Source organism: Magnolia sinica, chromosome 4 (genome assembly GCF_029962835.1).
Source record: "Magnolia sinica isolate HGM2019 chromosome 4, MsV1, whole genome shotgun sequence".
NCBI classification, from domain to species: Eukaryota; Viridiplantae; Streptophyta; class Magnoliopsida; order Magnoliales; family Magnoliaceae; genus Magnolia; species Magnolia sinica.
In genome coordinates, this window is record NC_080576.1 from 5603911 (window position 1) to 5748089 (window position 144179).

General features: G+C 41.8%; 4 protein-coding genes and 1 long non-coding RNA gene across 9 annotated transcripts in view; 4 read left to right on the forward strand and 1 right to left on the reverse strand.

Moving 5' to 3' along the window:
• Positions 1 to 9890: 9890 nt before the first annotated feature.
• On the forward strand, positions 9891 to 94095 carry LOC131242246 ((S)-scoulerine 9-O-methyltransferase-like). Of its 2 annotated transcripts, none has more exons than XM_058240768.1 (4): positions 9891 to 10680; positions 78206 to 78270; positions 79301 to 79943; positions 93997 to 94095. In XM_058240768.1, exons 1-3 carry the CDS (start codon positions 9978 to 9980, stop codon positions 79613 to 79615), a joined length of 1083 nt encoding a protein of 360 aa, XP_058096751.1. In that variant the 5' UTR covers positions 9891 to 9977; the 3' UTR covers positions 79616 to 79943; positions 93997 to 94095. The 2 variants fall into 2 exon arrangements, with proteins under 2 accessions (XP_058096751.1, XP_058096750.1); XM_058240767.1 differs by lacking the exon at positions 9891 to 10680 and adding an exon at positions 76996 to 77753.
• Positions 63763 to 65225, forward strand: LOC131242249 (uncharacterized). The gene is made up of 3 exons (XR_009169556.1): positions 63763 to 63822; positions 64637 to 64700; positions 64987 to 65225. It is a non-coding gene; the product is annotated as an uncharacterized LOC131242249 (long non-coding RNA).
• Positions 90799 to 94095, forward strand: LOC131242245 ((S)-scoulerine 9-O-methyltransferase-like). Its single transcript, XM_058240766.1, has 3 exons — positions 90799 to 91577; positions 92144 to 92208; positions 93362 to 94095. The coding sequence occupies exons 1-3, from the start codon at positions 90875 to 90877 to the stop codon at positions 93674 to 93676; spliced, it is 1083 nt and encodes a 360-aa protein (XP_058096749.1). The 5' UTR covers positions 90799 to 90874; the 3' UTR covers positions 93677 to 94095.
• A 37288-nt stretch (positions 94096 to 131383) lies between these two features.
• On the forward strand, positions 131384 to 138700 carry LOC131242250 (uncharacterized). The gene is made up of 5 exons (XM_058240771.1): positions 131384 to 131894; positions 136370 to 136494; positions 136722 to 137036; positions 137159 to 137328; positions 137991 to 138700. The coding sequence occupies exons 1-5, from the start codon at positions 131478 to 131480 to the stop codon at positions 138407 to 138409; spliced, it is 1446 nt and encodes a 481-aa protein (XP_058096754.1). The 5' UTR covers positions 131384 to 131477; the 3' UTR covers positions 138410 to 138700.
• A 4914-nt stretch (positions 138701 to 143614) lies between these two features.
• Positions 143615 to 144179, reverse strand: part of LOC131242251 (transcription initiation factor TFIID subunit 7) — a 6729-nt gene continuing 6164 nt past the window's right edge. For all 4 annotated transcript variants that reach the window (XM_058240775.1, XM_058240773.1, XM_058240774.1 and 1 more), the window contains exon 6: positions 143615 to 144058. In XM_058240775.1, coding sequence (XP_058096758.1) covers positions 143894 to 144058 — 165 coding nt within the window. In that variant the 3' untranslated portion in view covers positions 143615 to 143893. The remainder of the gene's footprint in view (positions 144059 to 144179) is intronic.

A 144179-nucleotide genomic window follows, 5' to 3' on the forward strand; every position in this document is an offset into this window, starting at 1 on the left:
CTATATGCAACTAACTTGGATACAGTGGTTGTGATCTCATCTCTTGGGCTGGGTCCGTAGATATAAAATGGCATCCCAATTAAACTACAGTTGAATTACTCAGGCTCGCCAATGATCTAATTTGAATGTTTTGCTGCACTGCAACTAATTATATACTGCATTTTTGAAGTATTCATGTTCAGTGGCCAATCTGAGTAATGAGAGATGTCTACTAGGGCTAGCATTGGGCCATTCTAACGTGTCAAGGCCTAACCCATCTGAGTTGGGATCTTAGCAGCCGAGGCCCAGGCATCCCATTTATGCTTGTCACAGGCAAGGCCTGGGCATGAATTGCAGGCCGATTTAGTCATTTCATTTGGTTAAACTTAATGATTGCAATTAAATTCATTTGTGCATCTAAAAGTGTGCCAATAGAGCCACGCTTGGGTAACTTGCGCTAGGTACCTGCTGAGGTTACTTCTACAAACCAAGAGCCACGTGTGTGAAACTTTCATGAGATACAACTCTGTTCATCGGGTACATTGCATCATGTTAACCATTGAAGACAACGATGATCATCCAAACTTAAAATAGGTCATGCCACAGGAAATAGTTTGGGATGGAACACCCACCATTAGTTTTCTGTAGGACTCACTGTGGTGTTTTTATACCATCCTATGCATTCATATGATATGCCTCATCATAGTGAAAGAATTACCCAACAATTACACTATTGTAAAACCTAGATGGGCCATGCCACATAATTTAGTGGTTTTAGGTAGAACATTTTTGGGATCGCATGAACACACATGAAAATTACGTGTACGCATGAACATGCATGAACAATAAGTCGCTGTGCCTTAGTGAGGTTCAGCTTGCCTGATAGCACCTGGAAACCTGCATTTATCTCCACCTCAATGCTCCCAAGTTCATAATGTAGTTTGTTGAAATCTTGACCTCAATGTGCAAGATGTTCCTTATTTAGTCAGGATTTTTTGCAGGTTGAATCGAAATCCGACCCTCAGCGAGACAATAGTTTTCAATACAAAGCATTCCTTCATTTACCTGGACATTCTGTAAATATCTTTTCCCTTCACAATCAACCATATGTTTTTGATATATCCAAAATCCTAACAGTAATGTTTGGTTGCTTCTCTTGGCTGTACATGATCTGATTTATCTTAGATATGCTTCCTTTCTCCTCAAGCCCATCTCATAACAGAGGGGCAGGACTCAAAACCTATAATTCCAACTGCGGCTGTCTCAGATCCCATGAAATGCAAATCGTAATGCTTGATAAGTTATCTAAGATGTCATCTACCTGAACATGCTATAGGTTAGCCTCTCAATCTGTCAATTAAGTCCTACTAATTTGATAATGTGTACTGATTTTATACTATATCAATTTAAATGAGGACATGCTTCTACAGTTTACATTACATTAAGAACAGCATTCATAACAATGCATTTTCAATTTATTCCAAAATACCAAACCCAATCTGATCGGGTCTCACACGTACAACAGTACGGTGCTATTGCTATGCACCGTTCGTGATCATCCAGACCATTCATCTATAAGCCTTTTACAGGTTGAACATGCATTACACAGGTTTTGAACTCTATATTATATGTAAGCATATTAGAGCTTGATTGGGACAGCTAGTTTGGATATTCACGTTATTTCTAGTCTGAAATGGTTCATCATCCCAACCATAGATGTCTATTCTGAAATGGAAAACATATTCATTGATCAGAGGTCGCCTATCCATTGTTGTTGGGACGTGGCCTATTTATAAGGTCTCATATCAATGTGTATGGTCCATGCCTCCAAAATCTCCATGTTTAGACAATCCCATCTGTTTGACCATTGTCCTTCTTTTTTTTTGAAGACTTTTGAAGTGAAACTAATCCCTGCGGATACACGCAATCACCCACAACCACGTGTATCAGGTAAAGCCAAGGAGGGGAATCGAACCCTCACCTATAGGGAGCAAACCTACGGTGAAGACCATTCGCCCAAACCTTGTCAAGTGTTTGACCATTGTCCTATAAATAGATTGTTAAGAAAAATGCAATCACAGTCAATGTTAGGGTATCCCAAATCGGTTACGTATCGGCTGTAACGGCCGATACATAATGGTAACGGTGGGGCCCGTTACGCGATACGGGGGCGTAACGGGCGATGGGCCGATATTGTAACCGTAATGGCCGTTACGGGCCTTGAAAAAAAAAAAAACCTTAAACCTTTTTCTTTTCTTTTCTTCTTCTTCTTCTTCCTCTTCCTCTTCTTGGACAGCTGCGGCTGCAACCTTCGTTTTTTTTTTTTTCTTCTTCTCTCTCTCTCTCTATTCTTTCCATCTTTCCCTCTTTTTTCTTCTCTCCTTTCCCTCTTTTTTCCTTTTGGTTTCCCTTTCCTTTTTTTTTTTTTTTTGCAGGTGTACCACACACCAGCTTAGCTGCTGTAGGTACGTGTCACGCTAAGACGAGCACTGACACTCCTCGAGCTCTGAGTTGTACGAACGGTTCAAAGGAGCTCAAAGTTATATGGGCTCCACAGTGATGTATTTATTATATCTACACCGTTCATCTATTTTTAAATATCATTTTAGATCCTTACCCAAAAAATGAATCATATCCAAAGATCGTCTGGACCACACCAAAAATAGCAGCGGAGATGATGATTTTCACCGTTAAACAATTCCTAGGCCCACCATAACATCTATTTTCCATCCAATCTGTTCATAAGGTCAAAAAGACCTAAATGAAGAGGAAAAACAAATTTCATATTGATCTAAAAGTTCTGTGATCCCAAAAAAGGTTTCAATGGTAGACGTTCAATCCCCTACTGCTTTTTGCAGTGTGGTCCACTTGATAATTAGATCTGTATTATTTTTCGTGTCAAGCCTTAAGAAGATCTCGTCAAATGAATGGATGGTTTAGATATAACGCATTCATCACGGTGGGGCCCAAAAAACTTTGACACGTGTGCTACACTTCACAATTCGAGTCCCGCCTAATTTGAGCCCTTAAAAAATTGTACACGAGACATATATTAACTTAAAATTTACCAATTAAATTATGAACTGCAATTGCTAACTCATAATGCCAAAATCAAATTATTTGAATAGTTTTAATTGTTATTTTGTGGACTTTTATTTTTTAAAATAGGGCCTTTTGATTTTTTCATGATTCACTATCCAATAAATGTCCACTAATACGTAAGTGGGATAATAGCAATAAATTGCATGAATTTGAGGCTAATTTGGGGCATTGATTGGTCCTCCAAGTCAGCCCGAAATTGGCAACACCATATACTTGAATTTAATTTCATTTTTTTAAAGAACTATTGGGAGAAAGATATTAAATTGTTAAGCATATAAATTAAATATTTAGAAAATTAAATATATGAATTTTGTAGTCAAATTCAGGTTACCTGGTTCAAAAATTAATCAGACAATCCGATACAACTTCTCACCAAAGAGTGGACCGTTACACCATCATAAACATGTTCCAATTTATAAATGAATGCATATTTGGAATACTTAGAATATTCCGTATTTAATCTATATTTTTTCATATTTTTTTGGCAAAAAAAAAATAATTTGCACCATTACTCTCCGTTATACCCCTGTATCCGTATCGGTTTTGGAGGGCACCATTACGCCAACCGATACCGATACGGGATACCTTGGTCAATGTTAACAAGTAAAATGTCAAAGATCGGATTACTGGGCTATTCAGGTGGCGGTCCATCGACAGCAATGATTATCAAATCAATAGTCTAGATCACCGAATCATGGAGCCTGCTTGTACAAAACTGAAGAACTGATCCAATATTCATGTAAGTATCTTATAATTGATAATACTTGGGAAGAATTATTTACATGAGAAGTACTAGGATTAGTAGAATATGTTGCTGTCATGTATTTTGGTATACATATTTGAAGTTTGGGATGACTCGAGGAAAAAAAAAAAAAAAAAACTCGGACAATATAATATAAAAAATTCTTCATTGTTAACTCAGCAATGATCTCATTATTTTTGTTAGATTCCATCAATTATTATTTTGAAAATGCATTGCTCAAAGCATGTATTAGACAGTTTGGCAGAGCATTGCTCTCATAAACATGATCTGAATGTTGATTAGATTTGTCTGTTTTGAGCGAATGCACATACAATATTGCCCAATATATGAATAGATAGGTGATGTCTGTAAAATGGAGAGAGCCTTTGGTATTCTCGTGCAATAATGTGTCGTGTTTTTCTTGCAACGCCTTCATCTTTACTTTGAAACTAATGTTTTATGGAAATACAAATTTTATGTTTGAAATTTGGATGATATATTTGATTTTGATTTCCTTTTCTTGTTTAGACATATCTTCTCAAATGGGTTGGTTGGTTTAGGGCTTTGGAGAAATGGGTATTTCGGACGTGTCCATTGATTAGGCAATTAATTTTCATTATATATATATTTCATTATATATATATATATACATGTTTTATTAAACCATCAAAAACGCCGACGGCTAAAACCGTCGCCCTCAGCCGTCGGTAACGCTGACGGTTCAAATCCTTCGGTGAGCAACGCCAATGTCCCCTTTCCCGACGGAGTATCCGACAGCTTTTACCCGTTGGGGAAGGTAATTGCCGACGTTTTCTAGCCGTCGGAGTTGCCCTGTTTTTTGGTAGTGATTCCAACCTCTTTCCAAAATTTAACCATGCAACGATGACACGGTCAAAATCCCAACTATATACATTGATTTAGTCTCGAAAACTGTGCGTGCTAGCAAAATGGTGGACGGCTTGGGTGTGCTCACCGTGATGCCTGTGAAATCCATCCTTAACTGTCCATTTTCATGCTATTGATGGGGAAGCGCATTGTTTTGGCACATATTGCTCCTGGTTGTGATGGATGATTCAACGGCTCAGATAGACAATGGGAAGCTTAGACCACCTAATTGGCATGGTTTTTGCACGGCTTGCTCCTAGTAATTGTATGAATGACTAAACGGTTCAGATAGATAATGGGTCCTCTTGTATGCCATTTAAAAGATTTTTGATATTTCTGACGTCCCCATGAACTCGGGCATTGTGACCCACCCCATGATAACGATCAGAAGGATAAAAATCAGGCTGATTCAATCACTATGTAGGCTTAGTATTCTTTGTATGTGGGACCCTTGGTTAGATGTAGAGCTGGGCATCGGTCTGGGTCGGACCAGATTGGGCCTAACCTGGTCAGATCCGAAATTCTAATGAGTTGACCCGAAATTGATCTGATCTGAGACCGAGTCCAGGTCACCTAACTCGGACAGATCCGATGCTTGATTTATTTGACCTGATCCGAGTCTGACTCAATCAGAGAAACCGAGTCGGATCGGGTTGGGCATTATTCGGATCATTTGATATGGTGTGGTCCACTTCAGTCTTCAATGTATCATAATTTTTTGTTCAACACCTAAATTGATATGTCAAAATGAATGAACGACTTAGATAACATATATACATTAAGGTGGGCCCCACATGACTATAAAAAATTTGTATCAACGCCTGCTGCCTGTGTTGTCCCATCCGGCAGGCTACTGAAGTAACGTCACCAAGTTCTGTGGGCCCCACTATGCTGTATGTGTTATATCCACACCGTCCATCAATTTTGAGATATCATTTTAGGGCATGAGCCAAATAATGATGTAGATAAAAATCTGTAGTGGACCACATCACATAAAAAAGTGGGGAGAATGATTCCCACCGTTGAAACTATTCTAAGGCCCACCGTAATGTTTATTTGAAATCCTAACCTGTTCAAAAGTTGAAAAATAAAGAAATAAGAGAAAACACAAATACCAGGTTAATCTAAAACTTTTGTAGCCTTTAAAAGTTTTTAATGGTGGGCATCACTGTCCATAGAACTTTTTATGTTGGGGTCCACTGGAGCTTTGGATTTCATTCATTCTTTGGATATTGCCCTGAAATGATCTCTTCAAATGGATGGAAGGTTGGATACAAAACATACATCATGGTGGGGCCCAAGGAACTTGGTTAAGTCACTTTAATACATACTCTCACAGCCTACTGTGTTGACATGCAAAACAAGTAATACAGAATACAGCTGTTGCCCGCCTATTGACGTGTCGTGCAAGTAACTCATACTCACAGGCAAGTGAACTCTGTTGAGGCCACCGTGAATGCATGTGGTGTATCCGCGTCGTCCATTCGTTTTTTTAGATTATTCTAGCTGTTGAACCCAAAAATGATGAATATCCAAAGCTCAAGTGGACCACACCATAGGAAAAAGTAAAAATATTGATTTTCACTCCGGATCTGGCCGGATCGAAACGGTCCGAATTAATCACTACCCGATCTCGATCCAAAAACTAGTCGGATCTAAATGATCTTACCTGATCCTACCCGATTCAGGCCATCGGTTCGGTTTGGAATGGGTCGGATCGGGTCTGATCGGGTTAGATCCACCAGATCGGGTCAAAAATGCCCACCTCTAGTTAGATGGCCGAAACTATCAATCCTTTGAGCAACACTGCAAACTCCCATATTGAAAGATTTTGGCCTTTGATATTTGGTCTCGTTTACTCGATTGAATATGAATCTTTGTTCAACCTTTTATCGTCACCATATGTTTGTTAGCCACAAACGGTTGGGTTAGGACCGTCAATCTAGGAAAATTTTAAGGCATTTTTAATCCACAAGTCAATCTTTTCCCAATGGTCCTATCTGGTCGGCGTTAGCATAGCAGTGCGAGAGCTGATCAGCTACATGCGAGGGTTCCACAACTCGTGGTGCCGTACAATATTTTCCCACCAACATGCCATTCATGTAAGGCATCTGTACCATGAATCCGGTAGGCTCCACAATGTAGATCACCTAGCAAAAAAACTTCAGGCTGTTCGGCTCATTAGATGAGTTGCACCATTGCAACTAATGGACAACCGTTGATTGACTCAACGTACAGGAATGGCTTATTATTATTTGGGTCAGCCTTATTTTCAAAAAGGGTGATCTGGGTATTGATGTCCTACACAAGTGGCACGATGGCTAGGGAAAATGGTACGGCACCACTAGTTGTGGTGCCGTTGCCCCTCCTGTCAGATCGTCTTACCCATTTTCATCCATACACTGCGGTCAAGGTCGGATGCTTCCCCGGGTGGTCAAGCTTTTCCTGACTGTCTGTGTCACGTGTACGGTAAAGATGATAGGATAGAGAGTCATGGTTTGGCGTATGCGTGACTTTATGGGTGGTCACCATTTCCATCGTGTGTGCTAAATGCAACGTTTTGACCGTTCGTCACAGTGGACCGTCACAATTTCGGTTTTAGGCCCCACTGTAACCTGAAGTCTATACAACAAGGCCATCTTAATCTTTCATTGATTGCTGGCAGATAGAAGGTTTTTATACACACACTAATCCTAAATCGATAGAAACAAAAAAAGAGGAGAAGAACAGACGGCTGGATTTTCCCAATATTTAGAGATTCTTGGGGGCGTAGTCTATCCCTGGGACCATCAGATCAACCATCAGGATCACTGACCTCCATTGGCTCCGGTGATAAGAACTCATGTGTAACACCCCGTATTTTTAATCATATGGTGTTACTATCTGTTGATGGTTGGATTGGGATCAATCTAACCGTTGGATTAATCTAAATCCGCAATCGTGGCCCTAGAAAACCATGCTAAGGATCATGTTAGTCTTCCTCCAAACAACTACTAAAAAATTTATCACGAATTACTGCACACCCAAAAAATTGCTACTAAGACCTCAAACTTCAACTGGCATGGCCCACCCGAGTTTTAGAATACTTTGATATTTGGAAAATTCTCTCATCCTGAGCCGGCATATCATATGAATGGATTTGGATGGGATATAACACCAAAGTGGGTTGTAGACAAAACTAATGGTGAGTGCTGCATCCTGACTATTTCCTGTGGCGAGGCCTGTCTTATTTTTGGACGGTCCTAATTTGTGGGTTAAATGGTTACTACGAGGAACTCTAACTGATGGACAAAGTGGATCTAATGAATGTTACCCATGCGCGTTTCTCTCTATTATTTTGGGCATGTTTGATTTTTAAGAGCCCGTGTAAATACACTCACCATTTCACCCGTTTGAAAATCCATGAAAATTTCTACACTGGAGCCGGTCTAAAAGAGCTGGTTTAGATTTGTGGAACCCAAGGTAATGTAAATGATATATCCATTCTGTCTGTCCGTTTTACACAATAGTTTGAGGCATTAGCCAAAAAATGAGGATGATCCAACACTCAAATGGCCCAAACCAAAAGAAATAGTGGCCCTAAGATGTTTTGAATGGTAAGTGTTGGATTCCATTTTTCCTATGGCGTGGTCCACTTAAGCTTTGGATAAACCTCATTTTATGGCTCAACTCATGAATTCATTAGGCATAATAGATGAACAGTGTGAATAAGCAACATGACATGCATCAGGTGGGACCCACAAATATGCTATGGCCTTCTTGGTTTTTGCATAAAAAAAGGAGTGGAGAGGAAATAATCATTGTCTATTTACATGGCATTTACTGTTGACTTAGCGTGTTTGATTTTTGTGTATCAGGAAAATACCCTTGAAAAAGGTTATTATTACCTTTTCCCTAGTATGAAATTTCAAATGCATTTTTGTGTTGAAAATTGGTTTGAAAAAGCTGACTAACATTTGTAGATCCTATTATGATGTGCATGACATATCCCCACTTTCCATCTATTTTATTAAAAGATTTTAGGGCCTAAGTTCAAAATTAAGACAAATGTAATGCTCAAGTGGCGCATACCATGGGAAATAATGGCCTTAAACGTCTACCATTGAAAGTTATTTTATTTATTGAGCCCACGTTAATATTTATTTGTCATCTAACTTGTTCACGAAGTCATAAAAATATTGACAATGTATAAACACAAATATCAACTTCATCCAAAACTTCTTAAGGCAGCATAAATTTTTATACAGCATGTATTCCATTTCCACTGTTTTCTGTGATGTGGATGTGCCTCATTTCTTAGGTTCATGGCCTGAATGATGCTGACATATAGGATGAACGGTGTTTATGTTCATACACCACGTATATTACAGTGGGCCTCATATTCATTTGCAGTCATCCTCGATTTTAATGCCAAAAAGTTAAGCCGTATGCGTAAGAGACGGGTAATTACCTGGTAAGTAATTATTACTCATTTACCAGGGGCCCGAAATATCAAATAGTTGAAGTTTCGCTGCTGCTTCTCATCTTTTCTTTTCTTCCGGTCCTCTCCCGAACGGGCATGGATTAGGTACGACAGGGGTAACATCTCAGGGAGCGAGGCCCACCTGGGTTTATTTTTGTATATCCACGCCGTCCATCCGTATTTAAAGCTCATTACATACGAAAAAACGAAAAACAAGTCAGATAAAAATCTCAATTGGACCACACCGCAGGAAAACATCAGCGACTGAACACCCACCAGTAAAAACTTACTAGGGCCCACTTTAATGTTTATTTGCCATCCAACCTGTTGATAAGGTCCCAAAAACATGTATAGAGGGAAAACATACATAGAAGCTTGATCCAAAACTTTTGTGAGCCCCAATAAGTTTTAATGTTGGTAATTCAATCCCGACCGTGTATTCCACCCGAGATTTTTACCTGTCTTATTTTTAGGACCATGCCCTAAAATGAGCTGAAAAAACGAATGGACAGCGTGGATATAAAAAGAAAAATCATTAAGTGGGCCCCACGGTCAGGACCTCACCTGCTAGGCTATTACAGCTACCTCACCAAATCCACACCCCTCCCGAACGCCGTGAAGTTTTGAAAAACTTTCCAGTCGTCCACGTGCAATGCAATTACCAATTTTATTTATTAATCTTTTACAAAATTCTAAATTTTACTAGTACAAATAGGCATGCAATCTCATCTTAGAATCCTCACAATACAACTCCACATAGTGGTATAAGCGTCTGGTGTGCTAAGGCCACAAAAGCACAAAGATAAGATGGGTGTCCACGATCATGCAAACCGTTTAGCAGCCATGCGCCTTGGAGACGTCATGTGCGTCCCCATGGCCCTGCGGGCCGCGATCGATCTAAACGTGTTCGAGATCATAGCTGATGCTGGGCCCGAAGCTCAGCTCTCCACATCAGAGATGATCGCCAAGTTGCACACATCGAATCCGCATGCTGCAGCTGCCTTGGAGCGTATACTCCGAGTCCTTGTAACGGATTCGATCCTCACCATGTCGGTAAGATCAGACGGTAAGGGTGGGAGGACTGAAGCTGTGTACGGCCTAACAGACGAGTCTCGTTTCCTTGTGGCGGACGAGGATGGCACGTCGGTGGCCCCACTGGTGCAACTGTGCCTGGACAGGGCGTCAGTGGAGGCGATGTATTATCTTAAGGAGTTCGTGATGGAAGGGGGGCGGCCACCGTTTGAAATGGCCCATGATGTTGATCTGTTTGAGTTTGGTTCTAAGGAGCCTAGGTACAACAAGGTGTTCCATGAGGCCATGAGCAATGGCTCGGCCATTGTTTTGAAAGAGATCTTTGAGGTGTATGAAGGTTTCAATGAAGTGAAACAAGTAATGGACGTGGGTGGGGGCATGGGTACCTGTATTTCTTCCATAGTCTCCCATTTCCCTCACATACATGGTGTTAATTTCGATTTGCCTCACGTAATTTCAAGTGCACCTCATTACTCAGGTAGCTCTCTCTCTCTCTCTCTCTCTCTCTCTCTCTCTCTCTCAACATACATTCGTACGTACGTACATACGTATCGTCCAAAACTGGTAGATATCGCCTGATAGGGTAACGGATTGGCTACTCACCCTGCAAGTGGCAAATGGCTGGTGGTCGGTGCTATGTGTGCCCCAACATGATGTGTGTGTTTCATCGTTAATGCCATCCATCCATTTTTTTATAGATAATTTTATGGTATGAACCCAGATCTGAGGTAGTTCAAAATTTCAAGTGGGCCACACCTTATTGATTGAACTCTCACCATTAAAAACTTTTTGAGGCTATGAAAGTTTTGAATCAAGCTTATATTTGTTTTTTTGCCTTCATCCAGGTCTGCAGGACCTAATCTACAGGCTGGATGTCAAATAAACATTATATGGTCCCTAGGAGGTTTTTAATGGTAGACATTCAGTCACTACTGCTTTCCCGTGGTGTGGTCTGCTTCGGATTTTGATCTGCCTCATTTATAAGATAAAGTATTAAAAAGATTCGTAAAAATGGATGGACGGTGTGGATAAAACGCATAGATCATGGTGGGGCCCACAGAGCACCGACCCCTAGCCACCTGACTAGTGGCAGCGGCACTAGCCAAACCGCGTCCGCCTGATAGGTGCTTGTATCACCCATGGATGTATTGGCCCCATATCGGCCTGAAACAAGACGATACACAGCAATACGTAATGGTATCTGTGGTGAACAGTACCTTATACATAACACAGCCATTTCAAAAGTGCATGCATAAGTAAATATTTTTATTGGTGAATGCATGCGTAGATACATGTTTACATTGGAATATGTACATACGTCTGCCTAAGTACTTTGAACTTGTTCTGAAGGTGTGGACCATGTCGAAGGAAATATGTTTTAAGGTGTACCAAGTGTGGAAAACATTTTTATGAAGGTTAGTTTGATGGGTACCTTTTGTTAGAAAAATGATGGATCTTGAACACAGCGGAAGATAGAGGGAAGAGATAATTAGATAATCAAATTTATTAAGTTCAAGGCTCGACTTAAATAGTCAATTTCTCAAGACATATTTATTACTTTTTTTCTACTAGTGATATCATGAACTTTGAATCCGAATTTCAACATAAAAATTTATACATTTAAGTGTTAGACAGATATCTATTTATGAAAAGTTTTAATAATCAATATATTTATTTACTTACTAAAAATAAACTTTTATTTTTGAATTTTTTTTAAAAATAAAAACACAATACCGCTCTCTTTTTTGTCCTCGAGCGAATTATTTGATTTTGATGGAGTGAATGTTGGACCGGTGGAACGGACAAGGCCCATCCTAAGCCCGATTTCTTGGATTCGGGTGTTGGGTTGGGCCTTGGCTCTTGGCTCCAAAATAAACATTTTGGAGCCGAAACCAGAATTAGGCTAGTTGAAACCCTAATATTAATCATACATACTTGGTTTTGCATGTTTAAGCTATTCAGTATATTGAAACTACTAACACTAACTTATTAAAACATGGCTGTAGTGCGTGCTTCACGACTGGAACGATGATCTGTGCATCCAGCTACTAAAGAACTGCTGGAATGCTTTGCCCGACGGTGGGAAGGTGATCAACGTCGACCTCGTGGTCCCTTCGGTATTGGGCACGGATGCAATTTCACGCCGTACGGCTAGTGAAGATCTATGCATGATAGCTTACACTCCCAGCGGCAAGGAACGGACATTGGCGGAGTTTGATAAAATAGCAAAAGCAGCCGGATTTGCAGAAACGAAAGACTTTCCAATCTCGTTTGGCCTCCACGTCATTGAATTCCACAAAAGAAATTCATCCAGGAACTAGCATGCTAGCGGAAGTGAGCAAATGACAAGGCTATATTGATATGGGGGAGGTAAAAGAGGTTACACGTGTGCCAATGTGGCACGTGTGTGTGAGATCGGAGCCAATCATCAGCTAGGTCCCAGTTGAATATACCAACTGGTCCAAACGTAATTAAGGCCAATGCACTCATCAAGTGGGCCACATTTTTACTGAAGAATTAATGGAAGTTTAGAAGAAAACAACCAATGTTCTAATTTCAGCAAACATGTGGTCCCAACTGAGACTGGTTGCATTGTTGGGTCAAGGTACATTTATGATGGACCCCACCTAATGAATGGCTCAAGATGGAACACCTCTTCGTCCCTCCTGGTGCCACGTGCCTTTGCATTTCTCACTAAAAGACATCTCTAATAATGTATGGGGAAAGAAAGTCTGAGGCCTTTCTTTTTTTTCTTTTTTCTTTTTTTTCCATGTATTTATATTGTTACAAATAATATTTTGTACCTGAAGTCCTTGTTATTACTCCCCGTTGCATCAAGTGGTTGGAGAATCCGAACCGTGCATCTGGTGGGCCTTGCCGCGCCCATGCTCCGATGGCTAGCATATCGTGGATGGTCCATGCTTCAAAAGCTAGCATTACCACGTGGATTGGGACACCAGACAGAGGGTTTGGATACATCTACGTGTGAGTTCATTACCACGTAGCAAATTAAAGCGACTGTTCTGCTTGCACAGGCGGCATACATGAACTCAACCCAGACAATCCAAACCATTGGCTCTGTTCTGATGGTGCGTAGCTTGAGAACAATGAGTGGCCTGGATGTTGCGTTAGTGTCTCCTTGGTTCGTGCGATCAATGAGTCTCATGTCCTCAATAATAACTAATGTCAAGTGCTCCATCTCCATCTCCATCTCTATGATTATAATTGAGTAGTTTTTTTTTTTTTTTCTTCCCATTTTATCTTTCTAAAACTTTCATATCCCTTGGAGAAAATTTCAAATTCTATAAAATAGAAACCATATTTCATGCCCTTCGTGTGTGTGTATAAAACTGAGGCCTTTACTCTGAAATCTTTGGTCACAAACAAACCGTAGGAGTTTCTAGTTAGAAAGTATTTGATTCCCTAATTCGTAATGATTTTATGGTGTCATGTTGACGTAGATTTTAAGCTATTATTGGCCAGTGGTGACTCTAAAACTAATCATACCATTTCTTAAGTCAACATTATGCCATATCCCACCAACAAGTGGAAATGAGCTTTTAACAGTGTACACAGATGTAATGAGTCAGGTCATCATTTAGGGTCATTAGCTCGTTTCTTTAAAAAAAACATGGGATTGTTGCTCAATACATGATACTTGAAGCATCTCAATAAAATAAGGGGGTAGGAAGGTGTACACATAATGAATTTACTCCGGTGTCATGGTCCACGTTTTTGAATTCATGCAGTCATTTTGTTCAAATCAAAAGCAGGCAAAGCTGAGCAAACTATCCTAATAGAAAATCAAAATAAAGTTAAAATGGAAGTGGTAATAAAGGACTTACCAATGAATTTTAAGTACGGGACATCATTTGAATTTAGTTAATATATTTTATTTTTTGACTATATTATGCAATTTAATTTCTATTCTTAAGCTCGGTGTATAAACTTATATGATTGGATTTGATAATGGTAGATTTTTAATCTATTTAAATATGGCGAGTGTGTTAGTTTAGGTGATTCTTATGAAGGTTTGTATTAACTAAATTTGGATGTCCAATTTGCTTTAACCTTACTGCCTTTGCATGTCAATTATGGAGTAAAATGTGCAATGTCAAAAGAAAACTATTCTGTATTGTGGCATTATTATCTGGTATACATTTTAAAGAAATGGTGGAGATATTAGTGAAGGATAAAATCCTTAAATATCTGAATCTGCACCATAAAAATCAATTGACAACAAATCATTTGACTTAATTTGTATCCGCGGCCCATCCAATGAGTGGATTATTCTAAATTTGGCTCCAAGTAATATTCATGGTAGAAATTCCACCAAGGTGACACATTAACAAAGAATAAGAACATTGTATGTCAACATTTCTCCAAAATTCTCCCCATCTATTTTGGAGACCTTTTCAGATTAATTCCATATCAACAATGGGACCCACCTGATCAATGACTTGGATCACTAGTCTTCCCATAGGATTTTTTTTTTTGGTTTCTTCATTAGCTGCTGTTTATGATCATATATGATCAATTTAATGAAAGAAAAGTAGTGTATTTTAGTTTTTATTCGGGGATTTGCCAAATCATCCAAAGGATGAGAGAGTTTCTTTGTTGCATTGCAATAAATGCAATCTTCTAGAATTTATATCTAATGCAAACCCATAAATATAATAAGTTCATGAATTTACTCAATTCATATCCTTGTTGTTGTTGTTGTTATTATTATTATTATTATTATAATTTATGGCACTTGAACCCAGAACTTCAAGGTTGCTATGCCCTGAGATCCCACAGAGTCATTCCCTTGACATGTACTCATAGGGCTGGAAGGCTAGGCACTACTCTCAGGCTGGCAAGAGTACTCTTCTAAATCATATGCTTTGTGACATCCCAGTCACGCAATGGCAACGGCCATTATTCTGGCGCAGGTTTTGGCAAAAATGGAATAAAAATTCGCCAATTTCTTTTGCGGTTGGCATGAAGGTAAGATGAAACTCCATTGGCTGAAATGGAGCAACATCGCTTTGCCTAAAGAGGAAGGTGGCCTCAACATTAGAAGATTGAAGGACGTAATGAAAGCACTCAGGCTGAAGATGATATGGACTATGATGTTCGGGATCGATAGTACCATTTGGGCATATTTTGTTTCTTCCAAGTATGGGTCCTCTTGGTCAGCTTCGAATGGAAACGTCCTTCCAGCTAATGCGTCGCCCCTATGGAGATGCCTATCCAAGTTATCCCCTTTCCTAGACGGTAACCTGCAATGGCAAGTGGGTCAATGTTTGCTAAACTTCGGGAGCTGTAACTGGATAGGATTAGGTCTGCTGGTTGCATTAGCTACTCAACCGATCTCTGTTAATCTCCTTTAGTTGAGCGTCCAAGAAGTGATTGGCCCAGATGGTATCATAATGCAATCTCCTACGGTACCCATGTTACCTGGCGAGGTGGTAGATCTCATCAGCAAGGGGGGTTTCTGCACCTCTACAGAACTGGATCAGCGTTTCTGGCCCCATGATTGCTCAGGCAGCTTCACAGTCAAATTTGGATGGGAAATCTGTAGAGTGGAAGGGTTGAAAAAGCCGTGGGCCAATGGATTTGGGATGCAGAACTCCCTCTCAAGATTTCATTTTTCCTCCTGGAGGCTAATTTCGGGGGCGATCCCCATTGAAGACAGAATCAAGAAGAAAGGGATATGCCTTACTTCTAAGTGTGTTTGCTGTGATAGCAAGTAGGATTTTGCCCCTAGTTTGAATCTCTTAGCTATCTCTTCATTTGTGGGGCGCTGGCAGATAAGGTTTGGAAGGTTTTTAGTGATCTCTCCAACCTTTAAATCTACTCCCGCATCTTAGTCAGCGGTAGGCTTTCGTCGTGGTGGCAAGCTTATCTACCAAGTGGTAGTTCGTCCCACCTTCGTCGCATTACCCCGTGCTTGATTTTATGGGCGATTGACAGAGCCAGAAAAGCAACAAAGTTTGATGGTATTAGGCCGAATGTTGGTGTAGTTGTTGGCCGTATCAAGTGATTGCTGGCAAAGGTTAGTAGGGATCTCCTCGGCCCCAACCTAAACAAATTTCTACAGTGCATGTTATATCGAAATATGGGGATGCCAACCTGGTCTCCTCCAACTAAAGCATTCCAGATTGTTAAGTGGGCCAGGCCAAGTAAGGGGTGGGTAAAAGTAAATGTGGATGGCTTGGATACTGGTAATCCAGGTCCATCAGGGGGAGGTGGTTGATCAGGGTTGAATATTGCATATTAGACCCTAATCATTACCAGATTTTACGTATATGATAATGCTTAATGGAGTATTTTAATTGTATTTTTGTTACAGGATGAAGTTAGGAGCGTTAATTGAAAATTGGTGTTAAAGGCATGGATTTCATGATCCAAAGTCTCCAGAGCACGGGATGGACTCCAGAGAACCAATAATGAAGATTTTACACGCCTGGGATCTGAGAAAAGCAAGCCAAAGGGGCCCGAAAAGGGTCCAGAATGCAAGATCACATGGTTCCCGCTATCCGATCAGTTCGAAACTTCATACATGAGATGAGGGCTGTAAATTAACCGTACATATTAAATTTCAGCCATTGAAGATCTCGGAAAGTGGTCCAACGGACAGATCAGCCTATTAATCTTCAATTTGGGGCACACCTGATATTTAGAACTGCCTCAACCTTGGTATTGACGGCTAAATTACCATGATAAAGAGGATGGATGGTGTAGATTTCTCGAAATCATCACAGTGGACCCATATCTATAGCATGTGTACACAGTGCACATGTGCACTGCCTGAGCACCGAACGGACTTAAGTCGGTCAGCAGCGCTGGCCCGACTTTCTTTTTTAAATACGGCAGTTGCCGTTTCCAGCGTCTCCGCAAGCCGACCGCGGTCGTCGGTTCTGGGGCCCACCTAGTGTCCAAATGGACAATCCAAACCGTCCATCCGCTTCCTGGGGCAGTTATAACCATCGCCTAGATGTCCGTTTGGTTCCATGCATGTGTACGGACGTTGACCGCTGAAAAACGCAAAACGGACGGTGAGTTCAAAACTCCGTGGGCCACAGCAACTCTAACTCGAAATTGGGCATTCCTAGCTGTTTTTTCATCCTCCATGCAATGGACGGAGTGGATTATTGAAATAATTATCAAAATGGGTCCCACCATTGCCACGAAAGTTGGTTTCGCGTCCGCATAACGGACGACCGCTGGCCGTTTTTGCGAAGGATTGTGGGCCCCGTACGTCACCCGTATGGCCGATCCGAGCCGTCCATCTTGTAGAGTGGTTCGAGAGCTTCAAAACCATGCTGATATTCTTCTCTCATGCGTGCACACGTGCGTGATACAGAGGCCACAAAAGGGCTACCCGGCGACGTTCAAAACTGATCTTTTTGTATTTTCTTCTCTGGGCCGTGTCAATAGACATTCAAAACCACCCATTCTTGACTGAAATTTCGTCTTGAATCCAATGGACGGGGTGGATTTTCCAGAAAATACCTCAGTGGGGCCCACCGATCACGGCTGCGAAAAATTGTACTTCGAGTCCTTCTACGACTCTGCCACCGACCCCAGCCATCCAGCAGCTATAAAAGGGGAGTTTTGGACGTGGGAAAGTCATTAAGAACCAGGGGATTCCAGATCTGGAGCAAGGGAGAGAAGAAAGAGAAGAAAGAGAAGAAAGAAGAGAGAGAGAGATTGTTTGGTTTGACGTTTCTTTTATGAATTTTATTTAATATTTTTTTATGCATTTTATGGGTCACTAATTTCTCAGCTAGGGCTGAGATGAAGCCCCTAATTTGATTAGCTCTTGTATTGGTTGATTTACTTTGAATTTCAATTAATTTGTTTCTTTCTTTAAGTGGGCTTTATGGGTTTAAATTCTATACTTCTCCATCTATGAACTTGATTAAAGTATATATATGGATGTTGTTTGGATGCTTATTATAGGTACTTGTGTCTGATCAAGAACAAGTTTCCTATAGAGGAAGAAACAGGGTGCTTTAATGAATGTACATTCCATGTACCCGACCAAGGACATGGGATATGTCATTCATGGCATTGCTTAAAGGAATTAGACAGTTTGTATGCCCGATTAAGGACACAGATTGTGCTTTCTCTATACAAGTGGTATCAATCTAGATCAAGGTGAATCAACAGACAAAATAAGGGTTAGGATAATTAGGGGTGGATTCGAAAGTCCTAGTGCTCTCTCTCTGATTGAATTTTCTTCCCTGTTCTTAATTACTTGTTTTTTCATAAAATTGTGCTTAGTAATTCATTCCATTATTTGTTGGATTAGTTAAGGAGAATCATATATTTGAATTGTGACGACCAGTCCTCGTGGGAACGATCTCGTAATACGTACCGTATCTACATCTGATTCGTATACTTGCGAGTTTAAAAATCATTTAAATCATGTTGGTTTAAATAAAACATCAGTAGTATCTGTAGACATTCCCCCGGTAACTTTCTTTTTTGCTTTCTATTCAGGCTATGGAGAAGGAACCAACAATAAGGCTGAATTTTGAGTGCTGCATGATGCTATGGTTCTTGGATTTCAGGTATATTCAAGTGGAATTAGAATCGGACTCTCAATTTGTGGTGGATGTTTTTAGGGGCAAGTCCAATCCTACGTGGAATTAGAGCTATTGGTTGAGAAGGAACGAGGGCCTTAAGAGGAGGGGAGTTTTTTTTTTTTTTGCTATATCCCTTATTCCTAAAGAAGGGAACAGGCTGGCCGAAGGTCTGGCAAAAGTTGGTGCGACTAGTCAAGGCAATACTCTTTTCAGACACACAAACGAATTACTTATCCGCATTAGGGGTTTGTTCATGTTAGATAAGGTAGGTTTGGGTACACTGAGAGAGTCGTGAGTGGACCTCTTGTAGCTAGTCAGGGGCCGGCCTATACATGGATATGATAGGCGGTCTAGGTGATTTTTTACATGCTCTGGGGCCACCTGAATTTTGTTATGTTATCTTCTGGATATATATATTTGTTGGTGCAAAAATCTGGTCCACCCTTTTTTGACATTTGAGTACTTGCACGAGAAAAAGACAAAGGAGACCCTGCCTAGAGTAGGGGACCCTCCGATGTCAAAGTTAGGCTAGGAATCTAGGTCTTGTATTATTGAGGGGTTTTGGATGAGAGATTTTGTGTACCTTTCACCATTAGAGATGCTCATATTTATACAAGAGTGAAGACACACCCTAAGGAGTCTTTCTGTAACGCCCTGATCTTCAAAACCAGAGCATATGACCCAGATTCCAAAAACCCATGAGTTAGCTAATGATAATGGTAATTAATGAGTGAATCAAAGTGCAGATAACAGGAAAAGAAACGTAATATATATCTGAACTAATATACGAACAATATTCTGGCCCACTCAGCTAGGGGCCAATTACATAACTTCAAGTTTCTCAAGTTCTAAATATACTGGAAAAACAAAGGGCTACTCTATTGGTTCAGCCCAAAATAGGCGGCCGCCCCCTGCTGTGGCTCCTTGTCGTAGGGCTCCTCCTTGACCACCACCGCCTCTAAGTTTGCCGCGTACTCATCGGCTCTTATACTTGCATCCTCTGTACGGTTGAACATTGATGAATGAGTGGCCAACTCAGTGTGATCTCCCCTCAAGATTTCACACAGCTGCTCTAAACAAGGAATAACGTAAAAACATACAGACAATCTAAAACGCAATAGATGTAGTCTTGTTAAGTGCATGAATGTAATTATCAACCTGGGTAAAACATCTAGACGGTTTGTACCTCGGGTAAAACATCCAGATAGGCAAGTACGTACGATGACAATAGATGCTGGTAAGCCCCGGGTAAAATATATAGACAGGCAATTACGTATGTCACGTATAATAACAATAGATGCTGGTCATACTATGCATGCACGATTAGCCAACTGGTTATTAGTCCAATTGCAACCAGCCAATTTAACTAAACTCACGGTCACTACGGGGAGCACATAGCCTAACGTAGGCCGACGGCTCAGGCATAGTGTCCCATGACCACCATCTCCAGCCCATGAGGCTACCGCCTTAGGGTGTGTGTAGTACCCACTAACATATGGTCAATCAATTCAATGTAATAGGGCCACCACTAATGCCGACTGGGAATGAAATATTGAAATTACTAAATATGAGGATTTAAAATATGATGGCATAAATGGTTCAAAGACAAGTAAACAGTGACGTTAGAAAAGTTGTGAAGTTCATCCCAAGTCAGTTAAGTGAAACCACACATGGATGGTAAACCCCATGATCAAATACTAACAACAAAAACCTCCATGCCAGGGGCTCACTCACCTCATAGTTAGTTCAATTACACCCTACGTACGGACTCTTCTTTGCTAGAACTTCCATGGAGAGGTTTCATCATTTGTGTGTGTCATAACAGTATAACAATAACATGGGTCTTGTCATGAATAAGGAAAAAAACACATGTACTTCTACCAATTACATACTAACTGAGCTAATATAAGGTACATGAAATGAATAGTAAGTTTAAGTACCTAGGCAGTTTAAGATGCATACTTAAGGGTCTAAACAACAATAAGCACGATAGTCATTATGCTAAATAGATATGTCAAGATAATGCAGTCTATTTCCACACACGTTTTATATTTGGCTAACAAACTATTAAATCGCTAAATCAACTATTTCTAGTCTAGTTTGGGATGGAAAGCTTAAGGGGAAGAAAATCATCACCAGAGAGGTCGTAGAGCGCTTTTAGATGCAAATTTCCTCGAGAAGATAGTGACTCCCCACCACTTGAATAGTCCCCTATATAAATTTATTTGTATTACGCAATAAGTTCCAAGGTTTAAAATATAAGGGTTGGTGGAGGGTTGGAAGGCCCTAATTCAAGGTTGTTTGGGCTGCTACCAATGGCGATTAAGCCCACCAAACACGTGTCCTTATTTCAGCATAAACTGGGCCATGGTGGGCCCTGTTTATCCTGAGCACGATAGCCTATGTGCTGCATATACAGCCCATAGGGGCTAGTGTGGGGCCTGCCGTGCTGCAGCCCACCTGATCTCAAATGGGGTGCGGCCCACCCATTTCAATCATGGTGCATCCCACGGTGATGCAAACATAGGTGCGGTCCACCAGTTTTACAGACTAGATATCACAGCTGGAAATGTTGGGTTCTAGCCCATACTTCTGGGCCGATTCCCAGACCACATGGGGGCTGGTTTCAGCCCATTGTTTGAGGTCGGTACCCAGCAACAGACGGCTAGGAACCGTGCAACCTTTAGGTGGTTAGCCACGTGACTTGCGACGGCCCCTTTAAGACAGTCTTAGGTGTAGCCCGCTGCTTGTGCGGCATGACCCCCTGTTTTTTGCGGTGTGGCTCGCTTGCCTGCATGCAGTCCACAACAATGAGGCCAACCGTCGTTAGTGGGATAGCCCACCCACATCCTGCTGTAATCGGCCCAGTTCTTGTCACGCTCCAAATCTGGAAATCGGATTCACAGGAAATCCCAATCGCTAAATCCGGTGCTGACAGCCTTCGTAGTACCCCATTCTCAGCTCCTAGTGTCCATACTCCAGATTCCGATCCTGGGATCCTACAAGGAGGATTCTTCAATGTACATTTAACTCGTAATAAGTATAACCACAAGTATACCCAAATCACAAAGGCAACATCATCATCATATATCCACTAATATAAACATTTGAATACAATGCTGAAAGGGAAATACATATGTCAAAAAAATCAAAGCTCCAAAAGTCCACTACATGCTCCAAGCTTCAACTCTACTGTGACCTAACGCCACCTGCACGTAGCTATCGTGCATAAGCTCATAGAAGCTTAGAGGGTGGTGAAAATATGTGCACAAGGTAAGTACCAACTATGCATTACAATGCCATAAACCAAACAATATCGGAATAAGCGAAAATACCGACAAGATCATGAATCATATGATATCATAGTAAGCGGAAATACTGATAAGTTCATTAGTCATACAATATCAGAGTACGCAATTACAGATCAACTATGTAAATGAGGAGTTCAAGAGAGCCAAATATCAGATGTCGAGGGTACAATGCAATATGTAAATCCTGCTGAGTCTGTCTAGACCATATAAGTGCAGAAACATAACAACCCAAAATGTCATATGTCTGCGGATGTAATGCAATATATGATGCGAATGAAATGACCAAGCTGGAGTGTGAAGTCGGGATGATAGTACGTAGTATCGCAGGCTACGGGGTCCACCACAAGGGACTTCTATCTAAACCAGTCCCATACCAAAATTTGGATAGTCAGACTCAATGTGGTAAACTCCTGATCTCAGCTTAGTCGTGTGCCCCAACCGAAATCCTGACAATTGCGAAGGTACATGTAGCAATTAGTTGCGCACCACCAACCCGAGTGTATAGTGAATGAATGAATGAATGAGCATGCAACTTCTACTCAATAAGTCCACATATCAGTAAGATTCCTCTCTAGGATCATCATCGGGGTCTATTACACTCTACGCTAGCTTGCCGCACTTATCCGAGTACACAACTGAGTAAGTGGAAGAGACCTCACTATCCACCTACCAATATCGTGCCTGGCTCGTCGATAGCGGACCCATTCCTCAAGCTAGTCAAACTCAACCTAGATATTGCCCCCTCACTCAAGTGGGTAAGTTCACACCCCCTCCCAACCGACCACGACATAGTGAGAGACGCGACCTACTGATATACGACCCTCATGCGCTTATATATATCCACTCAGTCTTGATGTTGGGGCGTCTCCTGGCCACGGAGGTTTAGGAATTTTCACTCAGGGACATTTATGACGCCCATATGCTAGAACCAAACATTTTCTGTGTCCCATCTGGCCATCCACGATATGCCTGTGGAGGCTATGACCCTGATATCGCTAGGGCGTACAGTAGTCACAACACACAATGCAAGATGCGTAAGTCATACAACCTGTCATGCATCAATCCTTCGCATACCGTGCACTCATGTGAGATAACTTCTGCTTATCAGGGAGTCTCATAACAACCTGTCCAATGACATATGTAATAGTTAACCACATCAGCATGCAGATGATGCGTATGGGCATGTATCATGATGTTATACTGTCACATACTCATAATCGGTATTAATAATCGACATCAACAATCGGCCTCAACAATGTGGACATTTAACCAATATTGTCCCAAGAAATGACCCACATAGAGCCTAACATATAGTGGACCCATGGCTTCGCACAAGGGCCTAATATATAACACCATAGGCCTTACTCAAGAACTCAATATACATCACAATGGGCCTCTCACGTGGGCTTAAGATATATCACAATGGACTCCATCGCCTGGCCCTCAAATACACCACAATGGGCCTCATCACATAGGCCCAATATACATTACATTGGGCCTCAAACACGGGCTGAATACACATCACAATGGGCCTTAAATACGGGTCGCATATACATCACATTAGGCCTCAACAATCGGCCTCAATATTCGCCCTCAAAAATAGGCTTCGATAATCGAAATTGGCCTCGACAATCGGCCTTGACAATAGGCCTCGACAATCGGAATCGGCCTCGATAATCGGAATCGGCCTTGACAATCGGAATCGACCTCGGCAATCAGAATCAGCCTAGACAATCGGAATTGACCTCGGCAAATCAAAATCTGACTCAGCCTCAACAATCTGACTCAGCCTCGATAATTAGAATTAGAATTGGCCTCGACAATCTGACTCGGCCTCGACAATTGGAATCGAAATCGGCCTCGACAATCTGAATTGGCATCGACAATCTGACTCGGCCTCGACAATCAGAATCGGCCTTGATAATCGGAATTGGCCTCGACAATCAGCATCGGCCTCTGCAAATCGAAATCGGCCTTGACATACAGAATCATCCATGTCAATCGGACTCAGCTTCGACAATCGGAATCGACGATCGGCCTCGACAAACAGAATCAGCCTCGTCAATCGGACTTGACGATCGATGAGAATAGGCCTAACAAGGCCTAAGGGAAGGTCACAATGTGGACATCCAACCATCATTGCCCATCAATGTGGACATTTAACCAACATTGCTCCCAAGGAGTGGCCTACATAGGGTTAAACATATAGTGGGCCCATGGCCTTACATAAAGACCTAGTATACATCGCAATGGACCTCATACAAGGGCTACATACACATCACTATGGGCTGCATCACATGGACCTTGAATATATCACAATGGGCCTCACTCATAGGCCTCGAATACATCGCATTGGGCTTCGCCCATAGGCTTCGAATACATCATAATGGGCCTCACTCATGGGCCTCGAATACATCACATGGGGCCTTGCCCACGAGCCTCGAATACATCACAATGGGCCACAACCCATGGGCTTCAAACATATAATAGGTGGGCCCTACACATGAGCCTAATACAATCAAGCGGGCCTCATAATTGGGCCTCAAATATATCTCAATGGGTCTCAACCCATGGGCCCCAAATATATCACAATGGGCCTCGACCCATGGGCCCCGAATACATCATATTGGACCCCAAATGGGTCCCAAATACATTCAACGGGCCGTATTAAATGGGCCACAACAACTACACCATTCATCCATCTATGGAGATCATTTTAAAGTAGTATCCAAACAATGAATCATATCAAAAGATCATCTGGACCATACCACAAATAACGATGGAGATAATGATTTTCCACTGTTCAAACCGTAATGGGCCCACCATAGCGTTTATTTTCCATCTAGCCTGTTCATACGGTCACAAAGACCTGATCTATAAAAAATAAATTTCATATTGGTCCAAAACTGCTGTAACCCAAATGGGTTTCAATGGTAGACATTCAATCCCATTGTTTCTACAATTTGGTCCACTTGATAACTAGATCTGTCTGATTTTTTTTGTCTCAAGCCTTGAGACGAGCTCCCAATTGGATGGATGGTTTAGATGTAACATGTACATCAGAGGGACTCACAGAACTTGCTTATGTCAGTAACAATGGGACCCCCATCCCCACAGAAATAGATGGATGGCAGGGTGTAAAAATACATACACTAAGGTGTGCCCCACACCACCCATATATCATGGACGGCGTGGATAAAAACATATATCATGGACGGCGTGGATATCAGTCCCAAAGGACTGCTGATGTCAATACACAGCTTATATAGCTAGTGAGGTGGCCCACGTCCAGAGGGAGATGGACGGTTGGGATGTAACACATACATCACGTGGGCCCCCATAGAGATGGACATCATGGATGAAACATATATATCACGGTGGTCCACCCATCACAAACACCCCATCATCTAGATGGACGGTGGGATGAAACACATACAACAGTGGGACCTCATAACTTAGTGATGTCACCAGCTACATAGCTGGTGCACGGTACCTCTGCCAATCCGTCTAGCAAGTGGGTCTCACATGGGGCCCACCATGTATATAAAATAATATATATTATATATAAAGAAGAGGGAGAGGGGCTCCAATGTCCAATCTGGATGGATGGTGTGGAGGATAGAATGCATACATCTGTGTGGGCCATCTCCACACATGCAGCAGGTGTGGAGTGGGTTCCACTTCTTGCCAGAAAAAAATGGGTGGACGATGAGGATGAAGTACATGGGGTGGCTTCCACGTGATGGGCCACCCTCCCCAATAACATATTAATATTATATTACATATTATAATAATATTATAAATTTTATTTTATTATTTTATCTTGTTGCAGCTGCTAGTACACCCCACTTTCAGTTCACACTTCACTTTGTGGCCACGTCCAGCGTCCCTGGACGCTGGACGGTCTGGATATACGACGTATTTGAGGTGGGCCCCACCGTTTGGATGGCCACCCATGTGGCCCACCAGATATATATATATATATATATATATATATATATATATATATATATATATATAAAATAAAAAGAAACCAACGTCCAGAACTATGGCCCTTTCCAATCTGGACTAACAGTGAGGATTCAACACATCCATCTTGTGAGACCATGATTTGGATGGTCCGGATGACCCATGCACGTCATGGTGTGGGTTTACGGACGTCATGGATCTAGAATACACACTATCATGGTGGGATTTCCAACAGGAGAGAGAGAGAGAGAGTCGGTTGGTGGAGGGACCCCGCCACTATAGGTCCCTCTATGATACAACACATACATCAAGATGGGTCCCACATGTGTGGACCCTCAAATCACAAATCAAATAAATAAAATCACCCACCTATGATCTTCTCCTCCTCCTTCCGCCAAAGCATCCTAGTGCTCCAATGGACAAACTTCAATGGTTGAGATGGACTTTGGATGGTGGGATTAGGTGGTAGGAAGGTGGGTCACACTAACTTCTCTCCCATGGAAGCTATGGACATTGGACACTCATGGGTGTTATTTGAAAAATGGAGAGAGAGAATGAGAGAGGGGTGATGGGAGAGGAGTGATGGGAGAGAAGGATGGATGGGTGTACTTGTGTAAGGGAGAGAGTTGACTTTTAAGAATTACTTTTATACTTGGGGATGGGATAGAGTAATGGGTGTACTTTGACAAGTGAAGTGATTGATGTGATAGATTCTTTAGGGATTGCAACACGCGGTATTTTTCCTCGAACTGAACGCGGGCCCACATCTCCAGGCCCTGGTATTGACTCGGCGCGTAATACACGGAGTCAGAACCGCGGCGACGGTGCGGTTGCAATGCTACAAGTTTCGAGTCGAGCCGACTCTGATATATGGGACACGACTCAAGATCACGCGCAAACACCGATAACAGATCGTAGGTCGCCGAAATTCGACTGAGAGGACCGCGGAGGCATACGGAACGGTACAGGATAGGATACGGGTCTCACAGTTCTGGGCTGATTTTCAAATTGGTCCAGGCCCACTGTTTCCTCCCTACACTTGCTCTTCTTGCGGCCGACTAATGGGTGCGTTCAGCACTCATTCAGCTCTCATCAGAGGCCTGCTCGAAGCCTGGTTGAAGGTTGGTTCTCACGGCTAGATGGGGCCCTTTTCTACTTCAAACAGAGCTTCCACACGGGTTGCAACTGATGCAAATCATAGTTTGTTAATGGTCCCGACATTACTCAGTCTGTGGTCAGCTGCAAGGCTAGTGCATGGGCTCGAACCAGGGCCTACTTAAGACCTGATTTTAGTCCAGTTCATAGCCCACTTGCTGGCCACTTTTAGCTTAACGTAAAGCTTGCACGGGAGCCTTCTTCCTGCCACAGCTTCGGCCCGGAACTCGGCCATTGGTTGGCATGGTTTTGGCTTGAGATATGACAGCATCTCGGCCTCTTTTTCAACTTGCAACACAGTCATTGGTTGACCCCGTTCTAACCCGACATGCCTCTACTGTCTTGGCCTGATTTTGATTTGAAATAGAGCCGCGCTTTTAGTCTTGTTTCAGCTCAAAACAGAGCCTGACGAAGACTTGTTTCCCAGCCCAAATCACCACTGTTTATAAGGCCGGTTCCGGGGCCGAAATACAGGCGTTGTTAGGCCTGGAATCAGCCCGAATTAGAGCCATTATTTAGCCTGTCCTTAGCTTGGAGTGCAGCCATTTGTTGGCTTGCCTTCATCTTTGACTCGGCCCTTGTTTCGGTCCCAAAATGAATTCCTATCTAGGCTAGTTTCCAACATGATACAGCCATTGTTTTGGCTTGTTTCCCTGAGTCTACTTCAAAGCTCTATCGAGAGCTCAAAACAAGGCTCAATTGATGCTTCAATCCTGCCCGTTTTCAGCCTGAGTTGCTTTAACAGTTTAGCTGACTCGCGACCTGAAATGGAACCATTGTTTGGCTTAACTCCAGCACCCAAACACCACTGTTGCTTCATCCTAGCTAAACTACAAGGAGACTGAAAAAAAGAAAATGCTCACCTGAGCTTCTGCTATGGAAGAAGGCACGACCCCTCCAGCTCTCACTCTCTTTCCACTCCCTTGCTGGTCCGAATCTCGAGAGCTACAGTGCTCTTTATAACAGTGGGAGAGAAAACACCCAACGGTTGGATTTTCATGCGGACAAGGGGCGGCTACGATTGTTTCAACCCCTGCTTTCCCAAAGAGGACGGTCTCCTCTCTCACTTTCTCTATTCCATACTTTGCCTGGCTATTCTTGGCAAAGGGAGAGCACGCCTGTAACTGGAAGATGGATGGATGGGATTGCACGATCGGACCGATCGTGAGCCGTACGATCTGATCTCTGCTAGGCCCCATCTCGCGGATGTCTCCCACCCGTATAGCGTCGGACAATGGTAACCCATCTCCTTCGTTTGTTTACAAGGGATCGAAAGGCTATACGGTTTCGTTAAGTTGGGCCCCATGGAGAAGGTGAACGGCTCAGATGACTCGAAAAGTGGCCATGGTGGGCCACCTAGGAGCTTAAAGATCAGGAGTTTTTGAACTCTGTTTTGGGTGGGAGAATTTGCATTTTCCTCTTATTTGCAAAGAGCTCGGTCAAAGCTTGTTTGACCGGCCAAGCAGTTCTAGCGCACTTCGTGCACAAGTGCATGGGATGCACATGCACACTATATGAGTTCCACTGGGATAGTCACGATAAATTTGATCCGTTCAAACAACTTGTAAGTACTTATGGGGGTATTGGCCCATTTTAAGGGTAGACCCGAGGCCCAGGTAGGTTGTACCACACGTCCCGAGCTCCATTTAGCCCCATGATAGCTGATCCGATGGTTGGATCGGTTCGGTATTAAATTTCAACGGTTTATTGTGGTCTTAGAGTGAAATGGCCCTCGGTTGGCTATTTACTAGCCCTCGAAGATTGAGTCACCGTCTATTGTTATAGTTAGTTGGGTTGGAACTATTCTGATTTGAGGTGTCTTAGGTAAGGTTACCTTCTAGACTGTTATGAGGTGCGTTCCACCTTCTGGGGCCTCTGATGGGTGGCCCTTAGTGGTGCTGGGAAGGCCCATCCTGCATAAGTTGTGTTCAAGTCAATTGATTAATCTAATCTGATTTAGGTTGGTGTGGGTTTAAAAAGGTAACACCCGTGTACCAAAGGTACGGGGTGTTACAGTCTACCCCCCTAAAAAGAAATTTCATCCTCGAAATTACATGCGGTGTGCCACTGAACAGGTAAGGGTATTTTTTCCTAACTTCTGCTTTTCGCTCCCACGTCTCTTCTTCTACCCCGTGGTGTGACTAAAGAACCTTGACTAGGGGTATAGTCTTTGTCCGCAAGACCTGATCCTTGTAGTCTAAGATACAGATAGGTTCCTCGGTGTAAGAGGCGTTATTTGTCAGCTCGTTCTGTTCCCAGCTAACGATGTGTGACTCGTCTGGTGTATACTTCTTTAGCATGGATACGTGACAGACATTGTGAATACCGGCCATTGCAATAGGTAGTGCATGGCGGTATGCTACGACTCCCACATGATCCAAAATCTCGAAAGGCCCGACGAAATGCGGTACTAGCTTCCCTTTCTGTCTGAACCTCATCAGACCTTTCGTAGGTGACACCTTCAGGAATACATGGTCGCCAGCTGCAAACTCCAGGTCACGACGTCGATTATCTGCATAGCTCTTCTGTCTGCTCTGGGCAGTACGCAGACGTTTTATGACCACATCAATGACCTGAGTAGTAGCTTGAATCAGCATGGGACCTAACAAGCTCCTTTCTCCAATTTCTGCCCAGCACTGAGGGGCTCGACAAAGGCGACCATAAAGAGCCTCATATGGTGTCATGCCTATATTGGACTGAAAATTGTTGTTGTACTCGAATTCTACCAGTGCGAGGTGATTGTCCCATTTGCCCTGAAAGTCTAGGACGCATGCTCTCAGCATATCCTCCAAGATTTGTTCACCCTCTCAATCCGCCCGTCTGTCTGAGGATGAAATGTTGTACTGAACTTGAGTTCCATACCCATCTCTTCTTGTAACCTCTTCCAAAAGGCAGAAGTAAACGTGGAGTCTCGATCCGATATAATTTCTTGCGGAACTCCGTAGGATCACACGACTTCCCGGATGTATAGCTTTGCCAAATTATCAGTGGAATCTGTCGTGCAGATCGGGAGGAATCTGGCGGCTTTTGTTAACCTATCGATAATGACCCAGATCGAGTCGTGTTTCCTTTGCATCTTAGGAAGACGGATATGAAGTTCATAGAAATGATGTCCCATTTCCATTCGGCTAGAGGTAGCGGCTGAAGGAGGCCAGCAGGCTTGCGATGTTCGGTCTTGACCTTCTGGCACATCATGTACTTCACCACAAAGTCGGTGATGTCCCTCTTCATATTACTCCACTAGTACTATCTTTTAACATCGTTGTACATCTTAGTGCTTCCTGGGTGGATAGCTAATTTGGAATGGTGGGCTTCTACCATTACTCCCCTCCTTAATTCAGCATCATTTGGAACGCACACTCGTCCCTGATACCGAAGACCGCCATCACTATCAACCCTCCAGTTAGGCATCTCTTCATTTTTACACCTTTCTTTCATCTTGATGAGCCATTCATCCTAGTCTTGTGCGGAGATCACGTGTCGGACTAGGGTTGGCTCTGCAGTCAACAGAGCCATGTAGGCATCAAGTTCGTCGAGGGTGAGTTGAATATTGAAGTCCTGTACGAATTTCATCATCTCCCACTCCTTGATCATCAGAGTGGCTACCAGCTCATGCTTCTTTTTTCGACTCAGAGCATCGGCCACAAAGTTTGCCTTGCCAGGGTGGTATGAGATATCAAAGTGGAAATCTTTAAGAATCTCTATCCACCGACACTGGCGCATGTTCAAGTCCTTCTGTATGAATATGTACTTCAGGCTCTTGTGATTGCAGAATAACTGAAAATCCTGTCTATAGAAGTAATGTCTCCATATCTTTAAGGCAAAAACCACAGCTGCCAATTCCAGGTTGTGAGTCGGGTAATTCTCCTTTTTTTTCTTTAATTGGCGAGAGGTGTAAGCGATCACTTCGTCGTTCTGCATCAGAACGCAATCGAAGCCCAACTTTGAGGCATCGCTATATACCACAAACTTCTTCCCTTCTTGTGAGAGAGTGAGCACCGGCGCAAAAGTTAGTCTTAACTTCAACTCCTGGAACACTACTTCTGCATTCTCGTCCCATGCGAATCGGGCGTTCTTCTTTGTCAGTTGAGTGAGCGGTCGCGCGATTATGGAGAATTTCTTAAAAAGCGTAGGTAGTACCCGGCCATGCCTAGGAAACTATGAACCTTGGTAACTGTAATAGGTTGCTCCCACTTAGACACTGCTTCTACTTTGGCCGGATCAACCGCTATCCCTTCTCCCTTCACTACATGTCCCAAGAATTTCACTTCTTCCTCCCAGAATTCACACTTGCTCAACTTGGCGTATAACTGATTCTCCTTAAGAGTGTTCAAGACCGTGCGCAAGTATTGCTCGTGTTCTTCCCGACTCTTTGAATAGACCAGGATATCGTCGATAAATACGATCAGGAACCGGTCCATGTATGGCATAAATACTCGATTCATTAGGTCTATGAAAACTGCCAGAGCATTCATAAGACCGAAGGACATTACCAGGAACTCGTAGTACCCATAAGGAGTCTTGAAGGCCATCTTTGGGATGTCCTCATCTTTAATCCTCAACTGGTGATATCCCGAGCGCAGGTCTATTTTGGAGAAATACTTGGCGTCCTTCAACTAATCAATTAGATCATTGACACGTGGTAAGGAATATCTATTCTTGATTGTCACCTCGTTCAGTCTCCTGTAGTCTATACAGAGACGCATCGACCCGTCCATCTTCTTAACAAAGAGGACCGACGCTCCCCAGGGAGAAATGCCGGGATGGATAAATCCTTAGGCCAGCAGTTCGTCAATTTGGCTCCTTAGATCCTCCATCTCGCAAGGAGAAATGCGAAATGGAGGGACTGATATAGGTGCAGTCCTTGGCTTGAGGTCAATGCAGAAGTCTATCGCCCTTCTAAGGGGTAGCCCTGATATTTCTTGAAATACTTTGGGGAAATCTCGAACTACCGATATCCGTCTAATGGTCACTTCCACTGACTCAGCTTCCTTTAGAGCCTGCAAGCTCTCAAACTCTCGGCATCTGCCCCTCCCCTTTCAAAGTGAAAGAAGCCTGCCCTGGGATGAATATAGTCATTGTTTTATTGCGACAATTCATGACCGCACGCACCAACGTGAGCCTGTCCATCCCGAGGATGACGTCAAACTACCTGACAGGCATGATAATTAGATCCATAGTAACCTCACGACTTGTTAGTGTAATGGGACATGCCCTGCATACCTTATCGGTTCCATAAACTTGCCCATAGGGGATGCTACAACTAAGGGAACATGCATCCTGGTGGTGTTCAACGTTAGTATAGATGCAATTGCAGAATCAATAAAGGATAGAGTTGCACCAGAATTGAATAGATTAAGTACAGGGGTACCGTTAATGTGGGCGGTACCATGGATGGTTTGCAAGGGGTCTTGTTCAGCTTTCATAGCGGTAACGGCATACACTCTGGCATGGGTAGCTCTCTGCTGAGCTGGGGGCCCCTATCTGGGTTGCTGAGGCCTGGGCATTACTCTCACTGCCGCCTAGTTCTGCTGGGGTCAGTTCACCCAGGGCGAAATACCCTGATCCCACATCTTCTGAAAGCAATTCTAGGTGTTGGGGTTTGCCTTTCCACAGTAACTGCAGCCCCCGCTAGCAGGCAAAGGTGGCGCTTGCACAAACAGCGGTCTGGATCTTCTTGCAGGTATGGGCAGAGCAGGAGGTGCCTGCCTTGGCCTGATCGAGGCGTCTCGTGCTGGAAGGTAGGAGCGAATGATGCGCTCGAAAGCTCTTTCTACCCACATCGCCTTGTCCACTAGTTTTGGAAAGTCCACGAAATCCCAAGTGCACAGCCGGGATTGTATCCCAGGCTTCAGCCCTTCCTTGAATTTCTTCAACTTGTACTCCTCGTCTTCGAGGGCCTTGGGTATGTACCGGGATAGTTCATCAAACTTCACCTCATACTGGACGACCGTGAGGTTTCCTTACCCCAGCTTTAGGAACTGCATGATCTTTTCACTTCGGTAGGACCGCAGAAAGTATTTCTCTAGGAATTTCTTCCTAAAGCCAGCCTAGGTCCAAACGTACCTAGTTGGCATGCTTCTCTGTATGCTACTCCACCAATTTTCTGCCTCTCTCTCGAGCAGATATACGGCTAAGGTGACCATCTAGGAGTCAGTGGACTTTAAGGGCTTCATCATCTTAGCGATTCTCGCCAGTCAGTGTTCATCCTGAACTGGGTCAGGCGCCCCTCCAAAAGTTAGCAGACGAAATCGCATAAATCGGTCGAACACGTCAGAACTCCTAGTATCTCTATCCCTGGATGCTGCCTTGCAATCCCGAAGAGCCTCAACTACTAATGTGTGTACATCCTGATGTTGCAGGGACGAACGTGTCCTGTTGTTGCTGCATAGTGGCAGCTATCTGCACAAATGCCGTAAATGCTGCTGCTTCCGTTAACGGATCTGCGTGTACGTCCTCTGAGGGCTCAGCCGAAGGGGTTCACCGCTCGAAGTTTTGCGAGGGCATCCCAAAAGTGACTATCCGAGGGGAGGGAGAGTCTCCTATAGCCTCAGACCTCGTGTCCCTTTTTGCTACTCCAGGTGAAAGGTCTGGCGTGTAGACAGGGCTGCACTCCCACTAGCACTTTGTCGACGAGATGGGGTGGATGTCGACTGTATTGGTCTGATGGGATCGCGTTACTGGTGGCATGGCCTCCTACAAGATTAGATTTTCATGGTTCAGGGATTAGAAACGAGAGGAATGGTTCTAGTCAATACAAAACATTACAAGGGTAAGAGATCTTGCCAATATCCTTCAATTAGCATCTTTGGGTTAAAATTTTCCAAGGGGCTAAGGATTTTTATTTTTGGTTTCTAAGTTCATGACCAACTTGCCATTTTCCAAAGGATTCTAGGTTCTTTCCTAAATGATTCATACTCTAAATTCTTCCTAGCTATTGGGGATCTGTTCACAAGCTCAAATGTTCATTTTTGCTAATACCTAAGAGGCCTAAGTGTTCTTGTTTTTATGTTCATTCATCATAGCTATTTTTTTAAAGAAAAGTTTCTAAGTTTTGCTTATGTTAATCTCTTAGGGTTCGTATGTTGGTCCCACAGCCAGGCTATCTCATACTCCGCTTTGATACCAACTTGTAACGCCCTGGTTTTCAAAACCAGAGTACATGACCCAGATTTCAAAAACTCAGGAGTTAGCTAATGATAATGGTAATCAATAAGTGAATCAAAGTGCAGATAGCAGGAAAAGAAACGTAATATATATCCGAGCCAACATAGGAACAATATTTTGGCCCACTCAGCTGGGGGCCAATTACATAACTTCAAGTTTCTCAAGTTCTAAATGTACTGGAAAAATAAAGGGCTACTTTACTAGTTCAGCCCAAAATAGGCGGCCGCACCCTGCTGCAGCTCCTCGTCATAAGGCTCCTCCTCGACCGCTACCTCCTTAAAGTCTGTCGCGTACTCATCGACTCTTATCTCGTCCTCTGTATGGTTGAACATTGATGAATGAGTGGCCAGCTCAGTGTGATCTCCCCTCAAGATTTCACACCGCCGCCCTAAATAAGGAATAACGTAAAAACATATAGACAATCCAAAACACAATAGATGCAGTCTTGTTAAGTGTATGAATGCATAAATGCAATCATCGACCCGAGTAAAACATGCAGACGGTCTGTACCTCAGGTAAAACATCCAGACAGGCAAGTATGTATGATGACAATAGATGCTGGTGAGCCCCGGGTAAAACATCTAGACAGGCAATTACATATGTCACGTGCAATAGCAATAGATGCTGGTCTTTGCTATGCATGCATGATTAGCCAACTCGTTATTATTCCAATTGCAACCAGCCAATTTAACTAAACTCACGGTCACTATGGGGAGCACATAGCCCAGCGTAGGCCGATAACTCGGGCATAGTTTTCTACGACCACCATCCCTGGCCCATGAGGCTACCGCCTTAAGGTGTGTATAGTACCCACTAACATGTGGTCAATCAATTCAATATAATGGGGCCACCACCAATGCTGACTGGGAATAAAATATTGAAATTACTAAATATGACGATTTAAAATATGTCGGCATGAATGGTTCAAAGATGAGCAAACAACGACGTTAGAAAAGTTGTGAAGTTCATCCCAAGTCAGTTAGGTGAAATCACACATGGATGGTAAATCCCATGATTAAATGGCAACAACAAAAACCTCCATGTTAGGGGCCTACTCACCTCATAGTTAGTTCAATTACAGCCTAAGTACGGACTCTCCTTTGATAGAACTTCTGTGGAGAGGTTTCATATTTGTGTGTGTCATAACAGTATAACAATAACATGGGTCTTGTCATGAATAAGGAAAAAACACACGTACTTCTACCAATTACAACTAACTGAGTTAATATAAGGTACATGAAATGAATAGTAAGTTTAATTACCTAGGCAGTTTAAGATGTATACTCAAGGGTCTAAACAACAATAAACACGGTAGTCATTATGCTAAATAGATATGTCAAGAAAATGCCGTCTATTTCCACACATGTTTTACCTTTGTCTAACAAACTATTAAATCGCTAAATCAACTATTTCTAGTCTAGTTTGGGATGAAAAGCTTTAGGAGAAGAAAATCATCACCAGAGAGGTCGTAGAACGCTTTTAGATGCAAATTTCCTCGAAAAGATAGTGACTCCTCACCACTTGAATAGTCCCCTATATGAATTTATTTGCATTAGGCAATGAGTTCCAAGGTTTAAAACATAAGGTTGGTGGAGGGTTGGTGTCACGCCCCAAACTCGAAAATCGGTCTCACAAAATTTTCAATCGCTGATTTCGGCACCGACAGCCTCTGTAGAATTCCATTCTCGGCTCCCAGCGCCCATTCACCAGGTTCCGATCCTGGGATGCTACGAGGAGGATTTTCAACACCAGTTTGATTCGTAATAAACATAACTAAAGGCATAACCCACAAACAACAACCAAAAACTCTATTACATTTCTACTATGATAAAAAACTTTAAAAGTATAATGAGCATAAAGGGAAATACAATGATAATAAACAAAAAGCTCCAAGATGATTTGCAAAGCGCTTCTACCTCAGCACTGCTGCGCTCCAACGTTACCTGCACGCAATGCTTGTGCATAAGCTTATGGAAAGCTTAGAGGGCGGTGAAAGTGTGTGCGCAAGGTAGCAGTTATGCAGTATCAGAGTAATGCGAAATATGCTGATGAATCCATGAATGCCATGAGCCATACCAAGGCTATGCGATGCGAGGCATAGATGATGTCGGCCATACCAAGGCCATGCGGTGCGAAATGCAACTCAAGCATTCGAATCCTCACCTAAGTCCACATATCAATACAGCTCAATTCTGGAATATCACCGGGGTCTAGTACACTCCAAGCTAGATTGTCGCCCCATTGAGCACAATAAGGTGAGTGGAAAAGACCTCACTATCCACTTGCCAATATCGAGCTCGGCTCGTCGATAGCGGACCCATTCTTCGAGCTGGTCAAACTCAGCCTAGTTTTGCTCCCTCCTCTCGGATGGGTAAGGCCACACCCTCTTCCAACCGACCATGACACAATGAAAAGCGCGACCGTCTGGTAATCGACACTCGTCGCTCATGCACCCACTCGGTTTAGACGTTGGAGCAACCTCCTGGTACCATAAGGGTTTAGGGACTTACACCCAGGGATATTTATAACACCCCATGTAGAATAAGATTTTCGGTATCCAATTCTACCAACCACGATATGCCTATGGAGGCTACGACCCTGATGTCCCTAGGGCATATAGTAACCATATCACCCAATGCAAAATGCATGAATCACGCTATCCAATCATGCGATAATCCTGCACGTATCGTGTGCTCAAGTAGGGTAGCACCGCCTATCCAGGAGCCCATAAACAATCTGCCCAAAGGCATATGCTATGATTAATCACTCCTCATGTCAAACATACATATGATGCGTATGAGCATGAATCATGGGACTATACTTAGCATGTTATATGGCGATGAATTCTGTTTGCAACAAAGATAGGCCTAGACGGCCTACACATTACATGTATGGGCCTATCAATGGGCCCTAGGGATAGTCATAATGCGGACATTCAACCAACACTATACTTGCAATGTGGACGTCAAACCACCATTGCTCCCAAGGCATAGCCCGTCGTAAACATCATTACATAAATCATGTTGGGATCACACATTGTAATGGACCTTAGGTATATCCCATTGGGCCTTCAATATATCAAATGGGCCGTATCACATGGGCCTTACATTCGTCAAATGGGCCGCATTAATGGGCCTCACCAATGGGCCTTATGTACATTACAATGGGCTACACCCAACAAAAGTTGTAGTGATGATTTCCACCATTAAAATTCCTAAGGCCCACCATGAAATATGTTTCCCATCAACCCCTTTCATAATTTACATAGTGATAGATGGAGTGGGGACAATATCAACTTGATGGGAAACTGCTATGGCCCCTTGAAAATTTTGAACGGTGGGTGTCATTGACCACTACTTTGAATGGTGGGGTCCACTTGAATTTTAGATCTGACCCATTCCTTAACTCCTGACATAAAATGAGCTTTTGAAATGGTTGGGTGGATGGGATGCAGCACATGCATCATGATGCGGGTCCCACCAAATAGGTGGATCAGACTCATTTTTAGCTCATGCATAAAATGAGCTCTCAAAATGGATGGACGGTTTTGGATGCAACACTTGCATCATAGTGGGGGGGTTCCACATGAAGGCCCACCACCTAGTATATTATATATAATATAATATATAATTTATATATAGTATATACAATATTATATATAATATAATTGTAATGACGCGGAAAATTTCGTGTCAAGGCCCAAGTACTATCTTAATTTTTCTTAGAGGTTATATGTGGGTTAATTAGCGTTAAACTCAATTGCTTGTGAAATTAGTATCAATCACTTTAAATTTGATCTGCAGGACCCAAAACCTGTAGAATCGTTAATGCTATATTGCCTTGAAATCTAGGATTCAACGCTAAATCCAGTTGCTCTCGGGAGTACTTGGAAACTTTGTATCAGACCTGGACCGCACGTCGAAAGTCCGATAGCGTCGATCTTAGACAATTTTGTTCATCTTGTTGGGCTTGACCATTACCTCAAAAATCAAAACTAGATGATGTCCTAGGTCGATTTGCTTGAGTCCAGAGTAAAGAGTGTGAGAAAGCTGAGAAATTAAATATAATTTATGAAATCTGAGTCGTGTCGCTTGCGCGCCGATTTTAAGCTTTCTGACCGTTGGATTCTGACCCAATTTCACCCTCGGATTAGGGAAGATGGCCCAAGTATGTTCTAGTGTCGGCGGACCTGATCGAGTTTCGATGACCGTTGAATTGAGAGTGGTCCGCCACGGCTGATCTGTAAATCCGATCGGTACGAAAACTCAACCTGACCTAGATACATGGTCAGTGAGCTTAAGTCCGACCGCACGTGGAGAAAGGACTACCAGAAGTGTTCCGTTGGACCAATATAGGCCTGATTTGGTTATAACCTAAGTATACCTTGGCCCTAGGGCTATTTTCATCTATTTTAGGCCTATATAAAGACCTTAAAACCCTCACTCTATTCCATACGAATTTTCTAACCCTAGCTAAAAGAGAGAGAAAGTGAGAGAGAAGTTGGTGAATCATCTTGAGATTCTTTCCTATTACTCTGTATCTCTAAACCATCACTTTTGAATCGTTATTCTAGCGATTTTAAGTTCCTTCTTGGGTAAGTTAATCAAACCCTAGCCTATTTTAAAGCTTAGACTTGTCTAAGTGTTGATGTAGCTTATTTCTATTCATGCCTTAGGTTATCTAGTCGCCGTTGACGAAGACTTATCGTCTGAATCAGATCTGTGCGCTTTTTCTGGTTTAAGGTGCGGACTATATTCGTATAGGTTATAGTTTTCAAGGCTTTCAATGTTGGGTAATGGTTTATTATTGTTGTGGATGCAATTTCACATGTCAACTGTGATGTTTATTTTGCGTTCCTGATATATAAGAGTTATATTGAGATTTGTGTATTCTATGTATATGTAGGAAGTATCGTATACGTATAAAATATGAACATGTGTTTGCCATGATTAATTATCGTGTACTTGTGCTAGGTGTATGTGCGTCAACTCCTTGGCGAAAGGAATTGTCCATATGTGTGTTATCACCAACATACGTCATGTATGTTGGACTATGTAGTCTAAGTGTTTGTAAAAATGTCTGAATGGTTAAGTGTGTAATATATCAACCTATTATGGGCATTGAGAAGAGATTCTCAACTATCCTATTGGTGTGTACGATTTTTTACATGCAATTTACATTCTTTGTTGTTTTACTTCAAGCACTACTTATGTGTAATTCATGTTAAGTTGATATTCTTCAAATGCTCACATACTGTAGGATTAGCATGGTTGTTTCCTTATTGTTATAAATTGTTAGTATGAATACCTGTTATAAATTGAAGATGTTTAGGACTATGGAATAGTCCAGGAAATCGGTAACGAGCTTGAATTTGTGGCTGAGGTTGTTTTCACCATGTAGGACGTGTTTGATTAACCCGAGTCGTATTAGGGTTGTCGGCAGTGGTTTGGCCACACGGGGTGTTTGCGCACTCTATGTCGTTCAACTTAACGTGCGCTCGTGCTAGTCGAGTTCGTCAAGTAACCCGATTGTCCCGGTGGATGTACACCATGTATAGACGCTATTGTTTGAATCTAGGGTACCAAACTTACCAATGCAATCCCGTTAACCATTGTACCTCGATCCGCTAAGACTCATGAGCCGGGCATGGTGGTATGGGACACCGTGGTCGAGCTGTTAGCCTACACTGGGGTGACGAGCCTCCCCGTAGTAACCAGTGAGCACACCAGATTCGTGAGCCGATTGTGGTGGTATGGGACACTGTATTCATGCTGTCGGCCTACATTGATTGGTGACGAGCCCTTTGTAGTGACCTCGAGCATACCTTGCTACTGCATTGAGGAGATGAGCCTTAGGGTAGTAACTAAGGTATGATAGGCATGCATTGATTGGTGACGAGCTCTTTGCAGCGACTTAAAACCATATGATCGTATGAGATTGTCTAGGACTGACGACCCTAGAATGGATCACTGTTTGGAAAGTGATATGAGGAAGGTACTTTAGCTTCTCAATCCTGCTGTATGAAAAGGACTAATAATAACTTGGTAATCATGTTCATACACCACATTACATGTGCGTTGGAGTTGTTGGCACTGCGGGAGGTTGTCATGCGTACCATAAGATGAAGATGCTGAGGGAGTGCAAGCAAGAGCATGCATCATTTCTATATACATCCTTGCATTAACAAGAGTAGTTAGGACGTGTTTGATTATATTGCCTTATCATTACTGCTTGATTGATTTGATAACATGTTAACTTTTACTGTATAGTTCCACTGAGTTGATCACTCACTCCCACATTCTGGGACAGTGTTTCAATACCAACCAGACTCTGTCTTACATGCAGATGATGACGCGACCTCTGAGGCAGAGCAGGAGTATGAGGATGATGAAGACGCATTTTCTGTTATGCAGTTCTTAGGCGGGTTCATGTGAGTCGTGTCCTGATCTACGGGGATTCTTGGTTTTTCTTGTATTTGTAAAAGATGATTTCATTTTGATACATATATTTTGAAACAACACTTGTAATTATGACCTGGCAGAGTATACGTATTTCAGGGACTTGCACATATACACATATGTTTCTTTAAGTCTTTCGCTTGCGTCTTTCACTTATTCCTGAATTATGTTTGCAGTTTGGCTTAATCTATTCCATATTTTATGCACTCATACAGACAACATACATCCATCATTAAATATGTTGCATAAGTGATGTTTTGAAACTCGGGAGCTGAGTTATGCTCGACCCCCGAATTTCAGGGCGTTACAATAATATTATATATACACACACACGCACATGCACACACGCCCACACACACGCGCACACGCACACACCCACCGTCCCCTGGATGGTGGGGATAGAACACATAAATCACTGTGGGCTCCACCGTTCGCCTGGATGGTGGGAATAAAACACATATATCACTGTGGGCTCCACGTGGGGCCCACCATAATGTTTATACGCCATCCAACCCGTTGATAAGGTCACGTAGACATAGATGAAGAGTAAAAACAAATTTCATCCTGATCCAAAACTTCTGTGGATCCAAAAAGGGTTTCAAAGGTCGCCGTTCAATCCCACTGTTTCCTATGATGTGGGCCACCTGAGCTTCATATATGGCTGATTTCTAGAGTGGGTCCACTTCAGGGAGTGGCCCACCCGATGAACGGTATGGATATCAAATATACAACATGGTGGGGCCCACAGTAAGGGCCGTGGGTCCCTGCCTTCTGTCCGCCCTCCCGCCTACAGCGCAGGCGTTGCCTGCGCCCTCTTAGCAGCAGCGGCGGCTGCTGCTTGTTATATATATATATATATATTTAAAGAAAACTAATTTTTGTGGTTTTTCATGTGTAGGGCCCGCATCGGATGAATCCAACCTCGCCATTGTTTTCCATATCTCAAGACAAGCCAAACAAGCCCAATATTCAATATATTTTGGGGTATAGAAACGACAAGGGATATTTCAACGGTAAACCTATTGTTTGCCATGCTATGGCCCGCTCGAAAGTTTGATTGGTCCCATCTTTCAGCTCAACACCTAAAATGAGCTTGGGAAAAGAATGGACGGCGTGGATTGAATACATACATCAAGATGGGGCCTATAAGAGTGGGCCACCCCATAAGCTTAGAAACAAGCTAATATTTGTGTTTTACCTTTTTGGACGCTGGACGATTTCGCATTGCACATGCATTGGGGTGGGCCCTGCTTAGGTGGGCCACCAAATGATGGATGGTGCAGGTACTACACATATAAGGTGGGCCTCCCTTCAAGATGTTTTAGATAAAATACATACCTCGTGGTGGGGTCCATCTAGGTGGGCCACACATGTAACGCCTCGACTTTTCAGGACCCGAGTACACGACCCGTTTCCCAAAAACCCGAGTGTTAACCTTAAAGGATGGTCAAATTCAAATATATATATTTTTTTTCTTTCATCAGAGTAAGCAAATGAGCGTAGTGTGGACAAATCGACATAAAGGAAAATTTCATTATCATTCAAATATGCCCATAATGACTTATACAAACCAATGTCTCCAAAATTTACAAATACAAGAATTACATGATCTAATACATGAAAAATAGAAAGCATATAAATATAAGCCGCAAGATCACATAACTCCTCCAAGCATACAGTCATGCATTCTTGGTGATCGTACCCTGCTCCTTATCAAGTCTGAACATGCAAATTCCTTAAGTCACCTGTACTACCTGTACGATTTTATATTTGATGGATGAGTGGCCAACTCAGTGTAAATTCCCCTCAAGATTACACACCACCGCATTAGGTAAGAAATAGTATAAAACATACAGACAATCAAAACAGAGTAAATGCAGTCTTGTTAGATGCATGGATGCATGAATGTAATGATTGACCCGGGTAAAACATCCAGACGGTCTGTGCCCCGAGTAAAACATCCAGACAGGCAATGTCCCGGGAAAAACATCCGGACGGACATTGGGGTCGTCACCCAGGGATAAGACTGGTCATAAGCGCAACATTCAGCGTAATCGCAGGGCAAAGTGATCCAAGTCAATATCGTCATCGAATGACTGGTCATAAGCGTAACATTCAGCGTAATCGCAGGGCAGAGTGATCCAAGTCATCGAAATGTGCCATGTATGCATGATTAGCCAAGTCATTATTAGTCCATTTACAACCAGCCAATTTAGGTAAGCTCAAAGGTCACTACGGGGAGCACATGACCGAGCGTAGGCCGACGGCTCGGGCATAGTATCCCATGACTACTATCTTCGGCCCATGAGACTACCACCTTAGGATGTTTAATGGTACCCCGTCGACTAGTGGCCAATCATATTCCAATATTTGGGGCTTACCATCGCATGGTTGGACAATATAAAACATCGAACCCATCTAGGGTAAATACCAAAACAAAACCACGTAGGGCGATATCAAAGTAGGCCACATAGGGCAAGTATCAAACTGTGCGATAAAAGACCATCCTTGAAAGCCATTGGACACAGCAACCCTTGATGGTAGGCCCACATCAATGGTCCATCTAGACCACCACTCAATAACCACCAAGTCGAAGGTCCATTACGATCACAACTTGTCAAGTTACATCCCAAGTATGGGTGTACATTCATATGTGGGAATTTCCCACTAATGTACCAGTTTAAGTTCCCTAAGCAATCCACAAGCATGAACAGTTATTCAAGATAATCATAAAGCATATAATACAATAATTCAATTTCCACTAGCTAACACATGTGATTATAAAGAGAGATATCAATTATGAATTTAAATAACAACTATAACTTAAGCTAATGAGAAGATGGAAAGCTCAAAGGGAAGAATCATCACCAGATACGTTGTAGGGTGTCCTTTGGTATGAGCCATCTCGAGAAGCTAGCGTCTCTACGTCACTTGAACAGATTCCTAGAGTAATCCCTTGCATTAGCTGATAAGTTTTAAGATTCCAGGACGCCATGGTTGGTCGAAAGGCCCAAATCGTGATGATTTGGTGATTATTGAGAGGAGTACAGGCCCGACAATACTTGTCCCAATAAGTGGGGACAATATACAGTTACTTAGTTGGTGGGGTCCATTTCAAGGCGGGCAGATAAGCATTTATATCATGGAGGGGCCCCCATATGTGGCCCACTGCCATATAGATGAGCTTGCCCACTATATACATCCCATAGTATATCTGTGTATACATTATGTACAATATATTTGCATCATACGGTATACATGTACACATTATGTACAATATGGGTGCGTCACACAATATATCTATGTACAAAGCATGCATATTATATTTGTACCATATGGTATGTATGTATATATTATATGCATTATAGATATATCATATAGTATATTTATGTTTACAGTATGTATATTATATGTTACGTATATGAATATCAAGCGTCCTGGTGCATCACGTCCAGCCCCTGGATAGTTTATGTCCAGAGCACAAAAGTGGGTTCCACACGTGTAGGACTCACCATGCAAGACATGAATACACGTGCGCTCCTTCACACTTGTGACATGGGTGTCAAATCTGAACGGTCCATAAGATGTGGAATCCCAAGAAACCCTAGGAAGTAAAATTTCATCCTGATCTAAGATTCTGGTGGGTCATAGCAAAGATAAATGCACTTTCAAAGGAAGAAACTGTTTGCATTAATCATGGCCCACCTAAGTTTTGGTTCAACCTAAAAATAGGAACCAGGGGGTTTTATGAGGTTCTGCTCCAAGTGGACCATTCAAATTTTTCAGATTCATCAACCATGGGGAGATTTCGAAATTTTGCAGTAGCTTACGTGAACTGAATATTATGTCTTCCTGGTGCATGCATGCACCGCCAATTTACTTCACGTGTGGTGTCACGCCCCAAACTCGGAAACCGGACTCACAAAATTCTCGATCGCCGAATCCGGCGCCGACAGCCTCCGTAGAACCCCATTCTCGGCTCCCAGCGCCCATTCGCCAGGTTCCGATCCTGGGATGCTACAAGGAGGATTTTCAACATCAGTTTGATTCGTAATAAGCATAACCAAAGGCATAACCCACAAACAACAACCAAAAACTCCATCACATTTCCACTATAATAAAAAAACTTTACAAGTACAATGAGCATAAGGAAAATACAATGATGATAGACCAAAAGCTCCAAAAAGATCAACTACGCGCCCAAGCCTCAGCGCTGCTGCGATCCTACGTCACCTGCACGTAACGGTCGTGCATAAGCTTATGGAAAGCTTAGAGGGTGGTGAAAGTGTATGCTCAAGGTGGTAATGCAGCTATACAGTATCAGAATAATGCGGAACATGCTGATGAATGCCAAAAATACCATAGCCGTACCAAGGCCATGCGGTGCAAAGAATGATGTCGGCCATACCAGGGCCATGCAATGCGAAATGCAACTCAAGCATACAAATCCTCATCTAAGTCCACATATCGATATAACTCAAAATCTGGAATATCACCGGGGTCTAGTACAATCCAAGCCAGATTGCCGCCCCATCACACGCAATAAGGTGAGTGGAAAAGACCTCACTATCCGCCTGCCAAAATCGAGCTCGGCTCGTCAATAGCGGACCCATTCCTCGAGCTGGTCAGACTCAGCCTAGCATTGCCCCCTACTCTCGGGCGGGTAAGGCCGCACCCCCTTCCAACCGACCACGACACAGTGGAAAGCGCAACCGTCTAGTAATCGGCACTCAGCGCTCATGCATCCACTCGGTCTAGACGTTGGAGCAACCTCCTGGTACCATAAGGGTTTAGGGACTTTCACCAGGGATATCTATCGCACCCCATGTAGAAGATTTCTAGTATCCAATCCCGCCAACCACGATGCGTCGTGGAGGCTATGGCCCCGATGTCGCTACACAGGAACCATATCACACAATGCAAATGCATGAATCACACTATCCGTCATACAACAATCCTGCGCGTATCGTGCGCTCATGTAGGGCAACACCCCCTGTACGGGAGCCCCTAAACAATCTGCCCAAAGGCATATACTATGATCAGTCATTTCTCATATCAAGCATACGTATGATGCATATGATCATGAATCATGGAACTAAACATGTTATATGGGATAGATGATGTTCATAACGAAGATGGGCCTAGACGGCCTACACATTACACGCATGGGCCCAACCATGGGCCCTAGGGAAAGGCATAATGCGGACATTTAACCAACATTATACTTGCAATGTGGACGTCAAACCAACATTGCTCCCAAGGCACAACTGTCATAAATCATGTTGGGATTGCACATTGCAATGGACCTTTGGTATATCCCATTGGGCCTCCAATACATCAAATGGGCCGTATCATATGGGCCTATATTCATTAAGTGGGCCACATCAATGGGCCGTACCAATGGGCCTTATGCACATTGCAATGGGCTATAACCCATGGGCCTAAGAGTGCATCAAATGGGCCTACTCACATGGGCCTTATATGTGTCAAATGGGCCTTGCCAATTGGGCCCCATACGTGCATCAAATGGGCCTCAACCCATAGGTCCCAATGCACCTTAATGGGCCTTAACCCATGGGTCCCAATGCACCTTAATGGGCCTTAACCCATGGGCCCCCAATACGCCTAAATGGGCCTCGACCCATGGGCCGTACATATAAATCCAAGTGGGCCTCAACCATGGGCCACAAGTATTGAGATGGGCCTCCCACCACCATTATATCATATATATAATCTAATATATAATATATATACATAAAATATTATATATAATATAATATATATATATATACACACACACACACACATATATATATATATATATACACATATAAATACACACACGCACACCCACACACACATAACAGCACACAAACATCACAGCAGGCTCCACACGAACATCACAGTGGGCTTCACGTAAACATCACAGTGGGCTCCACCGTCAACACTTACATCACTGTGGGCTCCATGTGGGGCCCACCATAACGTTTACACTCCATCCAATCCATTGATATTAACCCGCGGGCCCAAAAGAATTGGGAGAACAAATTTCGGCCGGATCCAAAACTTCTGTGGCCCAGAGCAGTGGTTTCAATGGCAGACGCTCAACCTCACTGTTTCCTTTTATGTGGGCCACCTGAGTTTCGGATTAAGCTGATATTTTGAGTGGGCCTACATCAGGGAGGGGCCCACCTCATGAACGGGTTGGATGACAAGTAAACATCAAGATGGGGCCCACGGCAAGGGCCGTGGGTTGCAGCTCGCTCGCTCGCCCGCCTGCGGTACTGACAACGGCAGCAGCGTTGCTGCTGCCTATGATTTTTTTTTTAAAAACCCGTTTTCTTACGGTTTTTCGGGTGTGCGGCCCGCATTGTGCAAATCTACCCCAGCCATTGGTCTCTACAGACTATGACAAGTCCATCGAGCCCAATATTGGACATGTCCTGGCGCGTAAGAAATTTTAAGTAAATTTGAAAGGTGAAAATCACCGTTTTAATGCTATGGCCCACCAGGTACTCGGATCACCCTCATTTCTCAGCTCAACGCCTAAGATAGTCTGAGAAAAAGTTTGGGCGGCTTGGATTGAACACATGCATCAAGGTGGGACCTGAACAAGTGGTCCACCCAAAAAGCTTGTAAATCAAGCTAATATTTTTGTTTCCCTAAAACGTCCAGCGTCCCTGGACGCTGGACAGTGATGCATAACACTTTAAGGTGGGCCCTGTTCAGGTGGGCCACCAAATGATGGATGGTGGTCACAACCTATGCAAAAAGTGGGCCCCCACCTACAAATGGCTTGGGATCAAATACATGCTTAATGTTGGGGTCCATTCAAGTGGGCCACACAATCTCATTATCATAACAAAACAAAAAAAATAAAAATAAAAATAAAATAAAAGGGAGAGAGATAGAAAATGAGACCCGCGTGATGGAGGGACCCCGGCACTATGGGCCTTCCCTTGTACTAAATCATACATCAAGTGGGTCCCATTACATGTGGGCCCATTAAAAATTAAATCCAACGGTGGAGATCCCTTCTCCACTAAATTAGACGGTCTAGATGACCCTAAATATGCAAGAAAATAAACATCATGATGGGGTCCATGGAGAATGGCCCCATCATGGAATGATCATGATGATCCAAGTGGGCCATCGGCCACATCTTAGGGTCTAAAGTGAGATCCAAACCATTGATCGGTTGGCCTCACTTGGCCCATCTTAAAATATCAAAATCTACCCTATCAAGGCACCCACCACTTGATCTTCTTGCTCCCTTGGCTTCCTTAGCTCCTTGTGCTTCTCTTAGATGGAGGAAGATGAGAAATGGATGGTTGAGATGAGAGATCTAGGGATGGAAAGGTGGGACACACATGAGCATTTTTCTCACCATGGGAGGGCTTGGAGAAGTTCATACGTATGGTGCTCTCTTGCTTGGATTGGATTTGAAAAAAATGAATAAGAGAGAGAGTTGTAAAGGGAGAGAGAGAGGGAGTGATGGGTGATGGAGTGATGGATGGGAGAGAGAGGGATGGGTGTGTAAGAGGCTTTTTGACTTTTTTGGCAAAAGGTGTAAGAGAGGTATGAGTTTGTGTAAGAGCTTTTTGACTTTGGGGGTTGCTTGGGAAAGGGTGAAAGGTGATGTGTACTTGACATGATGGGATTGATGGGATTGATTGATTGATGTGACACTTTGTAGAGAATTTCTCAAAATTCGCATGCGCGGCGTTTCCTCGCACCGAACGCTGGCCCGCATCTCCCAACCAAAGCATCGCATCAGCGCGCGAGTCGCGGCATCGGAACCGCGGCGACGACGCGGTCGCTAAGGTACGAGTCCTGGGTTGGGTCGACTCGAGTTGACGGCATGAGAATCCAGGTCGCGTGCAAATACCGATTAAGGGTCGAAGGTTGCCGGAATTCGACCGGGAAGACCGCGGAAGCCTATGGAACGGTACGGTCTACGATACGGGGCTTACATGTGGGTCCCGCGTAAACATGGGTGTCAAATCCGAACGGTCCATAAGATGTAGAATCCCAATAAACCTCAGGGTGTGAGTTTTCACCATGATCCAAGATTCCAGTGGGCCATAGCAAGAATAATTTCAATTTTAAAGGAAGAAACTATTTGCATTCGTTGTGGCCCACCGAAGTTTTGGTTTAAAGTAAAATTTGAAACCAAGGGGTTTTATGAGGTGCTGCTTCATGTGGACCATTCGAATTTCCCAGACTCATTATAGCTGATGAGATCTCAACTTTTTGCAACCAGTTCACGTGAACTGATTGACAGAGGAGTGTTCGGACGTCCTCTGTTTTAACGTCCTGGTGCATCCATGCACCGTGTATTTCCTTCACAGGTGGGTCCCATGTGATTGGTGGGCCCCACGTCCCATAGTGTACCAGGTGCAGGGTGGGTCCCACCTAGCTAGCCACAAAGGTAGACGGTGTGGATAAGCATCAAAGTGGACCACGTCCTGACTTTGGACAGCCCCTGACGTACGGCCCACCTGGAGCTTGGTGCCGCCCACCAGCAAGGATGCTGGACCGTGGTGGCTTGATGCGGCCCATAACCTTTATATGGTGGGGTCCACCTGGTCTGATGGAAGACCAAATCATTGAGCAGCACCTGGCCCGAATGCAAGGTGCAGCCCGTTAACGTTGGGTGAGGCCCACCTGCAATTTTTGCAGAGCCCAAGAGCAGCCCACCTGCATTTATGCAGGGCCTGGCGCCAGACAGTCCACGGTCCATCAGTTCTAGACGTGAAACAGTCCTTCTGCTGCACGTTACAGGAGCTGTTCCTGGCTTCGATCCTGGCTGTTTTTCAGCCCCAAGCTGGGACCATATAGATCACGGTTCGGCCCCAAGTAGGTTCTAATGAAGGCCAGCTATGGACTGCACTTTGCAACAGCTGAGGGGGCTATTTTCAGTCCATCTTCCCAGCCATTGTTTAGCCCAACATCTTAGTTCGAAAGGCAGCCATTGCTTGGCTTGTCTCCAACACAAAGCAGAGCTTCACACCACTCGACCTTAGCCTAGCATATGGTCACCATTTAGGTCCGTTGCCTGACTGAAACCCAACCATTGCTCGGTCGGTTTCAGCTTCCGAACAGGGCCGTTGCATGGCCTGTTTGCAACACGTGCTACTAGCTCTAAACAGAGCTTTGGTTTGGCTTCGATCCCAGTCATTGTTTAGCTAGATCTCAGCCCGAAATAGAGGCTCTGGTTGGGTCGGATTTCAGCCGGGAACAGGGCCATTCATTGGCTCAGTCCTAGCCCAAAACAGGGACCCACCAACACCACTTCCTCAGACCATCCCACGGCCATTGATTGGCTCGATCTCGGTCTGAGACTGGGTCGTCTTCCAGTCTCTCTCTCGGTCGGATTTCAGCCATTATTTGGCTGATCTCAAACCCGAGTTACAGCCACCATTTGTTTCCAGGTGAACATTATCTACCACTAGCTAATGCTACAAAGGAAAAATGAGAAGCAACTAGAGGAGGGGCTATCAAGAAATGAGAAATGAGCAAAAGGAAAATGTTTTCCCCTGGAACAGTTACAACCTATCTCACCTGGGTCGGTTCCCCTATTTCTCTTTTTTTTCTTCTTCCCTCACTCACTCTCTTTCTTAACTTGACTCGGTCGGACTGCACTGACTCGACTCAACTTGCATGGGTCGGGTCGACGCAGTGCGGCACCAGGTTTGTCTCTCTCACCTTCTCAAACTCTCAGCTCCCAACTCTCTGTTTCTCCTACACTCTCTTTCTCTTTCTCTTGGCGTAGATTTTAAGGGCTATAGTGCCCTCCTTTTATAGCCAGTGAGAGAGGGATGGACGGTTGTGATCGTCCTCACCGTGGACGGCTGAGATTTGTCCTTCCCAGAGAGGAAGGGCGGTTTCTCTCTCTCTCTTTTTTTTTCACAGGCCCTCGGTCGGTCTGCTTTTGGCATGGATTGGATGGTGGCGTTCAATCTCCTTCGTCCGTTTACAAATGATCAAACGGCTATACCATTTTGATCGTGTGGGTCCCATGAAAGATTTGAACGGTTTATAATGCTCGGAAAACGGTTGTGGTGGCCCACTTACAGGCTTGAAGTGGGTCAGTTCGAAACAGGGAGAGAAAGGGCGGAAGATATTTGCGAAATGCTCGGTCAGAGCTAGTTTGACCGAGCATTGGGTTTAGTACACCTCGTGTCCAAGCACCCTTTGTGTACATGCATTGTGTAGGGGTCCTCTGAAATGTGATTACCATGATCTACTCCGTTCATTTGCATTGGGGGACAATACCCAGGGATCCTGGTTCACTTTGGGTTAATAGTGAGTCCTGGGTGGCCCGTTACATACATCCTTGCGCCATCATTGGCCCATAGGTTGTGATCCACCGATCAGGTGGGCCTGACAAACTTTTTCAACGGTTAATATAGGGTATTAGTTATGATGAAGGCTTTGTTTGTTGCTAATGAATTCTAAAGTGTTGGTGACAAGTGTGTTGCATCAGAATTAACTAGCATAATGGCTTCAATCTTTGAGTGTTCGAGTAGTCTCACCTTCCCAACTGTCGTAGGGAGTATTCTGGCTCCTGGAGACCCTGATGGATGGCTCTAATATCGACGGGAATCCCCATCCTACGTATGTCGAGTTCACGTTTTGGTTAACCCAAGTAATTTTTAGTTGAGTGTGGGTTTAAAAGGTAACACCCAAGTACTGAAAGTACTGGGTGTTACAACACAACCACATCATCATCACATAAAAAAATAGAAAAAGAGGGAGAGAGGGAGGGAAAGAGAGTGGGACACGCGTGTGATGGAGGGATCCCGACACTATGGGCCCTCCATTGCAATCAGTCATACATCAAGTGGGTCCCATAACACATGGGCTCAACAAATCAAAGATCAATGGTGGAGATCCCTTCCCCACCAAAATGGAAGGTCTAGATGACCTCTAGCCATTCAAAGAAAATAAACATCATGATAAGGTCAATGGAGAATGGCCCCATTATGGAATGATCATGTGGATCAAGGTGGGCCATCGGCCATACCTAGGGTCCAAAGTGAGATCCATACCATCAATTGGTAGGTCTCACTTGGCCCTTCATCAAAAAAAAGAAATCTAGGCCTAATAGAAGCACCCACCGTTTGATCTTCTTGCTCCATTGGCTTCCTTTGCTCCTTAGCTTCGATCTTAACGGAGGAGATGGGGTTTAGATGGTTGAGATGGGAGATGAAAGGGTAGGAAAGGTGGGCCACACTTGTGGCTCTCTTGGAGTGGCTTAGGAGGCTTGGACGTATGGTATTTTGGTTGCTTGGAAATGAGTTTGAAAAAGTGAGAGAGAGTTGTAAAGGGAGATGGGTGATGGAGTGATGGATGTAGTGAGTGATGGGTATAAGAACTTTTTAACTTTTATAGTTTTTGGTGTAAGGAAAGTATGGGCTTGTGTAAGAAACTTTTGACTTTGGGTTTGCTTGGGAATGGGTGCAAGGTGATATGTACTTGACATGATGCGATTGATTGATTGATGTGACGTCTCGTACAGATTCTCTCGTAATTCACACTCACGGCGTTTTCCTCACACCGAACGTTAGCCCACATCTCCTGGCCAGAGTATCGGATCAACGCGCAAGACGCGGCATCGGAACCGCGGCGACGGCGCCGTCGCTAGGGTACAAGTCTCAGGTTGAGTCGACTTGGGTTGACAGTGTGTGAATCAGGGTCACGCGCAAATATCGGTTAAGGGTCAAAAGTTGTCGAAATTTGACCGGGAAGACCGCGGAAGTCCACGGAACGGTACGTTCTAGGATACGGGGCTTACAGTTGGAAGGCTTTAACTTATGGTTGTTTGAGCTACTACCAATGGCGATTAAGCCCACCAAACACGTGTCCTTATTTCAGCATAAACTGGGCCATGGTGGGCCCTATTTATCCTGAGCACAGCAACCCATGTGCTGCATACACAGCCCATAGGGCTAGTGTGGTGCCTACCATGCTGCAGCCCACCTGATCTCAAATGGGGTGCGACCCAACCATTTCAGTCATGGTGCATCCCACGGTGCTGCAAACATAGGTGCAGCCCACCAGTTTTATAGACTAGATATCATAGCTGGAAATGTTGGGTTCCAGCCCATACTTCTGGGCTGATTCCCAAACCACACGGGGGTTGGTTTCGGCCCGTTATTTGCGGCCGAGACCCAGCAATGGATGGCTGGGAACCATGCAACCTCCAGGTGGTTGGCCACATGATTTGCGACGGCCCCTTTGAGACACGTCTCAGGTGCAGCTCGTTGCTTGTGTGACATGGCCCTCTGTTTTATGCGGTGTGGCTCGCCTGCCTACATGCAGGCCACAGCAATGAGGCCAACCGTCGTTAGTGGGATAGCCCACCCACAGCTTGTTGTAATCGGCCCAGTTCTAGGCTGATTTTCAGATTAGTCCATGCCCCCTGTTTCCTCTCTGCACCTTCTCTTCTTGCGGCCGACTAATGGGTGCGTTCAACACCCATTCAGCTCTCATCAGAGGCCTGCTCGAAGCCTAGTTGAAGACTAGTTCTCACGGCCAGATGGGGCCCTTTTCTGCTTCAAACAGAGCTTCCACACAGGCTGCAACTGATGCAAATCACGGTCTGTTAATTGTCCCGGCATTACTTAATCCGTGGTCAGCTATAAGGCTTGTGCATGGGCTCGAACCAGGGCCTACTTGAGACCCGATTTTAGTCCAACTCATGGCCCACTTGCTAGCCACTTTTAGCCTAACGTAGAGCTCGCACAGGAGCCTTCTTCCTGCCCCAGCTTCAACCTAGCACTCGGCCATTGGTTGGCATGGTTTTAGCTTGAGATGGCAGCATCTCGGCCTCCTTTTCGGCTTGCAACACAGTCATTGGTTGACCCCATTCTAGCCTAACATGCCGCTACAGTCTTGGCCTGATTTCGATCCGAAACAGAGCCGCAATTTTAGTCTTGTTTCAGCTCAAAACGGAGCTTGACGAAGACTTGTTTCCTAGCCCAAATCACCGCCATTTATAAGGCTGGTTCCGAGGCCGAAATATTGGCGTTGTTAAGCTTGGAATCAGCCGGAATAGGAGCCATTATTTGGCCTGTCCTCACCATGGAGCGCAGCCATCAATTGGCTTACCTTCAGCTCGGACTCGGCCCTTGTTTCTCTTTCAAACGGATTCTTATCTAAGCTGGTTTTTAGCTTGATACAGTCATTGTTTTGGCTTGTTTCCCTGAGTCTGCTTTAAAGCTCTATCGAGAGTTCAAAATAGGGCTCAACCGATGCTTCAATCCTGCCCGTTTTCAGCCTGAGTTGCTTCAACAATTTGCTTGACTCGCGGCCTGAAATGGAGCCATTGTTTGGCTCAACTCCAGCACCCAAACACCATTGTTGCTTCATCCTTGCTGAACTACAAGGAGACAGAATGAAAGAAAATGCTCACCTAAGCTTTTGCTATGGAATAAGGCACGACCCCTCCGACTCTCACTCTCTTTCCCCTCCCTTGCTAGTCCGAATCTCGAGAGCTACAATGCTCTTTATAAAAGTGGGAGAGAAAACACCCAACGGTTTGATTTCCATGCGAACGTGGGGCAGCTACAATCGTTTCAACCCCTACTTTCCCAGAGAAGACGGTCTCCTCTCCCACTTTCTCTATTTCATACTTTGCTTGGCTATTCTTAGCAAAGGGAGAGCACGCCTCCAACTGAAAGATGGACGGATGGGATTGCACGATCGGTTGATCGTGAGCCGTCCGATCTAATCTCTGTTAGGCCCCATCTCACAGATGTCTCCCACCTGTATAGCGTCGGATGATGGTAACCCATCTCCTTCATCCGTTTACAAGGGATCGAAAGGCTATACAGTTTCATTAAGTTGGGCCCCACGGAGAAGGTGAATGACTTAGATGGCTAGGAAAGTGGCCATGATGGGCCACTTAGGAGCTCAAAGATCGGGAGTTTTCGAACCCTGTTTTGGGTGGGAGAATTTGTGTTTTCCTCTTATTTGCAAAGAGCTCGGTCAAAGCTTGTTTGACCGGGCCAGCAGTTCCAGTATACTTCGTGCATAAGTGCATGAGATGCACATGCACACTGTATGAGTTCCACCGAGATAGTCACAATAAATCTGATCCATTCAAACACCTTGTAAGTACTCATGGGGGTATTGGCCCATTTTTAGGGCGGACTCGAGGCCCAGGTGGGCCGTACCACACGTCCCGGGCTCCATTTAGCCCCATGATCGCTGATCCGATGGTTGGATCAGTTCGGTATTAAATTTCAACGGTTTATTGTGGTCTTAGAGTGAAATGGCGCTCGGTTGGCTATTTACTAGCCCTCAAAGATTGATTCACCGCCTATTGCTATAGTTAGTTGGGTTGGAACTATTCTGATTTGAGGTGTCTTAGGCAAGGTTACCTTCCAAACTGTCATAAGGTGCATTCCAACTTCTGGGGCCTCTGATGGTGGCCCTTAGGGAAGGCCCATCCTGCGTAAGTTATGTTCAAGTCAATTGATTAATCCAATCTGATTTAGGTTGGTGTGGGTTTAAAAAGGTAACACCCGTGTATCAAAGGTACGGGGTGTTACACTTTCTTATTTAGGACTGCTGATATGCTAGAGATCTTCCAGAGATTACAGTCGTTTGAGATCCCCGGGATATGATTTTATCCTCCAAAGTTCTTGGGAGATATCTTCGGGCCGTTGGCGAAATTCCAGGACTATTAGCTTGAGGAAAGGTCTGGAGGCGAAGGTGCTAAATATAGTGAAAGCAGATAATACTAAGCCTCTTGGTAGATTAGCATTTGCTTTAGTTGAACCCCGATGATCATTTAAATCCGTTGAAGACAGTGTTGACCTATAGTCAAGCTCTGACCGAGCTATGGTCGACCTATGGGTTAGGTCGATATCTGGCCATTTGGGTGAACTCATTGCCCCATTCTTAGAGTGTCCTTGCATTTTTATCACCCTTCTTGAATGTTAGCCTGCTTTTGGACGTAGAAGCCATATCAAGCTCGGGTTTCACTGGGCCTATGCTGGTTCAGTAGAGTTGGTCCATTCCATAAGCTGACTTATCGACTTGTCCATTTTTTCCCAAACAGTAAGCCCCCCTTACTTCTTGGGCTGACCTATGGAGGTTTGAGAAGTAAGTTCGTCGGAGCTACGTAGGATTATACATGGACTAGGTGGAGTCGTATTGTCATTTATGTCAAGTATGGCGGCCAACACGGAAGTCGAAACATTTCAGTTCCTAATCATGGCGCGTCGTTTCGTGACTCGAGGTCATGTGGGGCGCCAAGCCGTCTTTTCGATGGCGAACCAATGAGGTTGTGACGTGTGGCGTCGTACTCGATATTGGGGTCGAGCAGCATATGAGATCGCGCCACGTGTCGAGTTGGGGTAGTCGAGGGGGCGTCGTACAGAGTTGCATTGATGGATGTCTTTAATGACCGCCACGTGGCACTGCTATGTAAGGGAAGCCCTAACCCTTAGGGTCTTTCCCATCTGCATTCTTTTTTCTTCCCCCTTCTGTCTTCTCATTCCTCTTTGGGCGATTTTTGGCGTCCATTTTCTTCTTCAATTAGCCTGGAGACTTGCCCGTTCTTTCCCTGGTGAGCTCCGTCTCCCCCTCCTTCTTTTGTTTTTCAAGTTCTGAACAATTTTACTCGTAAGAACCACCATGTCAAGCTCATTGAGCTCGCGGGAGGAGGCAGTTGGGCTGACCTAACTTATGAGTCATCCTCTCCTCAGCAAGTAGTTCTCTCTTCGGATAGTCTTGGTTTAACGGTTCATGTCGGTTTGACCTGTACTGGGTGTAGTCTGCCGACCTGACCTAAGTGTAGTCTGCCGACCTTTCCTGTCGAGACCGAGGTAATTTATCGAGGCCGAATTGACCTATCAAGACTGAGCTAACTTGTCGAGGTTGAGCTGACCTGACAAGGCCGAGCTGACCTATCGAGACCAGGCTGACCCGAGGGTAGTAGATCTTCAAGCGTTCAGCATCTCATAGGCGGGGTAAGAGCCCCCCATGTCTTTTAGTTGATATGTCCCTCGGTATTCGATATCGAGGTTGGATTTGGCCGATGAGCCTTAGTATCGAGCTGAGCTGCCAAGGCCAAGCTGACCTTCCGAGGACGAGCAAACCTCAGAGTAGTATGCCGACCTGCAGCAAGGCTCGGTCGTCAGGTTTCCTTTCTCAGCTCAGCTTCTTTTAGCATTTACTTCGGCTTAGCGTTCAAAGGAGTGTACCGATGGAAGTAACTTTTTGGATGTCGGTTGGTATGGTGGCATCAGTCTTAGTCGTCTTCTTTCTTTCTTTTGGCGCTAACGAAAGAGTGCTCTCCTTCTTCCCTTTGCTTCATGTCCTCAACCGAGTTGTTTCCTCTTCGAGCAACATAGCTCCGGGTGTGAGATTGAGCACCGAGCTGACCTGAGCTATTGAGGTCGAGCGGACCTGTTGAGGTCGGGCTGATCTGTTGAGGCCGAGTGGATTTGTGTTGAACTCGAGCTGACCTGCTGAGGTCGAGTTGACCTGTTGAGGCCGAGCTGACCTGTTAAGGCCATTCCGACTTGTTGAGGTCGAGTTGAGTTGTCGAGGCCGAGGTGGTTTTAGCCGTTATGCCGCCTAGTAAGCTCAAGGTTATTGATTTAGGAAGAACTGATATGGCTGCAAACAGATAATTCAAGAAGAGCTCTAGATTGGCTACATCAAATGGTTAAGGAAGAGCTCTGGATTGAGAGCATCAAATGATTTATGAAGAGCAATGACTTAACTATAACAATGGTCCAGGAAGAGCTCTCACTTTGCTGCCGCAATGGTGCAGGAAGAGCTCTTAATTGGCTACATCAATCATCTTTTTGAAAAAAAAAAAAAAAAAAAAAAAAAAAAAAAAAGAGGCAGTCATAGCAATCAAAATTATATATGTCACCCTCGTGTAGTCAAGTCATGTCCCAAAAGTTCAGTCTAACCTTTTCTTTTAGTCCAAAGTGGGGCCTGCACATTTTGAATCTTTCAATTGGAGTGAACCATCACTCTCCCTGTCGATGTAAAGATAGAGACGAGATGCCAAGTTGAAAAACGATCCAGCTGTTTTTTTAGAACAGAGCACTGACCGAAATCCTAAAAGGTGGTGGACCCCACAGACCTTATCATTTCATCTAGGTCTTTGTGACCTTATCAACAGGGTAGATAAGGTCACAAAGACATTCTGGTGGCCCTCTTGAATTTTTTAATGATGGGATTCAATCACAACTGTTTACTTCGGTATGGTTCACCTAAGATTTGGATCTACTTTATTTTATTGGATCATGCCCTAAAACGAGCTATCAAAATAGATGAACGGTGTGGATGTAAAGCACATACATCACAGTGGGCCCCACAGTTAGGTATCCACCGACTTATGTGGATATGTGATCCATTCAAACCGCTCCCATAATGCATGGCCCAGTTGAATTTTAGAATATCCCGATAATTTGGCTATTCTTTCATTCTTACGAGGCCTATCATATGAATGGATTTGGATGGCATATAAACACCAATGTGGGTCGTACACAAAACTAGTGGTGATCGTCTTATCCTGATTATTTCCCGTGGCGAAGCGTGTCTTAATTTTGGATAATCATAATTTTTGGGTTCAATGGTTCAGATGAGGCAGTGTAACTTATGGATGGAGGGGATCTCATGAAGGTTACAACCCCGTGGTTCTTTGTTTGGCGAGTTACCCAAGCGCGTCTCTCACTATTGTTTGGCAGAAGTTTTCGTGGCCATTCTCTTTTCCTTATCTTATCCTCTCCTGAACGGGCGTGGATGGAGCGGATTGGATACTGAATACTGAAGGGTCGTGGTGAAATACAATTGGTCGAATCCTGATAGCATGTTCCCTTATAATTAATGCTCTTTTCCTTGGAGTTCCGTTAGACGCCTCCCTCCGTTTGCCCGTGCACGCACTCGAGTAGTCGCCCACGTAATGGTAAACTTTATTATCAAGTCTGTTTTTTTTCTCCCTGAAGTGACGTCACTACTTTTCATGGGCGCCACCATAATGTATGTATTGTATCCACACCGTCCATCCATTTCGTGATATCATTTTAGGGCATAATCCAAAGAGTGAGAAAGATCCAAATTTCAAGTGCACCCCACTGTAGAAAACAATGGAGATTAAATGCCTACCATTAAGACCTCTTTGGGCCACGGAAGCTTTCGATTAAGTTAATATTTATGCCTTACCTTATTCCATGTCTTTTTCAACTTATAAAAAGGTTGGATCTCAAATAAAGATCATGGTTGGCTCTAGTAAGGTTTCAACTGTGGCCATCACCTCTCACTGTTTTCTATGGTGGGGTCCACTTAAACTTTGAATCTGCCTAATTCTTTTACTTACTCCCAAAAATGATCTTTCCAAATGGATGGATGATGTGGATACAACACATACATCATGATGGGCCCAAAGAACTTGGTGACGTAACATATGTCTGGTTGAGAAGCCAACCAGCTTCAATCCGTTTCCAACTGCGGCCAAGGCCATCCGCATGAACTTCCTTCCACGGCAAGCTTAGTGGGGCACACAATATTTGTGTGAAATCCCTCCGCCCATCATTTTTTTCATATCATCTGATAATGTTGGCTCAAAAATGAGGCAGATCTAAAACTTATGTGGGCCGTACGGCGTGGAAAAGTAAGTAGGGGAATTCTGTGGTTGAAAATTTCCTGGGTCCACCATGATGTATATATGTCATCCATATGGTTCATGAGATCATTTCTACTAGGATGAACTGAAATTAAAAAAAACATTAATATAATCCAAAACTTTTGTGGTCACCTGAATATTTCAATGGTGGAAGCTTAGTCCTCACCTTTTCCTATCTTTTTAATGGTATGCATTCAATTTCTATTATTTTTTATGGTAGGGTCCACTTGTAATTTGGATCTTTCTCACTCTTTATATTATGCCTTAAAATCTTAAAATGATATCACGAAATGGATGGACGGTGTGGATACAATACATACATCATGGTAGCATCCACGGAAAGTGGTGATGTCATTTCAACAGGGGAGCAAAGAAAAGAAATGAGTTTAAAATAGCTTTACCCCTTATTTGGTCGAGTGCGTGCACGGGCAAACGAAGAGAGCCATCTAACGGAAGAAAAGAGCATTAATTGTTAGGAAATGCGCTCGTGGCATTCAGCCAACTGAATTTCACCATGTCACTTCAAGAAAAGACCATTAATTGTGAGCGAACGCGCTCATGATATTCAACCAAATGAAATTAACGAGGGAACGCCCCCATGACATCCAATGAATTTCACCACGCCACTTCAAGAAAAGAGCATTAATGGTAAGGAAACGCGCTCATGGCGTTCGACCAACTGAATTTCACCGCGTAACTTCAGTAGCGTTTTGGCTACTGAAGCATTCAGTATCCAATCCGCTCCCAGCGTGGATTAGGTGAGCTAGACAGGGAGGCAACTTAGCAGGTGTAGCCCACTTCGATGTATTTTTTCGTGGAGTCGGGATCCTCTGTTATCAGGTCAACAGCAGAGAATTCCTGTTACCCTAATGGTTTGGCGTCCGAAGCTGTTTTTTATTATTTTTATTTTTTTAGTGGGTAGTGACGTGGACCAATGAGAATTAGGGTATCAGGAATTCTCTGTTGACCTGATAACAGAGGATCTGGACTCTTTTTTGTGTATCCAGCTGTCCATCCATATTTCCAGCTTAGTTTAAGCTATGGTCTAAAAATGAGGCGGATCCAAATTTCAAGTGGACTACACCATATGAAAACAGTGATAATTGAACCCATCATTGAAATCTTCCTGGGCCCACTGTAATATATATTTGCATCTAACTCTTGATAAGGTCACACAAATTTCGATGAATGGAAAACACAACTAGCGGCTTCCCAAAAAACTTCTGCGGCACCCAAGAAATTTTTAATGATGGGAATTCAATCCATAATATGTGGTCCACCTAAGATTTGGATCTGCCTCATTTATGAGACCATCTAAAATGAGCGGAAAAATGGATGGGCACACATTCATCGAAGTCGTCCCATGGTAAGGGCTTCACCCATTAATCTGTTACTCCCTCGCCCTAGCAGCACCCCTCTCGAACGGAGTGAAATTTGGACAAACCTTCCAGTCTTCCACGTGCAATGTACGTTTCAATTTTATTTATTTATTAATTTACAAAAAATTGAAATAAAGTAGAGGCGAATTTTACAAGTACATGTAGACATGAAATCTCATCTTAGCATCCGCACGATACAACTCCATATAGGGGTATAAGCGTCAGGTGTGCTAAGGCCACAAAAGCACAAACATAACATGGATGTCCACGATCATGGAAACCGTTTAGCGGCCATGCGCCTCAGAGACGTCATGTGCATCCCCATGGCCCTGCGGGCCGCGATCGATTTAAAGGCGTTCGAGATCATAGCTGATGCTGGACCCGGTGTTCGAGATCATAGCTGATGCTGGACCCGCAGCTCAACTCTTAGCATCGGAGCTAGTTGCCAAGATGCACACATCAAATCCACATGCTACAGCTGCCTTGGAACGTATACTCCATGTCCTTGTAACGGATTCGATCCTCACTATGTCGGTAAGATCAGACGGTGAGGGTGGGAGGATTGAACCTGTGTATGGCTTAACAGATGAGTCTCGTTTCCTTGTACCAGATGAGGAGGGCATCTCAGTGGCTCCACTGGTGCGACTGTGCCTTGAGAGGGCAACAATGGAGGAGATGTCTTATCTTAAGGACTTTGTGATACAAGGGGGGTAGCCACCCTTCGAAATGGTCCATGGTGTTGATTTCTTTGAGTTTTGTTCCAAGGAGCCTAGGTACAACAATCTATTCCATGAGGCCATGAGTAATGGGTCGGCCATTGTTTTGAAAGAGATGTTTAAGGTGTATAAAGGTTTCAATGAAGTGAAACAACTGATGGACGTGGGTGGCGGCATGGGCACCTCCATTTCTTCCATAGTCTCCCATTTCCCTCACATACATTGTCACGCCCTGAAATTCGAGTACAGAGTGTGCACCCTCAGCCCCGAGTTTCGGCCCATGACACGTACACTGAGTGTACTAATTTCATTCAATTATACAATTATTCATTTACCTACTAGCTCTACCGTAGATTTACATTCCATTCATACTCAACAACATCTCAAAAATAAGAAACGATCATTTATTCCAATAATTAATTATAAACATAACTAAAAACCCTCTCAATTGGGATCTTATGAAATGAAATAAACATGTCCAACAACTTGAAAGAATTAATTTACAATCTAAGAAAATTAAATATAATTAAAGTAAAAATATCATGACTAGTCTAAGGCTGCAACTTCTTCTTTTGTCAAGTAGGGTCACGTGTCCCTTAAGTCCTTTCTGGCTTGACCACATATTCCTATTTTTGAGCCACCCGCCTACCCTCATTCACATCTGTACGGTTTTTCCATCAATAAAAAATATAAGCTGGCCAGGATTAGTGATATAACCCAGCATGGTTCATAATTATATTAATTAAAATAATACAAAAATACATGTATAATGATGTAAAATGAGGTATGAATGCATCAGATAGGGTGATCATTCATCTACTTGGGTTGGAAGTTCAACTCGCATCCACCCGTTGGGTAGGCTTCCACCTTTCGGTAGGCTTGGGCATATCCCGCATCTGGTAACGCTCTACCAGGATCGACATTTCTTCTAGGGAGGGCCCCTAGGATCGACCATGCATTATGCAATGCAATGAATGAGGGATGATATGTAAATGCATATTTTTCATATTTGGAATAGTTGTCTCGATTAAAATATTCACATATAAATTTATTGTACAATTATCATATCAAAATATTCAAACCAGTAAATCAATCAAACAATCACAATGATTTATTTTAATTTTAATGAATTATGAGACAAGTTGGGTTACTCACCTGAGTCTGGTAGTGTAGAATCCACAGAGTAATTATGTTGGCTTGAATTCAGAAATCCTATCAGTTATATCAACAACATTATTATTCATCTGTTTTTATTACATGGTGGGGCCCACCTCTGATTAACATCCTAGGTGGTCAGATCCAAAATAATCAAATAATTAAAATTTCTATTCTATTTTTTCTCCTTTTTTTAAGATTATAAAATTAAATGATAATTACTTGATTGAGGTAGTCCATCGGATGGTCAGATCATTCAGATTCTTGAGGTATTATCATGTTTTGTCTATACACATTAGATGGATGGTGTGGATCTAACCACACATACACCGATGACCCATCTCGACCTTCTACGCCAAGTGATACCAACACTTGCGCAAAAATCTAAGATTCCTTTATTAAATACTTTTAGATCTGACTAATGTGGCCTATCTGATTATTAGATTGATCTAAAAATTATGGACCTCTTATATTTTGGCCTTAAGGATCATATGATCTGTACAGATCTATCTTAGCATAATCAGGTTCCATCCATTTAATTTATTCCTAAAATATTACTAATTAGACCAAAATCATAAAAACATCACTTTATTAAAATTGACTCTACACACCTATACAATGATGGTGTGGATGATCCACGCCATCCATTGTATAGATCAAGAAGAAATTAACAACATAATAAAAAGTTAAAAAGATCTAACGATTAGAACTTACCTGATCGAGCCTTCTTAGAATTTCCTCTTCCTTTTACTTTAGACTTCCTATCTCCTTTCTTTTTTAATGCAAAAACCTTCTGTGAGCACATCCTCCCTTATCCTGAATTTGAATTTTTTTTATGATATTTAATAAAAAAATTATTATTACCACTTCAAGAATCGATCCCTAAACCTCTCTCTCAACTAAGAATTTCGCTACCAACTCAACTATTGACTTGTTTTTATTTTAGATTTAAAAATAAAATCTTTAAATATTTAATTTAGTTTTTTAATAATGTACCAAAATTTAGGGTTGTTACATCCATGGTGTTAATTTCGATTTACCTTACGTAATTTCAAATGCACCTCATTACTCAGGTAGCTCTCTCTCTCTCTCTCTCTCTCTCTCTCTCTCTCTCTCTCTCTCTCTCTCTCTCTCTCAATATACAGGAATTAACACTCGCCCACACCACAACATGCAGTTGATCTAAAAGCTCGAACAGTTAAGAGGATCTCTCAATATACAGACATACGTACATGCTAATTTACCTATTTATGTTGGAATTAACACTCGCCCACACCACAACATGCACTTGATCTAAAAGCTCGAACAGTTAAGAGGATCTCTCAACATACAGACATACATACATGCTAATTTACCTATTTATGTTGGAATTAACACTCGCCCACACCACAACATGCACTTGATCTAAAAGCTCGAACGGTTAGAGGATTTGTACACCTGACCATCCGCTTTGACACCATTTCAAGCTCGAGCAATTAGAGGATGGCATATCAATGTATATCAAGGGACTTTAACAAATGATACCTTGCTAACACACCCATTTCAAAATTTGGGGCTTTTTTGGGTTTCCTGTTACAAAGGTAACTAGCTATGAATGGGGCAATGATTATTTACTCTTGTAATTATGTGGTGATATTGCTTATATTTGACCGTGATGAAGATTTTGTTACATTGTTTGTTTTATCCCTTAATCATAATAAAATTGGTAATTTTATAGTATAAAAATGTAATAATTTCTTTTAATTACTTCCTTATTGGCATGCGGATGCATATATACAAACATATCACTGTTGGTGTATGTATGCATATCCACCCGTTTATGATGGAAAACGAACATGTATTTGCGTGTGTATCCGTCTGCCTAAGTGCTTTTAACTTACTTTGAAGGTGTCGAGCATGTTGAAGGAAATATGTTTGAAGGTGTACCAGCGCAGAGAACATTTTTATGAAGGTTAGTTTGACAGATCTTGTTTTTTTTAATCCTTAGAGAGAATTATTTGATTTTGGTGGACTGGCCAAGGCCTATCCCTAGCCCAATTCCTTGGATTAGGGTGTTGGGCTGGGTCTAAGCTCATGTCCTTAGCCCATGGGCTCCAAATAAATATTTTGCAGCCTAAACCAGACTTTGGCTAGCTGAAACCCAAAATATTAATGATACATGCTAACTTAGTTTTGCATGTTTAAGCTATTCAACATTTTTAAACTACTAACATTGAATTATTAAAACATGGCTGTAGTGTGTGCTTCACGACTGGGACGATCATCTGTGCATACAGCTGCTAAAGAACTGCTGGAATGCTTTGCCTGACGGTGGGAAGGTGATCAACGTCGACCTCGTGATCCCTTCAGTATTCGGCACGGATGCGATTTCACGCCGTTCGGCTAGTGAAGATCTATACATGTTAGCTTACACTCCCAGCGGCAAAGAACGGACATTGGCGGAGTTTGATAAAATAGCAAAAGCAGCCGGATTTGCGAAACAAAGGATATTCCAATCTCGCTGGGCATTCACGTGATTGAATTCTACAAGAGGATTTCGCTCAAGAACTAGCATGCTAGTGGAAGTGAGCAAATGACAAGGCTATATTGATAGAGGGGAAGTGGTTGCACATGTGCCAATGTGGCACATGTGTGTGAGATCCAAACCAATCGTCACCTGGGTCCCAGTTGAATATACCCATAAATTCAACAACACGTGTTTGGCCCAACTAAGACTGGTTGGATAGTTGGGTCATGGTACATTCATGATGGACCCCACCTAATGAATGGCTCAGGATGGAACACCTCTTAGTCTCTCCTACTGCTACGTGGCTTTGCATTTCTTTTTAGAGATATATCTAATAATCTATGGAAAAGAAAGTTAGAATAGAGTGGTTTTTTTTTTATTTTTTATTTTTTATTATTATTATTTTTTTTGTTTAATATATCTACTGATAAAGTGGTTGTGTATTGTGTGGTTGGATAAACAGAACTGTTCATCTGGTGGGCCTTGCGTGTCATGGTCATGTCTGCTTGGATGCTTGTTGTTACAATTGATAAAGCTTGGATTTCCCGCGTGGTTCTGTGTTTCTGTCCTGGGCAATCCAGGCGTCGGATTGGGATACCAGACGGTCTGGATTCATCTTTGTTTAAGTTCACTACCATGTAACAACAAATTGAAGGAACAATCCTGCCCGCACATGGCATACCCGAAACTCAATCCGGACAATCCAAACCATTGGCCTCGCTACTGATGGTGCGTAGCTCTAGGACAAGACAGATCCGATGATCTTAACTATCAACTTTCTCGCATTGATTTGGGCTGTTGGAAAAAGAATTTTTCCCTTTCTTGACTAATTGGATGGTCAAGATCATCCGATTTGTGTACATTTTTGGTCGACACTCTTCGCTTCCTTTGGAATCAAGATATGCACTTCAAAATGAGCATAAAGAGGAGGAATACTACTTGTTCACACGTGTAACATGGCACATGATTTGGGGATCAAGCGGTTAAGCATGCGGGTGATGAATGTTTAACGAATATAGGATTTCTCGTGAGTTTTCTTTCCATAACAAACACGAGTTTCCTCTCGGAGTATATTATTTTTCTTGGACGGTGGAAATAACCATTGCTATTTCTTTTTTATTCCCTAAAAGAGTCCATGATTTCAATTAGGCTTTTGGTCATTTTTCTTTTAAAATGACGGTGTCCAATTTAAAAGTAGTGGATGACATATGGAGGATATATTTACCAATGTCACCAAATCTAAGCATGGTATGCTATATATATATATATATATATATATATATATATATATATATATATATATATATATATATATATATATATATTCCAATATTATTCACCTATGCAACACCTTTACACACGTGTCATGGGTGTCTAATCTGAACGGTCCATGTGATGCGGAATCCCATGAAACCCAATGTGACAAAATTTCACCCTAATCCAATATTCTAATGGGCCATAGCAAAGAGAAATGCAAATTAAGGGAGGAAACTGTTTTCATTTTTCATGGCCCATCAAAGTTCTATATCAAAGTAGAACTTGGGTTCAGGGGGTTTCATGAGGTGCTGCTTCACGTGAACAGTTCAAATTTTGGATCTACATCACGTATGATGGGTTCTCAAAAAAGTTGGCACCAGTTACATCCGAATTGGTGCGTAGGTGAGCATTTCCCTATATATATATATATATATATCGGAAACGCTCACCTGTGAACCAGTTCTTACATACTACATACGAACTTTTTTGAGAACCCATCATACATGATGTGGATCCAAAATTTGAACTGTTCATATGAAGCAGCACCTCGTGAAACCCTCCGGGACTAAGTTTTACTTTGATCTAAAGCTTCGATGAGCCATGAAAAATGAAAACAGTCTCCTCTCTTGGTTTGCATTTATCTTTGCTATGGCCTATCAAAATTTTAAATTAGGATGAAAATTTGTCATATGAGGTTTTATGGGATTCCGCATCACATGGACCATTTAGATTAGACACCCATGACACGTGTGCAAAGGTGCACACGTGCGTAGGTGCGCAGGGGAGCATGACTCTATATATATATATATATACACATATATATATAGCGATGCTCACTTATACATGTGCACACCATTCACATGTGTCATGGGCATCTAATCTGAACGGTCCATATTATACAGAATCTCAAGAAACCACAAGGATAAATTTTCACCCCAATCTAAAATTCTCGCGGGCCATAGAAAAAGAAATGTAAATCAAGGGAGGAAATTGATTTCATTTTTCATGGTCCATCAGTATTTTGGATTAAAGTAAAAATTGGGCTCGGGAGGTTTCATGTGATGCTGCTTCACGTGGACCTTTCAGGTTTCAGAGTCACATCACATACGGCAAATTCTTAAAAGAGTCAGTAAGAATTTATACACACACCAAGCCAATTGTAGGGTCAGCATGGGGTATTGAAATATCCTAGCCTTTGTTATTTGGCCTTTCTTATTCCGCTGGTCGTAGATGACTGCTGTACCTTTTCTCTTGACCATGGTTTTGTGTGCCATAAAGGACAACGTTGAGACCCCATTACATAAATACATTCCTCCTGGAGCAAGACGGTATCTTTATGTATCATGTTTCCAAATAAATTATCTTAAGCCGCCCATGAGTTGTCGGGCTTTCCCTCTATTTCCACCTCGAGCAGTGTAAAATTGTCCCTTAACAGTGTAATCTTTTCCCAGCGAATTCCAGTTTAGGTTAATATTTAGGATGCGGATTGCCTGGTGACCCAATGTTGCGGAATTTTATTAGGTAATATTCTGTTATTAGAGATGAAGCCTATGCAAAGCTTGCTTGATATTTCTTCAGTTAAATATATAAAATTATCTCCAACAGCAACACGTTACTCAATCAATTCTTACCATGTTCCTTAGGTGACTGAATCACTGGAGACGTCACATCCCCAGTAACCCTGATATGATAGGATTTGATTGGGCCACCTACTACTGTCAGGGATGAAGCCCATCTCTAACAAACCACTTAAATCTTGCATTGCTAGGTTACCAAGAATGTTCACTAGTCACTGGTTAATCCGCTTCCATGTCACAACATCTGACCCAAATCCGTTCATCCACTTTGGTGAAAGTTGGAAGTTGCTCCAGATGATCGGCTTTCATTTTTCATCTTAATTTGATGGGAAGAGTGACTATGATCGGCATTCATTTTTCATCTTGACTTGATGGGAGGAGTAAAGTCATGGTGAAGGAAATAGGGTATGCATGACTTTGTGCATGCTCATAATTTTAATGTATCTTAGTGCACCGTTCCACACGCTGAGAACTGACCATGCCCAAAAAAGTCTCCCCAACAGAAAACTAATCTTTTTGTTGATTGCCCATAGACAGAACTTCAAAAAAAAACGAAGAAAAAAAAGCATCATTAGTCCTCATTCACCACGAAAAAGACAAAATAATAGAGGCCAGGATCTTCCAATGAGGATCTTCCAATGAGGGAGAATTTTGGGGTAATTTCTCGGAAAGAATGGAAAATATATACAGCACAGTTCTTTCGTATAAAAATTCAAACCAACCAGATACATCTATCTCATTGGTAGCCATCAAACTAACGTGGAAGACAAAAATATAAATTGAAAGAAAGTATTAGAAAGAATGGAAAGTAAGATACCGGTCTGCTAAATGAATGACTTTGATTGACATACAATACTTTCTTGTGTACATTGGAATAAAACTCTATAATGTTTATATTCTCTCAGGTTACAATGGCACCTCCCACATTTTACAACCACTTTTCATCTCCTCTCTCCTTGGACTTTCCAACAATTTCCTCTCTCCATGTTGTTCTAATTTTTATTATTATTAGATAATTGTAAACACATCTCCACTAGTTTCTGACAATTATAAATACTTCTGTTAGTGTAAATGCATCCCCTCTGGTTTTGCAGAATCGTTGCAGCTTCTCTCACCCAAAACGGTGAACTAAATTGCATGGTGACCCCAACACCATATGGATGGTGTTGAGCGTGTTGGGCCATGGCAAGATTTGATTGGTTTGTTAGACGTAGACCCTTGCAAAGAATGTTTGAAATTGTTAGGTTGAGACAATATGACACATGGCCCAATTAAATCCCACTAAATATAGAGTCACCAGGCAATCCTTGTTCCAAAAAGGTGTCATTATTTCACCGGTTATCTTTCAGAAAAAATAAAAATAAAAATTGAAAAAGTTTAAAGACAACCTTACCCTTTGTTCTGAGTCTAAGGTAGGGCACACATGTTATTGTGCATCTGAGGTGGTGGTGTCACACATTGTTGCACATCTAAGGAGAGGCTATGAGTGGATTAGCTTGATTTTTAGACTGCTGTTCTTTGTGATTGATCCTACATTCAATTTTTGTGTGCTATTGACAGGTAGGGCCTACAAAATGGAGGCTAACCTGACTAATACGGCAAGAGCCCCAGGATTGATGGGATGTGTTAAATTAGGTTACTAAATTCTTGGGATCGTAACATTCCACTATGCTCCAGCCATTTATAGCGGTCCACTTGAATGTAATAAATGATTTTGGCTTTGGTATCAATTGTTAAGAATCTAAAAAATATGCTAAAAGCTGCAGTAGTAATGGAACATGTCAAGCCACACTATTAGACTCTTGGGATCGTAACAAAGGTGATGAGGTAGGTGAGACTGAGAGAGGGTTAGAGGAGAGAATGAGCTAGGATGGAGATGGATATGGAGGTGGGGGGTTTTTGCCTTTAAAAGTTATCAGGGTAATTTCATCCCGGGGGGGGTGGTAACACAAGCAAATAAAGGAGTGATGTTTACAATTGCAAAAAAAATGAGAGGCCATGAATATATATAATCAAAATGTTTTCTAAGCACTAACGTCAATTAGAGTCCACCCAATTCTAAGCGGGAAACTTATTTATCAGATATCAAAGAAGATGGTGATCAAGGTGAAATGCCCCTAAGACCTGCGAAATATAAGGGCCCATTTGGATGATGGTAAGTTTTTTTAAGTTTTAAGTGACTTACCGATAATTTTATTTGGATGTAAGTCGTAAGTCACTTATAAATAATTAAGTTTGTGTGTTCAGATAATTTAGAAACTAATTACAGATAAAAAAATTTATATTCACACTAAACAAAACTTGAAGTAGAAAATCATTCTAAAATATTATAATTATATAAAAAGGTTAAGTAGACATCAAATATCCCAATTTGTGAAGCCAATCTAATTAAATTAATATTTCATACAATTCTTAAATTAAATCAATTATCTAGTAAGCCATAAAATTGGGCTCATAGATTCTAAATACCTATAATGTGGAACAATAACTCAACATAAACATTAAAAGGGAACTTACATAATAAACAGTCCAGAAGCAATAAATCTTAATATATAAAAAATCAGTGAGGCCCAGAAGATAAACAATGTAGATACAATAAATCTTAATATAAAAATCAATCGAGCCTAGAAGATAAACAATCCAGATGTGTTAAAATGAAATAGCTGATCGAGTCCTCTTAAAAATAAATAAATAAATAAATCTATATATTACAACAACATTTAAGGTTGAGGGCTTGGACCCTGAAGATGAACAGTCTAGATGCAATAAATCCTTAAAAAAATAAAATAGTAGGGCTCAAAAATTAAACAATTCAGATGCATTTAGATAGAACATCTGACTAAGGTCCTTAAAAAAACTAGATATCATAACAAGACCTGAGCCCAAAAAGATAAACAATCTGGGGGGGAAGGTTAATAGCTCTAACACAGGCAAATAAAGGAGTGATGTTTACAATTGCCAAAAAAAAAAAAAAAATGAGAGGCCAGGAATATATATATATATATATATATATATATATATATATATATATATATATATATATATATATATATATATATATATATATAATCAAAATGTTTTCTAAGCGCTAACGTCACTCAATTAGAGTCCACCCCAATTCTAAGCAGGAAACTTATTTATCAGATATCAAAGAAGATGGTGAACAGGGTGAAATGCCCCATCATTGGCAAGAGAATCCAAGGGATCCCACACCTGAGACCTGCGAAATATAACGGCCCATTTGGATGATGGTAAGTTTTTTTAAGTTATAAGTGACTTACCGATCATTTTATTTGGATGTAAGTTGTAAGTCACTAATAAATAATTAAGTTTGTGTGTTTAGATAATTTAGAAACTAATTATAGATAAAAAGTTTTATATTCACACTAAACAAAACTTGGAATTAGAAGATCGTTCTAAAATATTAAATAGCTTATCAAATCCTCAAAAAAAATAAAATAAAATAAATCTACATATTACAACAACCTTTAAGGTTGAGGGCTTGGACCCTGAAGATGAACAGTCTAGATGCAATAAATCCTAAAAGAAATAAAATAGTAGGGCTTAAAAAATGAACAATTCAGATGCATTTAGATAGAATAACTGACTAAGGTCCTTGAAAAAAACTAGATATCATAACATGACCTGAGCCCAAAAAGATAAACAATCTGGATATAATAAATCCTGATGTTAAAATTTAAAAAAAAAATCAATAAAAAAATTTAATGGGGCATGGAAAATAAGCAATCCCACACCTAGGGGTGTACATCGAGTCGAACCGAGTTGAGCTGGCCTCAGCTCGACTCAACTTGAACAGTGGTTAACCTCAGCTTGAACTCGGCTCGGCTCAGTCTTCGAGCCTGACTGGCCAACTCGGCTCGATTCGGTCAGCAGCTTGGGCCGAGTACGAGCCAAGATCAAGCCGAGTTCACCATTGAGGCATTTCCACAAACACCTGAATTGCAACTTCAAAATCTCATTGTTTTACAAACAGAGGCAATGGTTTTACAAGTATTTTCTCAAACACCTTTTAAGTAACAATTTTTTTTTTTAAAGGTATTTGTTTCATGTACATACCTTCCTTGCCATCAGCCAAACTTTCCTTGCCACCAGCCACATTTCGTTAAGTCATTTTCTCAAAAAGTTGGTAAGCAACATCAATGGCAAAGTAATTGAGTCACTGAACTAGTTCGATCCGAATTTGATTCAAGTTGGATTCGAGCTAGATTCGATCCGAGTCGAGTTGAGGTGGGGGCTATCGAACTCGGCTCAAATTCATTTTCGAGCTCAAAAAATCAGCTCGACTCGGCTCGAACTTAGCTTCAAACTGAGTTGAATCGAGCTTTTTTGAGTCGAGCCGAGCGAGCTAACCGAGCTAGCTCGGTTCGTGTACACCCCTGCCCACACCCGCCAAAAAAATCCAAATATTACCAATCCAACTGACTGGGATGGACTGTGAGGCCCACCTTGATTTGTGTTATAGGCATCCACACCATCCAACAGCTTTTTTGGCTTATTACAGAGCATGTGCCCAATAATAAAAAAAAAAATTTATCTATTTCTCATCGCCACACCACAGGAAATAGAAATGATTGAATGCTCACTAATAAAACTTTATGTGGGCCCCAAAAGAATTGTATCAAGCTGATATTTATGTTTCCCTTCATTCAGATTTGTGTGACCTTATCACCGGCTTGAAATGACAAATAAAAATTTACCATGGGCCCTAGGAAGTTTTTAATGGTGGATGTTCAATCACCACTATTTCCTATGATGTAACCCACCTTAGATTTGGATCTATTTCATTTTTATTTTTTTTTACCTATACTCCAAAATGAGCTGAAAAAATTGATTGACTAGGTGGATATATCAAGCACTATAAGGTATGCCTTCGGGAAGTTTTCAACTGTGGGCATTTAATCTCCATTCTATGGCCACAACAAAGGTGGGCTCGACGGTCAGGAAAACACCCACTACGGTGTTACCCCAGATAACAACTAATCCGATCCCCACCCAAAAGTCCCTTGAGCTGCGCCAATGGACAAAGCTGCACCTGGATTTCCGTCTGTTGGACCATATACAGATAAATGGTTCAAATTGTTGATTGAATTATACACGCACCCTAAGCATTGTATGATTGGTCGACCATCTATAGTAGCATCCAAAACTTAGACTGTATCGGTTAAAGAATAAATAAATTAAATTAAATTAAAAAGGAACATGTTTCAACATTGAGGTTTTGGGTTTGAGTGATTACGTGGAGCTACGTGTGTAAAAATAAAATAAAACAAAAGGGGGATATCATAGATAGATTGATCAAATTGTTGATTGTTGATTGATTTTTTATTTTTTATTTTATTTTTTATAATTTTTAATACAACGGCCTAAGAAATGAGCTATCGAAAAAGTAAGCTGATTTTAAAATAATTAAAGTAGCCGCCTCTTGTTTAGAAATTCGGTCAAAAGCACGTTTGGGTTGAATTTGACCGACGTTGCATAATGAGACCATGAAAAAGTCATATTTACCCCTAATGATCTTTTATTTTCACAGTTGTACCTCATTTAATTGGGTTAGGATAGCTTTGGGCATGTGAAAGTTTTTGGTGGGGCTTACCGGTCCTTACTCATAAGTCATAACATCCACTCCATCTAACACTTTCATGAGCCTATGTAAGGGCCGTGGCCTAAAAAATAAGTAGATCAAAAGTTTAGGTGGGCCACACCACAAGAAATTGGGAATTTGTTTACAAGTTCTCGTGGTCTACACAAATGAAAATTATTGCAAGATCTGCGGCTAGGATCATCCATCCTGGAAATTCTAGAAATATGGTCCATCAACGATGAGACACAAAAGTTGAGAACTTTCAGAATCCCATGTACCTTGTGAAATTTGAGAAAGGCCCTTCCCCAGTTGGTTGTCCGCTCGATCTCAGAGTCATTTTAGGGCAAGAAATCTACCCCGTCCATCACTATCTGAGGATCATTTTATGACGTGAGCAAAAAAGTGGGGCAGATCCAAACCTCGGCCACAAAGAAAAAACAGTGGATGTGTACAACGGAGACCGTTTGAAACACTAGTGGCCCACTTTAATGTTTCTTAGAAATCAACCCCATCCAACAGTTTTTCCGGATCATTTTAATGTATGATCCTTAAAAAGGATTGGATCCAATACTCAATTGGGCCACCCATCAGGAAAGTGAACACTTACTGTTGAAGTTTTGAATGCTCACAGCTGAGCTAGTAGAGTCACAAAAGTTTTGAATCAGGCTACTATTTTCTTGTTTTTAAGTTCATAAGGGTGGGAATGACCTTGTGAACGGTTTGACGATTTGGATAGCATATAAATATTATGTTGGACCATAGAAGGTTTCAACAGTAGGCATTTCTCATCTCACTTTTTCCTTCCGTGGGACCCACTTGAACTTTTAATCTTGGCTCAGGATATAAAATGATCTAATGAAACTAATGGACGGTATGGATTTGTCACAAAGAACACGATAGTAGCCCCACTTAGATTGGCCGGTTGCATGAAATCATGCGTATCGGAAAAGGGATATTACTGTCAATATCAAAATACAATGGTCAAGATGCATTCAAGAGTTAGGCAGACGGTTTTTGGACTTACTGTGAAAGCAGTTGGCAGTGGTGCATAAATAATTTAAAAGATAGACTGGTCAAATATAATGGCTAATGATTAGATGGTTAGGATTGTCTGATCAATGCAATATTTGCACGGTGGATCGAATATGCAATCCGAATCAAGGGATTGGATTGCCAAAGTGTCCCAATGCAACTATGACCATTATAACTTAAAGTGATCGGACGGCACTGAAGCATTTCTCTAAAAAGTAATACGTATTCCCAATGGATTTAGGGCTCTCCCGCTCGTAGGCGAATGACAATCAGAAGGTTCCTTACCAACTCCCCAAAAGAAAAGAAAGGTGATTAAATATAAAATATATGTCTTCCACTCCATTCATCTGTTTTATCCTAGGATTTTAGTGCATGAGTCCAAAATTGAAGCATATTCAAAGATAAATTAGACAACACCACCGGAAAATTTGAGGATAATGATGTCCACCGTTGAAACCTTTTTGTACCCATAATGATGTTTTATCTGTCATCCAAACTGTTCATAAGGTCACAGACATGGAAGGAAGAAGAAGGAAAAAAAAAAAAAAAACAAACAAATATCAGCTTGATTCAAAATTTGTGTCCCCCAGAATCTTCAACGGTAGGTGATCAATACACACTATTTCCTCTGATGTGGTCCATTTGGGCTTTGGATATGTTTGAATTTCTGGCTCATGATCTAACATGAGATGATAAAATGAATGGATGGTGTGGATAACACACATACATCACAGTAGGCCCTATAGCCTACTTGTATATTAATCCAAACCGTTCAAATGGTACATCCTTTATTGATGGATCATTAAGTAGGACGGAAACGGATTGGCTACTCCCTCTGCCGTCAGCCAATCGCTGGTGGTTGGTATTCTGTGGGCCCCACTATGATGTATTTGTTTCATCCATGCAGTCCATCTATTTTTCTAGATCATTTCATGATATGAGACCAAAAATGAGGTATATCTCAATCTCAAGTGGACCACATTACAGAAACAGTGTTGAATGAACGTTGACCATTAAAAACTTTCTCAGGGTCATAAAAGTTTTGGATCAAGCTGATCTTTGTTTTTTCCCTTCATATGGGTCTGTGTGACCTAATCAACAGATCGGATGTCAAATAAACATTACAGTGGGCCTTAGGAGGATTTTAATGGTGGATATCCAATCACTATTGTTTTCCTGTGGCGCGGTCCACCTGAGATTTATATTCCTCTTATCTTTGGAATCAAGCCCTAAAATGATCTGTAAAAATGGATGAACGGATTGGATGAAACACATACATCATGGTGGAGCCCATAGAGCACCGACCCCCAGCCCGGGGCCCGTGTCAGGGGGAGTAGCCAATCCGTTTCCAAGTAGGACTCACGGCGAAAATATAATCCGGCCTGCACCATCAATTAAATTAGGCGAAATCGAGCCATAGATGGGACACTAACTTGGACTAATAGGACATGGCCCTCATAGATTTTTTATTTTTTATTTTTTGAAAAAAGAAGTGTAATTTCATTTCACGTGATGGGCCTTCTAGATCATTACACTTGGTCAGTCGTTAATGCTTAAGAGTCCAGTCGATTCCTTTCAAGTTGGGAAGCGGATTGGCTGGTGTACCACACACCAGCTATATAGGTGCTGTAGGTACCTGTCGTGCGAAGACGAGCACTGACGGTCCTCAAGCTCCGAGTTGTACGAACGGTTCAAAGGAGATCAAAGTTACATGGCCCCACAATGATGTATTTATTATATCTACACCGTTCATTTATTTTTAGAGATCATTTTAGAGCATTATCCAAAAAAGAATCATATCCAAAGATGATATGGACCACACCATAAATAGCAGCGTAGATAATGATTTTCACGGTTGAAAAATTTGTAAGGCCTACCATAACGTTTATTTTCCATCTAATGTATTCATAAGGTCACAAAGTCCTAAATGGAGAGGAAAAACAAATTTCATATATTGATTCAAAACTTCTATGACCCTAAAAAGAATTTCAATGGTAGACGTTCAATCCCCAGCTCTTTTTTTTTTTTTTTAGCAGTGTGGTCCACTTGATAGTTAGATCTATCTTATTTTTCATCTAAACTCTTAAGACAAGCTTCGTAAAATGAATGGACGGTTTGGATATAATACATATATCGTGATTAAACCCACATAACTTGCTGACGTCAATACAGCAGATATATGGCCGGTGTGAGGTACACCAGCCAATCCGCTTCCTTCAAGTTGCTGTTTCCTGACCTCCATTGTATTACTTGTAGCATCCCACACCTATAAATCAGTGTAAGTGCAGATATCAATTTTGCTAAGATTGCAGACTCACAAACATAAGATGGACGTCTACGATCATGCAAACGGCCTAATGCCTATCAGCCTGGGAGACATCATCTGCCTCCCGATGGTCTTGCGAGCTGCGATGGATCTAAAGGTGTTCGAGATCATCGCCGATGCTGGGCCTGAAGCTATGCTTTCCCCAGCAGAGATGGTTGCCAAAATGCCCACATCTAATCCACATGCTGCAGCCTCCTTGGAGCGTATACTCCGAGTCCTTGTAACGGATGCGATCCTCACCATGTCGGTAAGATCAGACGGTAAGGGTGGGGTGCCGGAACACCTGTACGGTCTAACGGACCGATCTCGTTTCCTGGTGCCTGACAAGGATGGTGTCACGGCAGCTGCAATAGCAAAACTGAGCCTGGATCGAGCAACGGTGGAGGGCTTGTTTTATCTTAAGGATGCCGTGATTGAAGGCGGGCGTACCCCTTTTGAGATGGCCCATGGTGTGGATATCTTTGGGTTTAGTTCGAAGGAGCCTAGGTTCAACAATTTATTTCAAGAAGCTATGAGCAATGGCTCTGTTATTGCTTTGAAAGAGATATTTAAGGTGTATAAAGGTTTCAATGAAGTGAAACAAGTGATGGATGTGGGTGGGGGCACAGGCACCTGCATTTCTTCCATTGTCTCCCACTTTCCACACATACGTGGTTCGAATTTCGATTTGCCTCATGTAATTGAAAGTGCACCTCATTGCCCAGGTATCTCTCTCTCTCTCTCTCTCTCTCTCTCTCTGTTTGCTAATTGCTGTTTGCTAATTGCACACGTGTATTGGAGCCACACCCATTGTCGGTGTATGTCACCGTGTGAGAGCTCCACCGTTTTGTCTTTTGTCATAAAAATGAGGTCGCTGCATATATACTTTCCATGGGCCGCAGCATATTAAAACAAATGGAAGGCTAAAAAATTCTTTTAACGGCCAATTTCGTACGTCACGGCCCACCTAAGGAAAGAAAGTATCTGATTTTTTTAAGACAGAAGATCTAAGCATTATTTCCTAGTCATTAAAAGCTCATTTGCACATTTGCCCATGCGAGGATTGTACCCGGAGTGTAAATAGGTGTATCATGTATGCATACATGCATATTTATAGTGGTACATGTGTTTAGATGGATATATCTATCGGCCTAATTTCTTTTACCTGGTTTTGAAGGCGTGGAACACGTGGGAGGAAATATGTTTGAGGGTGTACCAAGTGCGGAGACCATTTTTATGAAGGTTAGTTAGATGTTTATTTATTTATTTATTTATATTTACATTGTCACTATCAATTTTTTAATGCCAATATGCTATAAGTGCTACATGAGCCACCATCCATCTTAATCTCCTCACATGAGCCATGAGTGCCGTGGTTGAATTTTACTCCTAATTTCAAAGTATTTGATAAATAGCTAATAGAATATCAAGTCCCAGTCAACATAACCTAGATAACCTGTCCAAAGCAGCATGACCAAAACAGTCCGGAACAAATCAACGCATTGAATATTGTTCTGAACCTGATTCAAAGTGCCCAAATGAAATGTAGAGTGAGAGTGAGAGTAAGAGAGAATTCTCTTGATGTGGTTAAATCTCTAGATGCATGTTTGTACATATCAACGTATCTGTTTGTGAGCAGTCATGTCTAAACGTGCATCCTTAGAAGGGTACAAAAGGGGCATTTTGGTAATTAATGGAAAATCTTATGGAGAATGCGAAGTTCATAGGGCGTCAAAAGTGCCGGAATACCCCTCCAGCCCACTACCTGGCACATGCCCTCGCACAAGCACAGGCACATGTGTATGATGTAGTATGCGCAGAGGAAATCGCAATGCACAATGTGGACTGTCCTGACCCACCCAGAAGCTCTACTCCTTAGATCAGGGTCTGGGGTTGACCCTATTTCATGCACTGGGCTCATGAGCTCGACATTAACACGTTGTGTCTAGGGTTGTGTATGAATTGAGATGGCCTGTTGGCCTTTCATGCTTGGGCTGAAATATTAGAAACCCTTTATTAGACACACCGGGCTCGGGCCTATTTAAATTTTCCCATATGGGCCCAGCAGGATTCAGGCCTGATTTTACTTTGTGGGCTGTGCTTGGACAGATTTCAGCCAGCCAATTGAGAGCCCTAGTTGCAGAACAAACCAGACTAGCCCATTTGAAACCCTAAGATTAGCCATACAAGCTTGGTTATGTGTCTTTAAGCTGTCCATTGTATTTATGCTATTAACATTGAAAATTTAAAACACAAACATGGCTGCATGCAGTTTGTGCTTCACGACTGGGACGATGATCATTGTGTAAAGCTGCTAAAGAACTGCTGGAATGCGTTGCCTGACGGTGGAAAGGTAATCAATGTTGAGCTTGTGGTCCCTTCCGTACTCAGTACAGATGCCGTTTCACGCCACACAGCCACTGAAGATCTATGGATGATGGCCACCAGTCCCGGCGGTAAGGAACGGACGGCGGCTGAGTATGACAATCTCGCAAAAGCAGCCGGATTTGCAGAAACAAGGGATATTCCAATCTCGATGGGCATTCATGTGATTGAATTCTACAAGAGGATTTCGCCCAAGAACTAGCATGCTAGTGGAAGTGAGCAAATGACAATGCTATATTGATAGAGGGGAGGTTAAATTAAGAGGTTGCACATGTGCCAATGTGGCACGTGTGTGTGAGATCCGAACCAATCGTCAGCTGGGTCCCAGTTGAATATACCCATAAAGTCAACAACACATGTTTGGCCCAACTGAGACTAGTTGGATTGTTGGGTCAGGGTACATTCATGATGGACCCCACCTAATGAATGGCTCAGGATGGAACACCTCTTAGTCTCTCCTACTGCCACGTGGCTTTGCATTTCTCATTACAAATATCTCTAATAATCTATGGGAAAAGAAAGCTAGACTAGTGTTTTTTTTTTTTGGTTCCTCTCTTTTTAATACATCTACTAATAAAATTATAAGCCTGAAGTCCTTGTTATTCCTCCCCATTGCACAAAGTGGTTGTGTGGTCTGGATTAATTTATGTATGAGTTCATCAACATGCAGCGAATTAAAGCGATAATCCTGCCTGCACACATGGAACACCGGAGTATTTGTATGCACTACTTTGACAGATCACGAACCGGAATTCACATAGAACACCCGGAACAGAGGATCCTCACCATCAGTTTTCCATTGAATGTGGACCATTAACATTTGGTTTTCAAACCAAATCAGATGGACCATGCAAGCACATTTCTAGCACCTGCCTTTCATATGGGACCGAAATCCCCTGCAACACATGTTTTAAGTAGGACATGAAATAAACAAGCTGTGTGAGACCCACCATGTTGAATATGTAAAATCCATTCTCCATCCGGTTCTGTTCTCAGGTGGACCACACCATAGGGAACAATGGGGATGGGATACCCAGGGGCGACTATTGTATCTTTCATCAAACTCTTTAACCAGGTGAGTTGCCTGCTTATATTGGACCCGAATCCCCTACACCACCTGTTGTACGTAGTTCCTACAACAATCGAACTGGGCCCAGTCCACATGGGACATCGGGTGCGTCCCTTGATTTTAGGCCTAGCAGCCAAAATTCATCCTCATAAAAAACTGAGGTTGGCCACACTACAGGGAACAATGGAGAGGGAGGGAACACCAACCGCAGATTGTGCATGTGGCAAACAATAGTATTTATACTCCATCCAATCCATTCATCAGATGAAACTCATAAAGATGAAGTGATATTCCAAAAACCAACCTGATCCGAAACTCAACCGGGCCACGCAAGCTGAACTTACTGGTAGGAATGATTTTTACAATGGCTCGTGAGAGTATTTTTATAACTAAGGGCCTGATTGAAATCATGTATTCTATGCCAAAAAGAATATACTTTCCTTTAATTTAATATAGTTTCCCTTACATGTCAGACTCAACCTACCTTTTTTTAAAGGCCATGATTTAAAGCAGGTGGTAAGGGCATTTTGGTCATTTCCTTTTTAAAGTAATGGCATACCATTTGGGAGTAATGGGTGATAAGAGCACATCGAAGGAGATACTTATAAATTGTCATGAGCTTGGTATGCTACAAATTTCAAGAATATATTTTTTTGAAAAAAGCAAGAGATATCAAACAAATGCTAGAAAGGCATGGGGATGTATACAAATTTTAAAACGAAAAAATAATAATAATAATAATAATTACCAGGTCATGCTCATCACCAAACCTACAGTTCACGAATGAAGGGGATTCTTTGACCATGGTTAGATGATTCAACCGTCAATCTGGTGGACCAACTGCAAATTGATAATGCTATTGAAATTTTCGTGATTGAAAGATTCTAGCCCTTCAATATTTGGCCTTTCTTATTTTACTAGATGTGGATCATTGTTGTACCTCCTCTTAACCATATGTTTGTGGGCCATAAAGGGCAAGGTTGGGACTGCCCACCTGGGAGATCTTTGAGCATTTTCACCTTGGATACTATAAAATTATACCTCAATGTCAATCTTTTCCTCCAAAATGAAGCTCACACAAAGCATGTATGAGAGCAGCGCTTCATCCAATCAAATCTCACTGACTAATCGCTGGGGATATTCTTGGTGACCCGACATGACAGAATTTTTGTGTGCCACTCGTTGCTATTTGATTGAATATCACACCATCAAAAACTTCCTAGGGCCCACCATAATGTTCAATTGCCATCCAACTTGTTAACAAGGTCACACAAGCTTAGATAAAGGAAAAAGTTTTATATATATATATATATATATATATATATATATATATATATATATATATATATATATATATATCTATATATATAATCTTGATCCAATGACCCACAAGAAGTTTTTAATGGTCAATCAGCATTGTTTCCCACACTATGGTCCACCTAAGATTTGGATCTGCTTCATTTGCGGGCTTATGCCCTGAAATGAACCAGGATGGCATGGATATAGAATACATACATCAAGGTGGGCCCCATAGTAAGGGCCACACCATCTTGGCTGAGGCTGGGCCACACCTAATCTGCTCCCTCCAAGTTAAGTGGGTTGCCAGGTTCCATACGGATACCCTTGCGGCACAATGTGGCCCAACCTCCATGGGCCCACCATGATGTATGTGTTTTATTTGCACCTATTCGTATTCAGTCATGAGTCTAAAATTGATGCTGATCTAAAGTTTAAGTGTACAGCACCCCAAAAGATATTGGGGATTAAACGTCCATCGTTGATTCTGTGGTGCCAAAATAGTAAATTTGCGACGGCCAAGATCCGTCGCAAAAGGCAATTAACGACTGCTTTGGTCCATCGTTGTTTGCTGCGTCGCAAAAGGTAAATGGCAGATGGGATCTGTCGCTAATATGTGACGGTTTGTCTGCCGCAAATAAATGACGTATCCTATCAATCCCAAAAGGAAAATCGCTCGACCCTAATTATTAATTGATCATTATAAAATTCAGCGACGGACCGTATCTGTCGCTTCTCATAAAATAGCGACGGATCGCATTCGTCGCCAAATTTCATCAATGAGGAATGATTCGGGTCGCCACTCCGAGGGATTGGATGTCGTTTATTTGCGACGAACTAAACCGTCACATATTAGTGACGGATCCCATCCGTCATTTACTTTTTGTGACGGAGCAAACAGCGACGGACCAAGGCAGTGTTCAATTGCGTTTAGCGACGGATCTAATCCGTCCCAAATTTGCGATATCGGTGTAATGGGTTCAAAGAAGCCTAGGTTTAACAAGTACCTTGGCCATGAGCACTTGCTTAGTCATTGCTTTGAAATAGATATTTAAGGTGTATAAAGGTTTCAAGTAAGTGAAATAAGTGATGGATGTAAGTGGGGGACCGTCACTTGCATAATCTCTCACTTTCCATGCGTATTGATGTAAGACATGACACATACATTCTTAGCATGGTTGGGCCAAAAGAATGCCAAATGGAAAGAGAAGTAGTCTGTTAGATCTAGGCCTAGTCTTACATAGGGTATGATGGAACTGACCCCAGGGGTGTTCGGTTTAATGAAATTCATTCCAAATAAGGAGAAATTGTTATTTATAGTGTGAACTATAAATCGATCATAAATTTGTTTAATGTAGGTATCATTACGAGAAGCATGATCTATCAATCTTTATGTAACGGGCCATATGGGGTCAACCAACCCATATGGTCGGTCACGTCCATCCATTTACAAGAACATGCACACTTTTTGTCCAAAACTCTACTTTTAGGAAATTTTTTTTTACTAATTTTAGTAAATTTTATTTTTGACTTCTCCTTATCTTTAAATTGCTGTAATAATGCTGGAAATACTTTGATAAAATTTATTTGATATTTTTCTTTTTAACAAATTTATACTTTAAATAAATTTTTTGCTATTTCGGATAATTTTAAATTAGGGTTTTATTTTTATTAGTGGTGTAATTGAGAAATTATATACATTATTCAATAAATAACCAAAATTTCTATCTTAATTTCTCGTGGATTCAAGGCTTTAATCACTTAAGAAAGATATGATCTTCCTCTACTGTTTTGCATGCTCTTCCCTACGTCACATACATGGTGTGAATTTCAATTTGCGTCACGTAATTGCAAGTGCACCTTATTACTTAGGTAGATCTCTCTCTCTCTCTCTCTCTCTCTCTCTCTCTCTGTGTGTGTGTAAATTTTGATTTACTGCGAGTGCATTTTTTGAAAAGCTCAAAACTCATACATATTTTTCATATTTGCACGTTTTCCCACGTGAGAATGTGTACACCATATGTAATTTGTTGTATGCATGCATACATGCACATATATACTGGTGCATATGTTTGGATAGATCTGTCTCATACACTTGAGTTCTTTTACCTGGTTTTGAAGGCGTGGAGCATGTAGGAGGAAATATGTTAGTGTACCAAGTGCAGAAACCATTTTTATGTAGGTTATAGGTTTTGTTTTTTGTTTTTCAGGGGAACCATTCGATCCTTTGGTGGACCGAGCATATATGGACTTGAATTTAATTTATTAATTGTATTTGTGTAAGTGGCGCTTATGGTTCACATACATGTCCCATTGAGCCCTCCACAGATGGAGGAATCATGACCTGAAAATCTCTTGGGGCCTGTTCGGTTCGTGGAATTAAATAGTAAGGAATTGCATTAGATGAGATTAACACCATTATTGCATAATGATTATATGTCTGGAAATACTATGGTATTTAAACCATCTAATCCCCATGTTTGGGGTCAGATTCTTCCTCAAGCAAAAACATATATTCAGCAAAACCTCTGTTTGGTGCACCATTTAATCAATGGATCAGATGCACAATTGTTGTTGTTCAATTACACATATAACTCGAATGTTACATGTAAAGGATGCATATGAATGGACGGCATGGATAAAACACATGCATCAATGTAGGGATTTCCAAATCCACCAAAAATCCCCCATAGGAATAAATGCAATCCCATTCCACCCAATCCCATTTGCATTGACTACTAAAGTGCCCAAATTAAATGTGAGTGCGGATTGCATGCATGCTGCTATTTGATTGCATGCTCATGCCCTGAAATGATCTCTTCATATAACACACGTCATGGTGGGGCCACATATCTTTGCCATGTCACCGTATCACCGAGGTCAGTGGTGTGTAGCACACCACGCAATCCGCTTCCATGAAATGTAGAGCGAGAGAACCTATTCTCATTATGTGGTCAAATCTCTAGAAGGCATGTTTGTACAGATTAACGATTCAGTTCGTGGGACCGTATTAGGTGTTACCCGGCTAACACATTAGTGGGTGTTACCCTTACTGTGGGCCACTATGATAATTGATGATGTGTTGTATATCCATGCCCTTCATCTATTTTTCCATAACATTTCAGGAAGTGGTCCCAAAAGTTAAGCAGATAGAAATCTCAGGTGGAGCACACTAAAAGAAACAGTGGTAATTGAATGTCCACCATTAAAAAGTTCTCAGTACCCAGCATAAAAATTATTTGCCATCCACCCCGTTGATAAGGTCAACTAGATCTGGATGAAGAAAATATAAATATCAACTCGATCCAAAACCTTTGTAGCTTACAAAATGTTTTTAATTATCATTCACCAATTTTCCACTTTTGTGGTCCACCAAAGATTTGAATATGCTTAATTTTTGTGATAACAACCTAAAATGACCTGAAAAAAATGAATGGACGGCATGAATATATAATATAATATATATATATATATATATAGTCATCAAAGTAAGCCCCACACAGTAAGCAGAACACCCACTAAAGTGTACCCGGGAAACACCTAATCCGCTCCCCTGTTTGTGACAGACGTGTCTGCCCATGTATCCTTCGTATGGAGCAAAAGGGCGTTTTGGATAATCAATGGAAACTCTTGTCGGAACACCCCTCCAGCTCACTAACCTGGCACATGCCCTCACACGAGCGCAGGCACATGTGTATTATGTAGTATGCTTAGAGCAAAGTGCCTTGCACAATGTGGACTGACCTGACCCACTGCCAAGCCCAATTATTTAGATCATGGGGCGTTTGGCACAGGGTATTAGATGGGATTAGGTGGGATGGAATTGCATTTGGTCTGATACCAATTCCACCTAATGTTTGGGGGAAAATAGAAAAGTTCGGAGTGTATTTGATTTTTTAAAATCTTTAGTAAATACAGTGTAACTAGGTAATAATTATTTCACTTGGTAATTAAGGTATTGTTACCGATGCTTGATTTGACGCTTTTTAGCTCTAAAATCAAGGACACTACCAAATATATGTGGGGCCCATCATAATGTTTGCGGCTTATATACACCGTCCATCCTTTATGCTAGCTGAATTTAGGGATTGACCAGAAAATGAGGTTGATACAAAGTTCAAGTGGACCACACCACAAGATTTAGGGAATCAAATATTTACCATTAAACATTTATCAGTGCCACTGTTTCATTTGGCGTAGGCCACTTGTGTGTTGGATCAAACTCATTTTGGGCTCATGTCCCAAAATGTTACGCTAAAATGGATGGACGGTGCAGATATATCATTTGGCATGAGCCACTTGAGTGTTGGATCTACCTGATTTTTGGCCCATGCCATAAAATGAGGTCGCAAAACAAATGAATGGTGTGGATATAACACATATATGTTATTCTCAATGGTTTCAAATGATGGTGGGTTTATCTATTCAATGGACAACAAACCAAAGAGTTAATGCCACCGTGGCACAAATATAGCATGGAATTAGGTTTGTCCCATGGTAATAGGGATAATTCTTGTCATATGTAATAATTATATATATTTTTTAATACCATCCCACCTAATCATTTCCAATTCCATGTACTTAGCTCATGAGCTCAACATCAACATGTTGTCTAGGGCTGGGCTAGCCCGTTGGACTTTGCTGCTTGGGCTGAAATATTAGAACCCTTTTATTAGTAACGCTAGTCTCAGGCTGCTTCTAGGGCCTAGCAACCAGGGCCCGAACCTGATGTGGCCTAGCCCATTTAATGTGTCAAGGACAGTTTTGTCAAAATCATGCATGATTGGGCACGCCTAACAAACAGGCTAGATCTTACACATAGGGTGGCCAGGTCCTGGCTTGGGCTAGATACAGATGTGGACCATCGTTATAATCATGGTCCAGGATCAGACCCACGTCGTCCCCAGCATGGCCACACCTGGTTTTACTTGGTGGGCCGGGGTTGGACAGAGCTTAGCTGGCCCATTGAGAGCTCTGGTTGTGGCCCAGACCAGACACGCCCAGTTGAAACCCTAAGATTTGCCATACAAGCTTGGTTGTGTGTTTAGGCTGTCCACTATATTTACGCTATTAACACTGAAAAATTAAAACAAAAACATGGCTGCAGTTTGTGCTTCACGACTAGGTTGATGATCGCTGCGTAGAGCTGCTAAAGAATTTGCTGGAATGCCTTGCCCGACGGTAGAAAGGTTTGCTCAGGGAGGGACGTGATGAGGTCGATTACCGTCTTCCTCAAGGAATAGTTATCCAACTTCACGGAGCTCTCTAGACTCCTCCAGAGCTTTCTCGAATACAGAAGGGATAAAAGCAAGAATAATTCTTAATAAATTCGAAATAATTTGATTGATGATTAAAAAATGAAATTATAACCCTTTAAATAATGAGCTCAAACCTAGGACAGAGTTTTAAATTTAGACTCCAACTCAAACACCCTAAAAACATGACTTACTATAAATAGTAAATTTACTATTTATAGACAGCCTCCATTCAGAGATTTCATGGTTTTTGGCTAAAAATAATGTCCAATTGGCCCAACCATATTATTCTCCTAACTTTTCTAAGCTCTTTTCATATTGGACACGGCTCCTACAACTCAAATGATCCAAAGTTATACTTAAACTAAAATTTACCATTCGTAGTAAAAATGAAATTAAATGAAACTTTTGACCGTCGATCTGATGGAAACTTTCAAATTTAGAGTGGGCAATCCGACATAGCAGGGTTAGCTAGCTTAAGTATCTTTGCCTACCCAAAATCATATATAATATGTCAAAAAATTCATATTGGTTTGCGAGATATGACTAATTTAAGGTCCTGATGGTCCCAATCATTTCCATCTCCGATGTGGCCTTCTCTACTCCATCTTTGCCATGAAAGTGTTTGTGACCCGCTCTACATCAGAGGTGATCAATGTTGAGTTTGTGGTCCCTTCCGTACTCAGCACAAATGCTGTTTCAGGCCACACAGCCAGTGAGGATGATGGCTTTCAGTCCCGGCGGTAAGGAAAGGACAACAGTTGTGTATGAAAATCTAGCCGAAGCGGCCAGGTTCACAGAAACGAAGGATATTCCAATCTCGCTGGGCCTCCATGTCATTAAATTCCACAATAGAATCTCATCCAACAACTATCATGCTTTGGTGGAAGGATCAAATGACAAGGCTATTGGCAGAGGGGATTATACAGTTAGCCCATGTGCCAATTGCCAGTTGGGTCCCAGTGGAGCATACATTGGTACAAAAATACGGCCAGTCTACTCATCAGGTGGTCTAAGAAAACGACCAATGTTCTAAATTCAACTAGCAAGTCTAGCTCACCTGAGACTGGTCAGATTTTTGGGTCATGGTACATTTATGATGGACCCCAACCCCACCTAATGACCGGCTCCTGTCTCACATAAGTGTGGGAGGTCGGCAATCCTTCCCTCCTCATGCCACATATACCGTAGCATTTTCCAATAAAGATATGTGTATAATAATCCATTATAAAAGAAAGCTAGAGACTTTTTTGGACATGGACAAATATTGTACGGCGGCCTCATATTTGGTCATTTCTTTTTTATATTTTGAGAAAAAACTTTGATACTTTGGTAGTGAGTGACAGATGATACACAAACAATTACAAATTACTTAAGAGGTTACATATGTGGTATATAACTTGATCAAATTGAAGCATCAATATTATGGGTCCCAAATATTTGGATGTATTATGAAACAAAAGTTCAGACTCATTTAGTTCTCTAACAATCAAGTTGGCAAGAATTTATATGATTTATATTGGGGCTACTTTTCAGCGGCAGCCAATTATGTTAGGACACCAGACGGAAGGACGGGATTCATAGTAACATTGCCGCGTGGACAGGAGGAGCACCGTTTTAATTTGTATAATATTTGGGCTGCTCATCAGGTGGCCCTATTTTGAATATAGTGACATAATTAAGCTCAAAAACCAGGCTGAAGTACCAGTCATGAGGGCGGCATACAAAAATGACATGTGGTCGACATCCATGTATCACATGGAAGGCCCACCTGATAACTGGACTGGCTTGATTATTGCACTATCAGTGTGCTTGGTGCATGATCCACATCTTGCTGAGATACTTTGGCATGATAGCCGTTCTCCAAGGAAAAGCCCCGCTTAAGGCACAAGTGAGACATGTGAGCGATATCGCCATTCATCAGGTGGCTCCCACACTATGAACATACCTTGTCCCAAAAATAGGGTAAGTCCATTCATAAATCAGGCCACACAATCTGGATGGTCTGAAACATAAGATTGGTGGTCTGGATGGTCTAGATCGTCTATATTGTAGTGGATGGTCTACATGGTTTATACATGTTATCGATGATGTGGATAGTCTGGTTCCTAATATCAATGATCTAGATGTTCTGCATGGTCTAAATCATAATATTTATGATCTGGATGGTTTGAATCATAATATACACTGTTTGGATGGTCCGCATCATTATATCTAGTATGAATGGTTTGGATCATAGTATTGATGATTTGGATCATAGTATCAACAATCTAAATTGATGCAGGGGAGGATGTGAGGTCAAGTACCATTTTCCTCAAGAGGATAACTATTCTGAATCGATGGAACTTCTCTAGACTCTTCACAGAGACTTCACTTCTTGAATCCATGAGGAAAGAAAGTAAGAAAATAAAAATAAATTCTAATAAATTTGAAATTGACTGGTGAATGAAAAAAAAACAAGTTCACAACCCTTTAAATAGGGATACCAAGCAATGGAAGAGAAATCAGAATCATACTATGGTTAAAACTCCTAAAATTCGTAACTTACTATAAATAATAAACTTACTATTTATAGACGGTCGTGATGTCTACTAGTGCGCAAGGATTTTGGCCAAAAATATTAAGTGTCTTATTTGGCTTCACCAAGCTATTCTCCTAATTTTTCTAAGCTCTTTTCGCGTTTGGCAAAAGTCTTAAAGCCCAGCGGATGAAGAGTTATAATCAAACTAATACTTACTATTTATAATAAAAATGGAATTAAAATAGGGAAAAGACTGTCGATCTGGCAGTATTTTACATGTTGGATCGAATATGCAATCCGAATCAAGGGATTGGATTGCCAAAGTGTCGCAATGCAACCAGGACCATTAGAACTTACAGTGATCGGACCGCAATGGAGCATTTCTCTAAAAAGTAATAGGTATTCCCAATGGATTAAGGACTCTCCTGCTTGTAGGCGAATGACCATCAGAAGGTTCCTTACCAACTCCCAAAAAAAAAAAAAATTAAAGATAATATATGTGTCTTATCTACTCCGTTTATCTGTTTTACCGTATCATTTTAGTGCATGACTCCAAAATTGAATCATATTTAAAGATAAATTAGACAACACTACATGAAAAGGTGAGGATGATGATGTCCACCATTGAAACCTTTCTTGACCCCACAATGATGTTTATTTGTCATCCAAACTGTTCATAAGGTCACAGACATGGATGGAAGAAGGAAAAGAAAAAACAAATATCAACTTGATTCAAAATTTGTATCCCCACACGGTAGGTGTTCAGTACACACTATTTCCTGTGATGTGGTCGACTTGAGCTTTGTATATGTTTCAATTTTGGGCTCATGATCTAAAATGAGATGCTAAAATGGATGGATGGTGTGGATAAGACACATACATCACAGTAGGCCCTATAGCCTACTTGTATATTGATCCAAACCGTTCAATTGGTACATCCTTTATTGATGGGTCATTAAGTAGGACTCACGGTGAAAATATAATCCGGCCTACACCATCAATTAAATTAGGCGAAGTCGAGCTATAGATGGGTCACTAACTTGGACTAATACGACATGGCCCTTCTAGAATTTTATTTTATTTTTGTCCTTTTTCTAAAAAAAGAAAGTGCAATTTCATTTCACGTGATGGGCCTTCTAGATATCACTACACTTGGTCAGCCGTAAATGCTTAGTCACGCTCCGCCGTATAAGAGTCCAATCGATTCCCTTCAAGTTGTCGTTTCCTTACCTCTATTGTATTACTCGTAGCATCCAACACCTATAAATCAATGAAGTGCAGGTATCAACTTTGCTAAGATTCCAGACTCACAAACATAAGATGGACGTCTCCGATCATGCAAACGGTCTAATGCCTATCATTCTGGGAGACATCATCTGCCTCCCGATGGTCTTGCGAGCTGCGATGGATCTAAAGGTGTTCGAGATCATTGCCGATGCTGGACCTGAAGCTATGCTTTCCCCATCAGAGATGGTTGCCAAAATGCCCACATCTAATCCACATGCTGCAACCTCCTTGGAGCGTATACTCCGAGTCCTTGTAACGGATAGGATCCTCACCATGTCGGTAAGATCAGACGATAAGGGTGGGGTGCCGGAACACTTGTACGGTCTAACGGACCGATCTCGTTTCCTCGTACCTGACAAGGATGGTGTCACGGCAGCTTCAATAGCACGACTCTTCCTCGATCGAGTAACGGTGGAGGGATTGTTTTATCTTAAGGATGCCGTGATTGAAGGCGGGCGCACCCCCTTTGAGATGGCCCATGGTGTGGATCTCTTTGTGTTTGGTGCGAAGGAGCCAAGGTACAACAATGTGTTCCAAGAGGGTATGAGCAATTGCTCTGTTATTGCTTTGAAAGAGATATTTAAGGCGTATAATGGTTTCAATGAAGTGAAACAACTGATGGATGTGGGTGGGGGAACGGGCACCTGCATTTCTTCCATTGTCTCCCACTTTCCACACATACGCGGTTCGAATTTCGATTTGCCTCATGTAATTGAAAGTGCACCTCATTGCCCAGGTAGCTCTCTCTCTCTCTCTCTCTCTCTCTCTCTCTCTCTCTCTCTCTCTCTAGGTTTGCTAATTGCACACGTGTATTGGAGCCACACCCATTGTCGGTGTATGTCATCGAGTGACATGTGCGCGCTCTCTCTCTCTCTCTCTCTCTCTCTCTCTCTCTCTAGGTTTGTTAATTGCACACGTGTATTGGAGCCACACCCATTGTCGGTGTATGTCATCGAGTGACGTGTGTGGGATATGATCTTTTCAACCAGGGAGCTCCACCGTTTAGATCTTTGTCATAAAAATCAGGTCGCTGCATACTTCCCATGGGCCGCAGAATATTAAAACAAATGGAAGGCTAAAAATTTCTTTTAACGGCCACTTTAGTATGCCATGGCTCACCTAACGAATAAAAGTATCTGATTTTTTATAGACATCATTAAAAGCTCATTTGCACATTTACACATGCGAGGATTGTACCCGGAGTGTAAATAGGTGTATGTATGAGTACATGCATATTTATAGTGGTACATGTGTTTGGATGGATGTATCTATGGGCCTAATTTCTTTTACCTGGCTTCGAAGGCGTGGAGCACGTGGGAGGAAATATGTTTGAGGGTGTACCAAGTGCAGAGACCATTTTTATGAAGGTTAGTTATCTGTTTATTTATTTATTTTTATCTATACATGGGCCATGAGTGCCGCGGTTGATTTTTACTCCTAATTTCAAAATATTTGACAAATAGCTAATAGAATATCAAGTCCTAGTCAACATAACCTAGATGACCTTAAAGAGTAAATAGGACCCAACCTGAAAGTATCGTGACTCTCTTTCTCAAAAGTATATTTTGAGGGAGATTTCCTTAATCAATATAAACAGAATGATTACAATCCTTAACAATTGTATACAATATCAATCTCTTTTGATACAATATCAGTATCTTTTGATACAATATCAATATCTTGGCCAGTTGATGTATGTGAGCATATCTCTACAGACCTGTCCAAAACAGCATGACCAAAACAGTCCGGAACAAATCAACGGATTGAATATTGTTCTGAACCTGATTCAAAGTGCCCAAATGAAATGTAGAGTGAGAGTAAGAGAGAATTCTCTTGATGTGGTTAAATCTCTAGATGCATGTTTGTACGTATCAACGTATCTGTTTGTGAGCAGTCATGTCTAAACATGCATCCTTAGAAGGGTGCAAAAGGGGCATTTTGGTAATTAATGGAAACTCCTATGGAGAATGCGAAGTGCAAAGGGCGTCAAAAGTGCACCCCTCCAGCCCACTACCTGGCACATGCCCTCGCACGAGCACAGGCACATGTGTATGATGTAGCATGCGCAGAGGAAATCGCAATCCACAATGTGGACTGGCCTGAGCCACCCAGAAGCTCTATTCCTTAGATCAGGGTCTGGGCTCGAACCTATTTCATGTACTGGGCTCATGAGCTCGACATTAACACGTTGTGTCTAGGGTTGTATATGAGCTGAGATGGCCTGTTGGCCTTTCCTGCTTGGGCTGAAATATTAGAAACCCTTTATTAGACAGACTGGGCTCGGGCCTATTTAATTTTTCCCATATGGCCCAGCAGGATTCAGGCCTGATTTTACTTTGTGGGCTGTGCTTGGACAGAACTCAGCCAGCCAATTGAGAGCCCTAGTTGCAGAACAAACCAGACTAGCCCATTTGAAACCCTAAGATTAGCCATACAAGCTTGGTTATGTGTCTTTAAGCTGTCCATTGTATTTATGCTATTAACATTGAAAATTTAAAACACAAACATGGCTGCATGCAGTTTGTGCTTCACGACTGGGACGATGATCATTGCATAAAGCTGCTAAAGAACTGCTGGAACGCGTTGCCTGACAGTGGAAAGGTGATCAATGTTGAGCACGTGGTCCCTTCCATACTCGGCATGGATGCCGTTTCACGCCAGACGGCCATTGAAGATCTATTGATGATGGCCTTCAGCCCCGGCGGTAAGGAACGGACGGCGGCTGAGTATGACAATCTCGCAAAAGCAGCCGGATTTGCAGAAACAAAGGATATTCCAATCTCGCTGGGCATTCATGTGATTGAATTCTACAAGAGGATTTCGCTCAAGAACTAGCATGCTAGTGGAAGTGAGCAAATGACAAGGCTATATTAATAGAGGGGAAGTTAAAGAGGTTGCACATGTGCCAATGTGGCACGTGTGTGTGAGATCCGAACCAATCGTCAGCTGGGTCCCAGTTGAATATACCCATAAATTCAACGACATATGTTTGGCCCAACTGAGACTAGTTGGATTGTTGGGTCAGGGTACATTCATGATGGGCCCACCTAATGAATGGCTCAGGATGGAACACCTCTTAGTCTCTCCAACTGTTACGTGGCTTTGCATTTCTCATTTACAGATATCTCTAATAATCTATGGGAAAAGAAAGCTAGACTAGTGTCTCTTTTTTTCTTCTTTTTTTGTTCTTCTCTTTCTATGTTTTAATATATCTACTACTAAATTATGAGCCTGAAGTCCTTGTTATTACTTCCCTTTGCACAAAGTGGTTGTGTGGTCTGGATTAATTTATGTATGAGTTCATCAATATGCAGCGAATTAAAGCAATAATCCTGGCTGCACGCATGGAACACCCGAGTATTTGTGTGCACTACTTTGATAGATCATGAACCGGAATTCACGTAGAACACCCGGAACAGAGGATGCCCACCATCAGTTTTCCATTGAATGTGGACCATTAACAATTGGTTTTCAAACCAAATCAGATGGACCATGCAAGCACATTTCTAGCACCTGCCTTTCAAATGGGACCGAAATCCCCTACAACACGTTTTAAGCAGGACATGAAATAAACAAGCTGTGTGAGCCCACCATGTTGAATATGTAAAATCCATTCTCCATCAAGTTCTGTTCTCAGGTGGGCCACACCATAGGGAACAATGGGGATAGGATACCCACCATAGGTTTATGTGTGGGGCGACTATTGTATCTTTCATCAAGCTCTTTAAGCAGGTGAGTTGCCTGCTTATATTGGACCCGAATCCCCTACACCACCTGTTGTACGTAGTGCCTACAACAATCGAGCTGGGCCCACTCCTCACGGGACATCAGGTGCGTCCCTTGATTTTAGGCCTAGCAGCCAAAATTCATCCTCATAAAGAAACTGAGGTTGGCCACACTACAGGGAACAATAGCGGGAGGGAACACCAACCATAGATTGTGCATGTGGCAAACAATAGTATTTTATATTCCATCCAATCCATTCATCAGGTGCAACTCATTAAGATGAGTGACATTCCAAAAACCAACCTGATCCAAAACTCTGGTGGGCCACGCAAGCTGAACTTACTGTAGGCATGATTTTTATAATGGCTCGAGAGAGTATTTTTTATAACTAAGGGCCTGATTGAAATCATGTATTCAATGCCAAAAAGAACATATTTTCATGATTTAAAGCAGGTGGTAAGGGCATTTTGGTCATTTCTTTTTTAAAGCTATAGCATGCCATTTGGAAGTACTCGGTGATAAGAGCACATCAAGGAGATATTTATAAATTGTCATGAGCTTGGTATGCTACAAGTTTCAAGAATAATTATTTTATTTTTTTTAAAGCAAGAGATATCAAACAAATGCTAGAAAGACATGGGGATATATACAAATTTTAAAAGAAAAAAATATATATATTTACCAGGTCATGCTCATCACCAAACCTACAGTTCACTAATGAAGGGGATTCTTTGACCATGGTTAGATGATCCAACCGTCAATCTGGTGGACCAACTGCAAATTGATAATGCTCTTGAAATTTTCCTGCTTGAAAGATTATAGCCCTTCAATATTTGGCCTTTCTTATTTTACTAGATGTGGATCATTGTTGTACGTCTTCTCTTAACCATATGTTTGTGGGCCATAAAGGGCAAGGTTGGGACCGCCCACTTCGGAGATCTTTGAGCATTTTCACCTTGGATATTATAAAATTATTCCTCAACGATGTCAATCTTTTTCTCAAAAATGGAGCTCACACAAAGTATGTCTCTGAGAGCAGCACGTGATCCAATCAAATCTCCGCTAGGGATATTCTTGGTGTCACGCTCCAAACTCGGAAACCGGGCTCACAAAATTTCCGATCGTCGAATCAGGTGCCGACAGCCTCCGTAGTACCCCATTCTCAGCTCCCAGCGCGCATGTACCGGATTCCGATCCTGGGATCCTACAAGGAGGATTTTCCAAAGTGCATTTGTCTCATAAGAAGCATAACCACAAGTATACCCAAATCACAAGAATAACATCATCATCACATATCCACTAATATAAACATTTGAATACAATGCTGAAAGGAGAAATACATATGTCAAAAATCAAAGCTCCAGAAGTCCATTACACGCCCCAAGTTCAACGCTGCGGCAACATAACGCCACCTGCACGCATCTATCGTGCATAAGCTTATAGAAAGCTTAGTGGGCGGTGAAAGTGTGTGCACAAGGTAAGTAGCTAGTAACCAATATCAGAGTAATCAGAGTAAGCGGAAATACTAACAGGCCCATAAATCATACAATATCCGAAATACTAGCAAGTTCATAAATCATACGATATCAGAGTAATGCGAAGACATGCTAATAGGCCCATAAATACCATCAGCCTTATCCAGGCTATGTGATGCAAAATATAATAATCCAATATCATATATTGATGAAGGAATGTAAATCAGCTATGCAATGCGGAGGCAGTAAGCTAAATACTATGTGTTGAGGATGCAATGTAATATGCGATGCGAATGAAATGATCAAGCTGAACTGTGAAGTCGGGATGGTAATACGTAGTATCGCAAGATACGGGGTCTATCACAAAGGACTTCTATCCAAACCAGTCTCATACCTAAATTTAGATAGTCAAATCCAATGTGGTAGACTCCTAATCTCAAGTTAGTCGCGCGCCAACCAAAATTCTAGCCATACGAAGGTACACAATAATTAGTTGGGCACTACCAGCCCGAGTGGATAGTGAACGAAATGAATGTATGAGTATGCAACTCCTACTCAATAAGTCAACATATCAGTACGGTTCCTCTTTGAAAAATCACTGGGGTCTATTACACTCCAAACCAGATTGTTGCCCTATCGTGCGCAACAAGGCGAGTGGAAGAGACCTCACTATCCGCCTGCCAATATCGGGCCCAACTCGTCAATAATGGACTCATTCCTCGAGCTAGTCAGACTCAACCTAGCATTGCCCCCTCCTCTCGGGCAGGTAAGGTCGCACCCCTTTCTAACCAACCACGACACAGTAGGAGACGCAGTCTAACCGTATAGGCCCTCATGCACTCATGCATCCACTCGATCTAGACGTTGGAGCAACCTCTAGAACCAAGAGGGTTCAGGGACTTTCACCCATGGATATCTTTAGCACCCCATGTAGAACAGATTTTCGGTGTCCCATCTGGCCATCCACGAAATACCTGTGGAGGCTACGACCCTGATGTCGCTAGGGTGTAGAGTAATCACAACACACAATGCAAGATGCATGAGTCATACAATCCAGTCATGCATCAATCCTGCGCATACCGGTACTCATGTGAGACAATCTCCGCCTATCAGGGAGTCTCATAACAACATACCCAATGTTATGCAATGGTCAACCATATCTCATAACAAACATGCAGATGATGCGTATGGGCATGTATCGTGATGCTATGCTGTCACATACTCGTAATCGGTATCTGGCACCGACAATCGGCATCAACAATCGACCTCGACAATGTGGACATTTAACCAACATTACCCCCAAGGAGTGGCCCACATAGAGTCTCACATATAGTGGACCCATGGCCTCACAAAGGGCCTCATATACAACGCCATGGGCCTCACTCAAGAGCTTAATACACATCATAATGGGCCTTTCACATGGGCCTAAATACATCACAATGGGGTTCATCGCTTGACCCTCAAATGCATCATAATGGGCCTCATCACATAGGCCTCGACAATCGGAATCAACAATCAAAATCGGCATCGACAAACGAAATCGGCCTCAACAATAGGAATTGACACTCGGTCTCGACAATCAGAATCGGCCTCGACAAATCAAAATCAGCCTCAATACTTAGCCTCGACAAATCAGAATTGGTAATCAGTCACGATAATCGGAATCAATCGATAATCAGAATCGGCAAATCGGTCACGTCAATCGAAATCGGCAATCAGTCACGACAATCGGAATCAATCGATAATCAGAATCGGCAAATCGGTCACGTCAATCAGAATCCACAATCGGTCACGACAATCGGAATCGATTGATAATCAGAATCGGTAAATCAGTCACGTCAATCGGAATAGGCAATTGGTCATGACAATCGGAATCGATTGATAATCAGAATCGGCAAATCGGTCATGTCAATTGGAATCGGCAATCAATCACGACAATCGGAATCGATCGATAATCAGAATCGATAAATTGGTCATGTCAATAGAATCGGTAATCGATCACGACAATCGAAATCGATCGATAATCAGAATCGGTAAATTGGTCACGTCAATCGAAATCGGCAATCGCTCATGGCAATCAGAATCAATCGATAATCAGAATCGGCAAATCAGTCACATCAATCGGGATCGATCGATAATCAGAATCGGCAAATCGGTCACGTCAATCAGAATCAGAATGGGCCTAACAAAGCCTAAAGGAAGGTCACAATGTGGACATTTAACCATCATCGTCCATTAATGTGGACATTAAACCATCATTGCTCCCAAGGCATGGCCCACCATAATCATCATTACATACATCGTGAAGTAATTACACATCGCAATGGACCTCATATATATCGAGTCAGCCATATCACATGGGCCGCACCAGTAGGCCTCATATACATGAAGTGGATTGCGTCTACGGGCTGCACCAATGGGCCTCATATACACAACAGGTGGGCCCTACTCATGAGCCTCAAATATATGCATAGCATGTGGGCCCTACACGTGGGTCTCATATGTATCAAATGGGCCACGTACCCGAGCCTTATATACATCAAAGGGCCACGTGTCATGGGCCCAATATATATCACAATGGGCCTTGCCCATAGGCCACGAATACATCACAATGGGCCTTGCCCATAAGCCTCAAATGCATCACAATGGGTCTTACCCATGGGCCTTAGGTTCAAGTAGGTGGGCCCATCATATGGGCCTCAAAAATGCATCATGACGAGCCTTATCATCCCCCCCCCCCCCCCCCCCCGGTGTAAATTTCGATTTGCTGCAACTGCATTTTATGAAAAGCTCAAAACTCATACATATTTTTTCATATTTGCACGTTTTCCCACGTGAGAATGTGTACACCGGATGTAATTTGTTGTATGCATGCATACATGCACATCTATATTGGTGCATGTGTTTGGATAGATCTGTCTAATCCACTCAAGTTCTTTTACCTGGTCTAGGCGTGGAAATATGTTTGAGGGTGTACCCAGTGCAGATACCATTCTTACGTAGGTAAGATGTTTTTGTTTTTTGTTCCTCTGTTTGTGACCGTCGTGTCTGCCCATGTATCCTTCGAAGGGAGCAGAAGGCAGATTTGGATAATCAATGGAAACTCTTGTCGGAACACTCCTCCAGCTAACTAACCTAGCACATGCCCTCACACGAGCGCAGGCACATGTGTATGATGTAGTATGCGCAGAGCAAACCGCCTTGAACAATGTGTGGATTGGCCTGACCCATCACCAAGGCCGATTCCTTAGATTAGGGTCTGGGCTGGGCCTTCGTTCATGTACTAGCTCATGAGCTCAACATCAACACCTTTTCTAGGGCTGGGCCAGCCCGTTGGCCTTTGCTACTTGGGCTGAAATATCAGACCCCTTTTATGAGTAACGCTGGGCTCAGGCTGCTTCTAGGACCTAGCAACTGGGCCCGAACCTGATGTGGCCTAGCCCATTTAATGCGTCAAGGATCGTTTTCTCAAAATCATGCACGATTGGGCACGCCTAACAAACAGGATAGATCTTACACACAGGGTAGCTAGGTCCTGGTTCGGGCTGGATTCAGATGTGGACCATCGTTATAATCATGGTTCAGGATTAGATCCACGTCATCCCTGGCATGGCCACACCTGGTTTTACTTGGTGGGCTGGGGTTGGACAGAGCTCAGCCGGGCCATTGAGAGCTCTGGTTGTGGCCCAAACCAGACGCTCCCTTTTGAAACCCTAAGATTTGCCATACAAGCTTGGTTGTGTGTTTAGGCTGTCCACCATATTTACGCTATTAACACTGGAAAATTAAAACACAAACATGGCTGCAGTTTGTGCTTCACGACTAGGATGATGATCGCTGCGTTGAGATGCTAAAGAATTTGCTGGAATGCCTTGTCCGACGGTAGAAAGGATGGTGCAGGGAGGGACGTGATGTGGTCGATTACCGTCTTCCTCAAGGAATAGTTTTTCCAAATTCACGGAGCTCTATCGACTCCTCCAAAGCTTTCTCGAATACATAAGGGATAATAATAAATTCAAAATAATTTGATTGGTGATTTAAAAAATGAATTTACAACCCTTTAAATAATGAGCTCAAACCTAGGATGGAGTTTTAAATTTAGACTCCAACACAAACACCCTAAAAATGTGACTTACTATAAATAGTAAGCTTACTATTTATAGACAGCCTCCATTCCTAGATTTCATGGTTTTCGGCTAAAAATAATATTCAATTTGGCCCAACCACGCTATTGTCCTAACTTTTCTAAACCCTTTTCATATTGGACATGACTCCCAACTCAAATGATCAAAAATTACATTTGAACTAAAATTTACTATTTATAATAAAAATGAAATTAAATGAAACTTTTGATCGTCGATTGGATAGAATCTTGCAAATCTGGCAAGGGCAACCCGGCATAGCAAGGTTGGTTAGCTTAAATAGCTCCTCCTACCCAAAATCGTATATAATATGTTGAAAAACTCATCTTGGTTTGCGAGATACGACTAATTTAAGGTCCTGACAGTCCCAATTATTTCCGCCTCTAATGTGGCCTTCTCTACTCCATCTTTGCCATGAAAGTGTCTGCGACCCGCTCTACATCAGAGGTGATCAATGTTGAGTTTGTGGTCCCTTCTGTACTCCGCACAAATGCCATTTCACACCACACAGCCAGTGACGATGTGTGGATGATGGCTTTCAGTCCCAGCGGTAAGGAAAGGATGAAAATCTAGCAAAAGCGGCCAGGTTCACAGAAATGAAGGATATTCCAATCTCGCTAGGCCTCCATGTCATTAAATTCCACAATAGAATCTCATCCAACAACAATCATGCTTTGGTGGAAGGATCAAATGACAAGGCTATTGGTAGAGGAGATTATACAGTTAGCCCATGTGCCAATTGCCAGTTGGGTCCCAGTCGAGCATACATTGGTACAAAAATACGGCCAGTCTACTCATCAGGTGGTCCAAGAAGACGACCATGTTCTAAAATCAACTAGCAAGTCTAGCTCACCTAAGACTGGTCAGATTTTTAGGTCATGGTACATTTATGATGGACCCCAATGTTGAGAAGTGGAGCCACATCTGGGGCCGCGCACGACCAGTCGTGGCCCCTACTCGATCGGTCGTAGAGCCCGCTCGACCGGTCATGACCAGTCATGGACTGGCACGACTCGAACTCCAACGAGCATCAGTTTTTTGGATCTGAGATGCTCAACCAGTCGTGGGCCATGCACGACCGGTCGTGGGTTCCACTCGATCGGTCGTTCAGTCTGCTCGACCGGTCATGGTTACGCAGATTCATTTCCAAATATGATGCAAACTGCGGATTTCTTTGTCGCCTTTCGCAAGGGTGAGAAAGGGAAGTTGCAAAAACTATAAATTGGGGTCCCTAGGGCTATTCTAGGGTTATGGTGAATATTGGGATATATTTCTAAGGTGTGGGCAAGGGATTTTCTCTGTACTTCCAAGGGAGAGGTTAGTATATTGCTTTGTAATCTTCGTTCTTCATAGTGGAAGTTTGCATCCGTGGTTTTTTACCTTAGATTGGGGTTTTTCCACGTATATCTTGTCTTATGGTTTGTTTTAGATTGCTTTGATCTGTTTCTAGTTTATATTTCTTCATGTTTATCGCTTATGGGTGAGGCCCGAGATTGGATCTACGCTCATTACGTTGTTGGCGTGCTGCACAACAACTGGTATCAGAGCTATTAGTTTTAGTTCTATTGGGAGCGATGACGGAAGAAAGGAAAACTAGAATTGAGAAGTTTAATGGTTCAAACTTTGCCTTCTGGAAAATGCAGATGAAGGATTATCTGTATCAGAAGGACCTCATATTCCTCTAGGAGGAAAAGAGAAAAAACCAGAAAAGATGACAGATGATGAATGGTTTTTACTAGATAGAAAGGCTTTAGGAACGATCCGACTCTCTTTGTCTAAGAGCATCGCCTTCAACATATCCAAGGTGAAAACTACAAGAGAATTAATAGAAGCCCTAGCCACCATGTATGAAAAGCCCTCAGCATCCAAAAAGGTTCATCTTATGAAACAGCTTTTCAACATGAATATGCCAGATGGTGGGAGCGTGGCTAAACATCTAAACGAGTTTAATACAGTCACGAGCCAGTTGGAATCCGTTGACATTGTTTTTGAGGATGAGGTCAGGGCGTTATTGATCTTATCTAGTTTACTAGACAGATGGGATGGTTTGGTGATTGTTGTGAGCAATTCTTCAAGATCAGCAAAGCTGAAATTTGATAATGTAGCCGGTCTAATTCTCAATGAAGAATCTAGAAGAAAGGCGTCAGGAGTTTCAGGGGATTCAGGAAATGTTCTAAACGTCGAAGGAAGAGGAAGATCGCTGAACAAATGAGGCAATAAACACAGGCGTTTTAAGTCGAGGAAGAAGTCCAAGGGACCGAAAGACAAAGACGGGTGTTGGCATTGCGGTAAGAAGGGGCACATGAAACGTAATTATAGGGCGCTCAAGAAACAAGAAGGAAGCTCTCAAGGCGGGAAGGATTCAGTGAATCTATCTAAGGAGAGTGACACAGAGGCATTAATCCTGTCTCTTGATGCAAGGAATGAGTCTTGGGTTATAGACTCAGGTGCTTCGTTTCATGCCACTTCGTGTAAGGAAATTCTGCGTGATTATGTGTCAGGTGACTTTAGGAGAGTCTACCTGGGTGATGATAAGCCGTGTAGTATTGTTGGAATGGGAGACGTTCATATAAATCAGAAAGACGGAACGACATTAAAATTGAAGGATGTCAGACATGTACTGAGTTTGAGAAGGAATCTGATGTCAGTGGGGCAGTTGGCCGATACCGGTTATGTGACGACATTCACCAGTGATTCTTGGAAGATAACAAAAGGTGCCTTAGCGATATCTCGAGCCAAAAAGGAAGGTACTTTGTATGTGACTTGAGGATCGTATAGTTCACTTGCAGTCGCATCAATTGGAGTGAATGGGCAGTTATGGCATCAGAGGTTGGGACATATGAGTGAGAAAGGGATGAAAGTGCTATTGTCAAAAGGGAAGCTACCAGGGCTGAAGTCTATTGACTTGGAATTCTGCGAGGACTGCGTATATGGCAAGCAGAAGAGGGTAAGCTTCAAGAAGACGGGACACGCTCCAAATACGCATCTTTTGGAGCTTGTACACACTGATGTGTGGGGACCGGCATAGGTATTATCTCTTGGTGGCTCACGTTATTTTGTTTCCTTTATTGATGATGTTAGTAGAAAACTGTGGGTCTATTTCTTAAAACATAAATCTGATGTATTTTATGTATTTAAGAAGTGGAAAGTTATGTTAGAAAATGAGATGGGTAAAACAATAAAGTGTCTCAGATCTGATAATGAGGGAGAGTACTATGATAAGAGATTTGAGGAGTATTATTGTCATACCCCAAACTCAGAAAACGGGCTCATAAAATTTTCGATCGCCGAATCCGGTGCCGACAGCCTCCGTAGTGCCCCATTCTCGGATCCCGACACTCACATGGCAAATTTCGATCCTGGGATCTTACAATGAGGATTTTCAGTATGAATTTTTTTTTGTAATGGAGCATAACCAAGTCACAAAACAACATCATCATCACATATTCACTAATCATTTAAATACAATGCTGAAAGGGAATACATATATCGAAATCAAAGCTCCAAAGGACAGCTGCACGCTCCAAGCTCAACGCTGCTACAACCTAGCGCCACCTGCATGCATCTATCGTGCATAAGCTTACAAAAGCTTAAAGGGTAGTGAAAGTGTGTGCACAAGATAAATGCCAAGTATACCATATAGTCCATAAATCATACATCGTCAGAATAAGAAGAAATACTAACAAGATCATAAATCATACAATATCAGAGTAAGCAGAAATATACTGGTAAGTCTATAAGTGCTATCAGTCGTACCAAGGCTATGCGACGCAAAACATAATAAGACAATAACAAATGCTGAGGATGCAATGCAATATGCAAATCCTGACGAGCCATGAATACCATCTACCTCATCTAGGCCATATAAGTACAAAGCATAGTAACCCAAAATGCTAAGTACTGTGGATGCAATATAACATGCGGTGTGAATGAAATAACCATGCAGGAACGTGAAGTCAGGATGATAGTACGTAGTATCGCAGGCTACGGGGTCCACCACAAGGGACTTCTAGCCAAACCAGTCCCATACCTAAATTTGGATAGTCTGACTCAATGTGGTAAACTCCTGATCTCAGGTTAGTCACGCGCCTAACCGAAATCCTAGCCATGCGAGGTACACGTAACAAATAGTTACGTACCACCAGCCCGAGTGGATAGTGAATGAATGAATGAATGGATATGCAATTTCTGCTCAATAAGTCCACATATCAGTACGGTTGCTCTCTGGAGAAATCACCGGGGTCTATTACACTCGACACTAACTACCTCCTCCCTAGCTGCACAGCCCAGCGAGCGGAATAGACCTCACTATCTGCCTGACCAATAATCTGCCAATACCTACCCAGCTCGTCGATAGCAGACCCATTTACGAGCTGGTTATACTCAGTCTAGCTTATAGCCCCCTCACTCAAGCGAATAAGGCCATACCCCCTCCTAACCAACCACGACACAGTGGGAGACACGGCCTACTGGTATTCAGTACTCGGGCGCTCATGTTCTACTCGGTCTCGACGTTAGGGCACCTCCTGGCCTCGGAGATTCTGGGACTTTCACCCAAGGACATCCTTAGTGCCCACAGTGTTAAAACCAAGTATTTTTGGTGTCCCATTTAGCCCTCTATAATGTACCTGTAGAGGCCACATCCCTGATGTTGCTAGGGCATACAATGATCAAGTCACATATATGCGAGATGCATGAGTCACACTATCCAGTCATGCAGTGATCCTACGCGTATGACGCGATAATGTGGGCACTCCGTCTCATAAGGAGTCCCGTAAATAGTCTGCCCAATAGCGTATGATATAATCAAACATTCCTCATATCAGGCATACATATGATGCATATGGGTATGAATCATGGAGTTATACAAAGCATTTTATATGGTAATGAACTATCCTCACAACGAAGATGGGCCCCGATGACCTACACACAACAAGCATGGGCCTATCAATGGGCCCTAAAGAGGGTTATAATGCGGACATTTAACCAACATTATTCTTACAATGTGGATGTCAAACCAACATTGCTCCCAAGGCATGGCCCGGCATAAATATCATTACACAAACCATGGTGGAATCACATTCAATGGGCCTCATGTACATCCCATTGGGCCTCGACCCATGGGCCTCCAATACATCAAATGGGCCTCATAAATATCAAGGTGGACCTCAACAACAGGCCACAAATACATCAAGGTGGGCCTCCTTAAATGGGCCTTATGTATATACCAAGGTGGGCCTCAACATCGGGCCACAAATACATCAAGGTGGGCCTCCTCAAATGGGCCTTAACCCATGGGCACCAAATACATCACAATGGGTTTCAACCCATGGGCCCTAATACAACACAATGGGCCTTCACCCTCTAAATACATCATAATGGGCTTTGCCAAATGGGTCGGATATACATCACAATGAGCCTCAACCCACGGGCCCTAAATACATGATAGGCAGGCCCTGCACCTGGGCCTCAAAATGGGCAACAGGTGGGCCCCGCTTATGGGTCAAAGGTACATCCTGATAAGTCACATGTATATCAAAGTGGGCCCCTCGATTAGGCCACAAAAATACATCAAAGTGGGCCTAAAGGATGGGCCACAAAGTACATAAAGGTGGGCCTCACAGATGGCCACAAAACGTATCAAAGGTGAACCTTAGAATACATCAAAATGGGCCTAATCACATGGGCCATATGCATATCAAATGGGCCTCAACGGACGGCCACTAGTACATCCATGTGTGTGTGTGTGTGTGTATGAATCATATCAACAGATCAACTGGACCGCACTCTAAATAACAGTGGCGGTAATGAATTCCACCATTGAATTCTCAAGGCCCACCATAACATTCACTTTCTATCAGAATCCGATAATAAGATCATACAACCTTGAATTAAGAGGAAAACAAATTTCCTAATGATTCAAAACTTCTATGACAACACTGTTTCAATGGCAGACACTCAATCCCCACTGGTTTTTGCTATGTGGTCCACTTGATATTGGATCTGTCTCATTTTAGCTCATGCCATAAAATGAGCTTTCAAAATGGTTAGACAGATTGGATGCAACACAAGCATCATGGCGGGGCCCATAGACGGATGGCGAGGGTGAATCAGGTGGGGCCCACATAGCCGTCCAGCAGCCCAGCCAAATGGTTGGACAGCATTAATAAGACACATACATTTTGGTGGGTTCCACTGTCCCCTAGACGGTGTGAATAAATCACATACATCATTGTGGGTCCCACGTGGGGCCCACCATAATGTTCATATGCCATCCAACCCATTGATAAGGTCACGCTGACCTGGATGAAAGGAAAAACAAATTTCATATGTGATCTAAAACTTCTGGACGCCCAAAAGGGTTCCAATGGCTGATGTTCAATCTCGCTGTTTCCTATGATGTGGGCCACCTGAGCTACGTATATTAATGATTTTCGAGGTGGCCCACTGGCCAAGGGGGCCTACAAAATGGACGGTGTGGATATCCAACACATCACAGTGGGGCCCACGAGTGGGACCCTGTCCCACCCGTCGGTCCATAGCATAGGACACCTGCGCGTCCTCCGCTCTGACAGCAGCGCTGCTGATGCTCATATAAATTTAAAAAAAAAAAAAAAACCGTTTTCTTGCGGTTTTTCGTATGTGTGGCCCGCATCATGCAAATCCACACCACCCATTGCATTCCATGGCCCGAGACCGACCAACCAAGCCCAATATTTAAAGTATTTCAGTGTATAAAACCATCGGGGTAGGTTTCAATGGTAAAAACCACCATTTAGTATGTTATGGCCTGCCAAAACCTCGGATTGGCTCCATTTTTCAACTCAACGCCTAAAATGAGTTGTTAAATAGGATGGACAGCGAGAATTGAACTCATACATCAATGTGGAGCCTACACAAGTGGCTCACCCCAAATGCCTTGAACCAAGGCTAATATTTGTGTTTTCCATGAACGTCTTTGTGCTCTTCAAGTGGGTTGCCCAGGTGGGCCACCAAATGATGATTGGTGTAGATATAACACTTATAAAGTGGGCCCCACCTATAGGTGACTTGGATAAAATACATGCCTTATGGTGGGGTCCATCTGGGTGGGCCACAGGGCCATTTCATCACATTAAAAAGAGAGAGGGATCGGAAGAGATTGACAACTGATCATGGATGAAGATTTTAACATTTAATCAATGGCCCAAAAAAAAAAAAAAAAAAAAAAAAACAAAAACAAAAAAAAAAAAAAAAAAAAAAAAAAAAAATTTTTAAAAAATAAAAAAAAACCCAAGAAAAAAAAAAAAAAAAAAAAAAAAAAAAAGTTAAAAAAACAATATTAAAAAAAAAAACAAAAGAAAAATAAAAAAAAAAAAAAAAAAAAAAAAAAAACCAAAAAAAAAAAAAAAAAAAAAAAAAAAAAGGGGGGGGGGGGGGGGGGGGGGGGTGGGGGGGTGAGGGGGGGGGGGGGGGGGGGGGGGGGGGGGGGGGGGCGGGGGGGGGGGGCGGCGGGGGGGGACTGGTCCGGGAGGGGGGGGGGGGGGGCGGGGGAGGGCGGGGGGGGGGGGGGGGGGGGGGGGTGGGGGGGGGGGGGGGGAAGGTGTGATGAATATGTTAGAAACTTAAAAAGTGGGGTTGTCAAACATCAAAAAGGTTTGGGGAACCCACAATGGAATGGTTGGTGAGTTCAAGGGGCCACCTGCGGGGACCATGGGTTACAGCGGGGTTGGGCCTAAGGGTTTTGGGTGATGCTATGAATTCGCCTTCTCATCATAGAATGAACCATTGGGGTTCCACCGAGTGATAAAAAAATAACCTTGGCACATCTGGGCGGTTGTACCAACACATGGTGGGCCCAAAAATGGCCGGTGCAAAACCAAAATCACTTTAAGGCACGGGCCAGATTTTAACTTGTTTGGGAATCCAAAAAAAATCCAAAGGGGGTGTTATAAAAATGCCTAAAACGGGGCCAGGAAAATAAGGTCGAGGGAACGGGGATGAAAGGTTCACCACGAGATACGCACAAAATTCATGCCGGAGCATTATGGGGGACCCAATACACCTTGGTGGGGTTACTCGGAAGGAAGATGGTTCCACCCCCATTATTAGGGCCCAAAAATGGTGGTGATGTTTGAAGAGGGTTAAACGGTACATTAAGGGGCAACCATGGAGGTTGGGGATTCCATCAATCATACATGGACCACCACTCTACCAGGGAGAAAGGTTTTCAAGTAAATCAATCAAGGGGGCACAAGGTTCCAAATGGTTGGGTGGTTTAAAAGGGTTTAAAAAACAATCCATTTCTTTATTTCACTTTGAAAAGTTTTGCATGGTCTTGGTTGGCCCTTCAGGACTTAATCGGTGGTGGGAAACCCTTTCGGAAGGATTTGGAGAACGATATTAACCCACAATACCTGGCACATAAGGGCAAGGGGCAGCGAAGATCTTATGGTCACCCGGCAAGGGGTACAAAATTGTGTTTAAGTGGGGAAACGGGTTTGGGAATTCAGAAAACCGTTGGTTTTAAAATTTGTTTCACCTCCTCCGTGGGATAAAATTTATGGGGTCAAGCTGGGGCCTGGGCCCCAAAGACAACTAAAATTTTTTTCATAAATTTAAGCAAAAACAACCTGGATAAATAAAGCGGCAAAACAAGAAATTAGTTCCCGGGAAACATATCAAGGTTTGGGATTGTTTGGGAAGGGACCCGGTTAGCACTGGGAAAAATTCAACATCTAAGGGGGGAAAAGACGAAATGGGACTACAGGAAAATAATAAGAGAGAGAAAGAGAGGGAAATTGAGTGGGACGCCTATGATGGGGTACCCCGGCACTAAATAAAAGTTTGAAGTGGGTCCAAAACGCATACAAAAGGGTTTCAATTACAAATCAACTTCAAGGCTTTGTTTGATTTGGCAAGGGAATTGATCAAGGTCAGTTATCTTTAGGGAGGAGGGGTAAAATGGGTCCCGATTCTGGAAGATGGACTTGGTGCAAGGTTGTTGGAAGAAATGAAGGGAGAGGATGGAGAAAGGAGGAAGAGGGGTAAGAAGAAGAGAAAGTGAAAGGGATGGGTGAGTGAAATTGGTAAGAAAAGTTTTAAGGAAGAATTGCTGTTATTAATACGTTTTTTTTGGAAATGGAGATTCTCTGGAAATTTCCAAGGGAATTTTCCCGGGACCAAGGGGCCACACGACGTTGAGCTCGTCGCTTGGTTGGTTTCGGGCTTAAAACGGGGAGGGGTCACCGGATAAAGAAAGTGGCGATTGGTCTCTAATGGGAGAGTTGGAGGGAAGCCACATAGCCGGGCACCGGTTCGGCCCCGCCGAAGCTAGACCGGCTTCGAACGTCGTGGACTACGGTGAACCCGACATGGTTTTTAGGTCCATTCTCAGGTTGCCATCAAAAACCTTCTGGGCCATCATGTTTAATTGCCTCAACTTGTTAATGTAACATTTAAAATAAAATTGATCCTGCCCACAAGGGTTTTAAAGGAAATTGCAATTAAATTGGGGCCCCTAGGGATTTGGGTTTTATTTGGTTATTTCTAAAGGGGGGCAATGGATTGAATTCAAAATTTAGGTTTCCTTGTAACTTCCCATTGGGAAGTTTGGGCACCCCTTTTTCCCTAAAGAGATTTTTGGGCATAATTCTTGAAATTGGAAATTTTGGGCCCACCATGGTGTGTTTTATCTACACCTAACCATTTTACCGGTTTCATATTCGGTCTTGAATCTAAAATTGATGCCCATCCAAAGTTCCGGTGTACAACACCATAAAAAAATTGGGGATTAAACACCCATTGTTGAACCCATTACACCAAATTCGCACATTTGCGACGGTCTAGATTCGTCGCAAAATGTAATTAGCGACTGCCTCAGTCCGTCCCTGTTTGCTGTGTTGCAAAAGGTAAATGAGGGATGGTATCTGTCGCTAATATGCGGCGGTTTTAATCCGTCACAAATAAATGACGTATTCGTTAATTGCATTTTGCGACGGATCTAGTCCGTCCCAAATTTTTGATTTTGGTTTAATGGGTTCAAAGAAGCCTAGGTTTAACGAGTTGCTTGAGGCCATGAGCACTTGCTTGATCATTGCTTTGAAATAGATATTTGAGGTATATAAAGGTTTCCATTAAGTGAAAAAGTGATGGATGTAAGTGGGGGACCGTCACTTGCATTTCTTGCATAATCTCTCACTTTCCATATGTATTGATGCAAGACGTGACACAGATACATTCTTAGCACGGTTAGACCAAAAGAATGCAAAACGGAAGTAGTCCGTTAGATCTAGGCCTAGTCTTACGTAGGGTATGATGTAATTGATCCCATGCATGTTCAGTTTAATGAAATTCATTCCAAATAATGAGAAAATTCATTCCAAATAAGGAGAAATTGTCGTTCAAAGTGTGAACTATAAATCGATCATAAATTATTATTTTTTTTTAATGTAGGTATCGTTACGAGAAGCATGATTTATCAATCTTTATGTAACGGGCCATATGGGGTCAACCAACTCATATGGTCGGTCATGTTTACCCATTTACAAGAACATGCACGCTTTCTGTTCAAGACTTTACTTTCAGAAAAAAACAAAAAAAAAAAAAAAAATACTAATTTTAGTAATTTTGATTTTTGACTTGTCTCCTTATTTTTAAATTGCTTGTAATAATGCTGGGAATACTTTGATAAAATTTATTTGATATTTTTATTTTTGACAAATTTATACTTTAAATAAATTTTTTGCTATTTTGGATATTTTTAAATTCAGATTTTATTTTTATTAGTGGTGTAATTGAGAAATTATATACATTATTCAATAAATAACCAAAATTTCTATCTTAATTTCTCGTGGATTCAATGCTTTAATCACTTAAGGAACACTTGATCTTCCTCCACTGTTTTGCACGCTCTTCACTACGTCACATGCATGGTGTGAATTTCAATTTGCGACGTAATTGCAAGTGCACCTTATTACTTGACGTAATCGCAAGTGCACCTTATTACTTAGGTAGATCTCTCTCTCCCCCCCCCCCCGGTGTAAATTTCGATTTGCTGCAAGTGCATGTAATGAAAAGCTCAAAACTCATACATATTTTTCATATTTGCACGTTTTCCCACGTGAGAATGTGTACACCGGATGTAATTTGTTGTATGCATGCATACATGCACATCTATATTGGTGCATGTGTTTGGATAGATCTGTCTAATCCACTTAAGTTCTTTTACCTGGTCTAGGCGTGGAAATATGTTTGAGGGTGTACAAGTGCAGTAACCATTTTTATGTAGGTTAAATGTCTTTGTTTTTTGTTCCTCTGTTTGTGAACGTCGTGTCTGCCCATGTATCCTTCGAAGGGAGCAGAAGGCAGAATTGGATAATCAATGGAAACTCTTGTCGGAACACTCCTCCAGCTAACCAACCTAGCACATGCCCTCACACGAGCGCAGGCACATGTGTATGATGTAGTATGCGCAGAGCAAACCGCCTTGAACAATGTGTGGATTGGCCTGACCCATCACCAAGGCCGATTCCTTAGATTAGGGTGTGGGCTGGGCCTTCGTTCATGTACTAGCTCATGAGCTCAACATCAACACCTTTTCTAGGGCTGGGCCAGCCCGTTGGCCTTTGCCACTTGGGCTGAAATATCAGACCCCTTTTATTAGTAACGCTGGCCTCAGGCTGCTTCTAGGACCTAGCAACTGGGCCCGAACCTGATGTGGCCTAGCCCATTTAATGCGTCAAGGACAGTTTTCTCAAAATCATGCACGATTGGGCACGCCTAACAAACAGGATAGATCTTACACACAGGGTGGCATGGATCCTGGTTCGGGCTGGATTCAGATGTGGACCATCGTTATAATCATGGTTCAGGATTAGATCCACGTCATCCCTGGCATGGCCACACCTGGTTTTACTTGGTGGGCTGGGGTTGGACAGAGCTCAGCCGGGCCATTGAGAGCTCTGGTTGTGGCCCAAACCAGACGCTCCCTTTTGAAACCCTAAGATTTGCCATACAAGCTTGGTTGTGTGTTTAGGCTGTCCACCATATTTACGCTATTAACACTGGAAAATTAAAACACAAACATGGCTGCAGTTTGTGCTTCACGACTAGGATGATGATCGCTGCGTTGAGATGCTAACGAATTTGCTGGAATGCCTTGTCCGACGGTAGAAAGGACTCTGCAGGGAGGGACGTGATGTGGTCGATTACCGTCTTCCTCAAGGAATAGTCTTTCCAAATTCACGGAGCTCTATAGACGCCTCCAAAGCTTTCTCGAATACATAAGGGATAATAATAAATTCAAAATAATTTGATTGGTGATTTAAAAAATAAAATTACAACCCTTTAAATAATGAGCTCAAACCTAGGATGGAGTTTTAAATTTAGACTCCAACACAAACACCCTAAAAATGTGACTTACTATAAATAGTAAGCTTACTATTTATAGACAGCCTCCATTCCTAGATTTCATAGTTTTTGGCTAAAAATAATATTCAATTTGGCCCAACCACGCTATTGTCCTAACTTTTCTAAACCCTTTTTCATATTGGACATGACTCCAACTCAAATGATTAAAAGTTACATTTGAACTAAAATTTACTATTTATAATAAAAATGAAATTAAATGAAACTTTTGATCGTGGATTGGATGGAATCTTGCAAATCTGGCAAGGGCAACCCGGCATAGCAAGGTTGGTTAGCTTAAATAGCTTCTCCTACCCAAAATCGTATATAATGTGTTGAAAAACTCATCTTGGTTTGCGAGATACAACTAATTTAAGGTCCTGACAGTCCCAATTATTTCCGCCTCTAATGTGGCCTTCTCTACTCCATCTTTGCCATGAAAGTGTTTGCGACCCGCTCTACATCAGAGGTGATCAATGTTGAGTTTGTGGTCCCTTCTATACTCCGCACAAATGCCATTTCACACCACACAGCCAGTGACGATGTGTGGATGATGGCTTTCAGTCCCAGCGGTAAGGAAAGGATGAAAATCTAGCAAAAGCAGCCAGGTTCACAGAAATGAAGGATATTCCAATCTCGCTAGGCCTCCATGTCATTAAATTCCACAATAGAATCTCATCCAACAACAATCATGCTTTGGTGGAAGGATCAAATGACAAGGCTATTGGTAGAGGAGATTATACAGTTAGCCCATGTGCCAATTGCCAGTTGGGTCCCAGTCGAGCATACATTGGTACAAAAATACGGCCAGTCTACTCATCAGGTGGTCCAAGAAAACGACCATGTTCTAAAATCAACTAGCAAGTCTAGCTCACCTATGGCTTCAGAGGACTTACATCTAGAGCAGCTAGATGTTAAAACAGCATTTCTTCATGAGGATCTTGAAGAAGCGATATACATACATCAGCCAACAGGATACGTGGCACCAGGTAAGGAGAGCAAGGTGTGCAGACTGAAGAAGAATCTATATGGCCTGAAGCAGGCCCCGAAGCAGTGGTACAAGAAGTTCGACAGTTTCATGTCGGGAAACGGTTTCAGGAGATATCATGTAAACCACTGTTGTTACTTGAAGAAGTTTGATACATCGTACATCATCCTTCTTCTGTACGTTGATGATATGCTTGTGGCCGGTTCAAGCATGAAGGACATCTCAGATCTCAAAAGACAACTGTCTAGAGAATTTTTCATGAAGGATTTAGGAGCTACAAAACAAATCCTAGGCATGAGGATAAAGCGTGACAGGAAAAACAAGAAATTAGTTCTGTCACAGGTAGAGTACATAGTCAAGGTACTTGATCGATTCAATATGGGAGGTACCGGTTAGCACTCCATCAGCTAACCACTTCAAGCTATCTAAGGAGCAAGGAGTAAAGACGCAGGAGGAATGGGACTACATGGCTAAAGTCTCATACGCGTCAGCTATTATGAGTCTCATGTATGCTATAGCACGAGGCTAGACATTGCTCAAGCAGTGGGAGTTATTAGTAGGTTTATGAACAACCCCGGGAAGAAATATTAGGAAGTTGTGAAGTGGATCTTTAGATACCTGGTAGGTACTAAGGATGTAGGGCTGTGCTATAGTGGATCGAAAATCAAGCTACAAGGCTATGTGATTTAGATTTGGCAAGAGACATTGACAGCAGAAGAAGCACTACAGGTTATGTCTTTACTCTGAGTAGTGCTGCAATCAGTTGGGTCTCTCAGTTACAGAAGATAGTATCATCAGTACGACAGAAGCAGAATATGTTGCACCTACAGAAGCGTGCAAGGAGATGGTATGGATGCAAGGTTTCATGGAAGAGTTGGGTAAGAAGCAAGCAGATTACAAGCTGTACAGTGACAGTCAGAGTGCAATACACTTGGCTAAGAATTTAGCCTTTCATTCAAGGACCAAGCATATTGCCATCAGATATCACTTCATACGTTCGTTACTGGAAGATGGATCGATTGCTCTAGAGAAGATTCATACAAGTGAGAATCCTACAAACGTGTTGACCAAGGCGGTCACACGAGACAAGTTGAAGCTCTGTTCAGCTTTGATTGGTCTTCGGGCTTAAAGACGGGGAGGTGGTGCACTCCGGATCAAGAAGACAAAGGTAGGCGATGTGTCTCTAAGTGGGAGATTGTTGAGAAGTGGAGCCACATCTGGGGCCGCGCACGACCGGTCGTGGCCCCTGCTCGACTAGTCATGGAGCCCGCTCGACCTGTCGTAACCAGTCGTGGACTAGCACGACTGGAACTCCAGAGAGCATCAGTTTTTTAGGTCCAAGGTTCTCGACCGGTCGTGGGCCATGCAAGATCGGTCGTGGGTTCCACTCGACCGGTCGTGTAATCTGCTCAACTGGTCGTGGTTATGCAGATTCATTTCCGAATCTGATGCGGACTGCGGATTTCTGTGTCGCCTTTCACAAGGGTGCGAAAGAGAAGTTGTCAAAACTATAAATTGGGGTCCCTAGGGCTATTATAGGGTCAAGGTGAATATTGAGATATATTTCTAAGGTGTGGGCAATGGATTTTCTCTGTACTTCCAAGAGAGATGTTAGTATATTGGCTTGTAATCTTCGTTCTTCATAGTGGAAGTTTGCATCTGTGGTTTTTTACCCTAAATTGGAGTTTTTTCACGTATATCATGTCTTGTAGTTTGTTTTGAATTGCTTTGATCTGTTTCTAGTTTATATTTCTTCCTGTTTATCGTTTGTGGGTGAGGCCTGAGATTGGATCTAAGCTCACTGCGTTGTTGGCGTGCTGCACATCACCCAACCCCACCTAATGATTGGCTCCTGTCTCGTAGAAGTGTGGTAGGTTGGCAATCCTTCCCTCCTCATGCCGCGTATACCTTAGCATTTGCCAATATATATATATATATCCATTATAAAAGAAAGCTAGAGACTTTTTTGGACATGGAAATTGTACGGCGGCCTCATATTTGGTCATTTCTTTTTTATATTTTGAGAAAAAAAAAAAAAAAAACTTTAATACTCTGGTAGAGAGTGACAGATGATACACAGGCAGTTACTTAAGAGATTGCATATGTGGAATATGACTTGATCAAATTGAAGCATCAATATTATGGGTCCCAATTTGGATGTATTATGAAACAAAAGTTCAGACTCATTTAGTTCTCTAACCATCAAGTTGGTAAGAATTTATGATTTATATTGGGGCTACTAATTTCCAGCGGCGGCCAATTATGGTTGGACACCAGACGGAAGGACGGGATTTATAGTACCATTGCCACGTGGATAGGAGCACCGTTTTGTATGATATTTGGGCCGTTCATCAGGTGGCCCTATTTTGAATATTGTGACATAATTAAGCTCAAAAACCAGGCTGAACTACCGGTCATGAGGGCGGCATACAAAAACGATAGTTAAAAGACTAACCTGTGGTCGACATCCACCACATGGAAGGCCCACCTGATAAGTGGACTGGCTTGATTATTGCACTATCAGTGTGCTTGGTACCTGATCCAGATCTTGCTGAGATACTTCGGCACGATAGCCATTTAAGGAAAAGCCCCGCTCAAGGCACAAGTGAGACAGGCGTGCAATATCGCTATTCATCAGGTGGCTCCCACACCATGAACATACCTTGTCCTAAAAATTGGGTAAGTCTATTCATAAATCAGGCCACACAGTCTAGATGGTCTGAAACATAAGATTGGTGGTCTGGATCGTTTGGATCATATTATCAATGGTCTAGATGGTCTATACATGTTATCGATGATGTGGATAGTCTGGTTCATAATATCAATGGTCTAGATGTTCTGCATGGTCTAAATCATAATATTCATGATCTGGATGGTTTGAATCATAATATCAACTGTTTGGATGGTCCGCATCATAATATCGATGGTCTGAATGGTTTGGATCATAGTATTGATGATCTGGATGGTCTGGATCATAGTATCAACAGTCTAAATGATCCGGATCATAATATTAATAGTACAGATGGTTTGAATCATAATATCGATAGGTTTGATGGTCAATATCATAATATTAGACTGCCTAGATCATTGTACATATTAGATTGTCTGGATAGTTGTATACAACAAATGGTCGAGATCATAATATCAATTGTCTGGATGGTATGGACCGTAATATTGATGGTACAGATGGTTTGGATTACAATTTTCAATCTCCATGGTCGTATTAATCATTTTCTGATAGAGACATTTTTGTCATATCCTAAGCCTGCTTGATTTTCTAAATCCATAGTAAATATATAGTAAATAAGTAATACCTACACTTTCAGTCTGTTTGAAATAGACACCCTGTTTTCACTTCGAAACCGGTTCAAAAGGATTGATTTAAATTTGTGGGTCCCACCTTAATATATATGACATATCCTCACTCTACATCCATTTTGCGAAAACATTTTGGGGCATGAGCCAAAAAATGAGGTAGACCCAACACACAATCAAGTGGCCCACACTAAAGGAAACAGTAGCCCCAGGAAGTTTTTAACCCTAAGTGTCCAATTCCCTTATTCTTGTGGTGTGGTCCACTCAAGCTTTGGATCTGCAGCAGTTTTTTACTCATGTCCTAAACTCAGGTGCCATAATGGATGGATGGTGTGGATAAGTCACATACATCACGATGACTCCACATATATTTCACACGTCCTCCTTTCCCATGTTCCAATTAAGTCCATCAAATCAACCATCACCAAGCATACACTTAGGGAAATAATCATTACCCATTTACAAGGCATTTACTGTGGATTTGGAAAATCAAATAAGCCCTAAGTAGTAATGGGCCCATCCCAGCAAGCTTAACCCAACTTTGGGTGGGGTTTGGCCTGTAGGCTAGCCTTGAGCCTTGCATACATGGCCTGATCAATTTTTTGATTGGTCCTACGCTTAAGTCATGGTTAATATGTGCAATCCTAACCTAGCTCAACCTAACTTGGTCCAACTTGACTTTATACATGTGTATTAAAATCCTCATAAATATGTCATTCTACTTAAATGTAAACCATTAGTTTCATTCTTCTAAAATATCTATTTCTTTGTGAATTTGTAGCCCACTTAATTAACTAATAGATTAGAAACAATCTTAGGTCCTTACTCTTACTCCAGTGGAAAACTCTCAGGAGTTTCAACACCTGATCAAGTGTTCAAGTACCCATAGGTGGTGAAATCCCACTACAGTGTGAGTGTGTGGGGCTGTGTGTGGGCGTGTTCAGAGCTGGTGATTGGACATAATAATCACTCACCAGTGAAGAATTTTGAGTATCATAGATCTTGGTGCCTTGTTAAATCATGACCACCCTAGAAGGTATAGGACAGACCTACGTTCACCATCATTATTATGTAATCATCATGTGGGAACGAACTTTTAATGAGTTAAGATGGAAGGTACCATTAGAAATGATAGCAAGTCTGCTTAACTACATATAGGAGTGTGAGTGTATTATGAAAACAGGCTCCTAATTTTAGACTTACTAAACCTTATCATACTGTATTATAATCAACTTGAGGATACATATGCTAACTATAATTAATTCTTGAACTCAAGGACGTGTTAAGAGTTCAAGATCTTGATTACATATGCTTTGGCTTATTTTATAAAATCATCACGTGATTTTATAAAATCATCACGTGACTTAAAAAGTAGGTGTAATTGGGTGCATGCATCAAAATCCTGCTGATACTCACATGATCCAACAAGAGATCAATTAGCATGCATATAGATATTATAGGTGGTGTAAGCTACCACTTAATTTGCATAAGTATTGTATTAATAGTGGATGGCAATGGAAATGTAAGGATTGGATCAATGTAAGTATATAGGTTAAGACATGATCACAAAATTTCAATGTAGTATGGCATATGAAATACTATATAATGTTAGAGGATTATAAATAGTGTCTCCTTGAAACTCTTATTCCTTGTACGTAGATGTTATCCTAAAGAAGAGGAGCACAAGCACTGAGGGAGCTTTGGACGTACGTCCCCACCACTTGCAGAGGAGAAAAGAGAAAGAAGGTAGGGGGGGGGGGGGGGGGGAGAGAGAGAGAGAGAGAGAGAGAGAGAACCATTCCCTCCTCCCCCCTCCTTCACACCACACATGTAATTTGTGGGGTTCACTTGCATCAACGGCTCTGCACGTCTCCCTTGATCTTAATCCAAAGGATGCCGGCCGTGTAACTCTCACATCTCTTTCATTCAGAATAGATTGTTCAAGGAACAACAACGACAAAATTGATATGTAATATTTTTTCAAGGCAGTGATCAAAATAACCTTAACTATAGGATTTGTATTTTTTTTTTTCTAGAAACTTAGGAATATTTAAATATAAATACATAAGTTTGTAAATTTAATATTAATTTTAAAAAAAAAAAATTTGACGCGTGCACGCACACACCCCCACACACTTAGGCCGTAGTGGGACTTCACCTCATATGAGTACTCAAACCCTTGACCAGGTGTTGAAACTCCTGGGAGTCTCCCACCGGAGCAAGAGTACGAGTAAGTAACCATATTAATTTTTTTAAAAAGTTTTTTGTCACCCCTCAGCGACGTGGGTTGTTTCATATGATCTTTATTAGAGAGGGTCTTCCTCTGAATAAATCATATTATGGGCGTGGGAGTTCATAAAAATCTGTGCGAGTGCATGGAGATGCACGTGAGATACATGTATGTACAAGTGTCGAAGAGTACTTGTACCCATAGGAACTACTGTTCTCCCCTCAACACATGCATGCCATCTGGGTCGTTCGTTCATCAGGAGGTCCAGGCAGCATGCCCCTGCCCAAAGATCAGGTGGCCCCTTGCAAGGTGGGAAAAACGTGAACCCTAGAAATAGACAGTTAAAATAAATTGACCCCAGTCCCAAGAATGGACGGTTGAAATGAATTGACCCCAGTCCTCAGACAATGTACATTTTTGGTCACGTGATAGGCGCACTGGCCTCACTTTTAAGCATGTGCATGTTGATAGTGAGGCCCACCTGTCCCATCGACAGGGATCTTCACTCACAAGTGCACCTCGACGTCAGTATCATCCCATTTGTCAAATGCGCTATGTGATATTTACATGTGCATGCAGACGCTGAATGAGACACAAGAAGACGAGATGGATGGTGACGCCATCATCAGACAATTGTGAATGTAGAAGATGGTATCCATACTCATGCACTTGACAATCCTAAGTGTAACATATGCGTTACCCTCAAAATCGTGGGATCCCCTGTAGATAGATCATAACCTGAAAACCAGTTTTTTTTTTTGTTTTTTTTATTTTTTATAATACCTGAAAACCAGTTTGATTAAACGATCCTAGCCTCGGATCACTAGAGATTTGATAGCAGAACATCATGAGCCTTTCCTCATTTTGACCGTCCATTAGCCATTAGATTTTTTTTATTTAAAAAAAATAAAAAAAATTGGGTTAGCTTGTTAGTACACACCCATGCATGTCAGTACACACATTCCATGTTAGCCACCCCCACTAGAGATCGATGCCAAGACCTCAAGTGTTGAAACAAGGTATCTCCACTCAGGCCGCCAGTTGAGCTATGGATCTGGGTGTCCATTAGCCATTAGATATATAGCCGCTAACCATAATCAGTTCTTCCAAGAATGCCAGGTGTACAATAGTATGTGCATGCATATCATGCATCATACCAGCCGGGGCATCAATGCTTTTCTCTTCACATGGCGTGAGGTTTATTTGCCATCCAACTAGTACATGACGTCATGAGGTCACATCGATCTTACTTGTTAATGCATAAATCTGGTCGACCCAGGCTAGAACGAGGGAGATGTTAAAGTCAAGTTAGTAATTTAAGTGTGTTCGTATCGAGGGATTTTGGGTGAGAGATTCTACGTACCTTTCTTCACGGAATGAGAATGTATATATAATTTCCTTAGAGGCAGCGTTGAGTATGACAATGAACCTGCCATCTGATATCGTATCATACTAGGAAGTTGATTTTAAGGAAGCGCGATTATTTCTCCAAGATTCCTAGAAAAAATTAAGATGAGAATTTTTGGATAGATTGTAGGTGATGGGTGACCAACCAAGCTAAGGTGTAAGGTTGAGCTTGACCTTATGCTTGGGCTGAGCTTGTCCCCTAACTTAGGCAAACTAAAGTTGATCTCAAGCTTGAGGTCGAACATACTAAGCTCGATGTCGATTAGATTGAGCTCGATCGAGATCAGTTAGACTATGGTCAATCTTGAATTGAGGCTGTAGTTAATGCTGGTTGAACCCAAATCAACTTTGAGGTCAAGTGAGTCGTGGCTTAGCAGGTTTTTTTATGGAAGTCGTCCCCCCCATTTCAAGTTATCTTGGTTAGTCCATTTTTACCCACAACATTACTTACGCTTGAATGGTAAATTTACGGGAGTTTCAACACGAGTTCATTATTCACGTATCTCTTATAGTGAAAATCTACTATGGTGTGAGTATTTATTTAAAAAAATCCCACGCTTTGGATGTATTTTATTTTTGGGCATTTTTTAAAATGATATTAAAATTTCAATGGACAACATAGATAGAGACCGTATGTCATGGTGGGCCCTACAAAGCCCGTGCCTAGGTCAAGTCCATCCGAACTAGCAGGATGCACCACCCTTCTTCATCAAAGTGATTTTTTCATGCTATTTGTCTATATATTTTTTTAAATAAATAATTTTAAGCCTTATTTATTTGTCCAATTATAATGATAATGAAAAGTAAATAAGGCATTGTTATTCTTTTAAATTATTTGTTTAAATGAGAGTTCCAAGTTTTAATGGGAATTCTAGCTCATACATTAAGATAAATAAATATGTAAAGATGTAGTTAAATATAATAATAATCATTACATTTTCACATTATAATTAAAATTATCAATTTTATGATTAAAATCACATATGTAGGTGATCTCATCACACAATTACTGTCGTTTTCAGCCATTTACCTTAATAATGTAAATCAAACACCTTTAGAGAATGAGTCCAAAAATAAGCTGATCCAAAGGTTAGTGGAACACACCACACTAAGAGTAGCATGATAACAACGCCCACCATGGAAAGCTTCTTAGGTCCCACTGTCCAACCTTTTCATAAAGTCACGTAGACTAGTTGAATGTAAAACACAAATATCAGCCTGATCAAAATATCTGCACCTCTTGAGAAGTTTTTAATGGTAAGCATGGTGGCCTTAAAATGATCTGTAAAAAAATGGATAAAACACACCACCGTAAACCCCCTCGGAGGCCCTCCCCACCGTATCCCCGAAAGCGGATTGGCTACTCGTCAGTGCTATGTGGACCCCATCATGATGTATGTGTTTCATCCATGCCGTCTATCTATTTTGATATATCATTTTATGGTATGAAACAAAAAACGAGGTACATTCCAATCTCAAGTGGAACACATCACAGGAAACAGTGTTGATGAATGTTAACCATTAAAAAATTTTTGGGGTCATAAAAGTTTTGGATCAAGCTGATCTTTGTTTTTTCTCTTCATCTGGGTCTGTATGACCTAGTAAACAGGTTGGATGTCAAATAAATAATACAGTGGGCCTTAGGAGGATTTTAATGGTGGATATCCAATCACTATTGTTTTCCTGTGGTGTGGTCCACCTCAGATTTATATCTCTCTCATTTTTGGTAAAAAGTCTAAAATGATCCGTAAAAATGGATGACCAGAATCGATGAAACACATGCATCATGTTTGGCCCCACAGAGCACCGACCACCAGCCGAGTAGCCAATCCGTTTCCGTATCCCGGGTGGTTGTGTGTCACTTTAAAAAAGAAAAACAAAAAATTAATAACCTGATACTCTGCCAGAGAATCCTCCCTCGTACTCGTGCACTCAAGATACAGTGCATGTATCATAAATGAACCTAAGGACTAAACGGCCCAGATTATGTGATCCAATCTACATAGTTCAACTGACAAAAAATCACCAAGAAAATGTTCTAACCATCAGATAGGTTGACACTTAATGGACGGCTAAAATTGGAAAGTATTTAACAGTCCACTCGACGAATAAATGCTCATTAATCGGACGACAGTGCCGTTCGATCTATCTTATCTTAGGATGGCGACTTATCTACAGTAGATGGCGACTTATCTACAGTAAGCCACAGGAAATGGACGGCCTATTTTGAGTAATATACATACCAAGAGTACAGTTTCTGAGCATACACGTATGAAAGATCAAACGCAACCAGAATAGCAAATAAATTGATAGCCTGTAAATTTGCTACTTGTGTAGGGTCATTTATTTGGAAAGTGATTGAGACTGGAATTAGGGCCGTCTTTCTTTGACCAAACACTCACGAACTACCATACCGTTCTCTCACATCACTAACCCTGACAAAGCGATTCTTCTGCACCATAGACCAAAGAGACGGTGAAACGAGAGCAGGACCGCATTTATCACAGCCCCACATCGGGTTCTGTGTCTCAACGCACGTAAAATACCCGAATCGCAAGATGGAATTCGTGTCTCAGGGTTTTGTCCTTACTCCGCCGGACTAATTTAAAATGTAGTCCGCCTGCTTCTTCACAGTGCATCTGAGCCGACCCTTGTGGTGTTCTTCACTTCTCAAGTATTGGGAGTCTACCTAAAAGGGGCCCACTCATGTTGTAGGGCTACCATTGGTTTGATCCTAAATTTTGATTTGGTTTGATTGGGCATACACTGAGGTAGGATTTTTCTTCGGCTGGGCCTGGCCCAGTAATAATCTGAACATGGTGATCGGAAGCGATCATATGGTGGACACGGTGTGGATGCAGGGCTGGGGGTTTAATTTGATGGAATTAAGCAGCTGTTGTTGGCTAATTAAAGGTTCATCTGGATCATCCGATCTGGAAGATATTTTCACCAGGCGCCATGATTGCTTCTCTCACGGTCTAACGGATCTGATCAAGGAGGCTGGGATCAATGGATGGATAGGGACCATGTGTACTACGGTTTTTGGTAGTTTCGCGGATCACCTTCGTTTTGGCCTTGGGAATACGGAGCGGATTAGGTACAGCCTCGGCTGTACCCAAGACAGTACGACTCTTAATGTGGAGCCCACCTTGATATATGTATTCTATATCTATGCCGTCCATCATTTTCTTTCAGCTCATTTTATGGAATTAGACTAAAATTGAAGCATATACACTCTCAAATGGACCATCCCAATTGAAAAAGGGTTAACTTGCAATTAAAAACTCATTGTGGGCCATAACAGTTTTGGATAAGGTTCTAAATATTTTTTCCCCTTCATCCAGATTTTTTTTGACCTTATCAAAAAGTTGGATGTCAAATAGAAATTACTAAAAATTACGGTGAGCCCCCAAGATTTTTTTTAATGGTGAGATGTTCAATCACCACTTTTTCCTATCGTATGGTCATCATGAGATTTCAATCTACTTCTTTTTTTGGATTCATGCCATAAAATAATCTGGGAAAACTGATGGACGACGTAGATATAGTATACATATATTACGGTAGGTCCCAGAGTAAGGTCTGTAAAGTCTTGGGTGAGGCCGGATCCGCACCTAATCCGCTCCTTGTAAAACACCTGGTGACGCGAAATAAGTGAAGGGTTGCTAGGGAACACTACTTCGTCGCCGCATAGGAATAGAAGTACTATTATCGAGTGGCCGTTTCTTCGACATGTTCGCAATTTCTCGTGTCGATATTTTTATGATACGGCCTTATCATCTCGCGTTCTTTTGGGCCTGCTGAGTGTACTTTCCCTGGACTCTCACTCACACGTCTCAAACTCTTAATAGGGCATTCTTTGTTCGATATTTGTGTGGTCCACCAGATGAGTAGAGTAGTTGAATTTTCAATCGTCGGATAAAACGAGCGGGCCCACCTGATGAGCGTGTTGGATCTCACATGCATACTATATTAGTACGTGTGATCCATGAGTACTTTGCAAGTGTACTCCCGCAAGTGTACTTATCCAGCACTTAATCGCGGTCTACATACAGCAGCTGTCTAAGATCCGGACCGATCATCTGTTGCCCGCCACAGTGGAATGGGAGTACACCATGAATTCACACAATCTGGTGATATTGACAGCTAACTGGACGGTTTTTTGAGGATTTTAACCCGAATCATCAATCCTTTTAGATGAATTACCCATGTTAGGACCAACGAGTGAACGGCCCAGATCTCATGTACATGTCCCTTTTCTGCCAAGATTTGATTTCTTCATTACTGTACATTTAGCCCGTTTGGTAATTCCAAATCCTCAATTGTGTTTTGTTGAAATGCATTGGAATCAAATCTTACTTTGGGAGTAAAATTGTATTTGCAATGCATTAAAATCCTTTAGTATAGTTAGGATGCCTGGAATTGATTAATTAAGTCAACTTTTATATTCCAAATTAGTATTTATGTGTGTCATATTTGATTGAATGATTGTAATAAGTCCATTGAAATATGTATTTCAGTAAAAAAAAAAAAAAAAAAAAAAGAGAGAGAGAGAGAAAATTTCCTACCTAGAGTATGCCACAAATGTAAGGATCCTAAACAAGTAACCCACCAATAAATTTTAACCATCCATTTAAATGTTAAGCATTTGGATGGTTCAGATCATTTAATTAATGTGATTTTAGTATTGCAACTGATAATTAAATTGTTTTGGAGTATCATTGATGTACCACCAATATATTGGATTAGCAGCCTAATAATACATTTGTTATAAGTGATACCCTTCTACTTTAAAAAAATTTTAAAAAAAATTTAAAAACATTTCCTTTGAATTATTTTAGAATAGTAGTATTTTATTGAGATTTCAAATTATGCCGAAAAGCAATGTTTAAAATACCTTTCTCATTCCATTTACTATCAAATCGACAGTGTTAAAAGAAAAAATAAAAAATAAAAAAATAACTACTTGAATTTGAAATACACCAATTTACCTCTAAATCCAAGGTGCCAAATGACCTCTTAGAGTTGGCATTTTCGTAAGGATTTCTTGCAGCATTTCTCAAGAGAGCAAGCACATGAAAATGATCATAATGGCTTATATTAACTCAAATTAAACCAAATCCACTTGCGCTTACTTACAATTTAAAAATTAGATTGATTGGACCATCCTAACCTACCATGTATGGATGCTGTTATTTGAAATAAGACTACTGGATATTTTTCATTTTTAATTGTTGAATAAATGTCCAACAATCTAATAATTGGATAACATGATAATAGTAAACTTCTGTTCATGATATATCTAAACCTTTGTCCATATTTTAGATGGCGAGTTTGAATTAATTTTATGCCCCATGCAACTTCTAAATAATGTGCAACTGCCAGTGTATCATTCGTTACACTCTGCTAGTATCAACACATTTCTTTTGTTCTCTCTCAGAATTAGAGATGGCCCTGGTCCATCTTAACATATCCACTTCAGGTGGACAGGAATTGCCCATTGACCTTGCTGGTAGCAAAGTGGCCACTGATCGGTGCTTTGTCGGCTCCACCATGGTGTTTTTGTTTTAGCCACGCCGTCCATCTATTTTTCAAGATCATTTTAGGGCATGAGCCCAAAAATGAGCTAGATCCAAATCTCAAGTGGACCACACCACACGAAAACCGTGATGATTGAATGCTACTATTAAAAACTTTCTAGTGCCTCTGCAGTGTTTATTTGCCATCCAACGGTGATTGGGTCACAACGACATAGATAAAAGAAAAAAATATAAATTTTAACTTGATCCAAAACCTTTGTGACCCCCAAGAAGTTTTTAATAGTGGCTGCTCAATTACCACTTTTACCTGTGGTGTGGTCTACCTCAAATTTGGATTTGTCTCAATTTTGGGCTCATGCCGTAAAATTATTAAAAAAAATGAATGAACAACATGGATAAAGCACATGCATCATAGTGGGGCTAGAAAGCACTGGTCAATAACAACTTGAGTTAGGTTCTTCTCCTATCATTATGAAATAAAACATGCTAAACAAAATCTTCTTTCCTATAAAATCTATTCAATTTAAATCGAAAAAATCATACGGATTTTATGAAACATGTGCTATGGCTCTAATCTGTAGTCGATCCTATTTCCAATACAAGTAGTTGACAATTGAATCCAATTTTTTAATTAAATTGGTAGCGTGCCAACTCATATCCCAAGAATCAGATTGAACTCCCTGTGCTGCTCTACCCATGGGCTGCAAATGGATGATTTAAAAACCTCCAGTCACTACGATTTTTGTTCCAGGACATTTGCATTTGCTAGCCCACAAAGCCAACAGCTGCAATATCCCTAGGTGCTTGTAAGCCACGGTTTCACCTTGTGATCTAATTCCTTTCATGCTATATAGGCTGAATTTGAATCCTCAGCCCTACGTCTTAAGAGGGGATCATTTTTTTCTAACATAGGTATTCCTCATCTACGATGAATAAAGACATCAATTAAGTCTTCTTTAAGAGGCAGTTCGAAGGTTTCAACTTAATAAAGACATAATCTGTCACACTAACAGAAAAAGGAAAATGATACTTGAAAGACCAAGAAATTGTGGCCATCTCTCACATCTGCAAGAACACTTATGAATCAGGTTAAAGCTCTCCTAAAACAATTCTTCTCATCAGCTTCTTCACTAGATCTAGATTGCTACTATTAAGAGCATCAAACAACTTGAGAGAACTTCTTAGGATGATTCCTTTGACATGCTAAGATAACATCAAGAAAATGAGTTTGAGAAGAATTTAGGCTAGAATGGCTTTTTATTAATATACATATTGCATACAATAAGTGCGTTTGAATATATATATATATATATATATAGAGAGAGAGAGAGAGAGAGAGTCATGCTCCCCTGCGCACCTACGCACATGAGCACCTTTGCACACGTGTCATGGGTGTCTAATCTGAACGGTTCATGTGATGCGGAATTCCATGAAACCTTATGTTACAAATTTTCACACTGATCTAAAATTCTGTTGGGCCATAGCAAAGAGAAATGCAAATCAAGGGAGGAAAATGTTTTCATTTTTCATGGGCCATAAAAGGTTTAGATCAAAGTAAAACTTGGGCCCAGGGGGTTTCACGAGGTGCTGCTTCACATGAACGGTTCAGATTTTGGATCCACATCCCGTAGGATGGGTTCTCAAAAAAGTTCGTACGTAGTATGTACGAACTGGTTCGCAGGTGAGCGTTTCCGTGTGTGTGTGTGTGTGTGTGTGTGTGTGTGTGTGTGTGTGTGTGTGTATATATATATAAAAGCAAATTTACAAAAGAAAATTACTTTTCACATTGAAAGAACTCTGAAAGGCTCCAATAATCCCGCCAAATCTTTGATAAAGTATCCAATATCCTTTTTCACCTTAGTGTTTTAGCAATAGCATGAACAAAACCCAAATAACCTGGGATTTAAAATTGTCAATTTATCTATTTTGGTCCATCATGCCCCAACGACATCACACCAAATCACGGTTTGGTACTCCTTGAGACAAGCCTCATTTCAGTCCACACATAGGGATGTATGTAGAGGTGTACACGAACTGAGCTAGCTCGGTTAGCTCGATCGACTCGACTCGACTCGCCTCAAAAAAGCTCAATTTGACTTGGTTTGAAGCTGAGTTTGAGCCGAGTCAAGCTAATTTTTTTAGCTCAAAAATGAGTTCGAGTTGTGCCTAGCTCGACTCGACTCAGATCGAACCCAGCTTGAATCGAACTTTGGTGACTCATTTATTTTGATATTGATGTTGCTCACGAAGTGTGGCTGGTGGCAAGGAAGGTATGTATATGAAACCAATACCCTTTTTTTCTTAATTTTTATGTTGTACCTGTAAAACCATTGGTGTTGTCTTAAATACGGTGAGATTTTGAAGGTGCAGTCCAAGTATTTGTGAAAATGCTACACATACGAACTCGGCTCAAACTTGGCTCGAACTGGCCCGAGCTGCTAACCGAACCGAGCCAAGCTGGCCAGCCAGGCTCGAGGATCGATTCGAGCCAAGTTCGAGCTGATGTCAGCTAGTGGCTGAGCCGAGTCGAGGTGAGGCCAGCTTGACTCGGCTCGATTCGATGTACACCCCTAGATCTATGGAAATCCATAACATCAAGGTCAATGGCACATTCTTGGTCCACACATAAGAATACATGGGGTCCACCAAAGTCCATACATTGGGTGGCACATTGAGGTCAACAACGGTTTCTTGAACCTAAGATTACTAGAATCGTGGTGTTTTTCTTCTATCAGCTCTGTCCATCAATATGGTCAAACTATGTTAGGTATTAATCTCAAGAATTAGATAGACCGAAAGTTCAAGTGGGCTACACCATTGGAAAAATAGTGAGGATTAATTGAATTCACACTATTAATACTTTCTTGAGGACATAGTTTTGAATCTGACTGATATTTGTATATTCCCTTCATCATGGTGGGGCCTAAGGTGGGGCATATAAACCATCTGGGTGGCATATAAACATCAACATGGGGTTAATAAGTTTTCAATGGTGGTCTTCATTTCCATCCCCATTATTTCATTGGGCCTATATTAAGTTTTGATCCGCTTCATTTTTTGTTACAGAGCTGGCAGAATGGATGGACAGAGGTGGCATGTTCAGAGTTCAAGGATACAGGGAATTCCTCTAGGATGTGTATTGGCTGGGGACCCCTACACCAACTAAGTAGCGGGTGTAAAAGTCCTGTGGATCCCATCATGATCTATGTGCTTTATCCATGTTGTCCATTCATTTTTGCTAGTTTATTTCAGATACAGAGAATTCCTCTAGGATGTGTATTGGCTGGGGACCCCTACACCAACTAAGTAGCGGGTGTAAAAGTCCTGTGGATCCCATCATGATCTATGTGCTTTATCCATGTTGTCTATTCATTTTTGCTAGTTTATTTCAAAGTACGAGCCAAAAAATGAAGTAGATCTAAAGCTTTAATGAAGTACACCACATGAAACAATGGGGATTGAATGCCTGTTGTTAGAAACTTCCCAGGGGCTACAAAGGTTTCAAATTAGGCTAGAAGCTTTAGATAAAACTGATATTTATGTTTTTCCTTCATCAAGGGCTGCATGACTTTTTAAACATGTTGGTGGTCCATCCTCACCGTTTCATATGTTCCACTCAAGCTTTGATTCTAGTTTTTTTTATTATTATTATTATTTTGTGCGTGGATTAGTTACTGAGTGACGGCTTCAGTAGCAAGATTGGCTCCCCAAAAGTGATGTCACCAAATTCTATAGCCCCATGATGATGTGTTGTATTTACACGGTCCCTCCATTTGAAGAGATCATTTTAGGTCATGAGTTAAGGAATAAGTCAAATTCAAAGCTTTACGCCCCATTGCATGAAACAGTGGGCATTGAAGGCCTACTATTAAAAACTTATTAACTACATAGAAGTTTTCAATCAAACTAATATTTATGTTTTCTCTTTGTCCAAGTTTGTGTAAACTTATAAACATGTTGGATTTCAAATATACATCACCATAGTTCCTAAGAAGGTTTCAATGGTGGGCTTCATTGTCCCATTGTTTTTTGTGGTGGAGTCCACTTAAACTTCCCTTTCAACTCATATTTGGATCATGCCTTCAAATGATCTCGTAGTAGCTAATACTCGTCCCTCTTTTTTCTGGGCCTATGTGGTAAAAATGAGATGGTAAAATCAATTGATAGCATGATAAAAATAATCATGGTGGGGCTCATGGAGCTTTTACACAAGCAACCTGGCTGGTGGTGGAGGGTCACCAACCAATCCGCGGCGATTCTTCACCTAAAGTCGCACCCAACCGAGCGGTGAAAAATATACCACATCACGCACGCGGTCTCGAAGGATGTGATTGGCAACCGCACTTGCAGAAGAAACCCAAAAAAGAAGTGCACTTGCAGAGTACACTCACTATCATGCAGATCAGAATCGTCTCCAACACCTGTTTTACAGCGCGTGAAACGCCACTAAGATCTTTCGCAATCATCATATCATAGATGTGAAATCTACTCCTTCTATCAGATGATAAAACTTACCTCCACCGTACATGCAAATTATCAGATCGATAAAAGATCCAAATATGCAACAACGATGGGAAAATGTAAAACTGTGGCTAAAGCCTCTATGTTCACACGTTGTGGCTCACCTGAGTTTTGGATCAGAATTGTTTTTGTGTTTTCCATTTATCCCGGAGATTCAAAGCTGATGAATGGCTATGATGAAAGATTTATACCATTTTAGCACCAACTACAAACCTATGGTTCGCGTCCATCTCCATTGTTTCATGTCGTGTACTCCACGTGAGTCGTAGGTCTGGATGATTTTTAGTCCTACGGTCCATCATGAAAAAAGTACCTGATGGACCGAGTAGATTTTATATGTACAACATGGTGGGCCCCAAAGAACTTGAGTGCTGTACGCGCTACGGAAAATAGGTATTGTAGACGATTCAGGTCTGGCATACTCACTCCCTGCCACGTGGCAGATGCAAGACACATGCCCCGCCAGTTGGACCTGGAGCCCTCATCTAGTGGGTGGCCTGGGCCACACAGGAACATTTCTAGCCGTTCATTTCTTTTGTGCCCGTGCGTCCATCCAGATTAAAGAATCTGACCCGCCTAATTTCTTCATGGATCGAATCAAAGCGGCCGGGTCCCACCAAACGACCTGTTTGGATATCTAAACAATGTGGGCCCCACTACCGGCATTAACAATGAAACGAGAAAATGGGGTTGTTTGTCGAGAAAATGGTCTGGTTTTTCAAAAGCGGTTCCTACCCTAATAACTGCAAACGCCCCATTGCTTACCCCGTCTGCAGCCACAGATTGAACCGATTGAAGTGAGAAAAAAAACAAAGGGCAGAACAGAGAAAAAGAGAAAAACATCATCATCAGATCCCCTTCGAGAAAAGAAAGAAAAGAAAAGAATAGGAAAAAAGAAAAGAAAAATGGTTGACGGTTACGACAACACTAACAACGACGACCGCATCAACAACAGCAACAGTAAAAACACGACCAAGAAGAAGAAGAAGAAGAAGAAAAACAAGAAGAAAGACCGCAACCTAAACAGCAGCAGCAACAACAACAACAACAACGACAACAATAGTTGCTGCTGCAAAAGCAGCAGCAACAATGAGATGATGAATAATGCTAGTGTTGAGCAATGCATGGCTGCTCAGTCTGTCTACGATTGGGTCTTTCCAGATTCTTCTTCTTTTTCTCCTTCTGTGAATGATTGTGAAGTAGAACCCAAAAGAAATCGATTCTCGGATGACTCTCTTGTTTTCGAGCTGCATTCTCATTCCATCTTCAGCGACGGGTTCTTGCCGCCTTCTGTTGTTGTGGAGAGAGCACATAGGAATGGGGTGAGTCTTTTGATTTTCCGTTTCTGGGTTTTTCTTTTCTTTGCTATTTGAGTCGTATTCTTTCTAGCTTTGATGATGGTGTTTGTTTCTATCTTTCTTTCTTTAAAATATTTTGTTGAATTTGGTATTTGGGTTTTTAGCTATTTTGAGCTCTGTTGGATTTTCATGCTTTCTCTGTTTGTTTCCTATCATTAGTTTTCATTAAGTTGATGCTTTTATCTGGTTAAATGCTCTTAGCAAGAGAAGATTGTAGAGATTTTGGTTCAATTTAGTCACTATGATTGTAGTTTTTCTTAATTTGATGGATTGATCGTTGCATGCATATGTTGGTAAGCATGATATTATGCATGTTTTGTGGCAAGGGAGAGGAGTACAATGATTTATTCTGTACCAAAATGGTAAAAATGGTGAAATTGGGGGTCAGGAATTTTTTGGGTTTTGTCAATTGCACGTAACAGAATTACATGTAAAAATGGTGAAATTTGGGGTCAGGAAAGTTTTGGGTTTTGTCGATTGCATGTAATAGAATTGCATGTAAAAATGCTGAAATTTGGGGTCAGGAAATTTTTGGGTTTTGTCAATTGCGTATAAAAATGCTGGAATTGGGGGTTCAGGATCGCTGTTGATGCGGCAATTATTTTGGCATTTTCATCAATGGGGTTGAAGTTGGGCCTGGTTGAAATATATTTTGTATTTTGTGTATTGGAGGCTAAGGATTTTGCGTTGAAATTAGATACGCATGTCTGAAAGCGATCATAGGACCGACATTCTCTTCACCAATATCCACATTAAGGCTGGAGGATTGCTGCTTGCAAACATGCGTTTGCGATCACCAAAATGGGATGCTCTGCATGTACCAATATGGTACACATCTGCAAGATCAGGGCTGTTCATCAGTTGGGCCCCACCGTGAATGTGCTCTAGCCCAAGCATCAGGCCGGTCTACACATTAGATTGGTCCACATTCACAGAAAGTGGACAGTAAAAAAAAAGCAGATGACCGATGATCACTGATCAGCCTATTTTGTGGGGGACCAGAGCACACTAACAGTGGGCTCACCTGATGAACAGGTTGAATCTTGCACTTGCATGCCATGCATGGCAGATGCAAGGCGTCCAAGGTTGGCGACTGAAGACACGCGTCTGTAAGTATCATTCGTCTTCTGATCGAATAGGCATTCGGTGGCAGGGCAGACATTTTCCTGAATATTCCCCCATTTTATTAAAAGACCCTCACAGTTCTCTTCTCCACTCAAGGGAGGATTGTTTGCAGTCTGTGAATGATAATCGGAGCTATGGGATTATGTATGACATTGCACATGCCAATAGGACTGTAGTGATCCATGGTTATTGCCTATTACACTTTTGGTATGAAGGAAATTGAAATGTGGTCGATATGCTTCAAAATCTCAGGGATATTCCAAGTTCTCTGTGAAAAGAAGTTATGGGTTTATGTATGACATTGCACATGCCAATAGGACTGTAGTGATCCATGGTTATTGCCTATTACACTTTTGGTATGAAGGAAATTGAAATGTGGTCGATATGCTTCAAAATCTTAGGGATATTCCAAGTTCTCTGTGAAAAGAAGTTAATGATCTATCTGACCTTGGGAACCTTCCATGGGAAAGAAAACACCGCCCCTTGTGTTTTCCTCTTCAATTGCCACCTTCACGAGTCATTGATTTTCTGCCTAATAGACAACCTTTGTTTATTCTTTTCACGTACAATAAAATCCTTGCTATATTTACCTTTCAAAAAAGCAATTCTCTTGTTATATTTGTTTGAAAGGCTTAATTATGATATCTTGAACCACCTTCTTCCTTTTAAAAGGCTTCCCTTAAATGTCCCTGATCTCCATGATTGGATTGTTGAGGAGGTGAAGACCTTCAAGAAAGAGGGTTTTTTTTTTTTTTTTTTTTTTATGGCAGATTCTCCCTTTGTTTTCTGTGGAGTGTTTGGAAAGAGTGGGGCAAGCGCATATTCCAGGGTATGTACTACTTAAATATATAGAAACTAGTGGAGATGATAAATCCCTGAGTTGTAAAATGGGCACTTGTAATAAAGGAACTTCATGAGTTATGATGGAGGGAGGGAGAGATAGCCACCATTCAGGTGGTGGAAGCTGAGCATAGATGGAACTTCAGATGGTAATCCCGATCCATCTAGGGCGGGCAATGTGCTTAGAGATGAGATTGAGGTGATAAAGGTACTCTTTCTTGTATGGAAAGTTGGAGCGATTTGAAGGAAGCAGAGGCAATGGTTCTTTGCGAATGCCTGGTTCATCAATGTCTGGTGGTGACCCATTCATAGAAGGAGATTCTTGGGATTAATTGACACGGCAAGTGAAAATTCTCCAAGCATTTCTCATGATTTAGTCAATAAGCCAGACATTTCCTTTGCTATTGCGGAAGGGAGGTAATTAAGATGGCCAGCTTGCTAGTTAAAGAGGGCATGGGACAACCTTCTCTATGCATTATGAATGCTTTCCACTAATATGATGTACTGAATTTTCTTCATTTTCAATAAATATTCTTTATCCATCTGAAAAGGAAAGCAAAAGAAGATTTGATTTTTGGCTCTATGGTTAAGAGTCTCCACCCCTTCCAAAAAATAAATAAATAAAACCCATTTAATCCTTGATTTTTGTGCCAAGAACCTCTCATCTCAAGTCTAGATATTTCCAAATTGGTATCGAACTTTGATTCACATTCATTTTCCAGAATCATCTTTTACAAGAAGTTCAATTCATGCAGATAACCTCTCAGCTGTAGTCAATATTTTGTGGACATTTCTAAATTGGCAGGAGGCTACAGCCTCCAGTTTGCTCCAGAACATCAAGGAAGAAAGGGCTGTGTTTTGAGCGAACTTCAGGAAGGTGCATGATTTGGCACTCTAGGAGGCAGATCCTCCGGTCAGAACTGCGATGACTGATATCCAGCCTTGCAAAGGCCCTCATTCTGCCTTTCTGGCTATGGATCCAAGTGAAGGGTCAGTCTAGAAAGTCTGTTGTAAAGAAATTGAACTCTTATGAGGCTATTTTGGAAGAGTCTCTACCTCCCTTCTTTCCAGAGCCTCTATCTTGAAATCACCAGTCACTGAGAGAGCCCTAGCTAAACTATGCATTCTTTTGGTGACTTGGACACGAATTCAAAATGAGTATTTTTTTTGCCCCCTACTAGTTTCCTAGTGTTTCCATGTTTCTTGTATGTTTATATTTCCTTACTTGCTTTGCTTCACCCTTCTGAGGCTTGAGTAGGCTCCGGTTTCTTGCTTTTGGTTCATGCATTTGCTATTCTGGACAGAATTTGAATACCGCCCTGATAGATTTGTCTTTCAAGTGGTTTGCACGTCTCCATTGTCTCGAATAATGTGGAAATGGATGCATTGGATATTTCCATAAACATATCATATGTAACTACAAATATTGTTAGCATGCATTATGATATGTCAAAATTATATGAATGGTGATAAAGAGTTTGCAAAAATGTTGGTCAGAACGTTGGGTAGTTTAGGAACAACATGTTCATAGGATTGGTGTAGCTGAAATGGGGATGTTGAGATGGATGAGCGGCTAGACAAGGATGGAATTAGAAATGAATGCATTCGAAGGAACTTAGGAGTAGCACGAAGAGTTAACAAGATGATGAAAAGTAGATTTAGATGCTCTGGTCATGTACAACAAAAACCAAGAACCACAACAGTATGAGGAGCGGTTTGGTGCAAGTTGAAGGCTCTAAAAGAGCAGTGGGTAGGCCCGAAAGGACAGAGCAAACGTACTAAGAAAAGACTTGATGACCTATGGTCTACTTAAATTTATTGCCCTTGATAGTGGAATGGCGGACAAGATTTATGTAGCCGATCCCAATTAGTTGGGATAAGGCTTAAATGATGATGATTATGATAATGAACAAAGAGTTTGCAAAAATGGTGGTTCTCTTGCTTGCTGCATCAACTAGTATGCTTGACATGCATGGCAAACCATGTTACCAACCCAACACATCAGTCTTCTGAAATGAAGTACTTCTGGAATAAATCTTGTCATAATTCGAAAGGAAATTTAGATTGGGCTTCCAAACTATTGGTATTTCAGTTAATATATTTTCAATGGATATGTAGTATGGATATTGTCATGCATACCTGTCTCATCTGAACACATAATAAGTTGCTGCTCCTTTGCTGCTAGCCATCTTTGCGCTTCTGATTTATGATAAGACTCATGTTGGCCCATCATCATCATCACTGATCAATTTAAACCTTCTTCTATTCTTCTATATCGGAGTAGTAATGTACTAATGTCAAAATAAGCTCAAATATTCCATTCTTCCCATTCCCAAAACCGGCTTGTTTTACAACAAGATAATTCTTATTGAAGTATCATGGTTACATTATATCTGATCCTAGCCTTGATTCACTTGCTAGTTAAGTAAAAATGAACAATGGGGCATGATTCAATTACCATGTGTTCAGAACAGGTGAAGGTACTAGCTCTTACTGACCACGACACCATGGCTGGAATACCTGAGGCCTTGAAAGCTGCTAATACGTTTGGCATGAGGATAATCCCAGGTGTTGAAATAAGTACGATATTTTCTCCAGGGTAATCTTTTCTATCTCAGGCAACCATCTCCGAGCTTTTCAAACTGTATTTACAGCTATTCTATTAGCATCCTTCTACAAGCTTCTTTTGCTTCGGAGTCTGTATCAGGTTGTTTAGCTTGCGAGTCTCTAATGTGTATGGAGTGACTAATTCTGCAGTTGTCTTGTTATATTCTTTTCTAAGTCATGTCATTTCAGATTTATATCTTCAATTCTGATATTGGCCAGGGGAGGGTCTGGAACTGTGGAACCTGTTCATATCCTTGCATATTACGGTAGCTTTGGGCCGGCAAGATTTGAGGAACTAGAGAATTGCCTGGCCAATATAAGGGAGGGGCGCTACCTCCGTGCAAAGGACATGATATCAAAGCTAAACAACCTCAAGATGCCTCTTAAATGGGAACACATCACTAAGATAGCAGGGAATGGAGTGGCCCCAGGGCGGTTGCACGTGGCTCGCGCCATGGTTGAGGCTGGCCATGTAGAGAATCTGAAGCAAGCTTTTGCTCGGTACCTATATGATGGTGGACCTGCTTATGCTAAGTAATAATTACAGACCAGAAACTCTTCTAATATGGAAATTGCTTTCTGTTTGGCCATGCTGGGATAAATAGTGATCCAATGATTTGTTTTTTAGTTTTAACATAGTGTTGCTTTTACAATAGGGGAAGAGAACCTCTTGCAGAGGAAGCAGTGCAATTGATATGTCGAACTGGGGGTGTGGCGGCTTTGGCTCATCCATGGGCATTGAAGAACCCAATTGCAGTTGTCAAGGGTTTGAAGGCTGCTGGACTGCATGCTATGGAGGTATATCGGAGTGATGGAAAATTGGCAGGTACAGTGTTATGTTTTGGGAATGAATAGGGTATGGATGTCCTGACTCCTTAATAACTCAGGCAAGTTTAGTGCCTTTACCTGCCATATCGGTTCTCGGATTGTTTCAGGCCAGACTTGAAGCCATTCAGATGACATGTGCATGTAATGCGGTTTCTTTTTTCTGTTCTGCCTAGTGGTGCAAATGGGTTGGGTCAACCACAGGGGATCATTGGACTCAACCTGACAATTAGTGGGTCTGGGTCCTCTCAAAATTCACTTGGCCCAGCCCAACACAGACCCAGTTCTTTAATGGGCTCAACCTGACAATTAGTGGGTCTGGGTCTAAATTTTAGACTCATAGGGTGGATCTGGGTCCAAAAGTTCGACCCAGATTACAAATGATCAAGTTTGAGTCCTCTCAAAATCAACTCATCCTGACCCGACACAGACCCAGTTCTTAAATGGGTCTGATTTTTGTCATACTAAAATGGACCCAGACCTAGGGTTGGACTGGACCTAGAACCAAGAAAAAGTAATTAATTAAGCCTGTGGGTTTTTTTTTTTTTCTTTTTCTTTTGAGCTTAGACTACAAAAATTGTTCACCACCTTTTTCTGAAATGTGGTTACCCATTTCTTGTAGTATTTTATTTATTTAATTTCTTGTCTTTCTCTGATCTACAGGATTCAGTGACTTAGCCGATGCTTACAAGCTTGTGAAGCTTGGAGGATCAGATTATCATGGTAAAGGGGGTCGTGAAGAATCAGCCTTGGGAAGTGTCAATCTTCCAATTTTAGTTGTGCATGAGTTCCTCAACGTGGCTAGGCCAATTTGGTGCCATGCCATGAAGGATATCCTACAAAATTTTGCTAAAGAACCATCTGATTCAAACCTAGAGAAAATCATGAGGTTTGTGAAGATCAAAATCCCTAATGTGGCAGACACAACCTCAAGCTATGGGAAAGATGTCATCAACCAATGCCTCTCTTCTTGTCTAACAACAGAGGAAATGCAAGATGTTGAATTTGAGGCCCTCAGTTTGAAACTTTCACACACATCCATCAGTGAAGGAGGTTTCAAAGTATCCGTAATAAGTGGATAGATTAATTTATCAGTTAATAAGTACATACAACTTCAACAATTTTGGTGAATGTTGGTCTTTTTCAGTTTTTACAATTAGATTTTCCATTCTAGAATAGATAGCTAGCAGAGTTATTTAAGTACACAGTTTTTTTTTTTTAATTTATTGGAATAGTAGAACTTGGTTCTCTCACACCGAACAACCCATTAAAAGTAGAGGAATAACGTGAAGATGTAAAAATAACCGAGTAACTTAATTTTGCATTCGGTTCTGTGCATTGCTGAGATTTTATACTTGTTCTGTGGTTCTTGAGCTACATATTTCAAGGTAACGATGGTATGCTTTTGTTGTTTGTCTTATGTGATAGGATCCAAGAATAGCAACCTAGTTAGATAGGAATGAGATGTTATGATTTTGAATGCATCTTATTGTGGTAGGATACAGAGCATGTTAATTGGCATATGAGTTGTTAGGATTGGGTGTGATTGTGGGTAGATTAGTTATACCTATTATGGTTGTTTTGGTTTTTCTGGTTGCCAAATATTGTAGGAGTCCGTGGGTATTAGAGGGCTAAAGAATGTATGAATAATATTATCCTATAGAGAATTTTCCTTTAAAAACATTGCTTATTGCACCAGGAGGCTGATCTACCCTTGAAGGGGATCATAACTCATAGATGTTGCTATTCTTGAGTAGAGATCTGCCATTATGTCATTGTTATTCGTGGGTAATAGTTAGAATCCATAACTTGAAATGCAAGGCATGATGGGTTGGATTCCATTTTCCAAACCAACAAGAAAGAAGCGAAGGTGCTCTTCTCACAAAAATAGTTATATCTTATTGATAATATCTTCTTTTCAGCTTATTCAGCGAAAATCCGGTGGGCCTTGATTATTGTTCTCATGTTCGAATGTCTAGACTGCACAGACAAGTTCTCCATGTCACCTAAAACCAAAATCAGATCATGCTATGGAGTGTTTCATGCAATTTCGATGTTTGCGATTGCAATTTTCGTTTCTAATTGAATTGCTAAATTTCCACATGATCAATGTCCTCCCCATCTGGGAGTTGAATCGGTTTTGACTCTTGAGTGTATCTTGTAACTTGTTTTTCTACAAACCAAGTGATGATTGTTGACTGCGAAACATTTCTTGAAACACTACTTTCCAAATGAGCTTAAAAAACACTAACCAAGGTTATATATATATATATATATGCAGCATGTATGAGTGTCAACCTTCCCAAATTAGAACCTAACTCGGCAGCCCCTTGGTGTAATTTTCAACCCTTTTTAGAGGAGTTGAACCTCCCTTCCTAAACTTTTAAACTGAGTCTCCAAGTTAATATAGATGGTGTCCACATAAGCAAAAAAATTCAAATTATGATGACCAGGAGTATGGGACGTGCTTGGAGAGAGGAGAGTAGAGGCAGAAGGGAGAGAGATTGGGAGGGATGCTTATAGGACCCATCCTAAGAATCGTTTGTTGAGAGGATGATTCGGATGAAGATGAATCTGAATGTTAAGCATGATTTGTTGAGCGGATGATTGTGGATGAAGATGATTATGGAACACTGAAAAATAAATGTCAGGATGGCTCATTTTCAAATTCAAGAGTCGAAGTTTAGAAGCATTGATTTCAAGGGCCATAGCTTTTATAAGTCAGTAAAGAGAGCAGGAATGGCTCAAATTATCATCCAAGATGAAGACGGGTGAATTGCCGCATGGTAAGGTACTGTGTGGGAACACCATATCCCATCAACCCTTTGGATGGAAAGGTTCAAAACATGGAGAGAGAGAGAGAGAGAGAGAGAGAGAGAGAGAGAGAGAGAGAGAGAGGCACGATTCAATGGCAGGTGTCCCATCTCACCATTTCTTGTAGTGTAGCTGACTTCGAGTCTTTGATTTGCCTTGTTTTTGGCCTAACATCCTAGCATCAGCGTCACAATAAATGTATGGAGTGGATGATATAGTCATCATGGTGGGGCCCACAAAGCCTTTTCTTATAAGGGATCATTAATAATTCCATCATTGTGGGATATGTGCTAGCGGGTTACACATTGAAGATGCGGTTGAGTTGGACAAATCATTCATGATTGTTCACCCACATTCTTGCAGGAAAGCAGGCAGTTGGCTTGCCTAAAAATGATCTAAGTGCTTCTATATTTTATTTGAAACCTTCCTTCATCCACTGCTTACCTAAAAATGATCCAAGTGCCTCTGTATTTAATTTGAAACCTTCCTTTATCCTTAAAAGACCTGAGGTTATGGGCGTCTCAAAAACCATACCTATAAAAAATGCTGCCCCATCGTAATCACATGCACCTTGTGGCCAATCCTACAATACATTTACATTTGGTACAAAAGGATTTGATAGGATATGGTCCTTGATAGAGAGTTGGGGGGATAAGCTTTAGATGATAAATGATGTAGCTTGATAGGATGAATATTTCTTTTTTATTTATTAATTAAAAATCAAGTTATGAAGAAATGGATACTTTTGAAATTTTTGAAAAGATTGGGTACTGATTAAGACATGCTTTGACATGTATATCGAGATTATTTTTCCTGGAATGGATGTAAAAGGGTATTAAATAACCTTTGACGGGAAGACAATGGGTAGTAAGAGCCTGCCCCCAATTAGTTGGTACAAGGCTTAGATGATGATGTTGATGATATGTATCACTCATGCATCATGCTACAGTTATATATTTTGATACTATTATCACTGATGCATACTGCTACAAATCTATATTTTGAGATGATACATGTCACATGCCAAAAAAAAAAGGTTATTAGGAGGTTGACCTGATGGGAGCTTTGCATTAAGGTGGAGCTCTGTGGGCCCCCACCATGATGTCTCAAACATCTCAACCGTGCATCTGGCTGCTCCCTCCAGGTTGTGGAATGTCCCAAAAGCCAGCCGTATCCGGAACTCAAGCAGGCAACACCATTTGTTTAAATAATCTAATATTACTTGGTGAGGGCCTACTTGTTCTGGAATTGCCTGAAATTTAGTGCAATCCCTCATGACTTGGTGGGTCCCACAAATGATCGGGAAGATTTTAATGGGGCGGGCATTCACTCTCAACTATTCCTGTGTATTGTGACCCACCTATGTCATGGATTTTCCTGATTTTTTTGGCCCATGGGCCACCAAGGGAGGGCACGTCTGATGGATAGGGTGGATGTCCAACACACATCATGTTGGGTCCCACAAAGTTCAACCTTATGGGAAGCTCCAATGAGGTTGACCTGGTACCAACTTTTTCCATTTGAGGGAAAAAAAAAAAAAAAAAAAAGACTATGCAGTCCTCGGGCCAAAAGCTGTGCAGAGCCATTTTACTTTTTAGTTTGAGTGGCCCAAGACCGGTGATTCTAACAATTGATGTATAGGCCCCGTTGTAGATGGCCCATAAAGCAAAAATACCTTAAATTGTAAAATCCCTAACCCTTCAATAGCAGAGAATATACCAAGAAAAAGGTCAAATATCATCCAGCTAGGATATTGTTGTTGAATGGGCCCCATCCATAGGGAGGCTTGTCATATCAGCAGTGGTCAATGAAGCACAGGCCCCATTTTGTACAATAAGTAACCCAACACTGCTTTACGACCTTTGGGCCTGAGAAATGAACCACGCCTCCCTTAACCACTTGCTTTCATAAGTAGGGCAGCAACTTGGTTTTGGGTCAACCTGAATTCCAGTTGGTTGTCAAGGTCTACCGGTTGGGTTCAGGTTGGAAAATGCCAACCCAATTTGAATTTGGGTTGGGTTGGGTTCAGGTTTAGCAAATTTGGGTGGGGTTAGGTCAGGTTGAGAATGACCCCATATTATTTCGGTCGGGTCGGGTCGGGTCAGGTCTAGTCCAGTAGGGTCAGGTTGGGTTGGGTATAGACGACTTCAGTTGGGCACTTCGGATTGGAATTTGGGTGAGGTCAGATTGCAGGTTGGGCCCTCTTGAGGTCTGGTTGGGCTGAGTTGATCCTCAACCTGATCTAACCCACTTGAGTTGCACCCCTAATGACAAGTACAGGGATTATCCCACCAAAAATGGGATGACAATGGAACAGATCTTGTATAAACCATGTTTAGCAAATTCTGTTTTGGTACCACCTATAAAGATAGTCAAATTCTGTGAAACAAAACAGTTTAAAAATTGTGAGAATGAAAAGTCCAGTCTTAATATGCTTTCAACTCAAATAAAGTTTTTTTTTTTTAAAGGTTATCCCATAAACCTATATTTTTGTATATAACATATATAAATAAGACTACAATCATAATCATCATCATTATCATCATTTAAACCAAATAAATAAGACTAGAACCATCGTCATTGTTATCATCATTTAAACCTTTCCAACTAATTAGGGTCAGGCACTTGAATCTTCACAGTAACTTCAGTTGGACCATAGTTTCTCAAGCCTTTTTTGCACTACTTGCACTGCATCTTTTAGAATCTTCCCCTTGCCTTTTTAGAGCCTTCAAACTTGTACCAACTCACTCCTGATCTCTGCAGTTTTTTTTTTCTCTGTTAAATATAATCAAACTATCTAAGCCTAGTCTCTCGTCTTGCTATCTATTTGTTCTGTTTTTAAGTTCTCCTCACTGCATTCATTTATAATTAATTCCATCCTTGCCTTGTCACTCATCCACCCAGCATCCTTATTTCAGCTACTCCCCCTATGAAGTCTTGCCACTCATCCATCCCAACATCTTTATTTCAGCTACTCTCCCTATGAACAGGTTGTTCCTAAGCTGTCCAAAATTCTGTCCATCAAAGTGTGGCCCCTCATGATGGATGGCGTAGATCAAGTGGGGTGCACCTGATGGACAACCACACAATCGACAGTCCCTAAAAAAAAACCCTCATTTAAATATTTTACCAAACATGTTTTTTTCAAATAAGAGCTTTTTTTCATTAAGATGATTTTACCAAGCGAGCTTATTGTGAAACAATTGCTAGAACAAAAGGTACTAATTCTCCAGCTCTTATTAGAGTCGATGAGAGAAGTCAATCCAGCCCTAACACTAAAATGTGAAATTTAAATTAAAATGAATCTTCTTCATCTTCTTCTTCTTTTGAGAACAGAGTTTCAATTCAGATTGCAAGAGCTTTTTTTGTTTTTAATGCATATCTTTTGAAATATGAGCTTTTTTCTTAACATCTAACCAATTATACATTTATTTTTCAAAAATATGGCATTTAAACTAGACATTCTGGTATCATAGTATGAAATGAAAGTTCTTGAATAGAAGTAGCACCAATCAAATCATATATTGTGGCACCTCACTCAAGCCATGGTTCGAATGGAACATGCAAGCTAATCTATCCCAAGAGGAAATGACTGGATTGCATTTCAGTATACCTCTACAACAATGGACTGAGCCTCACGGCCAGCCATTAGTAGCAACCATCAGGTCATGGGTTCAATCTCACAGCCTACCCACCAGAAGATATGCCAACTTCATATACACAGTTGTCACTGAAGATTCTGGGCTTTCTGCCTATATTGAATCATCAGAGTCATCAGAGTCGCTTCTATCAGGCTCACCACCGTTCATTCCTGCCTCCTCCGGAGCCTCTGGCTTCTGTGGGGGTGCAGCTGCAGTTTTCTCTGGTGCATTACGTGCATTCTCGTCGCCATCTTCCTCGTGCTCGACTACTTCAACATGTGAACTACATTACAAGTCAAGGAATGATAACAAAAACACAAATACACACCCAAGCAACATGTATGAATGAGAATTCTCATCTGAGGTCAATGAAACTTGAGCAATTAGAAGATCAGGA

What these genes read in the sequence shown, in the direction of transcription:
- LOC131242246 (XM_058240768.1), top strand. Translation starts at nt 9,978, where the DNA reads ATGGGTGTCCACGATCATGCAAACCGTTTAGCAGCCATGCGCCTTGGA. An exon ending in AAGTGCACCTCATTACTCAG is followed by an intron (nt 10,681 to 78,205) that starts GTAGCTCTCTCT and finishes CTGGTTTTGAAG; the next exon opens with GCGTGGAACACGTGGGAGGA. An exon ending in CGGAGACCATTTTTATGAAG is followed by an intron (nt 78,271 to 79,300) that starts GTTAGTTAGATG and finishes GGCTGCATGCAG; the next exon opens with TTTGTGCTTCACGACTGGGA.
- LOC131242250 (XM_058240771.1), top strand. Translation starts at nt 131,478, where the DNA reads ATGGTTGACGGTTACGACAACACTAACAACGACGACCGCATCAACAAC. An exon ending in GGTGGACCTGCTTATGCTAA is followed by an intron (nt 137,037 to 137,158) that starts GTAATAATTACA and finishes CTTTTACAATAG; the next exon opens with GGGAAGAGAACCTCTTGCAG. An exon ending in GAGTGATGGAAAATTGGCAG is followed by an intron (nt 137,329 to 137,990) that starts GTACAGTGTTAT and finishes TCTGATCTACAG; the next exon opens with GATTCAGTGACTTAGCCGAT.
- LOC131242245 (XM_058240766.1), top strand. Translation starts at nt 90,875, where the DNA reads ATGGACGTCTCCGATCATGCAAACGGTCTAATGCCTATCATTCTGGGA. An exon ending in AAGTGCACCTCATTGCCCAG is followed by an intron (nt 91,578 to 92,143) that starts GTAGCTCTCTCT and finishes CTGGCTTCGAAG; the next exon opens with GCGTGGAGCACGTGGGAGGA. An exon ending in CAGAGACCATTTTTATGAAG is followed by an intron (nt 92,209 to 93,361) that starts GTTAGTTATCTG and finishes GGCTGCATGCAG; the next exon opens with TTTGTGCTTCACGACTGGGA.